The sequence below is a fragment of the Erithacus rubecula genome (assembly GCF_903797595.1).
Source record: "Erithacus rubecula genome assembly, contig: SUPER_Z_unloc_3, whole genome shotgun sequence".
Taxonomy (NCBI): domain Eukaryota; kingdom Metazoa; phylum Chordata; class Aves; order Passeriformes; family Muscicapidae; genus Erithacus; species Erithacus rubecula.
In genome coordinates, this window is record NW_027635944.1 from 4572865 (window position 1) to 4717043 (window position 144179).

At 39.4% G+C, this 144179-nt stretch overlaps 4 protein-coding genes across 6 annotated transcripts; 2 read left to right on the plus strand and 2 right to left on the minus strand.

Moving 5' to 3' along the window:
• Nucleotides 1-8743: 8743 nt before the first annotated feature.
• LOC306814911 (E3 ubiquitin-protein ligase Topors-like) lies at nucleotides 8744-11093 on the minus strand. Its single transcript, XM_079331425.1, has 2 exons — nucleotides 10771-11093; nucleotides 8744-9887 (listed from the first exon to the last, which is right to left on the minus strand). The coding sequence occupies exons 1-2, from the start codon at nucleotides 10800-10802 to the stop codon at nucleotides 8816-8818; spliced, it is 1104 nt and encodes a 367-aa protein (XP_079187551.1). The 5' UTR covers nucleotides 10803-11093; the 3' UTR covers nucleotides 8744-8815.
• Nucleotides 11094-23189: 12096 nt separating this feature from the next.
• On the plus strand, nucleotides 23190-35108 carry CCNH (cyclin H). The gene is given in 10 exon segments (XM_079331451.1): nucleotides 23190-23367; nucleotides 23370-23554; nucleotides 24735-24808; nucleotides 25078-25288; nucleotides 25601-25764; nucleotides 27469-27539; nucleotides 29879-29990; nucleotides 30548-30608; nucleotides 32223-33204; nucleotides 33918-35108. Coding segments are annotated over 9 exon segments (1053 nt in total). The 5' UTR covers nucleotides 23190-23237; the 3' UTR covers nucleotides 32268-33204; nucleotides 33918-35108.
• RASA1 (RAS p21 protein activator 1) lies at nucleotides 34433-87328 on the minus strand. 2 transcript variants are annotated; one of them, XM_079331438.1, is made up of 25 exons: nucleotides 86731-87325; nucleotides 72216-72365; nucleotides 70743-70878; nucleotides 69905-69975; nucleotides 66970-67087; nucleotides 66053-66084; nucleotides 63708-63760; nucleotides 62933-63083; nucleotides 59914-59992; nucleotides 56872-56992; nucleotides 54689-54845; nucleotides 53003-53090; nucleotides 50868-50945; nucleotides 49553-49710; nucleotides 49188-49264; nucleotides 44946-45118; nucleotides 44571-44730; nucleotides 44262-44404; nucleotides 43417-43532; nucleotides 42144-42230; nucleotides 39773-39840; nucleotides 38092-38180; nucleotides 37199-37276; nucleotides 35969-36103; nucleotides 34433-35311 (listed from the first exon to the last, which is right to left on the minus strand). In XM_079331438.1, the coding sequence occupies exons 1-25, from the start codon at nucleotides 87111-87113 to the stop codon at nucleotides 35228-35230; spliced, it is 2985 nt and encodes a 994-aa protein (XP_079187564.1). In that variant the 5' UTR covers nucleotides 87114-87325; the 3' UTR covers nucleotides 34433-35227. The 2 variants fall into 2 exon arrangements, 1 of the variants encoding a protein (XP_079187564.1); XR_013777284.1 differs by lacking the exons at nucleotides 34433-35311; nucleotides 39773-39840 and having other exon boundaries at nucleotides 36042-36103; nucleotides 86731-87328.
• A 40586-nt stretch (nucleotides 87329-127914) lies between these two features.
• RGMB (repulsive guidance molecule BMP co-receptor b) lies at nucleotides 127915-138842 on the plus strand. Of its 2 annotated transcripts, none has more exons than XM_079331378.1 (4): nucleotides 127915-128216; nucleotides 130485-130996; nucleotides 136528-137192; nucleotides 137727-138842. In XM_079331378.1, the coding sequence occupies exons 1-4, from the start codon at nucleotides 128114-128116 to the stop codon at nucleotides 137782-137784; spliced, it is 1338 nt and encodes a 445-aa protein (XP_079187504.1). In that variant the 5' UTR covers nucleotides 127915-128113; the 3' UTR covers nucleotides 137785-138842. The 2 variants fall into 2 exon arrangements, with proteins under 2 accessions (XP_079187504.1, XP_079187503.1); XM_079331377.1 differs by lacking the exon at nucleotides 127915-128216 and adding an exon at nucleotides 129931-130374.
• The last annotated feature ends 5337 nt before the right edge of the window (nucleotides 138843-144179 follow it).

Below are 144179 nucleotides of genomic sequence, written 5' to 3' on the forward strand. Positions count from 1 at the left end.
AATAATGCATGCTTAATGTAAGAATAATCTATATGATATAACAGCATAAACTTACTTGAGTGAAAATGAAGAATGTACATTTCAGGAGTCATTTCATTCTCCTGGGGAAAAAAACAAAACAATCTAAAATCTCTACACGAAATTAAAATCAACACTAAAATCTCTAATTTCTTAAAGTCAATATATTTAAACTTCTTCAAGTGTTTGTTAGCATTGTCTTGATATTTCCACTGAGAAACCCTGAGAATCTGATGGTTCTTTACTTAATATAACTCATGCTCACATTGAAGCAAATGGGGAAAAAATCCAGCAGAATCCTCAAAAAAAAAAATTCCCAAAAACTCAAATCACACATCCAACTCAATCCACAAAGGAATAGTAACTAACCTTTTAATGCATTCCTCCCAGGGAAACAAAATAAAGGAGCAATAATTTCACACAAAATTTTGTGATACAGTTGCCTTGAAAAAACTACAAATATTTCTCAGAAAATTAATCATTTCCATTCTTGTCAGCCTTTTCAACCTCTGTTGTGCTCCTAGAAATTACCAGTAATGAAATCAGAGACAACAATATTGTTGTATAAATTACTGCACTGTGGGAGCTGGGAGCCTTGACTTTACAATATTTGTATAATATGTATTTTTGTGTAAATTATCAGAAGCAGAAGAGTATACTAAAGCAAAAGAAGTATTAAAACAGTGATGTTAAAAAATACAAGCAGGGAGATAGAGAGATGTGTATATGTATATGTACATGTATATGTAAAAATATTAAAATATAAATACCCCTTTTAGTCCTCCTAGTTAAAAGAGTGCAGACATGCCATATCCTGCATAGAAAACATACTTGCTGATATCCAGGGCTAGACATATGTTTCAAAAATTATTTTGGAACAAGTATATAAATATAAAACAAGGTATGTGAGCCTTTCAGTCATTCAGAAAGGCACTGGGAATGTTTGGTAGTGCTATTTCTAGAGAAGATACATATATTTGAAACTACATAAACATGCAGGAACAGTCACCTGCAAATTCATAAAAACTGAAAAAAATCTTGACTTACTCTTTTCAACAAACCCAGAACATTTCCAGGTAAAAGCTGCTTTTTTCTGTTTATTCACACTTGCTATTATCAAGGTGTAAACCCCATCTTCTGAAAGGAAGAGTTTTAGAAAAAATCACATTCAGTACACAAATGCAAGCAAGGATTAAAGAGTTAATTTCATTCAGATATTTTGAGCAACAAAAGGAGGAGAAGCATTTACATAAAAGGCCTTTCTACTTAGAAGTCAACTCTGCAGCCCTCTGCAGCTGATTTGCACACATGGCAGAAACACAGAAATTGATGCTCTTGTATTCAGATATTTGCATGTAAAATGTAGTATCTTCCTCCTAAGTCATTTAAATTTTACATTATATTATTTCAGAATACGTATCTAACTTACATGCTATTACATATGTTAAGAAATATAAATGAATGTAACACATAATACATTTACATTAAGTGAATGTTACATTACATAATCATTCTCTTTTCCATTCTTTAAATGAAACTATTGCTTCGCCTAAGCTCAGAGTATAGTTTAGTGAGTGACTACAGCCACAGAATTACACATTTAGCATGAGCAGGAAATTGTTTTTCTCATCTGTATTGCAATTTTCTCTTAATACTTTATAACAAAAACACCACCCTTCAGAATATTGCAGATTTGTAACTTGCACCTCAAACAATCTTGAGTTCCTTTTAAAAAATGGGTATTTTGGTATTCCATACAAAGCAGAGGCAGAAACAGAAAAAAATGGGCTCAATGTGACTGATAGGAAAGTAGAGGTTCAAGAGCCATTTTTCCACTCTACCACAGTGCTGATTTTTGAAAGTTATTTATCAGGATTATTTTGTGACAGTATCTCTGAAACTTTATTGTTGAGCTTGTTCTAGCATGTAGAGAATACTGTGGGAGGCAGCTGGACCCATAATCCTGCAGGACCAAAACACACTCAGTGAATAATTGCCTTCTTGTGCCAAACATCTCCCTCCAGAGCACTGGTCCATACACATTTTTTCCTACATGAACTCGTAGATGAAGAACCTCTCCATCACCCCTTTCCTAGAAGTGTATTAAAGAGATTATTTGAGAATGCCTATAATGAAACAGGCAAGTAAAGGTTTGGGTTGTTATCTGTGCATTAGCATAAAAAATCCCTTAGTGCAAATTCGCACTAAGAAACGATAAATCCCCTAAGAATCAAAAGGAAAACGTGCCTCACATTTCCAAAAGTTGCACTGGAACACCACCCCAAAGCTTGCAACATTCCAGGGGTTAGTGGGAAAAACGTCTGGAAAAAGCCAGGAAAAACTCTGCCTTCCAACCAGGAAAAATCCTTTAGGACCTGTAGAACTGTGACAATTTTCCTGTCTCAGGGCTGTGGTCAGAAATGCTCAATGACATTTAAGTCTGACAACAGAGCACTGAAATTCATTTTTGCTGTTAACCCAGTAATAAGCAGGACCCTCTCAAAAGACTTCCAGAGAAGAACCTTCTGCCTTCAACCTCTCTGGAAAGACTTTATGTCTTTGAGACATATGTTGTACCAAAAAAGTATTGAAATCTCAGACAGCAGTTATTTGATACAAGCTTCTTACAATATTTCAATGACACAGTACTCAACATCCCTAATACTAGGGTATAAAATTGTTGGCTACAAACTTTACCTGGTACTTCCTGCATGTAATATATAGAAACATCAAATCTATCTACATCATATGTGTGATATTCTGTAATATATTGTGCAATATAACATAAAAGATTATCATGTACACCTTTCTGATAATATTGTGACTATGAAAGGAATTATTAAGTAAGGAAATCAAACCATATTATGCATTTTTAGGAAGAAACATGGATATTTAATCCCCTGCTGGGGCTGACCTAAGAAAAAGAAGCATTAAAAGTCTTGTTTTGACTAGAGTGTGCAAAGCTTCTTTGAGAAAAATTATCAGTGTAATCCACACTGATGTTCTAGAATTTTTCAGCCTTAGTTCTTCTTACTGAGGTGTTTTAGATAATGATTGTGTTTCTTGTATATTCTTGTATACCTTGTATAAAGTAGCAACATTAGCATACTCATCATGGTTCAAAAAGGGCAGCTGTCCATCCTCAAACATAACACTCTTCCTAGGGCTGAACATTCTCACTGAAAAGCACTAGGACCTGCCAAATTAGAAAGGGAAGTTCTGTTCTCTTTGAAAGGTCTCCTTGGTATCCAGTCTGTACCTTTGGAAGACTGCAGTAGTTGACTACAAAGCAGACATTTAAATTAGTGACATTTAGTACAGACATTTAACAATTACTATGCAATGGTTCTCTTTCAGTTTATGGAGAGTACAGTTCCAGTGTCTCCAGAGGCAGACATCTCAGAGGATGGCACTTAGTACAAGGCAGATTCTCTAGGGCTGTATGGGGCTCAACAGTCCAATAAAATTACCTCCATACTCACTAGTGACTTATGGAATCCAAAAGTACTTGGGCACTAATCTATGAACAATTTCACATATACTCACTTTCAAAATGTTTGTAGAAGTACCAGTCTTGCAGGTTTTATTTGGACCACTCCAAATAAATTCTTTATTTATTTATGCTGTCAGTGCAGAATAACTTTAAGGTCTCCAATGCTACTCTTTCAGGTGCCCAGATGGGGTGACAAAGCAAAACACTATAAAAATATAAATGCTAGACAATGGGACAGCACTTGGCAGCTATCACTTAAAATTCCTGATGATCTAGCCACCTCAAGTAAAAAGGATTGCCACCTCATTGTGCTTACAGGGAAAGGGGTGCCACTATGGGAGTAATCAAGGGTGTAATCAAACTATGTATTCTACTTCCATCTGCATCATGAACTGATAACAGTAGGTCACTTGCAACAGCTGCCTGGAACACACTCCATCCCTCAGAATATGATCTGGGTGCTTGAGATAAGGGAAAAAAGAGCCAACCTTGAGAGGCAGGGTAATTACTCAGCCCTGAGAGCGCCCTCCAAGTGCACAGTCACACCCATTTTGAGGGGGTTATCCCTGTTAATGGGCCATCAAAAACTCGAGGCTACAGTGACCATTAGGGACTCAAAAAACATCCTATGACTCATAGGATGACTCATTCCATTTAGAAACTCCCAGCCATGGGGGGAAGTACCACCTGAATCTGACCACATATAATCTTGATGTTTGAGGACTTGGAACACCACCACCACTGAACATCCGTAGGTGGACCCCAAATTCCACAAGAGGACCAGATCTTTCCTCAGAACAACTGCTTTCAACAAGACAAGAACCATCACTCCAAACAGCAACCACTGATGGACTGTGAGCACGACCCTGACCAACAGGGAGTCAGGCTGTACTCTGACCTTGCTGGTTTAAGTCAGTGTTTCTGCACTGCATTTATTGTAATCATTCTAATAAATTGCATTTGCAACCTGAAATCTTTCTCAAGGTGATTGCATGGGGGTTGTTTTTTTCCTACTGGTATACCAGCACACACTGCTGATATCTTCTATAGAGGCATAATCCAAATTAGGCACAAACCTTGCACTATAACTTGACCTAAAATTTTGCCAGTAAACACTTGGTGAGAAAGCAGCTGAAGGATGGACTGGGGTTCTATTCCAACCCTTTCATATGGCTTGGGAGAATTAGATCCAGATAGTGTAGCTTAGCTAAAATTGGAGGATGTAGGTACACGAAATTGGATGTGCAGTGGCATTACAACAATGCTTGCTGCACAGTATGAATACAAAATCAATGAAAAGGTATTCCTAAACACTAAGACAAAAATAAAGAAGTCACCAGGGTGGTGAGGGATGATTTGCAAGAATTTTCTTTATGAAAACCTCTCTCTCAAATGTATACCAAGCAGTAATGTGAAAATGGAATTATTGCAAAATTCCACTAATTACTGTGCAAATTGTGCTTCCTCTGGCATGAAGCTGCAGCTGATCTACATATAATATAGCTGGAAATTAAGTAATGTGATACACAAGACTTCAGAAACATCAGATAATCCTGCTATAAATTCTACTGGCACCAACTAATAAATGCTGCCACTTACAGATCAAAGGCAACACTGCAATGGTTATATATTCACTGCAAAACCCTAAAAATACTTGACTTTCCTTTTAATGGGGTTAGAACTGGGAACTCCAAGGCAGCAAGGCAATAATTTCTCAAATAAACTAAACTATCACGGTTTTCAGTTTATCATGAGAAGATACAGATATTTTCAATTAGACTGCCATGATTTTTTGGAACAAGAAATTGTGCAGTGAAAGGATAAAAGTCTTCAGGAACTGGATACTCTGAGCAAGCAACATGTACATCATCTCATATTGTAAACAGCACTACTTCATCCTGCACTGAAACATTGGGTAAAATCACAAGGTTTTGTACAGAAATATCCTGTTTGAAATATACTGACATTTTTACACAAAGCACTGGCTATTCCAAATCATGCTTTAGGAAAGTATCCTTGAATGCCGCAAACTGATGCCATGTCAAGAATAAAAACATAAAATTTACCTCTTAAAGTACCAGAATAAATCCATGGTAGAAGCATACATTACTCTAGGATTTCTAAGCTAATTTCAAAAAAATCACAAATGGCTTGAGTTGGAAGCAACCTTAACAATCATCTGTTTCCAAAACCTGTCCCACTAGACCAAGTTGCTCAGAACAACAAAATGTTTCCAGGGATATAAACAAAACAGATTAAATGGGAGCATGATCCTGGATTCCACGGACACAGAAATTTGAGATGCAATGTGTTATTTTGGCACTGGAGATTAGATTATATTTGCTATAATTGATAGCAAACAAGTGTTAGTATTGGCCTATATAACTGAGACATATCACTAATGCTGCTTCTAGCAGCAGTCAAGAAGGATTGAGAACTGTGAATACAAAATAAATTTTAAAGTTACTTTTAGATATTGCCCATGTTTAATCCTCCTTAATTTCCAAAGTAAATGACCCAGGTGCCTCAGCTGCTAAATATTCACAGTCTCATGATACATCAACAGGGACAAAAGCAGCAAGGATGGAGCAGGAAGAACGCTTGTGGTCCTTTGGGAGGGTAGGATAAAAAGGGCAAGCATAACCACACCCTTCTGACTGCCACCACCATTCCTTGTGAGGGTGAAAGAGCTAGGGTTTAGGTAATGGTGTAAGGCAGGAGCCAATTAAAAAACTGGGGAATGCAGTCATTTCCAGCTGGAGGATCCCAATAGTACTTTAAGGACACGTGTTTTTTTCCTCAAGAATAAACTGAAAATAATGTTGAAGACTAAAATATTATGGATTATCTGGAATACCACCTGCTTTGACAATGAGTCTTCACAGTTCTATGTTTTGGGGATAAATTTTAATACAAAGATGACATTTACCATGGTTTTGTATTAAAGAATGTTACCCCTTACAGTATCTCCTGATTTTTACTAATTTTAATGCACATAATTGTACACAGAGGAAGGATGACCAGCAACATTTCTGCCCTGTCTTCCAACATACAAGCAGCAACCCATGTTTTAGTTTAATATAAACCTGTTTTATTAATTGACAGTCTTAATACTCCTGACTTTAGCCACTCCAAATGAGGGTATTGGCATGGACTAGTGGGGGTGAAAGAAAGACAGTGCAAGTTAAATTTTGAAACAAAACAAGAAAACCAAAACCAAACCCACAAAAAAATAATAATATATATATATATATGAAAGGAGAGTTGGTTGAAATCTGCTACACCTTGGTGTCCAATGCCATTTCAGATGCTGTGGGCTATCCTGAGCCAGCAGGTGGAAATTGGTGGCAGATGCTGGGGAAGCCTGTTTAATTCTTTGTGTCTCTGGATGGGACAGCAGGGCTTCTGAGATCTCTACAAGAGGGGACAGGAATGAAATCTGATCACGTAGAGCAAATCTGTAAGGAAATCTGTGTAGTTTGGGGAGTCTGGGAATAATTACAGTGTCATAGAAATGCTCCTGGGAAAAGGTTCAGGCACAACTAAACTGAGCTCATTGTATCTAAAGAAAATGTTTTTAGCATACCTAATTATCAGAACACTCACATCAGAAGTTATAAAAAACAGAATCATCACATGACAGCAGAAATCAGACCTTTTTTTGATTTGAATTGGGTTTGTATCAGGTCTTTAGTTTTGTTGTACAGATCTTAAATTCCATAAAGTTGTGCTTTATTCACAGTATCAGTAAAATAATTTCCATAATAATAACACTGCAGAACACAGCTTTTAAAAATCCTTCATTTGATAGACACCTACATGCAAGGCACTGACAAGATTTTTCACTTCTTTTTCTTTTGAAAATAGAATAAAAAGTGTGGAAAAAATTAGAATTTTAATACAAGAAAACATGAAGAAAAATCTTTTGAATATGTGTGAATAGGCTACAACACATTTATTAATATAATTGTCATCTAACCTCTTTCTGCTGATTTTCAATAACATACAACAGCAGGAATTTCTGCAGCAAGACCATTTTGGAAAGTCAATTCCTTCTATTTCACTGTCCTCATTAAATGCTTGGCAACAAGAGCAGAAGATAAAATACTTCAAAGACCATAGATTCATCCAACCTTGGAATCAAGGTTGCAAAATCCAGATTTTCCAAAACAATAGAAGGATTACAAAATATATGAAATTCCAGTGAAGGACAGGTTATATCCCAACAACCCTAGCTTGCATCATGGATACCTTTCCACAGGAAAAGAAAAAAATCATTAGGTTTTGCTACATGATAAACTTGTGCATCACTGGATGGTGGAGGGTGGTGTATGGAGGAGCAGACTGTGACACTCCAAAGCCTGTCTAACAATACTGACCTTCCTGGTGCTCTCTTCTGCTGGTCTACCTCAGAAATGATGTCTGTGAGGGCAAAGCCTCTTGTACTCTGCCCACCCTCCAGCATGGATAGGAATTCAATGAACTTCTCATTCCTCAGCTTCTCGACTTCAAGAGAATAAGAGCTTCTCTTAAGGTCCATACCAAATAACACATAAAAATTACTCCTATTACTGGGTAAAAAAGCAATTCTAATTTAAAAAAAAAAATTACTTGGTAAAAACAATCAGTTTTGAAAATATGGTCAATGAGTTTTTATAATCCCTTATTCATTTTTTTGATACAAAAGCACCGCAGAGCATCTTATGTATTGCACCTCCTAGTCTGAGACTAACAAGGATAATCAACAAACACACACAAAAAGAACTCTCATTCATCAGCATGCAAGCCACATAACTGCAAAAATGAGGATGCAAATGCTTTTCCTGCCTCTGAATCTCATGCAGCCTTTGTATACCTTTGTCTGTATTAAATGAAGGATGCTCAACAGCATGGGATGTGATTCACCCCAACTACCTCAGCAAACTGTTCATTTATCCCTAAGGTGCTGAGCAGAAATGGTGCAAGGTATTCCCCTGGCGTTCCACTGCTTGCATGAGGAATGCCTGATCAGTCTTTCACTTATGACTCCTCTCTAAGTCTATGACTCCACCCCACTGTTTCCCCAGGAGCATCAATGCAGCTGCAGCCACATTTCCCGGGGGAGGCAGCTGTGCCAACATGGCCCTGGGGCTCCAGAAGCCTTTGGCTGACACTTGGGGGTAAGGGTAAAGGAAAAGGAGTAAGGGTAAAGGTTCAGGCGAAGAGGAAGCAAAAAAGCAACCTGAGACTGAATTAAGGAAATAGCCATTTATTTTCTTTTTCTTGAGTACAGGCTTGCTGTGCTTGCTGTGTGCTAAAGGCTTTCTAGAGCTGCTCACGGCGCTGCCTCTTGTTGGGATGGGAGGCATCTGGGGATCCATGGGTCCTCCTCTTCCGGCACCGCTGGGATGTTGCAGGTGAGGGGTCACTGCCCTGGCCAGGAGCAGAGAAACCTGCAGGGACTCTTGTCTCCTCTTCCTGGGGCTGTTCCTGCTCTGCAGGGCTGGACATAGATGGGGAGTGGCTGGAATGTCCATGGAGGGCAGTCTCCGATGTGCTGGCTTCCTCCTCCATGTGGAAATTTGCAGTGCCATTGGATGGGGCCTGGCTGAGGGTGGGAGCACCCTCCTGGGAGGCAGGAGGATCAGAGCTGGCAGCAGGGATCTCATCCTCCTCCCTGATGGTGTGAGAGTGCCGCAGCCTCCGAACCTCCTCACTGCACTTGGTCTCAATGATATTGAGGATGCCATGGACCAGTGATGCAGTGTATTGCTGGAGACGGGGCTGCAATCTCTGGACCAAGATTTCCCTGTCTGGGCCATAGACACAGAGTGCCAGCACGATGCCGCTCTCTGCACTCTTCGCCTCATACCACTCATCCCCATAAATCATTTCCAGCCCCTGGCGCAGCCACGGCCGCACGGGGTTCAGGAGGTTCCGCCGTCTTCGGAAAAGTTCTGCCCAAAGCTCGGGCAGGATGCCACCCACAGCCTCTGGTCCTGCAGCCTGCTGCTGAGCAGGGGCTGTTATTTCTTGTGGAGAGGAAGCAGGGGAATCTGCGGGCCCATGGGTTCTGTTTTCAGCCAGGCCTCTAGGAGCTTCTGCTGCCTGGCTGCTGGTCTCTGGCAACTCTCTGGGAGGAGTGATGACACAATGTAGGCAGTCATCTCCACCATAATCAGAAAATTTCACTGTCAAAATGGATCTTCTGCAGAGCGGGCAGGCAGGGTTTCTCTCTGCCCAACGCAGGATGCAGCCAAGGCAGAATTGGTGGCCGCAGGGCAGTGCGTGAGCGACGTCGTCTCGTGCATCGCAGCAGATGGGACAGCTCCACTCCTTCCCCGTGGCCATGTGTGCTTGTTCCCACAGGCTGGCCCAGGCTCTGACAGCAGAGGTTCTGAAATTACAGACCAACGGATGTGAGGTCACAGTCATAATCTACCACCAGGATTATGATTATTCCTAGGATTATTATTAGGACTACCATCACCTCCACCACCCAGTGATGTTACAATGTGATGTCTGCGCCTGTGGCTGCTGGAAATACACTGCTGGTTGGAGGTTGCCCTCTGCAGAAGCCCCTGCTGCACCCCAGAAAGGAGCGCATCTCCAAACCAGAGATCTGAGTTAACGGATCCTTGGCTGTGGAGAAACAGCGAGGTTAAAGTTTGGTCTATCACAGATCATCAGAAATTCAGCACGGGGGGTTCAGGAAGCCAGGCAAAGTATTAGGTGGCATGATGAGGAACGGCTGGGTTTCACAATCCATGAAGGAGTGTTTCCTGAGAGATGCCCAAAATGCACAGATAACCTGGACAGGAGAACTAGAGACATGCCGGGACAGGGAGCATTGCAAGAGAAAAGCATTGGTGCAGCTATATCTGAAACATCATGTAAGTCTGACATTGCCTAAATAATGCTGTCCAAAATCCCAAGTCTAGGACCAGATCAATTCATGTTGGAAGCAATGGGGAAAAGGGTCAACGGGTGGAGTTGTTTATATTGCTAGAGGCAGGACTGGAGAAGGTGAAATGCAAGGGCATGTGAGGAGGGGAAGAAAAGACAGAGCCTTTGGTGACTAGCATGAAATACCTATGGTGAGCAGAAGACATGGGTGAGAAGAAGTAGAAAGAGGAGCTTTACTGGGGCTGCAGTAGCCCCAGACATGTGCAGAGGGGCAGTGGAACATTGGGACAGACATCCCTTGTGCATCACTGAACTATGGAGGTTGGTGTCACAGAGTGGCAGACTCCAAAGCCTGGCTCTTCAACAATACTGACCTGCCTGGTGTTCCCTGCTGCTTATGACTCATCTCCAAGCACCACCTCAGTGCTTTCTCAGAAGCTCTTCATGCATTATGGCACTTCTTCCATGTCTTGTTTGTTGTGACAGATCAGAGAGAGCAGAGAATGAAGAGTTGCTACCTCTCACTGGTGTCACACACTGCTGAAGTGTTATGGTCTTACTCATGGTCACCAGCTGTCCTGGGAATAGAAAAAATTCAAGAAATGTCCAGACCCTCAATAATGACACCCTCCTGGTTCACCAAGCCTCAAACTCACCCCAAGGTCAGCCCCAGAGAAATGTCTCCTTGCACAGATCACCTGCATTGTGGTACCTGGCTACTTGAACTAGGGGAAGATGTTGATGGAGAAACAGAAACAAAGGATCCTGGATGGGCACTGGTAGCTGAAGGCAGCCTCCAAAGCACCACCCAGCACCAGGGAGATCATGGATCAGTCATTCAGACCCTTCATGCACACTTGGCACATGAGGCCTCTTGCAAGGCTGGGAACACTCACCTTCACTGTTGTTGGAGATTACAGATTAAGAGGTTTTCCTTAAAACATTTTTGATTTGACAGAAGACAGTTTCAAACTTCACTGAAATTAAAATTAATTTATTCTCTAATCTGAAGTATTTGATGTTTAGGTTGTTCAGAGATCTTGTTTCAAAAGCAAGAGTTTGGTGGCTTTTCCCTCATGTGTGAATTCAGAGCCAAAAAGACTTCTTTCCTGTATTATGAAATAAAAAATATTTTTAGTAGTGATCTATGTATATCCACACTTTATTGTGAAAAATCACTAAAAGGACTGTAAGCTGTAAATGCACTTTTAATTATTTCTTCAATTTACCAGTTTTGGACATAGTAGGACATGAAAGAGAAAAGTACAGCTTGTTTTTTGGTTTTTTTTAACATTTAATAAGACTACAGGACCTAGAGGGCAATTGAAATACTCTTAGCTTTTTTCTCTAATGAAACCAGCTTCTGTTATTTTCCAAGTATATAAAGCTTTTGGTAAACATTTGCTTTAGAATAGTCATAACTCTTGCCTAAGTTTTTGCTGATCAATTAGTCTCCTATCTTATAGTTATATAAATGTATATTCAGTTACATATCACTGGAAACACAGAACAGTCCTTAAATAATTACAGTACTCAACTAGCCTGAATTAATATTGCACTCACATTAGGATATACCTTTACACTTAAGATCAAATTAATGTTTTGCATTGTTTAAAAAGCTGAGCTGCTGTGCTGTGACCACCCACTGTGCCCACTGCCATGTTACCTGAGATGGCTGTAGCTTAATTCATTCTAATTAGCAGCTAGATAAATACAATAGCAACCAATATAATTTGGCCACTGTATTCATTTAAATATGCAATAGTATTCACTTTGCACTAATCTCTAAAGCACAGGTCTAAATGAAAAGGTAATTGTCTTGGTTTGAAAGACAGGTGTCTGCTACGGAAGGCAAAAGCATTTCTTGAAATGGAAAAATGTAAACCCCCTCCCTTCAAATTGTTATAATTTTGAAATTAAGGAGCTCCCAGGCAAAGATATGGGAATAGGAATAACAGTTCTTTACTAGGAAAATTAAAATAGAAATACAGTAATACAAAACAACAAGACACTGACAGTCAGAATCCAAGCTGACACCCGTCAGTCAGTCAGGGTGGTGGCACAGTCCCATTCAATGGTGGCTGCATCCTCCTGCAGTGGCAGATGTGGTTCAGCTGGAGCAGTGCTCCTGGAGAAGGTGCAGTTTTCCTCCAGAGGTCCAGTGATGATGTGGAAAGGTCTAGAATCTAGTGGAAAAAGCTGCTCTGATGTTCCAAATCTCAGTTTTTATCTAGGTAGGAAAGGCTTGGCTCCTCCCTCTGGCTGGAGCATCTCTCAGTGGGATGATGGAATTTTATCAGTCATACAGTGGGACTCAATGGCTCATTAACAGAAGATATCATCCTGGAGGAAGGATGAGTTGTGGAAAAGATAGAGAGCACTGCCTGTCCTGGTTTTAACAGATGGCCAATCAACCTAAGATATCTCCCCTGGAGATAATGACCCATTCCACACCTGATTTCAACACATGGTGATAGAATACATATTTTGGTTACATCCTGCATTGCAACCCAAGACACCCATATATGTTAGTACACATGGCAGGAGGCCTGCCTGTGAATTTACTGAAGAAGGGTAGCAGTAGGAATAGCTGCTTGCTAATGCCATGTCCAGGCCTTGACTTCAGACATGATTTACTGCAACCATTGGCCATACAGAACCTGAAAATCACACATGGATACTTCCTCACTCAGTTCTTCAGTACTCACAACTTCAGTTCACAGAGCCATGTCAGACAATCTAAGAAAAGCAGGGAATTGATTTAGCTTGAACAATCCATTTCAATGCACAGGAATTAGCAAAAATTGAGGTAGATTTTGAAAAGGAAGATTTATTTGACTTCCTCAGAAAAAAAAGGCTACATATGGATAATTAGTATGCTTACATATTGCATCTGTGTTTGTATCAATACTCTATAGGATGCACAAATTCTTTATGTTCCTCTTTTTAGCTTGTGTTTATGTATGATGGGATCACCTTACACAAGGCTCAACATTTGTAGTGTGCATATCTTTCCTTGACATACTAATGCCAAATTGTATGGGGGGGGAGAGGTAGGATTCATTGAGGAGATGATAATGTGATGGCTGCATTTTTCCAATATTTATTCTAGGGTCTTTTGTGGCACTCATTTCCATAGTAACATAATAGCTTATGCCCTCATTCTTCACCTCATTCTATCTTCTGAAGGTAGAAAAGTTGGAATTCAAATTCACAGCTGAAAATACTAAAATATATCAGAACTGGATTTCTGCACCAGAGATAGTACTAAAATACAGATCTCCATAGTCCTGAGATACTAATCTTAGAGAAATTTGGGTTTTAGTTAAAAGTTAGTTATTTACTAGAATTAATTAAAAGCAGATGGATAGGCCTTGCTGAAAATAATTAAAAGTCAGAAGTTGATTAGAAGAAACTGGGCTTGAGATAGTTATCTCAGATTTAAATAATTACTTGCCTGTCATTTTTATGTTTTCTCAGCCATGTTTGCAACGGGAAAATAAGAAACTAGTAAATAGATCCAGAAAAACACAAACAATTGCAAGCAGAAACTTATTCAAAGTCATGAAGGGAGAAAATTGGAGTGCTCCCAGAGGTCATTTGTATTGCCATTGAGAGAAAAGGTTGAGAGTTCAGAGAGAGGAAGACTCATCCTACTTCCTCTTTTTAAGACCCCTCCCCACAAAAACTACCCCAGCCCTAATTCAAGAAGCCAACTACACATGCTTAATAGCCATTCAAGCTAATTACCATAGGAAGCAGGGAATGGGAGGTGCTGGCGTTATGAATATGTAATTATTAAAATTTTTTGTAAATATATAGACTCTGTGATCACCTGTGACTTTGCACTGAGTTACCCCACACAGCTGCCTGGCACTGAACAAACATACACTTTCTATCTTTAAATTGTTAGAGATTCTTTTATCTGTCACAGTTGGGTATCAGTATTAGACCAATATTCATATTTTAGTACATCAGTCCTAACCCATTGTTTTAATCCAAATTCATCTAGACCTGTCCAAGTTTAGGACAAATTTGGGGAAAAAAGAGCTCCAAAGGGCCCCCCCCCCCCCTTTTCTTTTTTACAATTCCTTCCTTCAATGAGCTCAGAAAGAATTGTTCTTGTGGTGAAAATGGAAAAAACTTTTTATTAACAAAAATACAAAAGAAACACTCCCCCAACCCAAACCCAGATGAGACAAACCCAGCCGGTCCTCGCCGGGGAGAGCGGCAGAGCCTCCCAAGCCGACCTCCAGCAGCGGCCCCCGAAGTCCAGATCCTTGTCCTCCGGAGTCGGTGCAAATCCCTGGAGCAGGGAGAAGGGAGAGAGGGGGAGGGGCAGCCGGGAGCAGGCCCAAAGCAAGCCCAAGACAAGCTAAAGCGAGCCCAAGACAAGCAAAAGCAAACCCAAGACAAGCCAACACGGGGGCACAGACAAAACAGCTGGGGGAAAAGGGAAAAAAAAACGGCCAAAGCAGCCAGGGGAGGGGGTCACAGCTGAGCAGACGGCAGAGAGCAAGACACAGCCCACAACCGAAGCGCAGCAAGAGAGAGCGAGAGCCGGAAAACACCAGCCTAGATAAAACCATCCGAGGGAGGGACCGGCAGCTGCACGGGGGAAGCAAGGAGAGGAGCCAGTCCAAACATCAGCCCATAACATTCCACCCCTTATCCCACATCGTGATCATTGACACACGATTGGGATACACACTCACTAAACACGTTATGGAAATTTCCTGACTTGCTTAAACCTTCAATACTTACACATTTCTTTCTATTCATAGAATCTAGTATACAATGGTGGCAACACTCAACAATAACATTTGTCTATACTTCATCCTATAGTCAGATCTCCCTGAGGTACACAGCGGGTTGTTCCATCCTTCTGCATTATCCACCAAGTACATCCTGGTCCTTGAGCAAAGGCAATCCCACGAATGGGTTTGCCTGTACTCGAGGCAGGATGAATCCATACTGTCTTTCCTAGCAACCCTCTAACATGGGCCACTGGGACTTTATCTCCATCTATCACATTAAGGCCTTCAGACTGGGCGGGACCTGCTCGGTTGGTGGAACCTCGAGTGTTGACTAACCAAGTGGCTTTTGCCAGGTGCTGCTCCCAATTTTTTAAAGATCCCCCACCCAATGCCTTTAATGTGGTCTTCAACAATCCATTGTACCTCTCCACTTTACCTGCAGCTGGTGCATGGTAAGGGATATGGTACACCCACTCAATACCATGTTCCCTAGCCCAGGTGTCAACAAGCTTATTTTTAAAATGCGTCCCATTGTCTGACTCAATTCTCTCAGGGGTACCATGCCTCCAAAGGACCTGCTTTTCCAGGCCCAGGATGGTGTTGCGGGCAGTAGCATGGGACACAGGGTAAGTCTCCAACCACCCAGTGGTGGCTTCCACCATGGTCAGCACATAACGTTTTCCCTGGCGGGTCTGAGGCAGTGTGATGTAATCAATCTGCCAGGCCTCTCCATACTTGTATTTGGACCACCGTCCACCATACCAGAGGGGTTTTACCCGCTTGGCCTGCTTGATGGCAGCGCAAGTGTCACAGTCATGAATGACTTGGGTAATGCTGTCCATGGTAAGATCCACCCCTCGGTCTCGTGCCCACTTATAGGTGGCATCCCTACCCTGATGGCCTGAGGCATCATGGGCCCATCGAGCCAGGAACAACTCTCCCTTATGTTCCCAATCTAAGTCTATCTTTGAGACCTCTATCTGTGCAGCCTGATCTACCTGCTTGTTGTGCCTGTGTTCTTCATTAGCCCGACTCTTGGGAACATGGGCATCCACATGACGGACTTTCACGGGGAGCTTCTCCACCCGAGTGGCAATGTCTTTCCACTCATCAGCAGCCCAGATTGGTTTTCCTCTGCGTTGCCAGTCAGCCTTTTTCCACCTTTCCAGCCAACCCCACAGAGCATTGGCTACCATCCACGAATCAGTGTAAAGGTAGAGCTTTGGCCATTTCTCTCTCTCAGCAATGTCCAAGGCCAGCTGAACAGCTTTGAGTTCCGCAAATTGACTCGATCCACCTTCTCCTTCGGTAGCTTGTGCAACCTGTCGTGTGGGGCTCCATACGGCAGCTTTCCACTTCCGGTTCATCCCCACAATGCGGCAGGAACCGTCGGTGAAAAGGGCGTAGCGTGTTTCATCTGCTGGCAGCTGGTTGTACGGTGGAGCTTCTTCAGCCCGGGTCACTTGCTCCTGCTCCTCTTCATCAGAGAGACCAAAATCTTCACCTTCTGGCCAGTTTGTAATTATCTCTAAAATCCCAGGGCGATTTGGGTTACCAATACGGGCGCGCTGCGTGATGAGGGCAATCCACTTGCTCCATGTGGCGTCAGTGGCATGGTGAGTAGAGGGAACCTTTCCTTTAAACATCCACCCCAGCACTGGCAGTCGAGGTGCCAGGCGAAGTTGTGCTTCTGTGCCAATCACCTCTGAGGCAGCTTGAACTCCTTCATAGGCAGCCAAGATTTCCTTCTCTGTGGGAGTGTAGTTGGCTTCGGACCCTCTGTAGCTTCTGCTCCAGAATCCCAGGGGTCGGCCTCGGGTCTCACCAGGCACCTTCTGCCACAGGCTCCAAGACAAACCATGGCTCCCAGCTGCTGAGTAAAGTACGTTCTTCACATCTGGTCCCCTCCTGACTGGGCCAAGGGCTACTGCATGGGCAATCTCCTGTTTAATCTGAGCAAAGGCTTGCTGCTGTTCAGGGCCCCAGTGGAAATCATTCTTCTTGCGTGTAATAAGGTAAAGAGGGCTCACAATCTGGCTGTACTCAGGAATGTGCATTCTCCAAAAACCGATGGCACCTAGAAAAGCTTGTGTCTCCTTTTTATTAGTAGGTGGGGACATAGCTGTAATCTTGTTAATAACATCAGTAGGAATCTGACGCCGTCCATCTTGCCATTTCACTCCCAGGAACTGAATCTCTCGAGCAGGTCCTTTAACTTTACTCTTCTTGATGGCGAAGCCGGCTTCCAGGAGAATTTGAATAATTTTTTCTCCTTTCTCAAACACTTCCGCTGCTGTGTTTCCCCATACGATGATATCATCAATATATTGTAGATGTTCCGGAGCTTCACCCTTTTCCAGTGCAGCCTGGATCAGTCCATGACAGATGGTAGGACTGTGCTTCCACCCCTGGGGTAGTCGGTTCCAGGTGTACTGCACGCCCCTCCAGGTGAAAGCAAATTGAGGCCTGCATTCTGCTGCCAAAGGAATGGAGAAAAATGCATTTGCAATGTCAATGGTGGCATACCACCTTGCTGCCTTGGACTCTAGCTCGTACTGGAGTTCCAGCATGTCCGGCATGGCAGCGCTCAGCGGTGGAGTCACTTCATTCAATGCCCGATAGTCCACAGTCAGTCTCCATTCCCCATCAGATTTACGCACAGGCCAAATGGGGCTGTTAAAGGGTGAGTGGGTTTTACTGACCACCCCTTGGCTTTCCAGCTCTCGGATCATCTTATGAATAGGAATCACGACATCTCTCGTTGTTCTGTACTGCCGACGGTGCACTATTGAAGTGGCAATTGGTACTTGTTGTTCTTCTCCCTGCAGAAGTCCTACTGTAATTGGATTCTCAGATAGTCCAGGCAAGGTGTTCAATTGCCGGATGCGCTCTGCCATCACAGTTGCAATTCCAAATGCCCATCTTAGTCCCTTTGGGTCCTTAAAATATCCACTCCGAAGGTAATCTATGCCCAAAATACATGGGGCCTCTGGACCAGTCGCAATAAAATGTTTCTTCCAATCCTTTCCAGTTAAACTTACTTCCGCTTCCACCAGGGTGAAGTCCTGCGATCCACCTGTCACACCAGCAATTGAAACAGATTCTGCTCCTACATGTCTTGATGGAAGTATCGTACACTGTGCACCTGTGTCCACTAAAGCTTTATATTTCCGTGGTTTCGAAGTGCCAGGCCATCGAATCCACACGGTCCAAAAAACACGGTTCTCCCTTGCCTCCCCCTGGCTAGAGGCAGGGCCCCTCTAAGCCTGTTGCTCCTTCTTTTCTGAGGCATACATCTTAGAAGTTCCCTCAAGAGGGTCAGACATGTCATTATCAGTATCACATTCGGCACTTTGGCTGCGAGAAACAGGAGCGGCTTTCTTTTTGGAAATTTTTTCTTCCTTCAAATCCCGCACTCGTTGTGCCAGAACAGCAGTAGGCTTCCCATCCCATCTTCTCATGTTCTCTCCAGAATCTCGCAAAAAGAACCACAACTCAGCTCGGGGAGTGTACCCTCTCTCCCAACTGGGGTAACGTCTGCGTTGGATATCAGGGTTTCTAATCTGTACAGCTGAAATTTGGAGGAGGTCCTCCTTAATCTCCTCCCTGAGTCTCCGATGATTTTTCTCTATTTTATCTTCTAAGTTTTGCAAGCGTGTTTCCACAGCTGCAATCCTAGCATGAGTCGGGCCATGTACTGCATCCGCATATGCACGAAGCTTCTTTGCCATATCGAGTACTGTCTCATACACCTCATCTCTCTTCATTATTGCTAGGGCAGACGCATATTCAGGTGGCCCAAGCCGCACGAGCTTTCTCCACATTACCGGTGTGCATGGTACCAGGTCTGGATTTCTAGTTGTTACATCATCCGAAAAAATAATTTCTGTTACTGCCATTTCCCTGAGGCGTTGGACCCCCTGCTCTATGGTTTTCCATCGGGTCTGCTGAACATATAAGTCATCTGCACACAGATATCTTTGTGCCACACTATCCAGGACCCGTTCTCAGAGACTTTGAGGGTTAGCTCCTCTCATCACGCCCTGGTCGATAACAGGATCATGAGACAGAGACCCCAAATGTCATGTCTCGCCTCAGAGCCATCCAAAACTGTGGCCTCACCTGCCGCATCCCAGAGACGAACCAGCCAGCTGATAATAGATTCATCAGGTCTCCGGGTGTAATCTTTTCTTAATCCACGAAGATCCTTCAGGGAAAAAGACTCATTATTGGTCTCTGCTCTCCCACCAGTTGTCTTGACTCCTAATTTTACATCAGGAGGTGTCGAGGGTCCCTCTCCAGCATCATCATCATCATCATCCTCCACCGGCCGATCGGTCTTCTTGGTGCGTTTCCCACTTCTTGTACTGGTAGCCACAGCCATTGGTTGGGGCTTATTCTCCAGTTTAGTTGCTGGGTTTTGGCCTAGGGTGTTGGCAACAACCTGCGTAACTGGGATAGGAGACAATTTATCTCCCTGTTCCCTCTCCTCTGTCTCCTGCTCTATAGTGCCTAGCAGGGTGCGATATGCATGTGCTAGGGCCCAGCTCACTGTAATAATCCTTTTCTCTTTAGAACCATCCTGGCACTTCCCTTTTAAGTAGCTTGCAACCTCGATTGGATCCTGAATCTTTTCAGTTGGGAATTCCCAGATTATGGGGTCAGAAAATTCCTTTAAAATCTGGCCCATTTTCTCCCATTTGCCATTCCACTCAAGATTCCTCCTGCCGAGCTTGACTCCTAAATCAGGAGTCTTCCCAGCCCCTTTAGAAATCTCAGCCTTCATTCTATATAGACTGTAAATGGTGCAACAAAGACTTACTAAATTAATTACCATAAAGATGATTTCCTTAATACTCAAGGAGATCAGGGAGATCTGAATGTTTTCTAATAAAGATGTAACCGATTCAGAGGAGAGGAAAGGAAATAAAGGCAGGAAATCTTCTTTGCCTGCTTCTCCTCTAATAAATAACACAAACCATGATTTATACATTCCTGAAGCAGATTCCAACATTCTCATAAATCTCCTGTAAGCCATTGCAACCAAGCCTAGCCCGATGAGCATTTTCGTCAATATTCCTTTCATACAAAAACTACGCATCAAAGACAACACCGGAGCTATCTCCGGATGAGTAAACAGACCCATTGACCACAAAGGCATCAAAACATCAAAGAAACCTAACGAGCCGACATACAAACAGGTCCCCACCACGAAAGACATTATGGATTTAAGAAACTTAGCCATGCCGACAGCTGAAACCAACATAGTATTAGATAAAAGTTTTTTCCACTTTTTTCTGGTGCTGATAATCTGAAGGTCGTGAGTTCCCCGTACGGGCCACCAAAAAGTATGTCCAAGTTTAGGACAAATTTGGGGAAAAAAGAGCTCCAAAGGGCCCCCCCCCCCCTTTTCTTTTTTACAATTCCTTCCTTCAATGAGCTCAGAAAGAATTGTTCTTGTGGTGAAAATGGAAAAAACTTTTTATTAACAAAAATACAAAAGAAACACTCCCCCAACCCAAACCCAGATGAGACGAACCCAGCCGGTCCTCGCCGGGGAGAGCGGCAGAGCCTCCCAAGCCGACCTCCAGCAGCGGCCCCCGAAGTCCAGATCCTTGTCCTCCGGAGTCGGTGCAAATCCCTGGAGCAGGGAGAAGGGAGAGAGGGGGAGGGGCAGCCGGGAGCAGGCCCAAAGCAAGCCCAAGACAAGCTAAAGCGAGCCCAAGACAAGCAAAAGCAAACCCAAGACAAGCCAACACGGGGGCACAGACAAAACAGCTGGGGGAAAAGGGAAAAAACGGCCAAAGAAGCCAGGGGAGGGGGTCACAGCTGAGCAGACGGCAGAGAGCAAGACACAGCCCACAACCGAAGCGCAGCAAGAGAGAGCGAGAGCCGGAAAACACCAGCCTAGATAAAACCATCCGAGGGAGGGACCGGCAGCTGCACGGGGGAAGCAAGGAGAGGAGCCAGTCCAAACATCAGCCCATAACAAGACCTTTACTGGAGGTCAAAATAATTAATTAACTAATTATTCACCAAATAAAACAATAATCATGGTTTTAAATTTCCTAAATCATCTCCACTTGACTGATGTACCTACACTAGGGAAAATGAAGAGACAACATCTGTCATTTTAAACACTTAGAGAGAATTTTTCATAAAAGTTTTCTCATTCTCAGATCAGGAATTCTGTCTCAGTATGAGGGTGTAGAATATGAACTGGATAAACCAAGAAGAGAACCATCTCATCGTCTCTGTATCACATGGAATATCCTCTTCTAGAATACCTGATTCAGATAAAATTTGAGTGTTAAGACAAAACGCCCTGAAATCATGGAAGAATAGGTGCAGTGTCAGTAAGTTTAGACCACGTATCTTTTGTGGGGACAACAGCATCACGAGTGGGAGAGGTTTTAGCATCTACTACAATTTCAGATGCGACCTGTTTCTGAGGAAGCTATGTGTTTGGAAACCAAGTGTTCTGGAACAAAAGCAGACAGGTGTAAAACACTTGGTGCGTTGCAGCACAACTGAGTCTCTGTAGCACAGCAGCTCTTTAGCAGGGAAGCCAACACCGAGTCACTGCCAGGAGCAGAGCCAGGACAGAACTGCCTGTTCAGCCCCTGCACTTGCTCCCCACAGGAATGCCAGCTCCTCCTCTCCCCACAGGAATGCCAGCTCCTCTCCCCACAGGAATGCCAGCTCCTCCTCTCCCCACAGGAATGCCAGCTCCTCTCCCCACAGGAATGCCAGCTCCTCCTCTCCCCACAGGAATGCCAGCTCCTCTCCCCACAGGAATGCCAGCTCCTCCTCTCCCCGCAGGAATGCCAGCTCCTCTCCCCGCAGGAATGCCAGCTCCTCCTCTCCCCGCAGGAATGCCAGCTCCTCTCCCCACAGGAATGCCAGCTCCTCCTCTCCCCACAGGAATGCCAGCTCCTCTCCCCACAGAAATGCCAGCTCCTCTCCCCACAGGAATGCCAGCTCCTCCTCTCCCCACAGGAATGCCAGCTCCTCTCCCCACAGAAATGCCAGCTCCTCTCCCCACAGGAATGCCAGCTCCTCTCCCCGCAGGAATGCCAGCTCCTCTCCCCACAGGAATGCCAGCTCCTCCTCTCTCCACAGGAATGCCAGCTCCTCTCCCCGCAGGAATGCCAGCTCCTCTCTCCACAGGAATGCCAGCTCCTCTCCCCGCAGGAATGCCAGCTCCTCTCCCCACAGGAATGCCAGCTCCTCCTCTCTGGCTGGGCAGAGGTCACTCCTTGGGTTCGGGAGTTTCCCGGGCCAGTCCTCTCTGCCTCTGCTGGCATGTTGGGGCCTGTGAGTCAGGGCTCTCTGAATTCTTCACAGAGAAATCAGAGTGCAAGGATTGAATAAGGTTTAGTAGCAACTGCAGTGTTTTTAGTAAGTGAAAGGCCTCAAATACCACGGTAGCAGAGAGTGTCCTAGTCAAGGTTGTAAATACATTGATATCTTCAGTAGAAGCTCCAGGCCCAAAGTGTAGACAGGACTTAGATATAATGGAGTTATAGTAAGAATATTGCTTACATTTCTTAGATAGAACAAGATAGATTCTATGCGTAGTGCTATACATAATCTGGTGAGCTAAGAAACTAGAATTCTATTAGGTTGAAGAGTAGTGGTCCAAGCTTGTGCCTTAGCTTGTGGGGCAAACCCTGTATAAGAGTATGTATTCAGAGAGCTGTTGCTTTTAGCTATTGGCTTCTGCCAGGGCTTCTAGCCATTTGCTTATTGCTGCTGCTTTTGCCATGGCTTGCCATTGCTTTTGCTGTTGCCTGTTGAGACCGATGTGCTTTGCAATACGACGTGCTTTGTAATAAATAACCTTTGTAGCTGCTTTGGTTATTTAGAGAATTACCCGACAAGAGCCTAAGAGCTCAGACAGGAGTCAGTACAGCACCTGGGGGTCAGAAACAGCCCCCAAAATTCACCGTGCGCCGCCTCCCGGAGCCGCTCGGGCAAGGAGAGCGAGCCGCCCCTCACGCCCCGGCCCGCCCCGCGCGGCGGGAGGCGCTCCCGGCGTGCCCCGCGCGGCGCCGCCATGTTGTTGCGGCGCGCTGGCAGGCATGTTCCACAGCAGCACGCAGCGCTGTCACTGGACCTTCCGCGGCGAGGAGGAGCTGGCGCGGCGCCGCGCTGAGGCGAACCGGCGCGCCCGGGCCCGGGCGGCGGCCAGCGGCAAGGTGCGCGGAGCCGCGGGGGCTGCGGGGCGGCGGGGCGCGGCCGCGGGGGACTGAGGCGCGGTTGTGCTTTTCGCCAGGTGCCGCAGGGCGAGCCGGTGCTGCTGGAGCCGCACGAGGAGCTGGCGCTATGCAAGTACTACGAGAAGAGGCTCTTGGACTTCTGCGCCGCGTTCAAGCCCGCGATGCCGCGGTCCGTGGTGGTAAGCGGGGCGAGCCTCCCTCGCTCTTATTCCTTCGCTTTCTGCCTGCTTGGATTGTTCCTGAGAGGGCGGATGTCTTAAGGCCTCTTTCCTCTTTTCTAGCACTACAGTCTGTGGCGCTTTGTATTTTTTTTTTTTTTTTTTTTTTTTTTTTTTTTTTTTTTTTTTTTTTTTTGTTTCATTTTCTGACGCGTAAAGCCGTTTGATGTGTTTCAAGGTGATCCTTCGCCTGTGGCTCTTAAACTTGCACGGGTTACTGAATTGATTTGTTTCCCTTTAGCAAAGCGTAGTCGTAGATGTTTGATGATACGATGAAACAATCTCCCAGTAGTTACAGGAGACGCTGCCAAATGTGGGCAGTCATTCAGATGTTTCTCCAGCATTAATGCTTCTCTGACCAAAAAATAATGTACTGGCGATTATATTAGATCGTGTACTGGCAAAATAATAACCTACAAAGGAAGAACGCAATTATCTTGAACTTATTTGTCTTGAATGCATAAGAGTATATTTCAGAAGGGAGAAGTACAGACTTAGGGCTGAAGAAACAGAGTGAGATTGTGCCCCTCTCTTTCACTAAACCATTAAGATGTGTGATTTACCCTGTTAGTCCTCCCTTTCTCAAGCAGCTGTGGTGAAGAGTGCCTTGCTTGAGGATGCTTTTGAAAGATGGCAGTCAGTGCCATGGCATGTTCTGTGAAGCCAGACTGATGTTTGAGAAGTAGCCCCTGCAGAGTCTCATTTTGGAAAGCATTGGCTTTCATGCTGATAAACATGCTGCAAAACTTAGTGATGTAAGAAGTCAAATGGTTAGGATTGCTTGCAGCTTTCAGGATGATTTTTTTCAGACTTTGATTTTTAAATTTTATTTTAATACCAGGTTTTTTTCATAAAGATACTGTTGGCTTTTTAAGCATTGTCTTCTAAAACGTGTCTAAAAATAAAAAAAGTATTTCGTATGACAGTCATAGTGTTAAGATCTTGCAGGCAAAAATAAAGACTGAAATATTTAATGACATAAAATGGCTGTATGTGTCTTAGTGCCTCAATGTATCATGTGTGCTTGTAATATATATCCAAACTTGCCTGTTTTGTGTTTTTTTTTTTTTTCTTTTTATGTACTTATTTATTTTTTCCTAATCCATTTTTATTTTTTCCCTCTCCATTTTTTTCAATTTAGGGAACAGCTTGCATGTATTTCAAACGTTTTTACCTCAATAACTCTGTGATGGAGTATCATCCTCGGATAATAATGTGAGTTATCAACACTGCTTGAGTTACTCTATCAAATAGAATATTAGAGGTATGATCTTTATATTTATTAAGACTGAAAAAAAAACAAGAAAGAAAATCTGATGGCTTAAGTAAGAGTAAAGACAAAATATGGTCAGTTTCATTATAGTTTTGCTGTGTTCAGAACATGGTGTTTTAAATATACACAAATTTTCTGGTCAGAGCTCTTGCAGAAGAATGGATGCTGCATATGTCAATTGTTTGCTTTTTTGTTTTTTTCCCTCCTCAAGGCTAACATGTGCATTTTTGGCCTGTAAAGTAGATGAATTTAATGTATCCAGTGCACAGTTTGTTGGTAACCTCCGAGAATGTCCTCTTGGACAGGAAAAGGCTCTTGAACAAATACTGGAATATGAACTGCTGCTTATTCAGCAACTGAACTTCCATCTCATCATCCACAATCCGTACAGGCCATTTGAGGGATTTCTAATTGATATTAAGGTAATACTCTCTGATAGGCCGTGTGCTCTGTGTAGTAAAGTATGACAAGTCTGTCATGCATTGTCTTAAAAAACTTCACTTCCTTTTGTGCCTGTGAGTTTAAAAATCTAATTTCTATAGTGATAGACAAATACCTGAAAGATAGTTGTTTTACTTGTGGTCATTAAGGTCTTTAAGTTATTTAGAATATTTTTGGAATGAAAATATAGTCTGCTACTTGTTATCTCTATAAAATACTTTGAATTTTGAGTTCTGAACTCATGAACAGGAATAACGAACAGCTGCTTATTTTCTTAAATCATTACTTTTTAGACTCGTTATCCAGTGCTGGAAAATCCTGAAGTTTTGAGAAAAACAGCTGATGACTTCCTTAACCGAGTGGCTCTGACAGATGCATATCTGCTCTTTACACCCGCACAGATTGCTCTCACTGCCATCTTGTCTAGTGGCTCAAGAGCAGGAATTAATATGGAAAGGTAGTGTTTTCTTTCTTTTATGTGTGATTTAAGCAGTTTGTTTGCTTCTTGTGTAAAATTGTTTTGCTCTGGACATTCTTCACTACTAAGAATTGTGTATTTACTGATTGATACCACTTGTCTCTTTTTTGTGTTTTTTAGAATGTCAGTGGTACTGGTCATTTTCACAAATAGGCAATGAAAGCAGTAGGTTGCTGTCTGTTTTTTGTATTCCTTTGGAAGAAATTAAGAAAAGCCCCTGATGACTTTGCCTTAATTATAACAGCATAGAATTTTCAGACTCAGTTTAAGGGTTACACAGGGAAGAAAGTGGAAATATGGTGGAAACTGAGAGTCAACTGAAATTACACTGAACTGACAGCTAATGGGTGTGTTCTAACATGCTGTGTTTGGCTGCTGCCAACTGTTCAGTTTCCATGGATATGAACCAGGGCTAAGGTGTTGCTCTAAATCAGTCTTTTCTTTCCCTTGTGTGTCATTGCCACTGGTGTTTGCACAGGCATTATCAAACACTTTTGCTGAAATGTGTAGTTTGTGTGGTTTAGTTGTGGACAAAACATAGACTTTTCTTCAGATGAACAGCTGAGGTGGTTGCTGTAAGGAGCTGTACCTGGCATGTGATAATACCATGCCACTGCCTGTGAGCATTTTGCATCTGGAGTGCTCTAAATCCAAAAGTTCTTTTAAAATAAAATCTTCAATTGGTTCTAAATCTCTCTAGTTCTAAAAGAAGGAGTGTTGGGAGTATTCTCTACAGGATTCACTGTCTTCTCAGAATCATGTAAAAACATTCAGGTGTTTACTTTAACTTGAAACTTGAGCTCATTGCTAGATCTCTATTTTGTATTGCTTGTGCCAAAATTGAGAAAAGCATGCTTGCAAAAAGAATTAAAATTAGATAACGTGATTCAATGTGTCTAAACTTTGTTGTCACATTCAGGAAGAATTCAAGGCTTTGTTACCTGTCTGAAGCATACAGTTGTTGTAACCTAGTTATTTGCTGTTTGATGCGAGTTTTGCTGCCAGACATGAAAGAAGCTGATGATGCAGCTGATGGTCTGTGGACCTGTGATCAGGTGCAGCTGCAGAGGTGGTACAGAACACATGGGAATTGGAAAACCTGTTGCTGTCATGGGGGAAGGGATAAAACTCCTTGATTGTTGTAGGTGTTGGTGAGGAGGGTTGCTCATGTCTTTATGCAGACAGTGTGCATTAGTATTATTACTAAAGAGAAATTTGATCTCACTGGGGAGAGGAGGGGACCCATAGGGTCATGCAAGACAGCATTTAGTAATAGCTTTCAGCTGCCAGAAGCAGCCAGTCTTGCAAGCTGTGCTCTTGGTTAATCTGAAAAACCACTGTAATATTTGTTTGTCCTGTGGGCATATTGTACAATAGTGTGAAGTTGTTGAGGAATCTTAAACTTAATTTGACTTAGCTTCCGGAGGCTTAGAAATGTCAAATTGGCAGTGTTATTTCTACGTGGCTGAGGGAATGCTTTTGTCACGTTCTTACAGTGACAGGTTTGCTTTTTTATGACTTCATAGCACTTAATAAAAAGCTTAAAGCAAGGCATTCTTACTTACCTAATTATAAAGCGCCAGGAGATGTTAGTAATAAATAATACACTTTTTATTAACTCACAGTAATGGCCACAAATTATTCTGACACTTCAAAAATTTATTCTTCCATGTCTCTTTGCAGCTATTTATCAGAAAGTCTTATGCTGAAAGACAGCAGCTCAACCTTATCCAGATTACTAGATGACATGAAATGTAAGTAAACATTGGAAAAGTATGATAAAGTGTATCTCAAAAGGAGGAAACACCAGATAGATTACAAAAGATAGAAAGGTGAGAGATAGAAAGGTGCACTTCATATGGTTCCTTTCACTTTAAGGTATGCATAAGTAAACTGCTAACAGTAGAATGAACTACCCAGCATGTGGATGAAGGAGACAAAAAGACTTACACAAAATGAATCAATAAATTAAACAAATTTATTTAATTTGTTCGTATTAACAGGCAGAGGACCTTCCTGATGCTTTCAGTACTTAAGTGCTGGAATGACTTAAGTGCTAGCCATTGATTCAAAAGTGAGAAATCTATTTTGAAAACCAGATAATGGTTTCTGTAACCACAGAACTAAATTGCTTTTTAAGTCACTATATCTTAGACATTACAACTTTAGGCAAAGCCTGCATATAACAGCTACTGCCACCAGAAGGTGCTTTTTGTAAGCTGAATTATTAATGTGATATGCCAGTATTTATAATGTACAGCTATTTTGCAGGGGTGTTTCAGAAGATGCTTAGCTTCACTAGTGTAAGAAATACCTTTGTGTGTGTGTATATATATTTTACAAGTATTAAGAATACTACCATGTTTAGCTAAGGTAAAAGGAAGTGTATTACACTGACTGTTACCTTTTTGTATTTAAATTAAAAGGCTGTGATATGCAATTCCCAGAAAGTAATCAGTTACTGAATGCATTAAACTAATGCATGCACTTCAGATAGGAGTGGTCGCAGTGAAACTAGACTGGCTGCAAATTCAACTTACCTTTAATTTATGAAACTTAAGATGTCTTTCACTTTCTGTCTTCCAACAAATCGAGTCTTCAGACTTCCATTGCTGAGATGGAAGGGAATGCTGGGTTGACTTACTGTTCACTTCAGTTACTGTGGATAGTTCTTTAGCCCAAAGACAGCTCTTCCATAAACATAAGGTGGTTGGAAGGAAATTTTTCAAGCATTTGTAAATGCCTTCTACAGAGTACTAGTGGCAGAGGGAAAAAAAAACTTGTAAATTTGATTTGCGTTATTAAAAGGACTGGAACTGATTTTTTTTAATTTTTTTTTTTAAGAACAGTGGGTACAATGTTGATTGCAAAAAATACCTGTGTATTTTGAAGCTTGTTAGGAGAGTAATGTGAACTCTGCCTGCTGCAGGAGACCTTTTGACACAACTAGTTACAATGAGGGAAGGAAGGATGAACTGTTGGCTCAAGCCTGACTATGAGACATAAACAATATTCAGCCACACTGGAGACTGGATAGGGTTGTGTGATTCACAAGTGTGGTAGATTGACCCCAGCTTGATGCCAAGCGACCACCAAAGCCCTCCCTAGGCAGGGCAGAGAAAAGAAAACAGCAAGTTTATGGGCTAAGACAAGGTCACTGAGCAGTCACTGTCATGGGCAAAATGGACACAACTGGGGGAAATTAATTAATCACCAATCAAATCAGAGTAGAGTAATGAGAAGTGAAATCCAATCTTAAAAAGACCTTTCCCCCACCCTTCTTTCTGGATTCACTTTCACTCCTGAATTCTCTTCCTCCAGAGTGCAGGGGGATTGCAGTCAGCAGTTTCTGTTGCTCCTTCCTCCTCACATTATTCCCCTGCTGCAGTGTGTTCCTCCCCACACTAGAGATAGTCCTCTACAAATTTTTATATGAGTCCTTCCCACATGCCTCAGTTCTTCATGTGCTGCTTTAATGTGGGTCCATTACACAGGATGCAGCCCTTCAGAAATAGGCTGCTTCAGTGCAGCTCTCCCATGGAGTCACAAATCTTGCCAGCAAACTTTCTGTAATGTAGGTTCCTTTTCCCTGCATGGTAGGGCACATAGCATGGTATTCCCAAAGGTCACAGCCTCCTTTGGGCACGTCCTCTACAGGCTGCCAGGTGCGTCTGCACACTCCACGCTCCTGCTGACCTCCGTGCAGGGGCACAGCTGCTTCCCCATAGTCTGCACCAGGTACTGCAGGGAATGTTTCAGTGCCTGGAGCACCTCCTGTGTAAATGTTCTCGTATATTGTCATTCCTCTTTCCAGCAGCCATTGGTATTACCGGTGTTTGCATTTTTTTCCTATAAATCTGTTACCACAGATGCACATCCACTGTCACTTAACAGGCTTGGCCTTGGCCAGTGGTGGATACATGTTGGAGCCATCTGGCATTGCCTCTGTTGTGCCTTGAGCTGCCTCTAGCAGCTTCTCACAGAACCCATCCCTGTAGGCCCCCCACTACCAACATCTTGCCATGCAGACCCAACACAAGAAGGCAGAGCAAAAATTATCTGTATGCTTACAGCTGTGTTGTTGCCATTTTAGGCATGAAAAATCTCATTAGAAAATATGAACTGCCAAGGCCTGAGGAGGTTGCTGCTCTAAAACAGAAGTTAGAGAAGTGCCACAGCTTGGACCTTTCATTTAATGGAAGCCTGTAAGTATATCTTGGATGTATTAAACTTCATCCTTTTTTTATTGGCATAACAATGTTAGTATTTTCTTAACCTGTGTGAGTGACATAAAATGAAAACCCTTAAATGTTCACACAATGTTTGTCTGCTTGCTGTATTTACTGAAGCTGAAACTGAAGACTAATTACTGCTTTCAGTAATAAATAGGTACTTTTGTGCTGATTTGCATGGCAAGCTGATTATTTTGTAACACAAAACTGGAATACAGGGTGGCTTGTAAGGTGTGGCCACTTGATATTGTATGTAATGAGAACTAAGAGGTTTAAAATCAGGTGATAAAAACAAGAATGTTATAAAGGCTTAATGTTTTCTTAAGAATTATGTGGATGGCAAAGGACTTCCTGATTCTTCTATTCTGCCCATTTCGTTTCAATATGCACCCTGAACTCCCAGCAAGCTGCATGCCAAGGCTTTGCTAGTTTTTTTTATGGAACAGGTACGTCCATAATGTAATACTGGGGTCAAATAGAGTCTTAACTTATAAAAATACCTAAGCATTTCCCTTTTTTTTCTGTGTTAGGAAGAAGAGGAAAGGTTATGAAGATGATGAATATGTCACAAAGAAATGTAAATTAGATGAGGTCAGTAAACCTATTGTACAAGTTTTTCCTGGTTTTTTTTTTCATTCTTAATGCCATGATGGAAGTGACAATGCTACTAAGATGTATTTGCCCATCTGTGATACAATTTTGCTTGTTGCTCAGACTGAACTGTTTTCAACTTTTTTTTTTCTTCACTTTAAATGAGCCAGATTTCATACTTGTCTGTGTTTGGAAGTGTTCTTGAATACCCCTTTCTTTTGTGGAGAGGGGAATGAATATCCATACCATGCTTCCTGCTGTTTCTCATGCTTTAAAGGTTTTTATTTACTTTATTTGGTTTCTTGCTCAAAGAAGTGTGGAGTGTTGGACTAAATTTATGTCAGAAACTTTGTTAACAAGGTCACATGAATTACAGATGGATAGCTACTACTTTGCATTTTAAGACCAGGTATAAATAAGGTGGAGATAAACTGACAAGGGTGACTCAAAAAATAAAAACAATATTAAGGTAGTCCTTCACATCGGAGATGAACACCTTCCAGAGCTTTTGTTTGTAACATGGACAGGAAATGGGAGAGAGTCCATGCTGGCAGAGGTGAAGAACATTTTTTAACTGGACTGATCACGATACTAAAGACACTGGATACTAATAGCCAAAGACATGCTAAGTATGGCATTTAGAAAAACATGCTAACATTTCATGCAGGTCACTTATCAAAATCTGAAGATAAAAGACAAGGTTTGTGTCATTTGCTATTAGAGATTAGCATAGTAGATTGATGCTGTCAAATAGTGTCAAATTAAAACCTAAAAAAATTATTTAAACAAGATTGTAATAGATTTGGCATTGAAAGTATGTTCTGACAATATGCAGGACCTTGAACTTAATTTATGATTTTACTGCCACAAAAACTTTTGATTAGTTTTTATCCAAATGCCAGTTTTCAAATTAAACTGGCAACTCTATAAAACAGGCACTTGGAAAACTTTTCACTTGTATAATTTTACTTCTAAGTAATCATCACGTGAAAGAGCAGATCTGAGCTGATCAAGACATAAAGGAGAAAGTGTGCTTAACTTCTTGAAAGCTTCCAGAGTGTGCAAACATGGCTTCATTAATCCTGTAGTTATATGATACTAGACTAGTCCCCACTTCCACAGTCAGTTCTGTTCTATTTCTAAGAAAGATGTTTCTGGTTCTAACTGTTTGCAGCTGAAGATTAGTATCAGTTGGAAAGCCAGTAGTGGTAGGGTGAGCTCATCAGTTTGAAATTATAGAAAAAACATACAAGGTAGTGGCTGAGTACAGGTGTGACTGAGCTGCCACAGCCATGAAAAGCACAAGACGTTAGTAGAAGGAGCAGTATGAGCTGTTTTGGAAATCTCTACACAATTATCCAACATAAAGCTCATGCTTCTTTATCTCAGGTGCTGAAAAGGGGTTGCTAACATGGCTCCGTGCCTGTGACTGTAAGCATAGGTATGGATAACTAGCTTTAAAGGTAAAGGCCTGACTTGCCCCAAGTTAAAATTTTTTTAGTCTTCTGTTCATGGATTCTCTCTGTAACTTCTTAAATCCAGACCAGAAGGAGCACACTACACACTACCACACACAGATGTCACTGAAGGTGTTGTGTTTCTCCTTTTCCTTAGGAAGAGTGGACTGATGATGATCTTGTGGATTCATCGTTGCTTTGAAGAAAGATGGCTTTTTACTACTGCAGGAACTACTCTCTGGTGTCAGGTGTGATTCTACCTGCTGCAGGTTCCTTATTATGTATCGTAAGATCTTGATGCTCTTAGTTCTTAACCTTGACAATAAAGCCTTTTAGTTACATAAAAGAATAAATTGTAGTTCTTTTAAACCCTCATCCATTACATGTCCAACACCAGCAAGATTTGCTTAAAGAGATTTTGCCCTTGTTTTTGGTTCAGAAACAGTTAGTTTCTGAAATAGTTTTATGTGGCTGCAGCATAGTGTTTAAGAGCACCGGCTGCTTTATTTCCTTTTCATTCATCCTGTTATAATTCTACAGTACACACACCTTACATGCAGCTTTGGGTGTTCCCCAGTTTCATTCTCTTGGGTGTATTTTGTGTGTAACAGGTAAATTAGGTAGGCAGCTCATCCAGTTTGCACTTCTACCATGTTATATTGTCTATACCAAAGCAACTGAATCCACAAAACAATCCCTTTTATACACTGTTAAACATCTAAGTAGGACAGAATGAAAGGCTAATTACTCCTCTGAAATGCAGTTTAATATAGGCTTATATGCGTTATGGGGCAATCTAAGAAAAGACTTCCCTAGTAACAAGGTCTTGCAAACAAGTGTATTGTCACTGTGGAAGACAATCACGTGTTTGCCCAGTGCCATACATGTGACATCTGTGAGCTCTCATCTTCAAGAAGCTGTTCCACTGAAGACCAGGGCAACACAGCAAGAGCCACTATAACACTACAGCAAAGGTGCAAAAGCAAAGTGTCTGATTTTATGTGACAGTGATTTGGCAGTTCTGATAGACATGAAAAACACTGTAGATATTGTAAAGGTTTACAATAGTGTTTGTATGACAGTTATTTAAGTGGTTATCTCATTAGTCTTGTCAGTGAATCCTTTTATTGCCTATTACTGTATCTGTTGGGGCTTGAGTGTTTTTCTGTTACTGTGTCAATTGAAAGAATTTTCCCATTATCATGCCAATGGAGCTGGCCAGGTTAGACCCAGGGTCTCTGATGACTCCAGACAAAAGGGGTCGGTGGCAGCAGCTCCCAGAGGGGCCTCTTGGGCTTCTGGAGGGGACTTGTGTTTCTGGGGAGCTCACAGGAGGACGCCCCGTCTGCAGCCCCGACTGTGGAGCACAGCAGAGCCAGACCCTCTGTGATCACCTGCCCTGCATCTGCCCCGTTCCAGCCTCCTGCCTCTGCGGACACAGCTGATCCCCCGGACACACACGGTGAGCGAGGAGCCGCCGCTCCAGCCCGTTCCCGCCCGGGACCGGCGTGGCCGCTGCCGCCCCTCCACCCCCCCCTCCTTCCTGCCTCCCTTCCCGCCTGCCCTTCAGCAGATCCGGGCTGGGACTAAGCACAGAGACAGCATGCTTGCATCTAAAGGGACTGACACCGAGTTATCTATTTTGTTCTGTTAGCAATTTTAACAACTGCTATTGTTTTCTGCTTGTACAGTTAGATATATTAGTAAAAGAGCTGTTATTCCCACCCCCTTATGTCTGCCTCAGAGTCCTTGATTCAAACAATTACAATACTTGGGGGGAGTGGAAGTAAAGTCTCTATTTAAAGGGAAAACTTATGCCTTGGCAGACACCTGTCCTTTCAAACCAAGACAGTATCACTGCCTAGAAAGTAACACACGGTGATGATGAAATACCCTCTACATCAAGAGCACATTTTACTATGTAATTTTTTTAACAGATTATGGCAGTGTGATGGGCAGAAGCACCTTCCACTAGATAGGGTTGCTGCAAGCCTCATTGAACATGACCTTTAACACTATTCAAGACTTGGGCATCCTGGCACTCTGCCAGTGCCTAACTCCACTCACATGGAAGAATTTCTTTTTACTAAATCTCAACCTACCCAAGATGTTTTAACATCTACTTCCTCACCCAATGATGTACAAATTAAGGCATATGGACAGGTAATCCTGTCTGAGGACTCATGCTCAAAGTGTGACAGTGTGAATGCTTCAGAGTACAACACCAGTGCAGATACTTTCCACAGCAGCCAGAGTTAGCCAGTTTCCACAGTTTAAGACAGACAGCTTGATTTATTTTAAAAACTTTTCACTTATAAAAATAATATTTATGCTAGACTTACAGTACAAAAAAGACCAAACAATACCTATTTTATAAAATGGTTTAATGAATGCATGCATGTCTGATATAATGATCAATAAATTTACTGAATTCAAATTATTTACTGTTGTAAACATTTTACAAAAGCATTGTGATTTATCTGGATATACAGTTCTTGATGGAAGAACTATTCAGACTGAATCAGTGGCACGTCAAAAAAATAAAGCTGACAAGACCCATTCTGCATATTCTCTTTCGACATCATTTCAGCAAGAGAAACAGCATGGTATAAAAAGTGTACAGTAAAGGTTTTTCCTACCATAACATCGAATTCTGGAAACTGTAAATACAAGTTAAAAGTGGTTGAAATAGTCAAAAGTCATAATTATTGTAACCAGTCAGAAATTACAGTAAGAAATGTTATCCAGTTATAGGTGGTTGTCAGAACAACGCCTTTCTTCTTATGTCAGTTGATAATTCTTTTCCAATCAGACAGCAAACACTTTGGCAATCAGAGATGCTGAAAATTTCAAAGTCCTAGACACAGTCACAGCATTTTCTCTGTAGAAGGTGAACTGTACACCAAGGCTCAGAGGTTGTGAAATTTCATTGTTTCCAAGTGGAAAAAAAAAAGTGCAAATGTCCTGCACAGATAGCTTAAAAAAAAACCTGCTGGTACAATCATTCACCAACAGGATCTTTGTTTTCTTTTTGCATAGTTCACACATCACTGAGAATGTGACAGGGTGTGCTATTTTTGGCAAGAGCAAGAAGAAAGTGATACTGGTGAGAGTTGCCATGTTGAGCATGCTGGATCCATGCAGAATTCAGGTAGAAGGCTGCTACCTGATGTTGTTAGACACTGAATACTGATTTTGTTTTTGTTGTAGCAGTTCAGTAATGGCCAAAAGCTTCTTAAGAACGTGCTGTGAAAGAGAGTGAGTCAGTAAAACTACATGTTAACTACTGGAGACAGAAAAGGTCTCCCTGAACAGCATATTTTTTTCAACATCAGCCTATGAGACCTGCAACTTGGTAGTTTAAATATATTACTAAAAAGAGAAAACAACTGATTCCCTTGCCAGTAAGGGTAGTCTTAAAACAATGTTACAGACTTTGCTGCTCCTCCCATGGATCTTCTTGCTTCTTTGTGGTTAACAGGCGGAGGAAGTGTGCAGTTAACACACTGTTACAGTTCGCCTGGAGAGTTTGCCAAGCATACAAGTGTACTGTCAAACTAGGAAGTAGAAATGAGGTATTAATAGAAAGCTAAAGGAGTGAATTTGGTTATCAACTGAAAAAAAAATCCAGATCTGATAACTACGACTCAGAGAGTCTGTCAGGAGACAGTAATTTTGTGAGTTTAGGGCTTCCTCTACAAACTTTTAAAGAACATCCAAGCTTAGTTGGTTTTGTTGCATGAGGGAACAAAATTATGGATTAAGTATTTCCTTCACAGCTCATAACGTCCTGGTGCAATACATTATCAGTCATACTGCAACAGAAATGCACAGAAGAATTCCAGTTTGAGGAGTAACTCAGGACACAGCAGCCCTACCTGTGGTTTGTCAGTGTGAACTCACCTGCATGACGCCGCGCTCGTTGCTCAGCGTCCGGAGCTCATCCGAGTGCGCCACGCAGATCTCGTGCAAGGCCGCCAGGTCACGGGACAGGTCGGTGCGGGAGTGCTCTGCAGTGTCTGGAAGCTCAGGAACATTCTTCAACAAAGTACAAGACAGCAGATTTAGGGTGCCAAGACCAACTTGGGTCTTTCCAGCTAAACCTCCAGTCCATCTTTCTATTATGAATTATTTGTTTATTTTCTCCTCTTCACAGTCATGTGTTCTCATACTGCAATTTGTAGTGCTAGGAGGATTCTTACTACAAGATCTGATATTGCTCTACCTTTGAGCTGACGAGAAACCTACAGCACATGGAGACTCAAACCCTCTAAATGAAGGGAAATCCATCCATTAGGAGCTTTTTTTAATCTAAATGAGAGAAGAGCAACAAAATTCAGCCAAATCTGCTGTTACCTATCATGTAACTCATTAAACTGATGATAAACCAATAATGCTGCAATTAAAACACCAGAATAATCCAACAGGTATTTTCAAACCAACAGTTATCAGAAACAACATTTAAAATCTATATTTAAAGAAAGCCCATGTATCATAATATGCAGAAGTTGCAATTTAATTAGAAAAGGATGACATTTGAAACCTATCCAAATGCCACTTGTGTTTAAGTATTCTGAGATGTCTTCTAGTCACTTCTGAAGGATTCATTCCGGATGCTTAGCATATTTTATTTCACTTTTGAAAATTAATTATTCAATTTAAAAAAAATATATATATAACATTATGATCTAACTCCTGCTACAGCTATCACACACACACAAAAGAGTCACATTTCAAAAGGACAATGACAGCAGTTCACTTTCAAACTACAATATACACAGAATACACTGAAGCTTTTGCCAGTGCTAACTGAAATTGAACCTTATATTTTTTAAAGAAAAATTATTTTCAGTCTCTAGTCAAAACCATATGACAAGTTATATATAAAAACATGTCTGTGAAAGGTCTGTATTTTTGTCTAATAGTTCTAATCTCATAGCTATAGAATCTATTTCAGCTTCTCACATTTACACTAAATTAATAAAGTCTTAAGAAAACATTTGATGGTTTTAATTCCATATGACAGACCAGCAGTTTTTAAATATGTATTAAAAATGTACTCAGATAAAAGCATTCACAATTATGTGGTGTGTAAAAAATTATAACTTCAGCAATTATTTTTTAACCACTTACCCCAAGTTCATCCAAGAACATGATCATGCGATGCTTGTTGCTCTTGATGAATGGATTTACTCCTTCCATATATGGTTCCTAGTAATTTTAAAAAGTATTAATTAACAAATCAGTGCCAAGATCACATCTGAGGCAAACACAGTGCAGTCAGGCAAATGACACTGCAAAATGCGTATGTAAATTGGAATAATATTCTTTTTCAAGTATATTTCTAATATCTGGTGTGCAGTATAGAATTTGCTATTTTCTTGTATTCAGAAGATTGAGAATCTGTGATTGAGAATTTTTCTTACACATCCACACTGATACAAATTTGCATCAAGGGGAGTATCTCTAAATACCTGTTTGCAGTGAACAGATGCTCTCTGTTCAGAGGTATCATCAGAAACAAGTGCCTTTTTTCCTGTTTTGTCATTAATTCTTACATTCCAAGTTCTGCGTGTCAGAGAAACAACTTTCTCATGCCAGCCTGAAGTCATGTTAATTATGCTTAAGCCAACAGATTTATTTTTAGCAATGTTTCAGCCTGGAAGCTGAGACCAGCCACTGCTGGCATTCTCTTAGTCTTCTAACAGAAACTTTATTGAAAGCTTGGGCTTGTTAGTGCAATAGGTACACCTGACTTACAGCTTTGATTATATCTAGCAGTATAATATATACCTAGCTGATGGTATAAACAGGAGAGCTTTGAAGTGCTCTACCACAGAAAACACCAATTTAACAAGTGATAAATGCAGGAGTCAAAGTGGAGGAAGAGAAAGTCATTGCTTCTATGTAAGAAAATTGCAACAAATTTTTTGCATGCATTGAACAGGAACATGTGAAGAGTGTACTGGACACACAGTTCTAGGTTGTTCTCTGTATGTAAAACTCTATAATGTAAAACTATTCACCTTAGCTCCAAATTCAACCAGATTTGCTAAATTCTGCACAGACTTGGCGACCAGCGTCAGTGTTCTCGCAGCAGTAGGGGAAGGAGAATCTGGCAGGAAAGCAGAGTCATTTGCCATTACATTTAAAAGTAACAGCAGTCACATGAAAATAAATTCTTTTCCCACTCATATTTTTATAGATTCTTTCTTAAAACAACTGCATGTGAAAGGTGTCATTTGGTAAAGTAAAATATATTGCTTTTGTAATGTCCAAAAGTCATGTTAATCTGATCATCTTACTTTCTTATTTTTAATAATAGTACACAGAACAAGAAGGTAAAATAAATAAGTGTTATTAAGAGTTAGGTGAAATGATAACCATTTGCTCAAAACTTAAGGAGTTTTATTGAAAGGAGAATTACTTGTTAAAACATTTACCTTTGAAATTAAAAAAAAAAAAAAAGAACATTTACATTTTCCTTATTTTCTTACACCCACAAAAGTGGGCACTGTCAAGTCATACTTTTAAGTTACTGGCAGCAGGAAAGCAGAGTGAATGCTACATGCAATCGTGGCCTGTACTTCCATGAAACCCTAGTCTGTAATCACTGTGACTATAAACACTTTACATTAACCACTTAAGTCAGTTAGAACTTCCTTTTCCAACAAGGGATGCTACCCAGCAAAATTACTTTTCTCTCCATTTAAAGTAAATGTCCTGGTTAAAAGCATTTCACTGATAGGTTATACAGTCTGTAAGTTTCCCTTAACAATAGTCAAGAATAATAGATGGAGCAGGATTGTAATGGACAAGCTCAAAACGCATTACTCAAAGAACAAAGTAGTTCTTTACACCTGCAGTCACAGTGCAGCCCAGGTTAGGAGGTACCTAACTTGCAAACTACCCAAAGATAATAAAAGGCCAGAGAAATTATCACTTGTTCCAGCCATGTTTCTCAAATGCCTTCTCCAAAGCATGTACATAAATGATTACTGTGTGAGAGAAAGAAACTTTTTTCCTTCTCATTTAGTGCAGTTTACTGATGGTAGAAAACATTCACATTGTCTTTAAAATTGTCTTTGAATAAAGAAAAAATATTTATGAACCAGATTTTTTTATTTTATCTTATATTTCCTAGTTTTCACCCTTTCTGAAGGCTATCCCTCTCATCTTTAAGATCTTACATCTAAGTTAACTGTATTTAATGAGTCAAAACACTACTCTGAAGGCTGGAAGCCATCTAAGCAGAACATTCAAATTGTTCACTAATAATTTTCTAGGTGCACAAATGTATTCCAAACTCTGTAGACACATACCAACTTTTTAAATCTTGTAATTTCAGAGATACCACTGCATTCAGCTATTAACTCTGGCATCGCACTGTATTGAAAGTGATATCTGAAGTTCCCATAATTACATTTTCACACTCCTAAGATATATTAAACAATGCTAGACTAGACTCAAAATTTTATTATTAAGTATCACAATGGATGCTTTTTGGAATTTAAATTATATTGGGGATATCCACAATAAAGCCTTTGAGGGTGAAAAGCATATACCCTAAGGAGAAGTCAGCCAAATGATAACTTGACTTGAAATACAGCATTCAAAAAAACTTCCTATTTTGCTTTATTAGATACTACAGTGATTTCATGTCTCCTGCTGCATAAAGTACAGATTCGATCTGAGGCACATAGTCACCTGAGATGATATTAAACATCCTTGGGTTCAGGATAGCAGGACAAATCAGTCGAAGAAAAACAAAGCCACTGAAATGAAATAAAATTGTATTTTGTTCAAAGCCATTAGAAAATTAACGTAAAATTCTTTGAGGAATAAAGTTAATGGGGAATCTTGTTGAGACAAACACCAGCACTAGCCTGTGCTCTGTAAAAATATAAATTAAGATCATCATGTTACGATTCTATGAACTGTAATGAAATCTGAAAGAAGAGGCACAGTGATTTCCCAGTAAAGGTGAACTGTTGAAATTGTGTAGAAAGAAATTATTTGCCAAGTAATAATGAAGCCAAATCCCAGACCATGCTCACCTCAAAAAGGAGCTGCCCTTGGTCTCTGACCTCCCAAAAATTCTCCACTGTCTGCTACTGCAAGTTATCTATCCCACAGTCACCTACTTTCCCAAGCCACTGTAAGCTGGACTGCAGGAGTGAATGGGCAAAAAGATCTCTCTTGGCAGAACACACCTTTAGGTCAGCTTCAGCTGATCCACTATCCTCATGATACACTTCAGTTGAAAAATAAGGGATCTACCACTTTCCACCATGAAAGAATTGCTACCATTTTAAAAACTGGAAAAAGTTGTGTTCTAACTGCAGAACTAGAAATTCATTCAACAGGAACCCAGAATAGGCTTCAGCAACATGAAAACAATCTGTCTTCCTGTTAATACCAGAGGTAAAAATCATCACTCGGGTTAACCTCAACTCCAGCTGATTGCTGTACAATGAAGCGAGATACAGATCAATTAAATTAAGACATCTGCAATTTTGTCCTTGGACATCACCAGCAGGCTGGATTTCACCACAGCAGCACCAGAGCCTGACTCCTAATGAAAGCAGGAAAGGAACCCTGCCTGTTATAAAGCACACAGTTAGGGAAATGTCTACATTTCCTTGAAGTGACAAACAATAGTGAGGTTGATGCACCTTCTGTAAGTCCAAGACACCTAGTATGTTCTGTTATAGATTTATTTTATCTACGAAACACAAGTTATGGGCTAGTAAGAAACAGTTCTTGGCTAGAGGTTAAGCTAAAATACTTTCCCTGGTGAGAATTCAAAGCTATGAGCCAGTAATTAATTTTGAAGTCATGGCACATACACCAATTACTTTTTTAAGAGTGCCCAAATTTGACAGCCAACAAGGTACACATCTAGCTGAGACCCTTCTGACAGGGAAGATCTGATGCTCCTTACCTTTGTCAACCTGCCTACATTAGGAATGAGCAAGTATCTATAAGGGAGTTTTAAACCAGACACAAATGTTAGCACTTCTGACTGATGTGACACAGAAGATACCCAGATATCAAAAAACAGTCCATCTGGCTCGGAATATTGAATCATTCTTAAACCAATAACAGTGCAATGGAAGGTAATAAACATTACTGAAGGCGGTGAAACTGCATTTCAGAGAGAAATGTCTAGTACCCAGGTGTGAAAATGGAATACCACAAAAGCAAGTGATAAAGTATTTTTAGCATCTAGTGGAGTCCACTGGGAAAACTCTGAAAGTGAGCTGTGTGTCCACTAAGGAAAATCACATGGTCCTCTTTGGAGCTGGGGAGGAACAGCCAGAGATAAGGAATTCACTACTGACCTTTACAGCCTTCCTGCAGCTTAGTCCCTCAGAGTAAAAGGAGCTCTCAGAGTAGGAGCAGTCTCCATTTGAAGGCAATGCCGCTTCACAGTATGAAACACATAAAGCTTCTGGTGTCAAAATGATAAATACAAGCCAAATACAAATGCTCTTAAAGATCCCTCCATGGGAGATAAAACTCTGCTAACCATACAACTGCCTGACACCACAAAAAGGAAAGCTGTGGCTCTGATATCCTTAAAATACCTGCCTGTTTAGAAAAAGTGTCAAGACCACAGCTTTGTCAAAGGTTTTTGTTTGACAAACAGAGTTAGAACTTTTGTATTGTGCTGGTTTAACAATTTAGATTTGAGTTTTGGTAGCTGGTGTGAGTTCAGAAGAGCCACGTTCTGTAACCTCCAGCAGCATTTTCAGAGGAGCTCCAGAATATTTCAACATGATTGGGCTGTAGTACTACGAATTTGAAGTTAAAACCATTAAGGTAAAGCTATACTGACCTCTATACTACATCATTTCATTCTGGCAAAGCTCTAAGACCAAGACCAAGAATTCAGAAAGTTCAATCTTTAATTGAGACATTGTGCTTCTTCATTATAAATATCTTAAACACTGCAGTAACCTGTGGAAGTTCATACAGTTTTGTCACTGAAAGAAACATAGATAAGCACACTGAAGTATGTCTTCAACAAGGCTTGAAAGAACTATTTCCAGAATAAGGTTGACAAGTAACTTACCTAACAACTCTGGTTCTCATGGTAGTATTAGATGGCCATTTGTTTTGAACAGACTTCTGCAGGCACCCATAAATATACCTCAATGTCCTGCAGAAATAGTAGCTAATTACCCACTCCATTAAACTTACAGAATCAAAATAGCTGGTCAGCAAGACCAAGACCAACCTCCTACTTGATGCAGAACTATTATCAACTTTATATTAATAACTTAGACAAATCTTTAAATATAAATTAAATCCTAGTTAAAGTTAACAAATTTATAAAAATAATATTTTAAATTATATATAATTATATATATAATTATTATAATAGATATATTTTAAAAAGTAAATTTATTAATGACAAGGAAAATCCATTCTGTGCAATTCTGTGATCATTCAGATGTGCATTAAATGTTTTGTAACTGTTCCCTTAAGCAGTAGTTCCTTTCTGAAAAAAAGATCATTTTGATGATTAGTTTTTCTTTTCATTTCTCTCTTAACTACACAAAAACTATTCTTTCTATACATGATGAATAGTGAAAAAAAGCTAAAAAGTTAAGCACCACAGCAGTACTCCTCTCCCATTAAAAAAAACGACATTTGTGGTGTATTTCAGAAAATATTGATCACTGCATCATATCCTTAAAAGGACTGCAATTTTCAATGTTAACCTTGTCAGCCGCTAACACAAAAGAAGATTCCATGCTATTCCACTTAGTCCAAATTGAGGGTTTCATATACTTTAAAAGCTAATGACACTATGAAAGAAGACTCTGTACTATCCACTTTTTATTAGATGATTCACATCTGAGGTATGAAAACAAGTTACTTTATAAATTAAAAGAAGCAGGGGAAAAATGGCCTCTGCATTTCCCTAGCAGACAAAAATAGGCATAACATGGTATCACTGTTACTACCTACCCGTATTTTTAATATGCTGTTAATAATTCCACCTCTTTCTCAGAGGAAAAAGACTGACAAATACACGTAATTGTCTCCTAACTACTGTTTTCCACCTTTTAGTAAAAATGAAATTAATTATTTTATTACTATTTTATCCCTGATCTCTTGAGTGTAGTAGCTTCTCCTTTAAAAGAAAACCAAATGTGCCAGCCAGAGGCTTTTGTAAAACACTAGTAATTCCCAGAAGTGTTCTTTCCCCCATCTGTTTTCCTCCGTGTTTATACAGCAACACCAAGATAACTCAGTAAGAACATCGTTTTAAGGTGCAATGTAATTAATGGAAATGGGAATTTTCAAATACAAATCTGAACAGCAAAGTGCAAACTTACGGGGGCAGTATCTCTGCAGCCATGAATATTTTCTCCACCAATTCTGAAAGTATACTGAGTAGATGTGCCAAATTAGTGTTTACATCTTCATTTTTTTCTAACTTCGAGGGATTTAACTAAAACAGAAAAAAATTAGGTTTCTTCAACTACATATATATATATAGTTTCTGAACATTACACATTGAATACTAGTTCAAAGCAAATTAAATATTCTGCCACTGTATAAGTCTTACAGAACTCAAGCATGCTTCAGTGGCTTGTCGGGAAATGTGAAGTAACAATTTCAAGTTCTTATACACACATCTGGCTTTTATCAGTTTGAATATTCACCAGTTTTAATCTATGTGACTTTTTTGTCTCTCTCAATCCAAATTTCTGATGACTTCCATCTTTTCCACAAGAAAGTTGAAGTGAAACACAGGAGTTAGAAGGGTAATTTTTTAGAGTTTCAGTACCAGTAACAACCATTTAATATCAGGAATTTTACTGTTAAAGCAGAAGTTCTGACCTTGACTTCTATAATATCTTAGGTTTAACAAGAGTTATCTAGATTAGGACATTCAAAAACAGCTACTGAATGCCTGCTAAAGAATTACAAGAAATTTTGATTTAAAAACTTAGTAGGTTCTACTATAAATAATGTTTGAAGCCAAAATCAAGGAAAAAAACCTCTTAATCAAGGTAAAACAGATATTAATTAATTTAGTTCCTATATTTCTGATGTAACCAAAGAGATTATTAAATGTCTCTACAACTAATATTTAATGTAAACACAGCATTTAACATCCAATGGATTATTGTGTCAACAAACCAAAATGTTCAAAAACACAGTTTTAAGGTATCACCTCACAGGACTGCTTGCTCTCCATGATCTTTAATATGGAGTCTTTCAGCGCGTGATGAACAAAACTTGTTGCTGTGGCTTTCATATACTGCTCCATAAGTGTGCTTGCTAAAGTGGTGGCACGGAACAAGGTAGTAGCTTCATCTGAAAAAAGAAATTAGAAAGAAAAAAACTGAGAAAAGGAGACATCAACAAAAGAGGAAGAACATGGTTACTCTTTGACGTAAGGAAAAACAAGGACAGCACCAGAACCCTTTCCTCCCCACCTGCCCAGAATTCCAGTAAGCTTTTGTGTGATTTAGTGCAGTACCTTCCATGCTTATCTCCCTGTCATTTAGCGTTCGTAGCAACAAGGACTCAAGCTTTTCATGAAGAAAAATCTTCAGTAAAATGCCAGCCAGCAGTGTTCTATCCTGTCCACAAACATGTGATAAGGCATAGACTACGTGAAGTTCTTTCTGGAGTATAAGCTGAAAGACAAACAATTTTAAAATATTTAGAAGCTTCTCCTTACATATAATAGCTTTGGAAAAATATTATATTATATATCTATATACGTATGTATATATAGGTGTCACTTAAAAATATTTTATTACATCATCCAGTGTTACTGAGATCCCTTTCCACCAATGAAAAAAATTAGTTTCGACAGATAAACCATGGATGGTAAAACTTAAGTTCATACCTCTTTAAACTCATTGTACTCTTCTTCTGGCATGATCTTCTCCATGGAATATCGTGCTCGAACACGCAAAGATCCTGGCTCAATACCCTTTAATGGTACATGGGAACTGAGTTGAAACCACTCATCTGTTGCATGTCCTTTTTGTAATCGGCTTAACTGGCAGCGCATAAACACTTAAAGAAAGAAAAGAGTTGTTCAGGTACGTTATCTCCACCAACAGAGTGCTACTACTGAATAAAAAAATAGTTTTATTTTCAGCACATCATCATATTTCAGGAAAAAAATACCAGCAAGAGTAAACAAAAAGTTTTTCATCAGTATATTGATGGATTCATTCTCTCTTCAATGGCTTAATAGTATCCTGTAAACTGAAGAAGAAATTTATGGCAATATGTAAAGAATATATACATATAAATTCAAAAATGCCACGAATATTGACATGGCCTTCCTAGTAATACCCAAGTAAGTAGGTAAAACAATGCTACCCTGAAAACCCAGCTAGCAGTCAGAAACTAAAAACTAAGTTAAATCTTTAGAATTCACTACTCCCTTTTCAGCCTTGGGCTGACACCACCATCACGGTCTGTTCAGATTTATTATTAGAGTGTTCCCATGGTATTCCCAAACACTGACACAAACATTAGTTCTACAATAACTCCAGTCTAAGTTTGTGTGTATACTTTAAAAAGTGTTCCAATGCACTTGCTGACTAGATAATGAAAATCATATCAAGAACAGTCAAATCAGTAACTGGTGATGATGACACACTGAAACTGCCAAGCAATGACCTGGACTGCAGCTGATGTCTGGTGCAGCAGCTGGGAGGGAACACAGGCCCATCAGAGCAGGAAGATGTGATTCTGAGTTGGAGGGGTTTTCTGCACAAAGAAAGGCCCAGGCACTTCACTGTGCCTGTGAAACAGCCACCATGCTCCAAGAAAAGTCCGCAATTAGTTTTACATTTAACCTATCCGTCTGCACCTCTCAGTCAAACAACACTCTCTTTCCCATGACAAAGATATTTGTGTTAACTTTCCTCACATGAAAAACAAAAAAATCCATAAAACCAAGAGCTGATTTTTTTTTTTACATTTCTGCAAAGCCAATACCACTCTGTCTTGCAGAAATTGTCAACAGTCAACACGTTTCTCATTGCCTCACTGTTGCAATACATAGCATGATATAATTTGGCACTAGAACAGAAAAAAACCTGTATTTATAATACCTCATTCATACCATATGCTGCCTACTTCATATCCTTTGGAGCTGATGAACTGATAGAAATTAATGCATCAGTCAAATAGCATGAGAAACAATCACCTGCTACTTACCACCAGTGTGGATGGAGTATCATTAGACTACATAATAAACTGATTTTCCAAGCATACCTCTCCCTGGTATCAAAGCTCACAATCCACAACTAAGCAAAGTGCTTTTCTTCTTATTTACTTGCATATTTTTACTTGTCCCCCAGTCAGAGGAATGGTGAATTAAATACAGGATTAAATTATGATTTAGTTTCTCCCTGTGCTTATAGTAGCACTTCTTAGCTGTAATATAAATAATATGAATTTACTTGATCTACTTATATTTTTTTTAAAAAATCATACCAAATATCTGTACAAGGATTGCAGAGTAATTGTTATCGCAATTTATATTAAATGACTTTGAAGAAGTAAGACTTTTTCGTGTTTATAATGCTACATTGAATTGGTAGGCTTCTTTCAGCAAGATGCTTCTACTCAACATGAATTAATTTGAAATCAATCACCGTAGTGCAAAACCAAATCAGAATCTCCACTCCAGTTCAATACATTGTTGTGTTGTCCTTCCAGACCTCCTAATTCAACTATGAATAGTAGCAGATGGAAGTCTGCTAATAAATTCTAGAACTTCAGATATTGCAAGCCATATTACATACATATTTGAGTAAGTCCTTATGCAATTTAGAGAAACAAAAAGAAGTTAATCGAATTGATGCAATTGATGCTGAATTGTTCAGTATAATTTCTGACTATCTGAGATACTTTAAAAATCTCTTAAAGTAACTATGGAACATTTTTAATAGGTGAATTTTAATGTAAAGACCTGAATACTCAGGAAATATTTTAAAATACTGAAAAGGTAGCCTTCATTCATGTATCATTTTTGGTGTTTAAGTTTTGTGTTATGATGGAAGAAACAAAGCAGTGAATCCAACAATTATATTTTGGACCTTCAATCTGCATTACATGGAAGGAAAAGCAAGCAGAAAAGATGAGTTAACCCAATTAATAATTGGCAAGATGAATAGCAGCAGCTGTACAGGACTGCCACTTCATAGCATTCCACAGGTAACATCTGTGGCTGAAAAGGAAAGAAAAGCTGTTTGTTTGTTCCCTAAGGAAAGGAACCAGTTATATTGCTTTTGAAGAGTTACAGGTTTATTTTGGCAGTGCAACACCACGTATGTCAGAGAAGATGTGGTTTAGCTTATTTTATCCTAGTGAACTCATACTTCACAGGGCTGGGGATGTAAGCAGAGGTCAATGTTCATTCAAGTTGACTTAGTGTAATCTTTATCTCAAAATGAGAGAGTTATGCTGGATTATGTTTATGCTATAGAAATGTAGATAACTGCAGTAAAGAAATTCAGTCAATCCTGCCTCTGACCTAGAACAGGAAGCCTTCCATCATCTGAATGCATAGAACTAACAACATCTACTTAATCTGAACAGAGATGAGGAAACCACAAAAATACTTTCAAAGAAACTATTGAAATATCCAACTCAAGAAGTAGCCTTTTAAGATTCTCTTTCTAACCAAGGCTTTGATTTAGATAGGTAAACAGTGTTCCAGCTCAAATGAATTCAAGACCAAGATCACAACTGCAATTACAGCCTTTTAGTCTGCCAGAGAGAATGCATCTACTCCTGCTATGCAGAAACTTTTCTAGTGAGAGGAGAAAAAGAGATCTGAAATTAAATCAGATTCTGCAAAACCATTCAAAATTAACAGTAAATACCAATGTGGTTTCGGTTCAACTGCGCAAAACCACCAATTTAATGCAGTGGTTTTGGTTTTGCCAATTTGAAACTTTGTCAGACATAGAGGAACCCTAGCTAGCTGCTCCTCTCAAAAAATCACTTCTTTGGGTTGTCTTTAGTGCCAAACCAGCACAACCTACTTTAGCTAAGGTTTCCCTACAGATCTTAATAAACCCCAGAAAATCAAAAATCAAGAAACAGCACTGGTATAAATTACAGGCCAGTAACACAACATATGCAAACTGAAAACACCTGCAGTAGATTATATATACTCTGACTGCCTTGGAACAGACAGCTCAGAACATAAAGGAAAAAAAAGACCCTTGGAACAAATTTGAAGAGGTCAGGGAGAGTCATCCTGCCCTGCAAGCATCAAAGAGGGGGCACAAGGCTGAAGCTGCTCCAGAACAACTATACTGAGAAACAAGATACCTTGATGAACAAGGGAAAAAAAATCAAAACAAAACTAAAAGAATTGTGTGGGAAGAGATCTGACTTTAAAAATATATATTTTTCTACCAGCACCTTCAAAACCAAATTCTTCAAACCCTGTCTTTTCTAGGAAGCTGACAGATTCTACCACCTTGCTGTTGATTTGCTGGAACAGAAAACCACATTAAAGAAGCACCTGTCTGGCTAACATGAGAAGAAAATACAGATCCTTTTCCATTCACAGTGACATTGAGGTAACTTTAGATTTAAGCCAAAGAACAATAATAAGGGAAGAAGAAAGTGAGGTAAAATGGAAAGAAAAAAAGGAAAATTTTCTTCAGAGACTGCTAAGATTATTTTTTAATCAAAGAACTGCACCCTTCCCTACCTCACTGGAAGCAACCAAAAATCTGAAAAGAAATTCAATGTAATTAGACTCCATGGAACTTAACATTTTACAAAGTAGACTATTGTAGAAAATTTCTCTTAGCTCTTGGATTTTGACAAGCACAGTCACTGTCTAGCAATAGCTACCGTAGAACAGAGCTGTGTCAGACATACAGGACTGGCATATAGTCCATATTATGACTAAAACCAGTGGAAGTTCCCATTATAAAAACATTAATGAAAAGCCAGTATGACACATGAAAAACATGCATATGCAGTTTGGTGAACCTAAAAACATACTTAATTCTCTTGTGACAATCCTTGACAAAAGCAAGGATAACCACAGAAAGTATCCATTGCTGAAATGTATATGCACATTTTACAGAAAAATACTTACGTATATCTGGATCTTTACTTTTCTTTGTTTTGTTACTAAGACTTATCTCAAATCTATTAATATCAGATGAAAGGTCACTAGGAGAAAAGACAGAGAGCCTCAATTAATACTATACATGGCAGGCATTTAAGCTTTTCCTAATTTCATTTCAATCCTGAGTTATCATTATTAGCCACTTATATCAGAAAAGATAGGTGCCTACAGAAAATTCTGCCCATGCAGGATTTCTCTGAAAGGTTGCTTCTGTATATACATATATACAGTATTGTTTAAAATACTGTAAAACAATAAAACACGTGTTAAAAATCTTAAATCCAATAGAAATTAAAAGTGAAATTCACTAATTCAAGATAATTAAGACTTACTCAAAGACAAATTCTTCAGACCACACAGGGTTTTGTCCTTCCCTGATGTGTGTTTTTGCTACCTGGACACTGTTCAGGTAGATGTTACAATATGGATTTGTAAAATGTTTTACTGGGAGCGTATGAGCCTCTTCTACATGCAAAATGAGACTGCTGACCTGAAGAAAAAATTAACAATTAATTTTTTGTTGCTAAAATACAAAGCACATGAATTAATTATTTTAAATCCTCTATGCAGAGGCTTAATGTTAATATGTGAATACTGAATAAAAAACTCCTTATTAGAAGAGCAAAGACCAAAGGTATTAGAGCATTTTAAGAAGCACAAGGAACAAAGTAAGAGTAATATAATAATTACTGAAAACAAATATCCAGACCCATGTTTTTAATGAATCTTGGGTTTTTATTTTAAACTCATTTTTGAGGTATTAGGATTTGCAAATAACTACTTTTCCAGACACAGAAAATTTTACTGAAATGAAAGACTGGCACTTTTGAGTACAAGCCATTAATAATTCCAAATACAGTGGTTTATTGTTTGGTGCTTTCCTAACAGATTATGCAGAATTCTCTTGTGCAACACATTACTTTGTATTCTTTTATGTAGATAAGCACTGTCTTTGCATTTTGAAGAAAAGAATTCCCTTATTGCTTTGCTTTTGCACCCTGAAGCTCCCAACTGCATCTGTAAATTTATCTGTAAATTTAGTTCAGTTTCAGTTTTCAGATTCAGAAGTATCAAAACTTCTTTGGATACTCACAACCAAGCAGCTGTGGTTTATTACTTTTTATTCACCCTTTTATTCCTTTCTCTACTGCCTGTAACAAATAACTACATTCAATGTTCCCAAAATTAAATCATATCAGGAGTTTTGAAGTATTTCCCTGTTATTCTCCAATCATTACAGACATAGCTATTTAAGACTGACTGCCCTCTCTGAAGAAATTCTTGTGTATATGGCACTTCCAATAGGCCAAGAGAAATTAAGACACAAGCATGGCTCAGCATGTATTTATTACATAAAATGAGTATCATTAGTTAAATAACATGTATTTATATATAAATGACTTGTAAATAATGAGTATTTTGTGTATGTGTCATATAAATGTTTTTAACATTTTTTGTTTACGTGTTTTATGAATTTTTATGGTTTCCCATGTAAGTAATGTTCGAAAAGCTGCTGATTTCTTTAGACTTTCATTCAGGATTTGCTACTGTTGAAAGGAAAATTCTGAAATTTATGAACATGATTTTGCACAGAGGAGACAAAATATTTCTCTACATGCACCTCCAACCCCACAATATCAGCTTCACCTGACGCAGACGTTTATTTGATGTTCCTGGACTGGTTTTTCTTAAATTGCAGAACACCTGCAGAGCTTTCATCCAGTCCTAAGAGAGAAGGATGCAGAAGAGTGTAATGAAACCAAGTCAGATACAGCTTCTTGGAGTGGAAGAGACATATCCGCAAAAAGCATCTGAATTTTCACTCTAGTTTGGCAAAACCTAAGTTTACTGTAATTCTGCTAAATTACAACATAATTCCACTGTACAAAAGTCAGAATATTAAAGCAAATTTATTATCTTTACTAAGCAAAACCTCATAAAGAATTTGCAAATCTGAACCATTTTCTTTTACAATTATCAAGTGTTACAAATTGCTATACAGTGTGACCTTTGCCAATTTTCCAGTGTAGTGATACTACAAGAAATTGCAAATTGTATATAAAATCTAGCAAAATTGGTTTGCTTCTCAAAAAATTGCATTTAACATGCCAAAGTTGTCTGATTATTCTCTCCAGTACTCCCATAAGGCAGTCATAACACTGTACACTTCAAACAAAAAGTGAACAATTAACAGAAAAACATAGAGCATATATCCAACATTCTCCAGTTTTAATCTGGAAGGTGGAAGATACATGATAGCCTCATTCTTTACTTACTCCAGTCTCCCAGCCATTAAACCTGTACATTTCTTGCAAAGCACAGAATTTAGGTTTTGACCCACAGTCTTCTCTTCAGTCAGTATCTCAAAAATCTGTCATCTACTCTCAAAGTACAATTTAACACTGTCATTAAAACTCCTAGATCAATAATTCTTCACAACTTCCTCCACATTTTAATAATAAAGACATATGTACTGCATTTATTCCCAGCTTTGTAAGTTAGGCTTCAGCTTTCAAATCCTTCCAAGGAAAAGCTTTCAGCTACACCTCACCAAGTTTCTATTTTTCTATGAAATATTAGAAAGTAAAGAAAGCTGAGCTGAAACAACTGTGTTGTGTATGAATGCAGTGAACAGCTTGTTAAGCAGTTTCAATACCAAAAGCAAATTAAACCAAATGTTCAGGAAACAAAACGGTATTTTATCTTCTACACATTCTTAATTCTTTTACTTTTTAGAAAACAAAATATTTTACAGATATTGAAAAAATTAAGGAGCATGGCATTTAATTTACATATTCTCAATTACGATACAGCATACTGCTTCTTAAAGACAGTGTTATGATGATGGTATTATGACAGTTGTATGATAAATACCAGTACATCATTCTTATGTCATCTCTGCAAATTTAACAATTTGCATTAATTGTGTGCTTTCCTTTATATACAGCATACAAAAAATACTATATTTATAGACACTTCATGCTGTGGTGAATACAGTCTCTTATAAGTGCTCTAAAAGGCTTTCATCCCATTCAAATGACCTCAAATGCAAAGTGTATTTTCTAATGCAACTTATACATCAGAGCTGTGAACTTGCACAGCTTAAAACTTAAACTTAAACACTGTGTCACTTTAGATACAATCTGCTGGTAAAATAGTTCCTCAGAAGTAGGTTTCTATCCCAAAGTTCTTCATCAGTGAACATAACTGTTGAGATAGCTAGTAAGTAAAGATACCCTATAAACCAAATAAATCTTACACCATTGAGGCCAAAGACTGTGCATGACTACAAGTTAAGATACATGGCAAATAACTGGAAAAAGGCAGTTCAATGACTGCCTGTTCACTTTCATATGTCACTGGGCATATATACAGGCATTAGTATTTTATTTATTTCACTCTGAAGTAAAACCCTCAACTATTATGTTGTGTTTAATAACATGGGAAAGACCTGGAGAGTAATTTTTTTCTTCTGAATTGTACTATGTCAAAAAACATATATGCTCTCCTGAAACAGAAAATAGAACACAACACAAGTTCTGCGCATGGGAGCTGACTGGAACTTGTCAAAACTGAAACCCTGAAAAACAGGTAATACAGGTGCTGGATTTTCAGCACTAACCTTTCCCCTCAGAGATCTTCTACTAGTCGATTTTAACATCTCCTATATAACCACTAAATATTTGTGATACATTTGCTTCCTTTTTCAGAAGAGCAACATCACTGAACAAAACAAGATAAAATATTACTTTTTTTACATTTAGCAAATAAAAAGATCTCACCTGTGCTTGCTCTGGAGTTTCGCCTGCAAAGTAAAAGATGTAATGCTCTTCACTAAAGTGCTGAACTACTATTTGAAAACAGTTTGGCCTTAAAAATAAAAAAAAAAAAACAACAAAAATTAAGTTTAATTAATCTTCATATTTTAATGGACACCATCACTTGATCTATGCCAAAACGAAGTTTACACTGAACTAACAGATTTTGCTGATTGTCTGTAAGGTGCAGTGAATAACTGTGCCAATTTTTATTCATCTACATGTTACCATCTCACAGGGAAAGAGGAAGAATGCCAACAAGACTTCTCAAATCTTAAAAATCTACTTTTTTTTTTTAATGTATTGTGTCATTTTAAGAAAACTAAACAGTACATGCAGCCTGTTTCAGAATACTGACATGTATTTAGAATGGTGTGTATTGAACAAGCATGTACACTGTCTTACAATCAAAGAAAAAAAACAGCCATCTGAAAAAACTTGCCAACAAGGATTATTCCTAGAGAGTTTAAAAGCAGCAGAGGTTCAGCATTATTTCACAACCAGTTAATCATACATTCAGGATTTTTCTTTCAGGAAACAGAATTAACCTAAGGAGTCCCCTATATGTCTCATCACCAGTGAAACGTACTAGATCATACATGAAACATCCGAGTGCATGCGACACAAACCTCTAGACCTTAAACACTGTAGAAGTACAGACTTCTCTGTACTCTTGAGAAAAGGGCAGAGACAGTTTTTTATCAGCTACTTGAAGTGCAGGAGGAACTCTGTCTCAACTCAGTTCCTCACTAACAGCTTCCTAAGTTCCTGCAACCATGCACGTCCTCCTAGACACGTTTAAGCACCACCCAGCACCTCACTATGCTCCAGCCCACAATACAGGGTTCCTTAAAAGCTGTTTAAGAGAAAACAGAGTATTTATTGATATACAATATATATCAAAGCCACCTGCCTAATTGTCACCTACATAAGGAACATTTCAGTAATTCTTTTAATAGTCTTTATCTGTATCTGTACTCCTCATTCCAGTAGGTAGATGTTGGAGTTTTTGGAAATGATTACGAAGATTTTAAAAACCTACAGACAGTGCAAAGCATCAGTCTTTGCAGATCAAGAAATGTCACTAATTTTAATCATTTGTTTCTAGTTTTTTCACAAAGTAACTAGAAGTTGACTATATATAATTCTTCAATAAATATTACGATATTTTAAATTACGAGACTTTTTAATTTCTATCCCTTAATACATAAGTAAATGTGGTTATTTCTTCTAAAAAACCCTGTAATACAGGTCAGTGAGGTTGTTTTTGTAACTACCAATGAAAAAACATATAAACTCTCTTCTTAATTTCTAGTAATATCTAAAAGACTTCTGATTCTCAACTTCCATGCTCATAATCGCATCTCTCGTGGTAAGCATATTTTGAATATCAAAATAATACAGTAAATAAGATGTGATGTGTAAGTAACTCTGAGATAATAACTGTGCAAAAACAATCTCTGAGGATGTTCACTTGTTCATAAATACTAGTATACTACAAAGTACTTCTTTTTAAATAGAAAAGCACCCACAAACTTCCAACCAAGTTAGCTTTCAAATATCAAAATAATGTAGAACTTCTAGAACTTAAAAAAATTCTTTATCTTATTAACTCTTGATGCAATACAATTACAAAATCCAATGTCCTACCTGCCAAATAAACTGTCATGTACTCCGTAGACAGAACACACACTAAGGTCTATTAGTCCTTTGGGTTTTGTGGCTCGTTTTTCACTTTCAAAATAAATAAGCTGGGCATCATTTCCCTCTAATATAAAATACAAGTTTTTCCATCTCTTTCCTTTACCTGTACAAGAATCAAACAAATGGTTACAATACTGTCTAAAACAACATGTAAATTTTGTAAATTAAGGAAACAGAAGAGGGCAGCAAAGTTTCTGTCAAATTCCAAACAGAAGAACAAAGTACAGATAATGCTTGAGTTATAACATCAGTATACACATTCAGTTTTATACAAAATTACTGAAACCAGATTGTCTTTACAGATGCAGGCAGAGTTGCAAAAGGTTCTTCAAACATTTTCAATGCTTTCAAAAGCATTATGCAAGTGCATTCGAGCTGCCCAACAGTGAGCTCCTCTCATTGTTACACATGTATCTACACAGACTGCAGTGACACAGTGGACCCCATTCATTAGATTTTTTTTAAGAACTGGACTCTTGACGATAGAAAATTATTCCTGAACTCTGATCAATGTTTAATAGATTGCATTACAATACCTTAAAACATACAGCTGAAGGACAGAAATGGAAATATTTTATATGTAAACTTAAATCAGGATCAACCTACAAGCACACCCGTATGTAAAAATTTGGCTGGTTCCACTTGCTGCTGAAAGGTTCTTTGAATTACAATCAATTAGGAACATTCTGCAACAAATAAAACTTTCAGCCTTTATTTTTTACTTTAATCATCATAAATCCACTGGGTTGTCACTAAACTATTAGCAACATTGCTTTCAAAATACAAATGTAACACTCATTTATTACTCCTAGACAGAGGAGTTATTTTATTGCACTTATTTCATATACACTATGTGCATCTCTCTACAAAAAAGTACCTCAATTTGCCTCTTTTAGCCTAATTTTTTCAAGTCATTCCCATTTCATTCCTTATGCTGTGGCATCTCTCTACACCTCTCAGAACAAGCCTTCTCAACAAACTAGATGCTTCTCTTGCTCTGTTCAGAAGGTATAGTTTGGGGTGGTTTGGGGTTTTTTTGATGTCTCTTGTATTAGGCTATATGTAAACGCTTACCTTCTTTCTTGCATTTTGTCACTATCCAGAATACCACCTATAACTTATCCATCTTGTTATCTGCAGAAATTTTGATACTGATATATTTTTTTTTGTGTCCATTAATGCTGATTTTTTCAAAAAGCAGAAATACAACACTCTGAAGGGACTAGCTTCCTCAAAACTTCGAAGACTTGTTCAATGGAAATTCTTAAGAGTAATATTGAAGATTACACCGAAATAAACCAAACTGTCAGCTTTTAATGTGCTTAGTTTATGTTATGCTGTGTCAGCTTTAGAACCCTAAAAAGTCACTCTATCCTTTGTATGGCAGACTGTGCATTTTATATTTAAGACTGAAAGCATACGACCTGACTTACAATAACAAAATTAAACCAGCTGTTGTCTGCAGGAATGTATAGATTTACATTATTCTAGCTTTCTCAAACCTCTATCAAATAGAACTTAGTGAGTTCCATATTAAGCACACTTTATGAAAATATATTTAATTTCATGATTTTGAATGCTACCTTTGACAAGGATGCCTAGTTTTTGTGCTGTGTTGATTTTTCCAGAACTGCCAACCAAAATTTTCACACTGCATATAATTTCATGTATTATACTGTTCTATTCATCTGCTTCTTAAGGAAAGAGATCTTCCATACTCCTTACACACTTTGTAGAACATTTTGCCTACTTCAGTTTCGTTCTAGTACTGCTAAACTCATGGAATTCAGCCAGGGTGTGCTTGTCTCTGCTCTCTAGTGACCAACAATAGGGCACAAGGAAATGGAAAGAAGTTGAATCAGGGCAAGTTCAGATTAGACCTTAGAAAAAAGCTCGTCACTGAGGAGGTGGCTGGTCCTTGGAACAGGGTATGCAGGAAATGCTCACAGCCTGTCAGGGTTTAAGGAGCATCTAGATCATGCTCTTAGTCATGTGGTTTAGGTTTTGGTAGACCTGCAAGGAGCATGATCTTCATGACTCCCTTCCCATTCAAGATATTGTATGATTCTATGATCCTTATCTGCTTTTTTTCTTCCTTTAAAAAAATAATAGAGGCAAACATAACTCACTTTTTTTCAGAAGATAACCTTTTTTGACAATATTTTTATAAAAAGCATCCTTTGTTTTCCGACGAATTGTATTGTAGATTTCTTTTCCATCCACTGTATCATTAAGCACTTGTTCTTGGTGCTAGAAAACATATCACAAAAACATACTTTAAGCTCAGAAATTGCCATTAAAAAAATGCATCATATGAAGCTAAGATTAGGATCATCTTACTGAGTGGTACTATTAGTTTCTCACGCATTTTACTAAAGCATTCATTTTTCATACAATACACTTGCTAGACATGTACTGTAACTCTTTACCTATTTCCAAAACTGAAAGAAAATAGGAGTTTTCAATATAGAGCAGCTTCAACAAAGTAAGTCCTTTTCATGTAAAAAAACCCAAAAACCTCTTTCACTGTGGCTTCACTTTGTTAAAATTTATGCCTTTTAAACCTTTGAAGATTTATCTAGCTTCTGTATTCTACCAAAGCTCAGAGGCCTGAGTAATAATGGACAAACTCTGAAGCAACAAAAATGGTGCAGATCATAATAAAAACCATCTCAAAGTGGCACATTAGAACTCACACATTGTAACTGAGCAGAACTCAACAGAAGAAAGCAGAAATAGGAAATAGAAAAAAGATAAATTCATACAAAAAATGGTAGTATCTAGAAAAGCAAGTAATAAATATCATCAAAACCCAAGCCAGGTCTGACCTTACTAAGTAAGTTGATCAACAAAGTTCTTTAGCCATAAAAAAAACAATAAAAGCAAGACTATAAAGTAGTAAGAACATCACTGAGATGAAGAGACATATGAACTGGTTCTTACATACTATTCTTTCTTTTTGTGCATATATCTCCAAGAATTACAATTTTGATCAAAACAACAATAGAAAGATGAAGAATAATTAGGCAATACTAACAGGAATTACAGGACCTACAATGGAAGCTATACCCATATGTTACGAAATGATAATGTAACATTATAACATTAACATAATTATCTGTTATGATAATGTCTGTAACATAAGTACACAAGGAGTAGTGCACAAAACAAGAGATCTAGTGACAAATAAGTAAATATTTTATCAGACACAGGAATTCCATCAGATTGATCCTAAAATGATGCAAAACTTTTGAATTATTTTTCCCCTCAAAAACATGGAGCATGGTACTATGTGGAAGGGAGGTAAAGAAAGCTGAAAATTAACTGCACCACTGAGCACTAAGTTTTTAAATAAAGTCACAAGTGTATCTGGCTAGGTTAAAAGAATCTGAACTACTCTCACATGGAAAATGAGTTAATGCAGTTTATTAATACAAAAACTGCAAATTTTGCATATATGAAAAACTAAAATGAAGACTTAGTGCCATGATTAAAGAGGAATAATGGAGCATGAAGAAAGTTACTACAGAAGTTTTCCAAGAAGCAGTCTCAGAATTCCTATTTGCTTTCTGACCCAATTCTCAAATTTCCTATTTGCTTTTCTGTGCTCACGATACTGAGCACAAGTTAACAGCAGAAAACAATGGGGAAGCACCAAGGAAACAACACAATTAGCAGTAAAGACTGCAATAATAAGGTATACATCTCCTAGTGCAACACAGCAGTTACACTGATCGGAGAAAATGAGGCAAGAACAACTGAGTCACTGGAGGACTGGACTGTGATACTGTTGGCTACTGTTGCCAACATAGTGGTCTCATAATGATGGACTTAACTTCTGTCATTGCAGCTCCTATGGTGCTGTGTTTTGGTTTTGTGACTGGAACTGTATCAGTAACACACCAGTGCTCTGGCTCTTGTTGATCAGTACCTGCATAATATCAAGACTTTCTCCACTTCCCACTCTGCCCCCTTCCTCAGTGAGGTGGCTTGGTGGACAAGATGCTGGGAGCAGAGACAGCCAGGACAGATGATGGCAATCGACCACAGGGATATTCCCTGTCATGTAACATCATGATCAGCAATAAGGGTGTGGGCACAGAGAGGTCTCACAGAGCAGCTAAGCATCAGTCTACCTGTGAGAGGTGCTGAGTGATTGCCTTTGCATCACCCATTCCTTTGCTTATAAAACAGTATTTTTGGCTTATAAAACAGTAATCTCAACCCAGAAGATTCTTTTGCTTTTGCCTCATTCCACAAGAATAGGGAGTGCACAAACAAAGGTGTGGGTCCTTAGCAGCTCACCAGGGTCAACTCACCATAGAAAATTACATGCATATTAATAAAATGCTCCCCAGAGGGAAAAGGAATTATGCATATCAAGGTACTACTCTAAATTGTTCTGGTACATGTTCAAGAAAGGCAAGTTCACACCAAAACTGGCAGCAGCAAGGCAACTAGGCAAACACCACAAAGAGACAGGATCAGCTTCCGTGTGCTTAGCTTGGTGAACAGAGGAAATGCTCTCATATTAATAAGAAAGATCCCACAGAGGGGTATGAATTGACTGCAACTCTAAGGAGGAAAGGAAGAGCAAATTTCTCATTTCCACTGAAAAAGGAAAGCTTGGGAATAGAAAAAGAAAAAAATAGGCATGTAAATTTTCTAACCAGCTGTAAGCTCATGAAAAGCTACATAATGTGGTGTGCTTATTACTGGTGATATCTTAGAATCAACTTCTACTACGGGGCATGTGCTTCAGAAAAAGTGCTGCAGTCCCAGCCCTGCAATCATGCCTGAAGCTTTTCAGTTTCTAGTTTTTACAGCTTCTTGTGACAGGAGAAAAACCCCAGACACAGAAGAGAGAAGGGCAGACTGGTTCCTCTTAAAATGGGACTAAATCAAAGCACGGGCCCAGGAACACAGCTAGGGGCACAGACAGAACTTACCATACTTTCTGTTGACTACAAGCCAGTATTCAAAAAGTATATGTATTTGAGGATAAAACAAAAGAAACAGATGAGCTGAAAACACTGAAACTGTTGATGACTGACTACTGGCAATGATGCTGTTTAACTATCAGTATCTCTGCTGTAATTTAGTTCATAAATTGATTTGATAATGATTCAGTCTGTGACTTGAACATTAAAGGCTGAGAGATTAAATCCTACCTGCATTGGAACAGGATCTTTTAAGTAGTATCCTTCAACAATTTGTTCTTTTCTGTAGTGCTCAATGATGTCAGCAATACTGTTCCAGTAAGAAAAAGAATATTGAAATGTTAAACACATGAATTTTCCACTGTTTGAGAATCTTTTTCACAAAACCACAGAAAACTTTCCCTCAAAGTTTTAATAAAGTATTAATCATCATAATCTTATTTGCAGGAATGAAGATTTACTAATATACTGAAGTCAAGAAAGTTCACAAAACAGTATTCAGAAATGTATTAATACTAAACTCTGCAAAATATTTTAATGACTTGCTTAAAATGTCAAATGAGGACACATCATTTTCCACATTCAGGTAGTAGTACATGTGCATTATCCACTTTCCCACCACACTGAAAATTGCTATTTCATTGGCAATAATTTTCCAAGTACATCCTACAGTAATTAGCTAAGTGGAATAGGACATACTCTGAGTGAAGTGCAATCTCTTTCTAGGAAGACTGGAAGAGAAAACAGAAAAGGTTTGTAGCAGGGCTTATACAGATTATGACTGGACATCACTGAGCTATCATTTTAAACACTCATGCCAGTAACACTCTTCCACAAGCAAGTATTCATTCTAGTCACCAGATTCAGACTGCAATTGCACTTGGAAGGCTCAGGAGAGAAGTAGTGACAAACACAAGCTACAACTCAAGGCATTTAAGTTGCTCTAATTTATTTTTGCATTACTGAAATTTACACTCTAATAAAGAATAGTAACACCAACAGAAATTAATCATTTACATGCAAAGTATCAAACCAGAAAAAGAGCTAGATAATTAAGAAGATAAAATATACTCAGTGTGTCTTCTCAGTTCATGCATACTCAGCTGTGTGTGCACAGATACAAATAAGGCAGGTGTACAATACAGGAAAAATAGTTGAAAATATAAGTCTCAAAAACTTCTAAAAAAAGCTATATGAAGGCATCTTGGTTGTCTTTTCTGTTTCATTCTGAAGCTATAAACTGTGCAAACTTGATAGAATAACCTTCCCAGAAGTATTTTAATTTTTCAAGTACATAAAATTAGATTAATGTTTCTTTCTGTTTTAATGAAATTGAGTAATTAATTTCAATTTTTACTGAGATGCTGTCTGCATATACTGTTTTCCACATAAGAATTTCAACTGCCACACTACAAAAAATAATGATTCAGTCATTATATTTCAAGGGTTGAATAGCTACTACCAATATTTTCTAATCAATAAAACAGCATTGTATGAATTTTCTCACTCATCAAATCTGTGACCTTCAGTGCACCATCTATTTTCTCAACTAAAAATGTCATTAGGAGTTCCTCAAGATAAGAAGCAGGTGCCTGCAAAATTTCTGCAATTTTGTAATAGGGGCTGAAGAATAAACTCAGTTGTATTTAAAAACTCCTTCTGTAGCTGGAGTAACATATAGACTAGGACTCCAAGCCTTGATGGAGCATCTAAGGGCTGCATTCTTCATCATATGTTTGAACTTCCAGCAAGTTTACCAATCTGATATACACAGTAAATTGAACTGAATGTGAGCTTAAGTGTGTAGTGATAATTCTCCCAAACATACAACAAAAACAAAGCTTTTCTTTCACACTGAAGATTTCTGCAAACTACATAACAAAATACTAAAAAAATTCTTAAAGCATTTTGTCATAATTTATTGCTGCTTAACCTTAAAATCTTGTTTCCTATTCAGCTGCATAAGATCTCTTTCAGACTAATGTAATCTATACCCCAAATTAATCCAGCACTGAATTATAAAGTAATTGGAAGCAGTAACAATGTAATAACTTTCTGAAAGGGTATTATTTAATGCAACAAACCCATCTGAGACTAATAAGATTTCCTCTAACTTGATGATTAATTTGACATCACCAAGGGTGGAGGGCTCCTATCATCCTCCTAATAAGCCATGCAACTAGGAATTGGCATTTACCTCCATGAAAGGCTGACCCTGCACCTAGCCTAGCTTTCCATGAGGATGGCTGGAGGCCAAACTGATTAATGAAGAAGGTATTCAAGCTGCCTGGATATGAAATGTGCATAGGTTCATAAGGATTCAACTGCTTAGCCTCACAGTATCATGTGAGTGAAGTCATATGAAAAAGTCCACTGAACTTGAAGAGATATTGACATTTTCTAAGACTTCAACTGCTGAATCTCTAAAGTCAAGCTGGAAGTGACAGAAATTCTCTATTGGGGTAAGAATGCCCTTGTTCTGGGTGAACAGGACTGGAAAAATGCTGATTTTTTTAAGGCAGGCAGTGTCCTCTGTTTAAGGAGGAAACTGAGTTTTCATTACTTAAAAGTCTTCGAGATACAATAATTCTAAAAAAAATACTATCAAAGATGGAGGTGCACTGATAATTTTTCCCACAAAAGGGGAAATACCTCATTATTTCTTTCTTTTTGTACTAAGTTTTCCTTTTTGACTGTATTTTTCCACAAATGGCAAAAGAAATGCATCTTTCGTTTGTTCATTCTAAATGAACTGATCTGTATTTCTGTTCCAAGTACCATGTACATTTTTCAGTGTATTTAGTAACTTTTTCCAACAATGAAGGTGTTTTTCCCCTTTCTTGTAAATATCTATTATTTGAAAACTTTATTGGTTGTCTCAGATAAAATTAGATTTTTATTTTCCCCTTTTCAGACAGACAAGAACACATGGAGAAGCTTCCAGGTTGCTTCAAATAGAGTAATTTCTTAATTAAAGATACACAGTTTATGGTTCCACATGATCCATTCAAACCACAATTTACAGAGTGAAGCAACTGGCTGGCAGAAGCAGCACAAATACTTCAAGAGAAACAAGTTACACTTGTTAAGCTGTAAGAATTTGCTCAGTTAGATGTAACTACCAAGAAAATTAGGGAAAATTTTTTGTATAAAGGAAATGGCATGTCTTAAAACCATAGTAGTAAATAATTATCAGGAGCAAGTTACACAAGCATAAAATATCACAGTTCCTTTTGCCATAAGAACTCACCTATTATAGTATCTGCCTCCCATCATAAACTGATTGTTTGATGTTGGACATATTTTAAAACGCTGAATATTTTCACTGGTCCGGAAATAAAGTGAATAATCACCAGGGGTATTATCTGAAGGCCTCACAAGAAAACTGCACACCTGACCAACTGAAAAGACATCATAATAGTGTTATTTTCTTAGTGATATATATATAGACTTTTATTAAATCTATTTCTACATAAACTAGGAAGAACTGCGCACTTGAAGAAATACAAATCCTATAAAGGTAAATTCCATTAGTGATCTCAGAATAGAGGAACTAGTACTAAACCACCAAAATTAATGAAAAAATGGCTCATCTGTAGCCCACAACCTAGCCACATCTTTGCCAACTCTTAAAACAGAATACAAGAAAAGGCTGGTAACATTTTGAAAATAACACAATCTCTCTTCCAGTATTTAAAGTATTAAACAATGGGTCAGAAGTACTGTTTGCATTTAAAGAAATATTTGCTTTATGGAAAAGAAATAATTGACTATACATATAATAATTTAAAATTTAATTAGATCAAAAATTATTAAATTAACTTTACTTAAGAATATAGTCCATTCTGATAACCATGAAAGCTTTCCCTGTAGTGTTCTACTGAAGTAGCATCCAGAGGGGTTGGAGAATTTAAATCACTCATATATTTTCATACATATAAGGAAGTTTTGCCACAGTTTATTATTAACAGGATCACTTTGAGCCATTTTGCTATCACTGTATTTCACATCAGAAATACACATACCTGTCATCAGCAAATTGTAAGCTTCCTGTTTGGAGATCTTCCCATGGAACCATCTTAACAAAGATGAAGAGAAAAATTAGAAAGCAAGACTAGCAGCTCTCTTTTTTGGTTGTGGTGACATCCAAGGCTCTGGCACCTATGAATTAATCTTTATTTAAAAAGACCCAATATATATATAGATGAGACAATCAATGTCTATGCTACTTAATGATTCTCTTCTACCAACAGCATGAAAAGACAAACACTAATAGGTATATAAACAAATTACTTTTAATAACTATATCCAATACTTGGAGCTGATCTTGAAATACAGTTGTGTTTAGGGATTGAGATGAATTGTCCAAAATAGATAAGTAGGTAATTTGATAGGCATTATTTGAAGTCATACAGCAATGTACTAGAATCATGAAATCTGAAGCTCAAACAAGAATTAAACACATACAGAAAACCTCAAACTCAAATTTGCCAGAGCTGTGGAAACAACATCTAGCTTGGTAGATTAATGAATACAAACTGCTTTCGTCTCACACCTTGTGCTTTCCCAGTCTTCTGTCAGAGCAGTATCCCACAAAAGTTCACAGCCTCTGCCTAGTCACCACCTGATACCACTATTCAGAAAAGCTTGACATACTACAACTTAATAATATGTATTTAAAGGAAAGCTAAAGATATGATGCTTTTACATATTAGAAAACACTCCAATTTCTAACTTTCTTTCTATACTACCTTCAGATATTAATTTATTAATTCCTCTGAAAGGTAAACAACCACTGAAAAACAGAATCAAATCTCCAGGCATCTCCTAAAAGATACTTTCCAAATATAAAATTTCCCCATTTGAAGACATTCCATATGGTCAAATTGCTTTGAAGAACACAGTAAAACAAACAGACAACTGAAATACCTCCTTCTGCCACCAGCCTTTTGGAAATTGGGAAACAGCAAAAAAGCCAGCAAGCACAAATATGACAAATGAGGACATCAAATTGAGTCATCAAAGCACTAGACATTTTTCACAACTATCTGCCACTCATTTTCACTTGTAAATGTAATCTATCAACAGACTGACATATCAACACCCTGTTGATTCTGTTTCATTCAATTTTGAAAAATTTTTTAAATATTTAAGCAAATAGAAAGAAACTTATAGTCATGTGACTTTTTCTTCAAAGTTTTAAGTGTTATAAGAATCACAGAATTGTAGGATCACAGAATCCTTTGGTTTGGAAAACACCTTTAAGATCATCCCATGCAATCCTTAACACAGCTCTGCCACATTCATCACACAACCACGTCCCCAGATGCCACATTTACACACCTTCTAACTCCCTTCAGAGGTGGTAATTCCACCACTGCCCTGCGCAGCCTGCTCCAGGGCTTGACAACCCTTCCAATGAAGGTATCCCCCCTAATGTCCAATCTTAATAATCTCAATACCTAATCTTCCCTGGGTGAGACTTGAGCAAGTTTCCTCTTATCCTATCACTTGTTACCTGGGAGAAGAGACCTCTTTTGGCTACAGCCTCCTTTAAGCCATCTGCAGAGAGTGATGAGATTCTGCCTGAGCCTTCTTTTCTCCAGGCTGAGCCCCACCAGCTCCCTCAGTTGCTCCTCATCAGACTTGTGCTCCAGACCCTTCCCCAGCTCTGTTTCCCTTCCCTGGACACACTGCAGTGTCTTTCTTGCAGTGAGAGCCCAAACCTGCACCTGGAACTCAAGGTATTTACGGGAACATTCCCTGCCCTGCTCCTGCTGGCCACGCTACTGCTGACACAAGCCAGGATGCCATTGGCATTCTCAGTCCCTGGCTCATGTTCAGCCAGTGTTGACCAGCACCTCAGGTCCTTTCTGCTGAGCAGCCTTCCAGCCACTGCCCCAGCCTGTAGCACTGCAGGGGCTGTTGTGATCCAAGGGCAGAAATCATCACTTGGCCCTCTGGGATCTCATACCACTGGCCTCCCTGACCCAGTCTCTCCAGATTCCTGTGCAGAGCCCTCCTACCCTCCAGAAGACACTGTTCTAACAGTACTTTGGTACAGTATTTAGAGTTATCTTCAAGGCAACTGTGTTCAAGAAATACTCCTGTTGTGCATATTTTGACTGAAAGAGATCATACATAGCTTCATCTAAGATTTCAGCACTGCAATACCCATTAGTAACAGACATACCTATTATATGATTTTTTCATGTCAATTATCCCTGCATCTGCAGCAGCTAGTATATAAGGAAGTTTTGAGATTAAAAAATAAATCTCTTTGGTCATTTTCTCAAAAATTTAGAAATCCCATAATGGAAGTTTACAAACAGTTATGATTGCTTTTAAACAACAAAACAAAAATCCTTACATTTTGCCTTCATGGGGATCTTCTTCTCTTCCCTATGAGAAAATTAACATATCAAGTGAATGACAACAGTACAACTCAATTTAAAAAAAAAAAAAAAAAGAAAGACCTTCTGTAGGACAAAAAAAAAAAAAAAAAAAAAAAGACATTTAGAAGCCTGCGGCATTTTTTAACTAAAGGGCTTACTAAAGATCTATGAAAACTTTTCCTCTTCATTCATTAGCTTAAAATTCAGCAAAAATGTTATTTTTGATGATTACTTCAGTCATGAACCAATTTCTTTAGATATGGTAACTTTTCAGAAAGTTTCAACCTTCTCAGCCTTTTGAAGGTTAAATTACCACTGACCTATCAGTCTACAGATCAACAGTCTAGTACCACCACTTCAGCTTAGCTATTCACATTCTGACACAGGTCATGTACAAGAAGCATCTCAAATAACATTGCTATTAGCAAAACATATATACTGTGTAAGAAGATACTACAAAAAACCTGATTTTTCTTTTTTTGCTTCTCACCAATAATTTTTTAACCCAAATTCCATCCTTGAATAAAGAGAAATATCTACCACAAGGCAAAATTACATTCTGTTGACTTAGTGAACATTCCATGGCAATTAAAAAGAAAGAAATGCAATTTAATGATTCTTCACCAGAACAGTAAATTTTAGGTAAATGCCTAGTAAATTTACAATACCATTCATTTGTACTTATGCTTGAACAATACATGAATATTGGTTTTTTATAACAAACAAGGATTAAAGGTTTGTTTTACTATTTTAGAAACTATTAGATGAGTTTACTAGATTTAGAAAAGTACATAATTAGAAAACAGGCAATTAAATGTCACTAGTTTTTGTTCAATGTTATTTTATAAAAAGTCCCATTCATATAAGAAATCTGAAAACAAAAATTACTTACCACTTCTTCTACCAGGTCTTCCACAATGAGACCTTGTTCATCTGTTCGTAGGTTTGTAACCCACATCCAGCCATCTTCCAATTCGTTATGGACAATAAACATGTCTCCTTTAAGGAAACTGAAGAGGGTTACAGCAAGATTTAAATCAGAGATACTATCATAACATAAAGTTTAAAGAACACAATGAATTCTTGAGCACGATTTCCATAAAATACTTGGGAAAACCTATTTGCAAAAAATGCAGGAATCAATATTCCAAGCACATGTGTATTTTTCCTCACAATTAAGTGGCTTCTATATACAAGTTCTCATATTTTTGAATAATGTTCTATGAAGTATGTATCTAATACATACTTCAGTGCTGTCAACTTAAAAGTGTGCTAATGTATAAAACAAAAATAACACCACAATATTAAAATACACTAATATTGTTCTTTTATCAATTAAACACAAGTAAAATAACCCTTAGTAGTTTACAAGAGAATAATATTGCTTTCATTGAAAAATCACCTTGCATAATTTAAGTTGTGGAACACCTATTCATTGTGTTCTCACATATGAAGAACAAGTGATGCAAAGAGAATACAGAGCAGTTACCAGAGACTCCATGCAATTAGCTACAAGCGTAAGAAGCATTAACATTCAGAATCAGAGAACCACAGAATCAAACAGGCTGGAAAAGACCTCTGAGGCTGAGTCCAACCTACAACCAAATACCACATGTCACCAAACAGTACTAAGTGCAACATCCACTCATTCCTTAAACACCCTCCAAAACAGTGATTCCACCACCTCAATTGGGCAGCATTTCAAAGTTTAATCACCCTTTCTATGAAAAATTTTTCCCTAATGTCCAGCCTAGAGCTGCCCTGTAGACTAAAGGGGAATTTAAGATGATGTCCTCTCATCCTGCCACTGATTGCCTGGAAGAAGAGACTGAACCCTACCTGGCTACATGTTTCTTTCCAGGAGTTGTAAAGAGCAATGAAATTTCCCTTGAGACTCCTTTTCTTCAGGCTGAGGCCCTGCAGCCACTCCTAATAGGACTTGTACTCCAGATACTTTACCAGTTTAATTACCCTTCTCTGGACACACTGCAGGATCTCAATGTCATTCCTGAATGACATTGAATGACATGAATGCCCCACAAGTGGACACAGTTCTCAAGGTGTGGCCTCACCAGTGTTGAGCACAGGCAAAGAATCACTTTCTTAATCCTACTGGCTACACCACTGCTGATCCAAGACAGGATGCCATTGACTCTCCTGGGTACAGCTGGTGACCAGCACCTCCAGGTCCTTTCCCACTGAGCAGCTTTCTAGCCACTCTTCCTCCAGCCTGTAGCTCTGCAGAGGGTTTTATTGTAACCAAAGTGCAGAACCCAGCACCTGGTCCAAGGGAGTTTTCATTTCTGGAAGGACTAGTTAGCGAAAGTTACTCCTTAAAAAACACAAACTCAGATCACATGAAAACCTTTCACTGCAGCACAGAATTTTTGATCATGTTTCATGATGCATCAAGATACAGGAAAACAATGAAGAGTTGAAGCTCATTAACTACCATTTCAATTCAAAATCTCATAGCAACTGTCTATGGCACAGCTCTCATTTGAAGTAGGCTAACAGAAACAAAAGCAACAAACCACTATTGAAAATAAAGAATAAATTCAACTGCTATTCAGCTTTAACAGGTGACAGACAAAAACCCAACCAATGTATAATTACTGCATGGAAGATACGGTGAACTCAGTAATACTTTAAACTTAAAAAATATTAACTATGGTATTAAAATTCTAAGTCAATATTCTCTGAAATACATACTTTCTTCAAGAGCATCTTAATTTGATTTAGAACAAACTGAGAACTTTGGGCTCAGCTATGCCATGAACAGAACTACTTTAGCCATGCAGACCTCAAAACCCAAATACCAACTTTGCATTTCAGTTCTATCCTAATAGAGGAAGAAGAGGTTTAATTGCCTACAATTTTTGTGATGATAGCAAACAATAAAATGCTATTTCCTCTTAAGCTGATAGGTGGAATAAGGCACATGAAAGACCCTTTTCTACTTTTGTTATTACACACAGTAGGAAGCCTTAGTTGCAATGTGCCATTAGAGAGTCCCTTCCCAGTCCTACCATCTTACTAAAACACATAATTACAAACACAAATATCCTCATATCATCCTTTAAAGGATCAGACTGGACAGTGAGTCTTGGAATAAATTTCCATCCAAATGAGGATACAAAGATCTGGTATCTTTCTATACATTTTAAGATAATAATCCTAAACCTAGGAAAATTCCCAATTCAACTGGTGTATTATATCAGCTTATGAAACCTGCCTCATTAGAGAAATTAGTAGTCACCACAAATCACTTTAAAATCCTCCTGTTTTTAAATCTGGAAAAATATTATCTCAAGAAAGCAGTATCAATCCCAAGTAACCAGAAAATGGTCTTGTATTGAAATACTCACTTCTTCCATTCTTAAATTTTAAGTAATCAAGCCTCAAGTTTCACTTTCTAGTGATCTGAATTGTTTCCCTTAGCTACACATCTAGTAATAGTTCTGTGGCAGTTCAGAAAAAAGCCTAGCTCATTGCTTTCACACACTCAGATAAGGCATTTCCATACAGAATTCTTAGATAAATTTATCCCTCTGGTAAAAATCAAGGACTTTATAAAATCTATTCCAAAATTATAACATTACTGATTTTAATTCTATGTACCTAATGTACCTTCCCTTACAAATAATACAAACAAATACACTAAGAACAAAATGTCTTATTTCCAACCAAAGAACAGAAGAGATATAATCCTGTAATCTAACTATGTCAAGTTTAAGATGCAACTGGAAAATATCTGCAAACACCTATCTAAATTACTACTACTTATAAATACTCTCAAGATCTTCACAGCCATTATGCAAACGTACCTTATTTCATCAGTTTCTGGCACTTTGGTGTAAGGTAGAATTGCTCGAACCCTCCTTCTGTCTTCCACAGGCTACAATTTAAAAGAGAGCAATGGTTTTTTTCTCTATACTCTGACTGCAGACTCCATACTGTGGAATCTCTCTCCCCAGCATTATGCTATTCTGAGGCTAAGAACTGGTAACATCCCTTATATCCGCCTTGCCAGTTTTATATTTCCAAAGCTCAAAATCACTGTCAGCTGGAAACATGTAATTTGTTGGCTAAGAGAGCGCTTATTTAATTTTTTTTTTTTCACTTAGAGTGGAGGGAATGTCCACAATTTTAACATTTAGAAACATTTTTATCCAGGTTTTGGATTTTGTTACAGGGAGTATTTTGCAGGTTTATGTTTAATTTTAATTACTTTTCTTGTGTTAAGGATGGGTAAGTGAAAGAAACCTTGGTTATCTCCAGGATGCATATTTAAACCATTGTTAGATATGCAAAATGTCACAGAACAGTGAAGGTTATATTACAACAGTGCTCTTTATTAGCCAATAAATCAGTATGTTCTTGTTTTTCACTGTCTACTTAAAATGATGCTACCACATTGTGCAATAACTGCAATACCTCTATCTTCTTCATTGTGTATTTTTATTACATAGAAATTTTTTTACCCATTATTTTGTGTCAGTAATAATGCATTTTTATTCTCCTTATAGTTCCACATATCCCTATACAAAGTTACAGGAAACTTTGTAAAAAAATTTTTCCCAAAGAAAATTCTGAATAGTGATTAAAGTTACAAACATTTACTAATTTTAGTAAATTATTCTTCAGAATTTTTATTTTACTTGCCTCTGGAGGTGCTACTGGAAACAAGAGCTTTTCCCCTTTCAGCAAGCATGACACGTGACTGTAATAACCAATCAGGTCTGAGAGTGAAGCAAAGCGACGCCCACCAATGTAATAGTCTCCACACATGGCAATAATCCTATTAATAAAAAAAAACCCAGAAGCTTGACATCAGAAAAGTTTTTGCTATGAATTTTTTTTCAAACAAAAGGAGATTAGGACCACATTTAATGCTTAAAGCAGTGCCTATATTCAGTAAAATGCAGTATTACAGGCCCTCTATAAACATATAAATAAACCTAATGAACATTTTATCAAAAATATTCATATATATTATATGATCCACCAGTTTTTTATCTAAAGAAAGTGCTTATTCACAGAAAAAGACAGTACATTTGTCAGAATTAAATGAAATCGAAAGAAAAATATATAAGCATGAATATATAATAATAATGCACTAGTACACAATAGTATTATTACTTTTATTATGCACAACATACACTTTTTATAATAGGCATAAACTGAACAAAGTAGCAAGTACTTTAACAAAAAATTGCTACACTTCTAGACTATACAATGCAAAAAATAAAACATAAAAAATTAGTCATTTTGTTACAGTTTGCTTAGCATCCACATTAAAAGTTAAGAAATTACTTTGGAATAATCAAAGTATCTCCTTAAACTCAATTTAAAAATTTGGTATCTAATGGGAAAAAGCTCACATAACCATTTCAGCAGCTTAACAAAAAAAGAAGACTTCTAACAAAACAGTTTACTTATTTCTTTAATGTTTGTGTATTGTCTTCGAGATTCTTTAACGCGTAATTTGAATTAAGCTGCTTCTTACGAGAAGTAATGTAAAATTCATACAAAGATAAATCTTCAGGGACTAAATCCAAGCTCAAAAGCATATAGCACTGCAAGGGGAGTCAGAAAACAATGCTCAGGATAAATGCAGAAAGCTGTTCCATCAAACCTTTTGATTAGTAAACACAAAATCCATTGGTGTTTTTTGCTTTGGGACTTTTTGTGGCTTTTTTTAAAATTTGGGAGTTGTTTGTTTGAGGGAGTGTTTGTTTGTTTTGGGTGGGGTTTTCTCCCCTCAAAATTAAGAAAGCAACCAGATGTGCTGGCACTTTTAACTGTGCTAATTGCAATGATTACTATGGAGCAGACACGAAACAATATCCTTGACTGATTAATGAAAACTGCATGGTGCTTTAAGTCTAATCAAACCACTTTAAGCAAGCTTCTCTATCCAGATATTTTTGGTTTCCTCACACTTCAGTTCATCACCCTATCAAGTAATTTTAAAGTAGCATGTTTTAAAACAATCAAACACTAGTAAGAAGCTGTACAATAAAAGCATAAAGAGTCAAAAATAGCACATTACAATACAATCATTGCTGACTTTTTGTGTTCTGAAACAAAAAGTAGATAGATCGCAGTATTCAAAATAAAACACTTAATTCTCACCTAAAATGATTGACATTTGTTTTACTAAGGAATGAAAGCACAAATGAACCTGGTCTCCGATCACTCTCTCGAATAAGGTAACTTCCAGGTTTTCCCGCCTGTCGGAGACGTTCTTCCGCAATTGTTCTGTCAAGTTTTCCATGATACCACCTGAAAAAGGGAGTAACAACATATGTCCTCAGAATGTAAGGGTTTCCTTTACTCTCACAAAACAGGCCCAGGAAAATAAGAAAACCTTTCAGTCAAAACCCATACAACTCCAAAACTTTGTTTCAAAGTTATCACATTGTTACAAGTTCAACCTTCTAGTTGACTTATTTCCAATAAATAGCATTTTTAACACACCAGTTTCTCATATAACATTCTTTTCTCAAGGAACAACCCTGAGAGTCAGAGGCTCTACACATATCATCAGTTTTTATCTCCTCCTTAATTTGTTAACTTTGAATAAACAGAAACTGAGGTGACTGACCTGACTGAAGAGATTATTGTATTTTAAGCCTACACAGGTGTCAGTCTAGGCTGGGTATTTCAAAAGCACAAACGGAGAAGTGAAATCTATCAGACTGTTCCTCAGCTGACAGAAATGCTGCTGCAGCAAAGCCAGCAAAGAACTGGACAGCAGTCACCAGGCCACCATGCAGCCCTAAAACCACCTTTCCTCATCACAATGTGTATCCTATCAATGAAAAGTGAGTGCTGATGCATGTCAAATCATAGACAGCAAAATATGAAAAAGGAAATCTTTACTGCTACCATTCAAGCACTCAATCACCTATGTCAGTTTATTTACACAACCTTTGTCAGAGTACTTGTTCTACTCCAAATGATCAAGCACAACTTTTGTTTTACCAAGAAAGAAGTGATATAGAGCAGTTTCCAAAGACAGACATTGCTCTCATTATCTTCATCAAGCCACAGCATGTTCCAGAGCTATATATTACAATAATTCATTAGCTTCTCCACCTAATTTTGCTTGATTAAAACTTTAATTTTTACACTCAGAAACTGTCAAGCTTCAAACCAGCCACCGTTTCACAAAATGTAAATCCTTCACCATTTCAGATCATATATACCATTTAGTTCTAACAGTTCAGAAACTGTTTTGCAAGATTCACAAACATGCAATTTAGAAAATATGTAAATAATCTCTTGAACTAAATTATGCAAAAATATCAAGTATTTCACAGCATACAGTTTCAAAAAAAATAAAAAAGCTGAGCTGTTGATGAAATCCGAACAAAAGCAGTATTTTCTATAAAATGGAAACAAAAGCTTTGAGAGCTTTTAACAAAACAAAACTTTGACAAACTAAACCAAAAAACACCACTTCAACACTAGGAGCAGCACAAGCATAGATACTGTCTAACATTGAAAACTGAATGCTTGCTAGTATTGCTCCCCTTTGTTTCTCTTCCTCACCACGACTAAAACAAGTAGAAGCACTGTTGTGTCTCTATATTGTTTAAAACTTGGAACTGCTGCAGGCCTAGCAAGAGCCTGTGTCATTCCATTTCAAGGCAAAGCAGCCTGATGAACAGAAACCTGTCATTCAAAGACAGACCACAAAGAAGTGGATCACACACCTTCCCTAACAGGAGGGTCCTTTAGGAAATGAAGCAAAATCAAGACTGTTGATTTTGAAGTAACTAAGATGAAATTTTCTGTGTGTCAGTGTGAACAGCACAGCTGAAACTTGAGTGAGTTTGTTCCCAACATAGCTGGGCATTGCTTTCCTGGATAGACTGACTTTCATGAAGTATAAAACTCCTCAGAGAACCAAGAAACTTCCCTGATTAAAAAACCAACATTCCATTTCATGAAATCTATTTTAGACTAATAATAGGTTCACTGAGCTTTTATTTGTTCCTATTCATCACCCACTTGAGGAAAATAATCTTAATTCTATTGAGAGACACATTGTATTACAATGCCAAAACTAAAGAAAGGCATAATTTCAAAATGGAGAAGTGGGAGTCTTGAAGAATGCAAATTATTGATGAAAAATTAACATAGTAAGCAGAAAGGCAGGATCATATGCAAATAAAAATAATTTTTCTGTAAGGGAAGAGGATTTCTAGCAACAATAACACAAATTTAGGTGCTCCAATTTTCAGTCCAGAAGCTTCAAAAAAAAGACACCCTCCTTGCTGATGACAGCAATATATATTTGGTATGTCCCACGTATTGGAGATCACAGTCCCTTAACCCTGAACAGGCTATATATATTTTGTCCCCATTCAACACTTCCATATCTAGTGTACCAGCAGACATTTATTACCTGTTAAAGCATTTAAGGAAAGGTTTGTTTTCTAAAGCAAAAATATTAAGTTAATTTCTGAGTGCAATTAAATTCACTGTCACTAAGCCCATACATAAAATGTTAAATTTTGATGGTAAAAAAACCACTGCATTTTACAGCTTGTTCTGTATTAGTGTAATGTACCGATTACTCTATACTACTAGCCATAGAAATAAATATGAACAATAAATTTAGTACAAACTACAGTTAAGCAGTCAATATTGAGCAATGATAAGAGAAAACAGCTCAAGTGATATCCTCACATAGGGTACACACTTAAGTGCAAACTTAGAGTATGCAAAATGGTTGCCCAGAAATCACTGCATTTTTTCAGAGAACAGAGTTTCACCAACAGATAAAAAGTTTATTCAAGCAATATACAATCTAGGAGCACTAAAGACATCACAGTCAGAAGCGCTTGTCTTATAACCCATCCTGCTATCACCAGTATTCATTATTATAGAAAGATACACTCTGCAACTTCCCATCACTATCTTCAAGGATCCTGACAGCAAACACTAAAGACTATTTTACAAAACTGCAGTATTCAACCTCATTTAAGGATATTAAGCAATCTAACGAGCACTAATGAAAGATTTTAAGATCTCATGCTGTTTTATCAGTTACAAAGGAACATCCACCCAACAGTCAGTGCTATCCAAAGAAAATGTAACAGAAATTAGTAAAATAAAGAGCCAGCCAAACTCCTAATTTCATCAGAGAATAGAGTACAGAACACTCTGAAGGATACAAACAGACTACCATAATTTCTGAACTGAAATAAACTAAACCCCAGATCTTTCGGTTTTAAGCTCCAATCAGGTATTTAAGTAAAGCCTGAGCTCAGTATTTCTGCAAAAATATATCACAAGAAACCAGCTCTCCAAGTTTTCTAAGACCTACAACTTAAATATTCTGAAATCAAAACAGCTTCAAGTTTAATGTTTTTAGTCAGAAGCAATGCTAACCATAGATGGATGCAAAAGGAATTGCTATGTATGGTGTACTGTTAAGTCTCATGAAAGGAATTAAGGTTTGGATAGGAAGGTATCACATTAAAAACCTGTCTAGCTTATTCATCAATAAGTTGCCAAGTGACTGTGACTTACAAATGCCTGCACTGAAAGTTCTAATTCACCACTACTTTGATGTACATCCTCAATCACTGCCAAAGACAAGGTCCCTATAATTTCTCATCAGTCACCTCTGCTTGTTTGCCTAATCCTACCTAGGAACACTTCTGTATATCTAATATTAGCTTTGCACATTTTTAAATGGTGACAATTCCCTGCCTTTATTGTGTTTTGAGCAAACATAATTCAATGACATTCTGAATCACAGCTAGTACTCTAACAATGCCATTGCTGTTATGACATGCACTGACGGAGAGTAAGTAGCTTTGCAAGTGTATGTTATGAAATTATTTAACTATAAAATGTTCTATCAATTATAGATCACAATTCAGGTGGTTTTTTTTCTGTAACCACCTGTTTAACTCATGCACTTGAAGAAACTTGTGTAATTGTTCTTTATTTCGATTCTAAGAGAATACCAATAAAAGGCTTCTGGGTTTCAGAAACCTGCTGAAACTCTGCATGAAAATACTCCCATCTGCTAGTTTATTTCAAAAGCAGCATGTTCAAAACTCCAACCCAATCTATCACAATTTAATTACAGCAAGCAGACAGAACAAAGACTCAACATTACAAAGAGCTTCTATACCCACACAAGAAACATACAGGTGTGGAGAAGACAGTGAGTGGCTGACAACCACATGCCAAGTCATGATCCTCATGGAACAAGCTGCACTGCAGTCAGAGCTGTGACCTCTGGTCCACACACAAACAAAAGACTCCTGTATTTCCCCATGCTCCACGGAAGCTGCTGGGTAGTCGCAGCAGCCCCATAAGGCCCAGCCAGCCCTCTCCAGTGTGAGGAGGAATGAAGTTACACTGCATGCCTTTAGCAAGTTCACAGTATAGCTATACAGCTTCTGGCCTCCAACACAGCCCCAACACCACAAGGTCCATGTAAGGAACAAGCCATTCACAAAGAAGTAGCAGATGGTGAATTCACTACATGGAAGAAGGCAGCTGCTATTATGTGTGGAAGCATGTCACAATGTACAATCAAATCTTTATTTATGTATTTCCTTTTTACATGTGGGAAAAGCTTTGCTGCTCTACTAAAGGATTCTGCTCTTATCGTATATTACAATTTTTTTTCTTAGGAGCACAGTAAGTAAAGGAGAAGAGAATGTAAGAAAAGTGCTGAAGGGGAGCAAAAGTGAGTACACTATAGATCACAGCTGCAGGTTTTTCTATTTCCATCTATAAAAGCTACAGTGCACAGGAAAAAGTCTTCAAATGCCACATCCACTTCATTCAAGGCTCTTCTCAGCTATACCATGGTGTTTCAAGAAAATATGTAGTAACAATGGAGAACTTGTAGGAATCATGGTCAGAGCTCCTCTGAATCCAGACTGACTTAGTGCCTTTCACACATTAGAGATTCTTGTCACCACCTCAGACTATGAGCTCTGTTTCAATTACAGGCAAAAGACAGAAGATATTACTTTGAACTGGGAAAATCCTCAGTATCAAAAGACACAAAAATCTCAAGGCATTTCATGATGGCAGAGGAGAAAAATGACACAACAAAACATCCTGAATTATTGTTTCTGTCTTCTTACTCCAATGATGGTTAACATCAACCATCCTCCTCTCAAGCCTCCCACATGAAGATTGTCTTGGAGGATGGATCATGGTGCAGAGCCACTGGAGGTCATAACTACACCAAAGGGGAAAAGTGGCACTTAATATGAGAAAATTTCAGGGGTGTTTGTTTGTTTGTTTGTTCTGTGATATATACATATATGTGTATATATTTTACATATATATATCTCATATATATATTTGCTAGCACAGAACTGTTACTCCTTTTCTGTTATTTTTGCCTGGAAGCCTCATAACTTTTGAAGTCACAGTAATTTGCAGGGAGGGGTTGTTTTTTCATTCCAGGAAAATTTCCACCTTCTTTGGCAGATAATTTTCTGGCAGATACTATCCTTAGCAGATTTTAAACCAATGCTCCTATTCACTGCTGAAGTTTCATTACAGTCTTACAGCTTCTCCCAGCCTAAACTGCACTCTTGGTTTTATTATTTTTACCCAGACCCTGCCTTTCAGCACTTTATTTCCCATTTCTGTCATATCTGTAAAGTTGTGATACTGTCTTTATGCAACTGATTTGGAGAGATAAGATTAAACTAAATTTCAGTTAGATTTTACTACATTCATCTCCTTCTTCCATCTTGTTAGTTAATACTCAGTAGTTACCAACTTTTTACCAAGCCTCTGCAGTTATCCACATTACAAAACTTTGCTACCAGAAAAAGATCTGCATATATGCTAGAATGGATGCACCTTTAGGATAAGCAGTTGAAATTAACTTCTAGCCAAGTGTTCTTTGTCCAGTGTGCATGACTCTGAGTGTTACATACAGTTCTAGGAACAAGAGGGAAAGATTTTCACACCATTTGCTTTCTTTTTCTAAGAGGCACTTAAGCACATCCGTGTAAGACTAACAAAGACTCCTTCTACTTTTCTTATTCGACTGTTCCAAAATCACCCAAAAACAGCATGGAAAAACTGAACTGTGGTGTGCTACAAGACCAGGAACGACCAACTAACATGGAAAGTCCCCACCACAGGCACTCTTTAGCACACCAGCTATGTCCACCTGTTCACTGCAGGACACACCTCTGCCTTGCACACACCTGCACAAAAAAGTCATTAAAACTCAGCAGTTAATGTCAGCTCCAAGCTAGAACTAAACAGATCAACTGAAAACCTCAGTATATCTTAACAGAGAGACTATAAAAACATGAAATATCAAGGTAAGTATACAGCAAAACAAATAATACATTTAAATAATTTCGCAAAGAGAAGAAAGCTTCTAAAAGTTTCAATTGCTGCAGCAAACAATGCCATAACTTTAGAAGAGACAGAAGTGTGACAACAGCATACTATCCAACACTGAGAAGACTGACTGCCTATCTCATTTTCACAAGAATCAGCAATAAGCAAGTGAAACACAGCTAAACTTCATGAAAAATAGCTCTTGAAATAGCTGGCTTCTTTTTTTTTTTTAACGAAGAATCAGATTAGGAAATGAATTCTGGAACTCATTAAAGGCCTTAGCAAGAAACTTTCCATTTCTACATACTACGTATCTGTGCCCTCAGGTGAAAAACATATTTTTTGACTAATTAGCTCTGAAGCAATGTCAATAAGGCTATAAAAATGACCAGATACTCCTGACAATAACTAAGGAATTTCTAAGATGTTGTTCAATTTGTCTGCCATTACCCTCATTAAATGTACCAGAGGTTCTTTCATCTTCCTCCTCCTCCTTGCACCTCACCCTCTAATCAAACACAGGTTTTGGTTTTGTTCTCCCCTCTCACCTCCTCTTGCAAGCTGAATTGTTCTCAAGAGAGGGATGTGTCAAATCCACAGATGGATTAACTGCTTCTACAATGAGAAAACCTTGACAGTTTTTTATACACTAGAAATCAAACCCTACCCTGAATTGTGAATATTTGAACATGTTCAAATCATCCAACATGCACTAGGAAAAACAGTGCATATAAGCTAGAGTACAACCCATACAGAACAAATCTCACAGTGTAATATTTAAAAAATTGTGCATAAAATTGAGAAAAAATATCCCACCTGTTTCTAGACTGGAACACAAGTTGAGATGATTACTACAGAAGCATGGTAACATGCTGCTTTTAAAGGAATAAAGACATTTCTCTAGCATCCTTTTTGTTTTATTTTAAGGAACAGAAATAACAAAAAAGTCCATAGTTGCTTAAAAAGCACAAAAATCCATGCAAGAAAAAAAACTGGTTTGAATTTTTAAGAGAAAAAAAAAGTGGTTTGAATAAGATAATGCAAGCAATTCCTTCATGTTCAGTATTAGGCAAGTATCCAACCTTGAATCTTCTAACATCTCCAGGGCTAACTCTACTAAGAAATGGGAATATTGAGAAGAAATTGACTGACTTATGATCATTCCTAAATTTTATAAACAGAAAATATAATGTCATTTATCTACAAAATAACCATACAAAACTTAATGAGCCCCGATCTGGGCTATATGATTCTATATATTCCAACTCTGATGAAATTTTATACTCACAAAAAACATAAATAACACTTGAGTATTAACAACTATTGATATTTCAGTCTAGCAAAAAACAGAACACCAACCAAAAAAAATTGGTATAGTGTGAAGTTAGCCTGAAAATAGCTGAAAATACTGAAATTTGAACACAAAAATTAGTTTTCTGGGTCTGATCTTCCTAAGAATCTGACTGTAAATTGCGATAACACACTGGGCACACTAAGTACCCTGGAAACCTCAATACTCCATTCCTGAAATATACCTGTAGTTTTGAAATGAGTCTAGCAACACTGGGTACATTAATTTATATTTATTATATATATAATATATATGTGTGAATAATTATAATAAAAAAATACCCTAGATGGAAAAGCTAGGTATTTGAAGCACATTACTAAATATTTAAGAGGCAATGTTAGCTACTTTAGAAAAGTTGTTTTTAAGGCAGATTCCTGAGCTTTTACCAGAGAAATTAAGATATGTGTCTATACAGAAAGTAATGAAATATTCTTCTTGCCAACCTAAAAATTTCTTGTAGTCTCATTACTAATCTTCTCTATTAACAACTGTCCTGACTTTATTCCTCACTAATTACAGTAAGAGTTTTCAGCAAATAGGTCCTGTAACATGGATCTTTACCTATAAACAGCATCTTTATACACACAGATAGAATCAACTTGAGTTGAGATAACCACCAGCAATCATCAAGTTCAACCCTGCCACCCTTCTACCCCCAGCTCAGTTAGGATCAGGTACATCTGGTTGCTCAGGGCTTCTTCCATTGGGTCATGAATATCTTCAATGATGGAGACCTCATGACCACTCTGAGCAATGTTTGTCACTGTTTGATCACCTTCACCATAAAACAAACAAACAAAACAACAAACAAACAAACAAAAGCATCCTGCATTTAAATGGAAATTCAGGTTTTTCCATTTGTTTCCATTGCCTCTTTTCTTGTCACCTCACACTACTGAGGTCAGTCTGGTACTCTCATCTCAACCCTTCCCACATGATTTTTACACTCATATTTAAGACCCACTCAACTTCCTCTTCTCCAGGCTCAACAGACCCAGACCTCTCTGTATCTCTTTATGTGACATATGACCCAGTCCCTTCATCACCCTGATTGCCTTGCACAGACCTCTCTGGGGTAGCTCCATGTCCGATGTGTCTCAGCAGTGCTGGGCTGAGCAGAGTGAATGATCATCCTTCTCAAGCTGCTGACAACACCCCTCCCAGTGACACCCAAGACACCCTCAGCCTTCTTCGCCACAGAGGCACACTGCTGGCTTTGTTCACATCCTGACGCCCACATGCTTCTCTGCAGAGCTGCTTTCCAGCTGTTTAGCCCCACCACGTGCTCAGGGTTACTACTCACCAGTGCCAGAACTTTGTGTTTCCTTTGTTTAACTACACAAGATCTCCTGCCACCCAGTTCTCCAGCCTGTCCACATCACTTTGGATGTCACCACAACTACCTGGTGTTTCAGCTGCTCCTCTTTCAGTTTTGCATATCTGTGAACTTGCTAAGGCTGCATGAACTCTGTCCAAGCATCAAGGCCACAGTATTGGCCCCTGGAGGTATCCTAGGGAATAACCCCAGTAATTTGCCTCTATCTGGACTTTGAGCTGCTGGTCACCATGCTCTGCTCCCAGCCATTCAACCGGTTTTCAATGCACCTCATGTCCATTTACCTAACCTGTACTCTGTCAGTTTGTCTGTAAGGAGATGACTATGGAAGACAGAGTCCAAAGCTTCAGTAAAAGTTATGGTAAACTCTCTAGCTTCCTCCCCCAAGTCAATGACTTATAAATCTATGTCGATTACTCCTCACCACTTTCAGCACTAAATATGATTTAAAGATAAACTAATTTAATAACAGAAACTTTTTTCTGCTCTATCAAGAGTGATAGAATGGGTATTTTATACAAAAATAAAAACTATTAAAGACCACCTTCAATCTTTAAATAGTATATAGAAGTAAATAAAGTAGGTCAAGTATATAAACTCTGTCAAGCACTGTAACATTTTACTAACCATACTCTGGAGGGACACTGAGAAACCAACCCTGCAATACTTACATGCAGCACAAAGACTATGCTAAAACAAGATGCCTTCTCCCTCCTACTGTGCTACCAGCAAGACATGACAAAAAGATGCTTATTTTGCTTGGGAGAAAGATATGAAATTGGAAAACTACTATGAAAATTTTATGAATCTATGCCAGAATCAGAATATGGAGTCCTATACTGAAGAGGCCTAAGCCCTCACCAGAAAATTTGTGTTCCTCTTCCCTTCACAATCACAAAACGTATAAACAAAAAAGGGTGAAAAAACACAGCATGGCATTACACTTCTCCATGGGATAGGCTGGTAGATGAACTGCCAAAGTCCCACATCGATATTATGAGACTCAATCTATAACACAAAATAAAAACTAACGAGATAGTCAAGAGACTCTAGTCACTGTTTACTGATGTTAACTAGAAATACTGACTAAACTACTGAAAAATCATCCTCAAACTTCTGGCTTCAAATGCTATCTCTGATTTTATTTAACTGAAGTTTTCATTTACCTATGAACTAGCACACTCAGTTTACTTACTGCTTCACTTCCTATGGCAGGTTAGGTACAATGTTTTTCTGCTGCGTTTAACCACTCACTTAAGACAGTTACTTTTAACACCACACAAGCAGCCAGAAGTGGCCCAGAGGACACTACTCACCAGCTTCAGAAAAATAAGGTGTTCTCTTCCACACATAGCAGAGACTGATGAAAAAATTCCTTATCACAAATGAAAATATTCAACGCTAACTGCATTAACTGCTAAACAAAGAAATCTCATACAGTACAATCTATTGACAGTTTTTTATACAGTACCTAACTAAATACACCAACATTACTTCCTCACAGTTTACAGTGCAACAGTTCCACTCATTAGTCTGGAAAAACGCCTTCTGCAGTTATTCAGAAAAGTATTTTCTGCAAATGCAGAACACTCAGCTTCCCATCTTGAACACTTACGTGAAGATACTAGAACTTCAGTTTATGATAAGGCAGAAAAAGATTCTACTTTAATGCAACCCATTCTTATTTAATATTTCTCTGCCTGTCTTCATCTTCAGTGCTTTTCCTTGTTATTATGTTGCCTGAACAAGCACCAAGAGTGACAGTAAGAATATATCTGCTTTGGGCAAGATTTGTTTTAATCAGACACTATTCTGACAGCCTGTTTCATTTTGTGTGGTTGATTACTTTCAGATTTCAACTGATTTCCATTTCAAACTGACAAGCACTGCCCAATAAACAACGAATGACAATACCAGTTTTTCTGTAATACTGGAATGGCTCCTGTCACATTATTGCAGCACTAGGATATAAAATAATTTTGTTAACTAAGATTTTAAATCATATACATAACAGAATCAGCATTCATTCATTAAATCCAAGGGAATTTCCTTACACTATCTGAGCCTCTGCCAGAGCTCTGTAAATGGGGCAGAAAGTAATGGAAAAAATTACCTAAACAAACACAGAGTTGCCCACTTTATTCTGCAGTACCCTGTGCCTCCCACCTAGCATTAAGCTATAACATAAATACACTACTGTTGCACTCCATAGAAATTAAAACCCACACACACACTGAACAGAGAAGCCTCAAGTTTCACTCCAGATCAAAGATTTAAAAAATCAGCCCTAGTGGGGGATTTTAGTGAATAAAGAGGTCTTATATGCTAGTATCCTCCTGAATATTAAAGAATACACACTAGAAGAAGACATATTCCTCAGACCTCCCTGAACAAACTATATTTATAACATCCTGATGGGAAGTGCAGAACCCACATGTGCTTCACTTTCCACCTCTTCGTGTTAGTTACTATGAAAGTCAGAAAGTCAACTTTACACCATTTAAAAGCACACTGATGTATAAAAAAGCATTTGCAACATATTTACCACCTAACTAGGAACTCATATTTTGTCTAGTTTGTGTTTTCTGGTTTGCTTTGGGCTTGTTTTTTTCAATATGCAAAACAAGTTCAGAGAAGTGATAAAGCTGTGCCAAAGTTTATGCAGAATGTTTTATTTTATTTTATTCTTAGAAGTCTAATCTAAGATTGGAGTTTGAACCTGGAAAAACCAGCAGCAACACTTAACAGATAATTCTCTCTGGAGAGAGAGTAGCCACTCAGGAAATTCTAAAATGCAACACACACCTACCGGAAGGCAAAGAAACCTAGTGAGTTGTTACTATTATAAAAGAAGTAACATCTTTGCATTCTTATAGAGGAGAACAGTAATTCTGTATTATGGCAAGGCCAGAAGTGAAGAGCACTGTCAAATTTCAGATGTACATATAAGATATTTTAAGCAATGAAGACCAACAAAGCCATGTGACAGAACTGAGGAATTATCTTTTAAATCACCCTGCATTTATTCTCTAAAATCTGACTAAGGAAGAAGTGCACAACAGTGGAGACAATCACATTTAAACAAATGGAACAGCAGTCCTGTAATCACATCCCACTGGAGAAATTTAATACAAATTTAAATTGAATGAGCAGTTAGTCTTCTCAAAGACTCATACTGGAGCTTTCCTTATATATGATGACAGATTAATACTATGTCTGGTTTTGGTAATAAATCAGGAACTCAACTCCATAGAAGCAGGTGGTATAACTACAAAGAAAGGGCATTTCCAAGTTAAAACAGCAGTACTGAAAGGACAGAATGTACTACTGACATATACCAATTTTATGACCTAAATGAGAATCATAAAAACTGATGCTGCACAGCATAAATAAGAAATGAATGAAATGGAAAAACGTTTCTAAATCACCAAACAACTTAAATATTTTATGGAAAAGTCACACACCAAGGATAAAAATTACGAAGAAAAAGCTTAAATATTTGGAAGTAAAAACTTCTGAATCAATTTCTAAATGTTTTTACTTCTTGTCAGATTTAGTATTACATTCTTCAACAGAAGAACATTGAACTAGGGAGCTATGCTATCATGCTATTATCCTGTGTAAGGTAAGTAGCATTCTCAGCCAAAACAAAACCAGGACTGAAGTCTTCCCCAGTCCTGTACTCCTTGCCAGAAACATTAACATCCTTTTTTGAAAGTTAAACATGATGTTTGCACACCATTACAGTATTGCAAAAGACAATGTTTTGACTGAAAAATACACTCAGAATTGTAGAGGTAACAATTAATTTAGTATCAAAAACTGATTTATTCATGAATGACTACCCTGCTTTCCAAAAATACTGTAAAAAGCTTGATTTTTGCCTTTTTCCTCAGTTCTCTGAGGAACTTAGGTCGGACAGAAGCATTTTGAACTTTTCAGAGAGACAAACCAGAAAAGCAAAATCCTGTTCCCCACGTGCTTGGCACACGATCCTGAAGAAGTAACTTTGTTTTTTACGTGTTTCCATTTCCCAGATTTCTAAACTTCCTAATCCTATTTCTAGCTCATTAGGGACTTCTAAAAGTTTAAGACTATTCAAACACTGTCTTCAGAAAACAAGGCTTTAATGTTTACACTCTTCCACACAAGTTCAGAAACTAAAAGGATAAAGGACTGCTATGAAGGTGTCAATGTTAGAGAGTTTAATTTTAAAAGAAATCCTGTAGTATTACCATTTTACATCCTATTTAAAATCACAATGGCTCGTGAAATCCCTAAAGTATGTAACATAATGCAGGAGTTAACTCTGTCAGTCATGACAGAATATAAAGAAAGAACCCAAAATTCAGAGATTTTTAAGTCAACTTTCTGACCTATCTATATAAAAATATTTTTAATACTACTGTATGCTACCCCCTAAATTATCCACTACATGTGCGAGAATTTCAAGAACAACATATTTATAGAAACTATATCAATGGAAAAATAAAAGCCTTCGAAACAATCTAAGTTTGGGGAGAATATGATGCAGATACAGAAGAAAAGGTTTTTATTTTCTATTCTAATACACACCATGGAAGTACTTTGTGTCAACCTGCGGATTTTCTACGGTGAAATCCAAAGGTTGTGTTTAGAGTACCTACTAATTACATGGACTCTATATAACACTATTTAATCTTATATTTCACCCAACATAAACTGCCTCTAGTGCAAAATTCCTTCTATTACCAGCACTGCAGGAATCCAAATTAAGCTGATGTATGGATAAATACAATAAAACCTAACTATAAGTTTACAGTTTATTCCAAATCCCTCCTCTCTCCAAGCATAACCTAAATGAAAACACCTTTAAATCCGTTGAGCAGCAAGGCAGTTAAAACACTTATAAAAATACCCCTCTGTTAATGCTTTTAAAATTAGAAATTATTTTAATTTATTTTGAATCCTTTACTCAAGACTGTCTGAATTTTTAAAAAAGACCCAACATGTGGGCCTTACTTTGGCTGTGTTTCTATATATCAAATGGAAAAGATAAGTAACCCACTTTATTATTTTTCAGCAGAAAGCAATGCAATACAAAATGATAACATGGTAAATGAAGTATTTTATGCCATGGATAGGCTTTTTCTGTCTATTTACAGAAATTAAATTCATGGCTTTACTGAAAAAGGGCTACAACTGGCAAGAAAAGCCTCTCCCAACAGGTAGTTGCGAATAGCTCAGAACAATCAGAATAGCTCACTCTCCCTGGCAGCCTGCAGCATCGCTACGAAAACTTGCAAAAAACTAACTCAGCCGCCTTTTTCCGATGAGCTGATCCCCCTGAGCACCGAAGCACCAGCTCCCGGGGAAGGGGAAGGAGCCGCTGCCGACCCTGCCGGGCTGCGGGTGGGCTGCCCTCCGCAGACCCCGGGCAGCGTCCCCGCAAAGAAAACTTCCGGCTGGAACGGAACCGGAGGGAGAGAAAGTGAAGGGGTAGGACGCAGAACTTTTGCGAGACTTCCAGCGGAGTTTGACACACACTTTCCCCGGGTAGCGGTGGGGGCCCGGCGGCGCGCTACCCGCTCCCCGCAAGGATCGAGGCGGGGACGGTGGGTACTCACTGATTGGTGGGGGGTGCGTTCAGCGGAATGGCCACCTCCTCTTCCTCGTACTCGGGCCCGTCCAGCGAATCTCCCTCGTCCACTGTCCCCAGCCCCCCGGCCAACGGGGGCGGGGGCGGCGGCAGCGGGGGAAAGCCGGGATCGGCAGCCCCAGCGGCCGCCGGAGGGGCTGGCCCCGCGCCCAACTCCAGCAGCCCCAGAACCGAGCACAAAGCCGCCCCGCCTGGGGGGCCGCCGCCGACCAGGAAGGGGCCTTGCGGCTCCGGCGCCCGGCCCCGGCACAAGGCGGGACAGTGCCCCAGCTCCCCGGCGGCGGCGGCTCCCGCCGTCCCGGCTGCAGCGCCCGAGCCGCCCTCCTCACCCGCGGCCTCGGCCGCCATCATGTTGAGCCTCGCCGGCCGCCTCACGCCGGGGAGGAGGCGACAAAGGGGCTCCGGGCCCCTGCCCCCACCCCGCCCCCCCCCCCCCCCCCGCGCCCCAGCAGGCAGCGGAGCCGGGACGCGGCCGAAACTTCCCGGTGGAGTCGGGCCGGGAACAATGCCCGGCTGGGCGGGGGCTGGGTCGCTCCGCAGGGCCCCGCGCGGCTGCCTCGGCCCGCGGCCGCCCCGAGGAAGTGCCGCCCGCCTGCCGGGGAGCTCCGCGCTTGCGCGGCGCCTCTGCGCCTGCGCGGGCGGCGCGGCCCCGGCCGGGCCGGGAGGGACGGCGGGCGCGCGGGAGCGCGGGCGTGAGGGCTGGGAACGCGGGGCTCCTCGCGAGGACCAAAGGGCTCCGTGCGCGGAACAGAGGGCTCCGTGTGGGCTGAGGACTGGGGAACAAAGGGCTCCGTGCGCGGAGCACAGGGCTCCGTGCGCGGCCGGGAACAAAGGGCTCCGTGCGCGGAGCACAGGGCTCCGTGCGCGGCCGGGAACAAAGGGCTCCGTGCCCGGAGCACAGGGCTCCGTGCGCCGCCGGGAACAAAGGGCTCCGTCCCCGGAGCACAGGGCTCCGTGCGCGGCCGGGAACAAAGGGCTCCGTGCGTGGCTGAGGGCCAGGGGACGCGCGGGACTGGGGTACGATCCACTCGTTCAACCCAAGATGAGCACTGTAACTCTTGTTATAAAGAGATTCAGCGGCATTAAATATAATCAAAATAAGCGGTAATTTATTTCGCGACCGAAATGCGGTCCTCGATAGCCACAATCAAAAAGGGAGAGCGCCAAGCCCAGGATCGGCGTCGGGTGAGCGCACTGATCCGAACTCTATCGCTTCAGATCCCCCAATGTTCACAAATGCCGCCTTGGTCAGCCCAGTTTTTATACAGTTTTTCTACCCTGGAGCAGAGGTCTTTCTTTCTTTTTGTTTTTCCACATATTCATGTAGCTTGTTTTCTCTGCATTGGGCTGGACAAAACCATATTCTGGGGGACGATGAATTCTGATGAGGGCAGGTCTTGGTTTATGGGAAGCTGGTATTGAGATGTGTCTCTCTCGTTGGCTGTGGTTGTCTTAATCATTCTTGTCTGGTGCTTGGGTTTTCCCTGGACAATTTCTGAGAGAGCCGTCTCTGTTGGGGCTACTTCTATTTACTTGATAATCCGAGCTCCTCAGCTTTTGTTGGCAGTGGCAATGCTAGGATGAAGCAATCTGTGTCCCTTGGTCCACGGTTTTCTTTTTGGTTTCCGGGTTTTTTATTATTTTATTCACACAAACACTATTTATTCTACATTACTCTACATTAATTTACAAACTTACACGAATTACATCGTACCATATATTACACTCCGAACCCGTATGATCCAGCACCAGATCCATTACCTCCCTAGGCAACCTGTTCCGATGCCTGGCCACCCTAACAGTGAGGAAACACCGCTGGGTGTCTTCCAGCTCAGTTTATTCTGTATGATTCTGTGTAATCTGAATCTCTCCTGGGTCTCGGTTTTAGGCCATTTCCCCTGGTCCTGCCACTGCAGGCACAGTGGAAGAGACCAGTCCCCACTTCACTATGCCCTCCCTTCAGGTATTGATAGAACAAGTGGAAACGGTTTTGTCAAGGGAGGATGAGACTGGATTTTAGGAAAAAATACTTTACTGAAAGGGTGGTCAAGCACTGGAACAGGCTCCTGGGACAACAGTGGACTTGCCATCCGTGAAAGTGTTCCAAAATCATGTGGATGTGGTGCATGAAGACGTGGTTTTGTGGTGGATCTTAGGTTGTTGGTTGGACTCGATGATCTTGGTGGTATTTTCCAACCTTAAGAATTCCAATTCTCATCTAACAATAAATTTAACAAATACATCCTGGTGGCAGTTTACTTTGTAAGAACTCTGACTCCGTTGCTACTTTACTCTGTACTTCCCTGAAACTGTATTTTTTTCGTGTTACTCAGGCTTGTGAGCTCTCAATCCCACCTTCTGCAAACCTGTGCCTACCTTCATCATCACCCATTCCTTTTTCCCATAAGTGGGTTTACTTGGTCCATCAGATTGACTTCACACCTAAGTACCTCTGGGATCTAGAAGGCATCCTGTGATTGCCATTACCAGGCAATACAATATGTAGATATCTTTAGACTTTTCTCTTTTTTTTGCCCCCAGTGCTAAAAGAGATGACAAATAGGAGCATGTTTACACTTGCATGTTTCTCTACAATTCTCAGAAGGCATCTAAACATTCAGGTTTTCAAAGCTTTGCATTACCCAAAAGTATTAAGTGAATTTTTCCTGAGGCCACTTAAACAAACTACTGCTCCCACTTTCACAGCTCTCAAGCTCTTTAAGCTCTTCTTATCTGTTGAAATTATTTTATATCTTTCGTTCTGAGGGCAAACTGCTTTCAACTTCCACTACTAAGATATGTGGAAATGTTCTGGTTTTGTGCCCAGGGTCACAGTGAACAGAGAAGCAGACTCTAGTCCTCAGTTTATTCCATTGTAATCCATCATTTACTGCAGAGTTTCCACTTCAAGAAATTGTAATTCCAAAGAATATTGTAGGCAACTCTATGGGTTTCCCTTTACTGCTTCTTGCTTTCCCTCACAGGTTTCTAAACAAAGTAATTCTAACGCAGCCTTGTCACAGTAGTAGTAGCAATAAGACTAAATATAGAAATGCAGTATAAATATTTAAAAGATTCCCTTTATGAGGCAAGCTTTTCTAAGTGGCTTCCAGGGCAGCAGCATGTGTGTGGGAGCATGGGGACTAGAAGGACAGCTGCGCTAAGAATTTCACTCAGGAGGGGGTGATGTGTCTACAACACTCTTCCAAGAAGTTTATTTTGGTGAGAACAGTTTTAAATTGGAAAAGGATTGTGCAAAGAAAGAGCTCCTAGTAATATCAGCTGAGCTGTTAGCTCTCTGCAGATGACACACTTTTTGTGTTCACTTCGCAGGCAAAGTTGCCATCTCAAGTCACTTGGTGCTGGAGATTCTACATGTCACATTGTGTCACTTCTTAAGCCTTGGATTCTCTGTCTTTAGAATCCTGAAATATCTTGGACTGGAAGTGATCTGTAAGGATTGTTCAGTCCAGCTCCCTGCTCCTCTCAGGACTACTCAAAAGTACAGATACAAGCCTTCATAGGACTGTTTTTTTTAAATGAATGTATTTGGATGAAGGGGCAAGTGTAATAATATTTTTCTCGATACTTCTTGAGCTTCTGCCAGTACATCTTTTTCTGAAATTCCTGGTAAAAATGACACTAGGATAGTCAGTCCTTCATCCCTGCTGTGTCAGAATAGTATCAGGCTAGATTGCCTGAAAAGCACATTTGCCTGTTCCCGAGTTTGAGCTAACATAATGGTACATATTGTGAGAAAAGTGAGGGGAGGAGATGTTCCAGGCAGACGAACGCCTGATTAGGAGCTCAGGTATTCAGGCTGGGTTTGTCATTGATTTGTATGTCATTGGGCAAGTAATTTGAGCAAGGTTATTCCTTCTCCATCAGTAAAGTAAGAAGCTATTTCACAGGTATATCAGAGAATCAATTAGGGTTTTTTGCAACACTTGAAATCTGTTAAACACCCTAATTGTTAGGGTGAAAAGCCACATAAGGTGTGACACAGTATTTCAGTTATTAAAAGAGACTGTGTTGCTTGGATAGTAGATACAAATACCAAAAAATCTTTCCTTTCATTCCTTATTTCCTGCTTCTCTTTTGTGCCTGACCACAGTTTATTTCCAATTTTCCAAAGTGTTATCCTATTTCAGAAATTAATAGCATGGGACAGAAAGCAGCTCTCCTGTAATAAGATCCTGGAATGCTCCAACTACTCCAGTTCTGCCTCTTGTACTCCCACAGGTATAAACTGTTACAGTTTATTACAGTTACAGCTCCTATGTGCAGAGCTGGCATGCTACATATTTTGGTTTTCTGCTTTTCATACCTGCCATGCTGTCAAGGAAGTTGTGGGTGCATCGGGGCTGGGATGAGGCACAACCAGGAAGGGTGAGCCCAAGTGACTAAAGGGGTGTTCCAGACCATGTGGCATCATGCTCAGTAGATAAAGCAGAGATAAGAAGGAGGAGGAAGAAGAACATTCGGAGTGATGGCATGTTTTTCTGCAGCTCACTATTACATGTGATGGGGCCCTCCTGGTGATGGCTGAACAACTGCGTTCCCTTGGGAAGCAGTGGATTGATTCCTTGTTTTGCTTGTGTGCATGGTTTTTGCTTTCCCTGTTGAGCGGTCAGTATCTCAGCTCATGAGTTTTCTGGCTTTCACCATTCCTGTCCTGGGGCAGTAAGGGAGCAGCTGTCTGGGGCTTGGCTACTGGCTGGGCTTTTAAACCATGACACCTGTCATGACATCCCTTTAACTTCAGTAGCGTACAAAAAAGTGCTACATGATTGTTCTATTAGTCTTAATCCTTTTACTAAAAATCAGTATTATTGTCTATGTTTAAGTGCAAAAAAGGCCCTTACTATTTACACTTACCTATATTTGTAATTTATGCCTTCATAAAAAGCATGTTTAGATTCTCAGATGAGCCTGTGTATACTGACTCCATGTACACTGAACATGTTCTAAGCAACACTAAAATTATCCTCATCCTTAGAAACAGATTTGTTAGTTATTGAGTGTTTTTCCATAAGGAGAAATCAAAGACTGAGTTGCAAAGGACAGCTTTTTATTTTTTCAATTTTAAACATGAAAATACTTGCATGTAATAATTTCTATGCTTAGCTAATTACATCTAACTTCCATAATGGTTCTCAGTAATGATGGGGCTTAGGTTTCTGCAGTATATCTCTGGCTGTTGATGGACAAAAGTTACATGTTGTAAAACATCTTTGTATTTTTGTAGCTGCTTAGGTATCCTTTGGATGTTTGCATAGGTGCTTCTACACCAGCTAGGGAAAGGAAAAAAGCATTATAAGAATGAACAAACAGGAAAATATAACTACACTCTTAATGCCTACAGAACTTCCTCTGAGATCGGTAATCTGCACAGGATAAATCCAGCTGTTGCATGGAGAACTGTCTTTCATTTCAAATTTGGGTAATTTTTTGTGCTGTGTACCCTGACATTTTTAAATAAACAGTAACACTGTTGAGGAATGCATCATTCTCACTCATTTCAATAAAATAATTTCTGCGTTTGTGGTTATCATTTCCAATGGCTTAATATAAGACATCTGTAAGCAAAATGTAAGATACAGATTGGTCTTTTCAAGGAATGTTTGCATAATAAAGCTTATAAAATAATATTAGTGGAAGTTACTTTGAATTTAGAATTTTCATATAAATTTCCAGGGAAAAAAATATTTCCATGTAAGATACCTAAATAAAATTCTTTTGGAACTGCATTTTTAAATTAACATCTTCATAGATTGTACCATTGAAAACTGAAAAGTAAGGAAAGAAAATGCTGATTCATGTATCAGGTGTTTCTTTATGTAAGATGTGGCCAGATCCTGGACATCAGACCTGTATGAACCTAGTTAAGTTCTAAAATATCTGCTTACATGGTGCCATCAAATCTTCTGTATACACTCACTGACTGTGCAGAAACTAGTATTTGCATGTGAGACATATAAAATGTATTTACAAAATGAGTAACTGTGTCTAAGGTCACATTTACACATTTTGTATATGAAAATTCCTGTTTTTGTGCACGTTTATACTCACATGGAATAAACTCCTTCCTGTGTTACAGTTTAGATGTTCTGTTGTTCTACCTACAGTTTAATTTCTATATGTCTTCCATCATGGAATGAATTTTTCCATTGAAGTATGTTTCTTAATTAGAAAGAAGAAATGGATTGTTAAAATCCAATATGCTGACTTTGATTCTTAGCTATTTTTGTTATAGGATTCTATGACTTAAGACACTAAATTAATCTAACTGCTAGATTTAATAGGTAAAATGCTGTGTGTATATATAACTGCCCAGACTCCTAAACTTCTTGACCTTATAATGTGTTTATTTGAACATTACTTCTCACATAGTCTACTTACAACTCTTTTGATTACTATTATGTTTATTGCTTGTAATGGAATTTACTTGTATTTAGCAGTTTTTTAAGTTAGTTGTATTTCTGTTGTTGACTTTGAAATCAGTTTCAGAGCATGAAACTACTATGAGTAGGAGCATATGTAGTCTATAGTTTTAAGTGATGTAACTCATGGTATAATTTTTAAGTGGTGGATTAAGTGGTGGCATTCTAGAATAACCTAAACATTTCACACAGTGATAATTCAATTTTAACTTACTGTATTATAAAGGTATAAAATAATGTAAAATAAAATAATAATAAATAAAATAATAATATAAAAGGTATTAAACAATTAAATTAGCTGTCATTTCACTATTTTATTTAAATCAGAGGTACCTAAAGGTTTAATGGTGATAATGCTGAGCCAAATTGCTTTGAAAGGTCTGGAAGTTATTATATATATGCTTCAACATGACATTCATGATGGTTAGGAAAAGGGAAAGTTTAAACATTGCATCTGATGTATGGCATCTGCTGCATGGGGCAATTATTACAACAGCAGTTAGCTACAACTAGTACTAGTTTCATTTGATATTTAAATGACAACTCATTAACACTGTTCAAATTTAATCTGAGACTTTCCAAGATATGCTGGTGTATAGTTTATAGTTTATAGTTGTTTTGCTGCTTTTTCAGCACCTGTGAATAGCTTTACAACCTTCACTAGTGCACAGTTTGCAGGGTTATCCATTTCCTCATAAAGAGCAAAGGCATATTGATTTTTCCAACTTCATTTCTGTAAAACAGTGAAAGATGAGCTGTTTGGAGAACTGTATCAATCACAGAGTATATAATATGAATACATGAGGCTTTGGCTGTATTTTTGAAATTGTGCTGTGTAAACAGCAGTATATGTCCTTATAACAGTAGCAGGATTTAGCACAGTGAATAGAAAATTAGGGAAGACTATAAACTAGTGTTCTAACTAATGAAAAATTGCAGTGTGCATGGTAAAAAGGAAACAAGGAGCTGTCTTGGCTTACACAATCAATGGGCACACCTAGTCCCTGCAGCAGGCGAGCATAGGAGAACCATGATGGAATTAAAGGATTCTGGCTTCTCTTAAATTTATGCCAGATAGTGGTCAGCAATTCCCAGAGGAACAAAGTCAGACTGGCAGATTTCAGACAAGGTTACAGTCCTTTTCTAATGGATTTAGAGCTAGCAGTGGTCTTCACTGGTTTTCACTGTGTAGGTATTTGAGCCTACTATCTTTTCAATATGGTTTTCACTGTAGGGAGAGATCTCTCCACAGCAGCAGGTTAGCTCATGTTACATTGCACGAGAGAAGACAGTGTCCCTTCTCACCCAGAAAGGATGCTTCTTAATATTGCTGCTCCTGAGGTTTTGTGTATTAGGGGCACGGGGGATTGGGAGATTACCTCCTGTGCTAACCTCCTGCTCTTACTTGGTCTTGCCTTTGAAAGCCTGGCTATTCCAGGCCTCAGTTAAAGCAGATAATAATTTTAAAAGTTATGGGCTTCTTTATGTGATTTACAGCAGTGCACAAAATACTGTTCCCAGTCTACAACTGAACTCCCATATCTGTAACTCAGATTTCCTCTGGACTATGTATTCTTGTGGGAACGAAAATTTGCATTGACATAAATCAGTGTTTAGTTACATATGTACCTAACAGTCTAGTAATTCTGCATTTTCCTTCCTCCTTTGCTTTCTCACCCTTCCAACCACTCTACTGTCCTAACCAGCCAATCCACCTATTGGCATCACCTCTGTTTCCCAGGGAATAGAGCACCTGGACAACAGGAATGCCTGACATTACCTCCTTGTATGAATGACAGCTTTTGGCCACATTCTGCCTTTTTCCATCCCTCAGTCTGGATGCCAGCATAGCAAGAATATATGCAATTTTTGTTAGAACTTTACCATGCCTCATCACCTACCTTAAGAGCATGGATCATATCAGACTCTTGGAAGAAATTAAAGCAAGTCCTACCTATCAGGTGCAGAAAATATGGCATATTTGAGAGTAGAACCATGTCAGTGGAAAAGCAAGGTCTCAGATAAATTGCTCTGCAGTGCTAGTGAGAGTACCAACAATTCCACAAGCAGCAATATGAAAACTTTATTATCAGTGTCACACCAAGAGTTTTACACATTACCAACTTCTTAAGATCTTAAATTGTTGAGACTTATTGAAAAAACAGCAGTCCTGTTAACATAGACTTCAGTCCAGCCACAGAGTACAAGAGACCATGTTTTGCATGTAAAAACTGCCATGTTGAAGCAGTAGGAGCTGCCTATCTCCATCTTGCTTTATTAAATCACCTTCCAGGGTGATAGTGACTCATATGAAGGGCCAAGACAGGTCCACATCTGGAAGGAGGATTTGCTCAGCTGTGTCATAAAGTGCATTATCATACTTGCCCCCAGTGGAGGGGGAGGAAGGGAGATGGGAAACATTTTTCTTTTAATTTCATTTTTGTACCTTTGCTTTTATTTTTTGTACATTCAGTTGTAATTTTTGTCATGTCTTTCTCAGCCTTCATTAAGAGTAATATTTTTTCTTTGCTATTTTGTTGCACAGATTAGCAAAATATCTTTCAATATTAAGAATCGTGTAATGATGAATTTGGCCTCAAAAAGAAAACTCCTCTTAACTCAATGCCATGCTGTAATTTTTTTCTAATTCAAAGATTGCACTAAGAGACCTATGTCATCTTTCTGTATCCTTATTTTAAATCAAGAACAGCTGGTCTATAATCAAGTGTATCCAATATGGCTAAGAGAAATTCTGAAAATTGTTAAGGATGTGGAAATTTAACTCAGCAATTCATGGAATCATAGAACCACAAAATGGTCTGGGTTAAAAGGAAACTCAAAGATCATCTAATTCCACCCCTCTCCAAGGTCAAGGACATCTTCCACTACCCCAGGTTGCTCCAAGGCCTTTTCCCCCTGAACACTACTGGGATGGGGCAGCCACAGCTTCCCCTGGCCAGGGCTTCACCATCCTAGCACTGAAGAATATTGTCCCAATATTTAATCTAACCCTGCCTTCTGACAATTTAAAGCCATTCTCCCTTGTCCTGTCACTTCATGCCTGTGGGGGATGATCTTTTTTTTTTCTTTTCCACTTTGCCTGTGGAATTTTCCCCATTGACATGCTAAGGAGCACTGATGGCTAAATCCTTGAGATTGGGGAGATTCAGAAGTGAATAAAAGGAGAGAGGGGACATTTGTTCTCTGTCTCTTCTCTTGGCTTTGGAGGAGGAGGGTTGATACAGAACTGGGCTCCTGCTCTGCTTGGTGTTGATGCCATAGCTGTTGTTTGTTTGCCTTGTTACACACATTGGTAAAAAGCTGTTATTCCTATCCTCATATCTTTGCCTGAGAGCCCCTTAATTTCAACATGATGCTAATTCAGAGGGAGGGGGTTTTCAGATGTTGGAAGGTGATCTGAGGTTTCCCCGGAGCCTTCTCTTCAGCAGAGTAGCTCCAGCCCTCTGACTCTCATTGTGGTCTGCTCTGGGCTTGCTCCAACAGATCCACATCCCTCTTCTAATATGGACCCGAGAGGTAAACACAGTACTACAGGGCAGAGTCTCGCCAGAGTAGAGGGCAAGAATCAATTTTTTTTCCTATTCTAAGTCATCTCATTTTTTCAAGAACTGATTGCCTCTGCTTGTAGAAATGGAGGATAAAGGGTGAAAGAAACCTAAGTAATCCAGATGGGATGTGTCATTCTTTAAAACCTCTTTAGATTAGGCAAGGAATAAAGCCTGCTAACAGTGTTCCTGTACAGACCCACTCAATTTAGAAGAGTCATTTCAATGGAACATCAGAGTAATGCAAAGTAGTCAATACTGTGGCATTTTAAAAGCTGGTGGGAGCATCACATTTTCAAGCTCTGGAAAAACAAGGAATATCAACTCACCATTGTTTTGATTGGTTATGATTCTGTTGCTTTGGCAAAGAAATGATTGTGTTAATTTGAAATCACTTAGTTCTGTCCTGATTTTCATGTCACATAATACAGTAAGTTGTACTGTACATAAGTACAGTACATTGTCATAATTTAAAACGTTAATTCAGTCCCTTGAGTTTTCTTTTTCAGGTATTTTGAGAGGGTAACACAGAGCAAACCCAAATGCCAAAGCCTCTATGTATTTTATGAAACATTTAAACCTTTTCAGACTTCCACTCAGTATGCATAAAAAGGGCATGTTATAGTCTCATCCTGATATAATCTGTTTTCACAATTCTGTTTTCAAATAGAATCTGATCCACTACAGGCTCTCTGTAGTGAAAACAATATAATGCAACTTGACTTACAGTTAGAGAGGATGTGTTGCACAATTGTTAATGCCCTCTGAACATATAATTATGCTTTTTTGGGGTTTATTGTTGGTTTTTTTTTTCAAGAAAGATCACTGTGTCTCTTATTCAGAGTGTGCAAACTGCTTGGTAGCATGCCACGAATATTTCTCCCCACATGTCATATTGGCTGGAAATTACATAGAAACAAAAAAGAGATGGTTGTAAGAGCAGAGTTCAAAATAATCCTAAATACTGCCTGGAAGAAAAATGGTACGAATGCTGCATCTGACCTACCATATTGCAGTCTTTTCTTAAAAAAACTGAATTATTTGAGTGCAAGTACCTATTAAAAACAAAACATTTTAAAAGCAAGCAAACAAACAAAAAACAAACCAAAAAAAAACCCCAAAAAGCCCAAAAACAAAACAAAACAAAAAAAAAAACCAAACAAAAAAACAAACAAACAAAAAAAAAAACCCACAACAACATAAGATCCCCCACCAATTTATGTGAAAACATTCAAATACTGTGCAGAGCAACATGGCATTAAAGCCTGTTGAAATGTTCCTCTATCGCAGGCTGGATTCCCTAAAACCAATACGTAATATGATGGTTATTTGAATAGCTGTGAGATGACAAAATACATAAAAAAAGAAGATAACTGAAGAGGAGGAAGAGGAGACTGGATAAAGTGCTTTAAATTTATATGCTGCTGTTAGAAGAACAACAACAAAAACTTTATGTATCTTGAATGACTAACATCAAGTTCATTTTCTGCTTTGGCAGTTAATACATAATTCTGATTTCATAAAAGGAACAATGCTTAATGTTTAATCATTGAAAGGTGGTAATAATTTTTAAAATTAAAAAATGTTACTGCAATTATTTTATATAGATGATACCAGATACATGGAATTATGTTTTAAGCGTTCTCACTCGGGCAAAATCACATTACACCAAAGGAAGAGTGTATCTGTTCTCTTTAGTTCTTGACTACACATACTTCATGTATATATCTCTATACATATATACACACTTCACAGATAAACTTGTACTTGGCTACACTTCAATATAACTACTTAGGTTGCAATACAGAATGTAACCAAAAGTATGTATTCCATCACCATCTGTTAAAACCAGCTGGGGCAATCATCTTAATTTTTTCCACAACCCATCCTTCCTCCAGGAGATATCTCCTGTTAATGGCCATTGAGTCCCAGTGCATGACTGACAAAATTATATCATCCCACTGGGAGATGCTCCACCCAGGGGGAGGAGCCAAGCTTTTCCCATGTAGATAAAAAACTAAGATTTGGAACACCAAAGATGTGGCATTTTTTCCACTGGATTCCAGAGGAAAGCCAACCCTTTTCCACATCATCCCTGCACCTTCAGAGGAAAACTGCACCTTCTCCAGGAGCACTGCTCCAGCTGAAGCACATCTGCCACTGCAGGAGGATGCAGCCACCATGGAATGGGACTGTGCCACCACCCTGACTGACTGACGGGTGTCAGCTTGGATTCTGACTCTGGCAGGGTTTTGGGATTGTTCTTTGTAACACTGCATTTCTATTTTAATTTTCCTAGTAAAGAACTGTTATTCCTATTTCCATAACTTTTTCTGAGAGCCCTTTAATTTCAAAATTATACTAATTTGGAGGGAGGAGGCTTACATTCCCCATGTCAAAGAGATGCTCCTGTCTGTCTAAGCAAACACCTGTCTTTCAAACCAAAACACTACTCCATTGAAGTAAAAAGGGGGAGGCATGTGAACTTTTCTTGTATAGAAGGTTAGTGGACTAAAAAATAGCAGAGACTGATATAAAGGTGTATAAGATTTATTTCTGCTGACCCTCTGGCATTTGACAGAATCATACCCCACACTGTCCATTAGTAGAGGAAAGCATCACTAAAGCTGATGTATTAGCTCATTCCCTTATTTGGGAATGCTCTTAAATCAGCTTTGTAATTCTCAGTAAAAACACAATGTATTCTGTCTATTCTACATACATGGCATTCATCGATTATAATATCCATTGAACAAAGGCATTATTTTTCAGAGAAAACCTCAGGTTTGGTTGTTTTTTGTTTTTTTGTTATGCTCATCTTCCAGAAAAATGCCACTGTGTCTCACTGATGAGAGAATTAGTGATCTTTGTATTCAAAGTTTTCTCTCCCATTTAGTTTTAAGGGCAACTGGAAAGGTTTAACATTTGCACATGGAAGACCTTAGCTTTTATGAGTTTGTCTATGTTTTACATTTACTACAGTACTGGGTTATTGTCATTACTCAAGTGTTCTGTTTGTTGAATAAGATCTAGTACTACAGAAGAGATTTGTTTGGGCATGCACTTCTGAATATAACTGTTAATTGCTAATCTAACAATATAGGGATTTTTCTTTCAATGTTTTGAGTTTCGTGGGTTTGGCTTGATCTATATCATTGCTTTTGAAAGGAAAAGCAAAAAAAGGAAGCAGAAAAGGAGATCCTCTCTTGAAGTTCTTTATTATGTAGATAACATTTGCTTTCCAAGGTTGTGTTTCAAACTTGAGTTCTGTTTTACAATTTTGAAATATCAGTTCCTACAAATAGAAAGTCTAGTCATTCTGAGTGAAATAAATATATACAGCTTTTAAAAAATGCAAGGGAAAACCTAATGCTTGTAGTGAAATATAGGGAGAACCCAGTTTTCTGACTAGTTTGGGAGATTTAGCTGAAAAGGAAAGAGCTATCAAGGGAATAAAAATTCCACAAGTGCTGTAGCATTAAAGGTTTTATTTATTCTGTTTACAAGACCAATCCTATAATTTCTTGTATTTTGAGCAATGTGTTTATAAGTAAACATTAAAAACTTTTCTTTATTTCAAATATTATCAGATTTTACAAATCTGGGCAAAATGCTGCAATGCATTTTTTCATTTATAGAATCCCAGAAGGGGTAGGGAAGAAAATGTGTAATTTATTTAATTTTATCAACCTCATACCATATACACACACACACATACACACTCCACCCCCCGCCCCCCCCCCCCCCCAAAAAAAAAGAAAAAAGAAGTTTGAACCATTACTCTAAATTCTGCCATTTTATCATTACTCTTGTGTGCTTACTTTAACAACCTCACCTTCTAGTCCAACCTCTAGGGTTCCCAGCTTCGGGATTTTACATTTACATTTCCTGATCCACAATCAGCCCATTTCTCCATCCCTCTGGATTGCAGCACAACCCTCTGGCATGTCACACTCTCCTCCTGGTATCTGCCTGTCCTCGCTGTGTCCTATCAGCAGCAAATTGAGGGGGCACTTTCCACCACCATCCAGACCATTTGCAAACATTTTAAGTCATGTTATGTGATTTGAGGGTGGGCAAGCACTGAATTAGTGAGTTACTAGCTGTTCTTAAAAGAAGCCAGTCATAACAATAATCACTCAAAAAATAATAAATGGCTGGTTTGACAAGATGTTTGTATACAAAATTAGTGGTGTACAAATTTTACAAATTCTACAAATGTTTGATGTACAAAATTATATAATAATGTTACCTTACTGTGGTCTTCCTTCATAGTCCAATGATGGAGAGTGAAAGCCTGACTTTTCCTCTTCAAGTCTATTTGTAAGAGAGAATTCAGCAAGTCCTCCAACATTTGAAACCCACCAGGCTGGAGATTCAGCTAGGCAAGGAAAACTTGTTTTATCCATTGCTGTATCCATTGATCCTGCTTTTCTCTAAGCCAATGGTTAGGGTGAAGAGCTATCTATCATCAGAAAAATCTGGCACTTCTTTAAAGCCATAATTCTCTGACTTTGAGGGCCAGTGCCAAACAAACAAAGGAAGATATAGTTTCTTTGTTGTAAGAGAACTACAATTAAATGTAAGGAGTTTTTCTCCTACTCTTGTAATGGCAATATTTAGAAATGTGTTAAGTACTTTGTGCTTATATTTTGCAACCATAGGTGATTTCCTTAGAGCCTTGAGTAGAATTGTGGTGAAGTGTCATGCAACAGTTGATATGTTTTCCCCCATACAGAAATAACCACTTCCTTTTTAAAATTCAGAATATCTGAGTCATTAGGGGTCTGTCTCAGAGTGCCATTTGCACCATGTTGTTGTTTTCATGGTTTGCTTAACATGTGAATTATCTACACCAGCTTTTCCTTCAATTTCAAATTCATGCCCTTGTCATCTCTAGAGGAAAAAAAGAGAAGATAATATTTTGAAATAAAATACTGTAAAATCACAGAGTATTTAGGGTTGGAAGGGATATCTGCAGATCCAACCCCCCTCTCCAAGGCAAGGATATAGTGAATTTTGAATATCTCCAGAGACTACAACTTTATTGGGCAGCCTGTCTCAGTGCTCTGCCACCCCTCATTGTAAAGAAGTTCTTCCTCATGTTGAGATGAGACTTCTTGAGTTTTATTGTATGGCCATTATTCCTCATCTTGTTGCTGGGTACCACTGAAAAGAGTCTGGTACCTTCCATTTGGCATCTGATTTCAAGATGTTTATATGCATTAACAAGATTCCCTCTCAGTGTTCTCTTTTCTAGACTAAACAGGCTCAACCCCCACTGTCTCTCCCCATGAGAGATGCTTCAGACCCCTCATGATCTTTTGTGGCCCATCTGGACTCCCTCCAGTAATTCCTTGTCTTTCTTGTACTGTGGAGATGAGAAATGAACACAGTACTCAGGATGTGACCTCACTCAATATAACCTATTATGAATTACTATAGATCTCCCCCCCATCCTCTGGTACTGTTATCTGACTTTCTCACCAATAATTTGTGAGGAGGAGGCTGTTTTCTATAGCAAGAGTAAAGGTAATCTTAAATAATCCAAGAAACCTATTGAGCAAATTAGCTAGCATAATTTCATTTTAAGTAGATTTAATTAGCACTGCTAGTTAAACTTTTTTTACTGTAATCATCATCATCACCATCATCATCATTATTATTAACTATATTATTTCCTAGTATGTCAAGTACTGGCACTCACCATACAAGACTTGTGAATTTTTTCTATAAAATCATTTGTCTCTGAGATCTTATGTTTTGGGATTTGTGAGATTGCCTGAACAGTGGAATGTCATATTCCAGCAAAAGAGGAAATGTTCCTCTGGGTGAGTCTGAATCAAATCATGTCTCTGTTAGTCACCAAGGAGCTGTCTGGGTAGAGTACAGTAATAAATGTAAAGCAAGTTCACTTGTTTTGTAAAGACATCAGAAATATTTATATTTTTAAAAGAACCAAAGCCATGAAGCAAACTATAACATCCCATAGTATCTTACAATTTGCTTCATCTTCTTATAAAATGAAAGTGCTTTTGTTTGCCCCAAGCATGGCATGCAGCCTTGTATACCTTTCAGTGATGCTATTAGATTCAATCTCTCATACTCAGTGTCTTTCACAATGTACAATTATGATGTTATTTTAACTTTATTTATTTTATACTTACTAGAAATAAGTACACACTTAATGGAAGGTGTTCCTTACCATGACATGCAGCTTGGAACAAAATTATCTTTAAGATCCCTTCCAAACCAACCTAATCTATGAAATCTGATCTTGTTTCCTTGCACATTTGTAACATATATACATAAATCATTTACCCCATTGCTTCTTCAGGCCTAATTCATATGTTATTTATAATTCTTCAGAGCCATAACTATCTGCCAATTCTGTAGACCTTGTGGGTTGGTTTTTTTTTTTTTTCCTGTAGAAGAATCAGTAATATTTCTAGACTACCTCTAATAGAACACAGTAATAAAAAAAAAAAATGAATCAACAAACTAAAATACTTCTTTCTTCTCTGTAATGCTTTTCTTAGTGTAAATTTGGTTTATCAATACTTTGCCGGTTGTCAACCAAACTCTGTGTTACTTAAGAGATTTATTTGGATAAGGACTGTGGGATAGTTGTGGGGGTTCTTTTGGTTTTGGGGTTTTTTTAGTATGGCAAGTAAACCCCATTGGGCTTACTACAGCAGTGCTTGTGGGGCTGGCTGCAAGACATTTCAGCCATCATTGCTCCTTACAATTCTGTTTTTTGGGTTCTGCTTTCAAAACAAGGTATGAAGCCTTAAGCTGGAGTGTAGCAGACATTCATGTGACTGTATATTCACCCTGATGATGATTTACAATACCTTTTGTTTTACAAGACTGGCAGGAAGCAACACCTTGGCATTTAAATTCTCTGCCTGCATGCAGCTCTGTGAAAATGAGTTACAGTTTTAATGTACATTTTTTTCCCTTTCAAATGCAAGTATCCCTGGAATCATCTTCTGTAATTAAGTAGGAAAAAAAATCCACAAGTTCATCAGATGGTGCTTGACTTTTTGGGCATTTTCTTCACTCCAAAGAGTTATTTAGCAATTATTGAGATGCAACCCTCTTTCTTTAGGTACCCCTTGCTTTTCTAATACTTCAGTTATTATTTCTTCTCAGGTTTTGGCTTCCACTATTTATTTATTAACATCAAAAAATATATGGCTCTTGTAGTGATTTTTCTGATACAACATTCTGATACAACATCCTCTCTGGGGACACCTCTGAAAGTATTCCTGAAGCTATCAGAGAGTTAAATTAAAAGTGAATTACATGGTCTTGTTCTTCTGAAGAACATCTTAACATTTTTCAATGTAAGAGCTCTGCCTGTCTTTATCTTTCTACCTTTATATTTATTTAGTATAGTCATGATAATATTTAGCAAAATAAATCAGTGAAATAATTAATTGGTAGATCCAAGTATCTGTTACCCTCTGTCTGCTTTTCTACAAAATGTTTGTTTGAAGAGGATTAGTAGGGCCAACTGACCATTGGGACCAGTCATGTTTTCAGACGTGCAACCATCTCACATTCTCTCTTGCCTGAGCTAAAGCAATTTTAATGCTGTCATGATGTCATATGGTGGGGGTGTGACTTTGATCACTTTGGTCACCTTGGGTCACTGTGTCCCATCCCAGCTTGTTTGTTGTGGGGTAAAGAGAGAAAGCATGAGTGGACTGTGAGCACTGTTAGCCCTGGTCTGCTGTCTAAGCTGCTTTAGCCTGAAATCCAAAGCACAGCACTTGCTGTGAGGATACTGATCTCCATCCCAGCCAGACCCAGTCCTAGCAGTAATAACTGAAAAATCACTTACTAAAGGGCAGAAGAGGAAACTCTATGCAGAGCCCTACAATTAGTTTTTTTAGTGATGTGCCATTTAATTTGGTTTAAATAATGAAAAAATATTCCATCAACTTTGTATGGGTTACTACCAGCATTATCTTTTCGTGGAAGATTTCATCAAATCTTTATTTCTTCAGAAACAAAGTAACGTTCTTAATAGTGAGGAGGGATAAATTGCAAAGCAAGTTCAATACTTTTACAAGAGAATGCTTGCAAAATTAGTTATCTTACTCCAAGGTGAGCTAGAAGCAATGTAATATTTTAAAGAAAAACATGCACAAAAATCCCTCAAAACTCTAAACAAAAACACATCCCAGTAACTATACAAATAGCACAAAGGGAAAATGTTTAGGATAAGGTGTAATTTACTCAGTGTAAAATTAAATCACAGCTTTAAGTTGTAAAGCAATTTAAATTTTGTGCAAGTTCCACAGCTACTGAAGTGAGAGTTGAAGGATATTACAAACACATCCTGATTGCTAGCCTAGGAACAATTCATAACTTAAAATTTTAAACTTTAATGAAAATCCATCTGATTTAGCTTTACTGGACTTTATATATACTTCAGTTTTTTCAGCTTGCACTCTTGTAGCTTCTAAATGAAAGATGAACATGTTTCAGTGCTGAATGTCAGAATTTTGAAGAACTGAGCCCAAGGCAACGGAAAATTAAGAAAAATCTAATTCCAAGACCTGAAAGCCACTTCAAGCCCCAAATGTACAGTTTACATTTCATAAACTAGCACTGTCATAAAACACCCCCAAAATTATCTGTTTTCTAAACAGGGAAAAATCCAAATGAATACAAATGTTGATGTTGAATTTATTTTCATGTCAGGAAAAGGAAATAATGTGGAAATAAACTGAACAATTTTTCACAGAATATTTCTACATTTCTATTCAAACAGCAGATACTTTTAATTACTATTCATTAAACCTGTAAATTTACAATCCCTAGCCTACAGTTTCCCCTGTTTGAGAGATCCAGATATTTTAAATTTATAGCATTTTTCATCCTTTTTTAATTCTATCTGGGACCCTGTCAAAACCTTAGGGGAAAAAAAAGTAAATATTTTTCTGTCCTTTTATATTGTCCTATTCTTTACTGAATCTGAGAAGGAAGTTTGTTATCTCAATAAGAACACAGCAGTTTGCTTTATTAGTAAATTGCAATGAAGTGGAATTTTCAAGTTAGATACATTAACATGTACATGTATATATACACAACCTCACTTCCTGATGCTACAAGTTGCAATAATTGAGAAATATTTTTTGTTTTATTTTGCTTCATATGTGGGTAGGAAGATCCCAATTTACAAAGCTGCTTTCAAGAGGCAGAAATAATTAAAGTCTGAAATCAGTATAGACAACTCTGAGTCTTTTTGGAAACATTTGAATTCCCTTACAAGACACAACAAAAACTAAAAAAATAAGACGAGTTCTTTCTATTTAGGTATTTATGTCAGAAGAGGAAATAGTGTGGTTTCTGATGCTGTATTGAATATTACAGTTGAACTTTGCAGTAGGACTTCCTTTCAGAGTTATGTGAACATAGCAATGCCAGTGTAAGTATTGAATCCACCCACATAAGTGCTGAATTAACAAAGTAATCTGCAAAGAATACATAAATACCTGCTTTGTTCTATAAAAAATCAGGACATGAATATTTTATCTTCTGCACGCAGCTCTGAAATGCATTCTTTTGTTTTCCCTTGTCGTGTTCTGAAGCCTCAAGCAGTTGATAGGCAGGATGTGCCTTCATTGTTAAAAATTACTGCTCAAAAAATTTATACTGAGTATTTGGAGCCTGTGGATATCCATACACTGAACAGAATCCCTAGACTGCTGGGGCGACAAGTCTAGAAATATATTTTAAGAGGGAAAAGTGAAAACTTTGAAGTTATACACACACCATGTCTCAGTAATTTTATGGGCAATAAAATTACTTACAAAAGTTTACTTATATTTAATTTGCAAAGATCTGTATCTCAGTTGACAGAACGTCTCTGGTGTTCTATCAACCACCTAAATGCCCAGGCTTGCAATCCAAGGATGCCAGGAAGGGACTGTCTTGCCTTCAGCCACCATGGTGACACAGAGCAGGCGCCTTTGCTGCGCTGCTTGGCGCGTGTCAGCAACGCCAGATGTACCAAAGGGCTGGAGAAGGAGGTAAGAACTGAAGAGCCTCCATCACAAGAGGTTTTCCAGATGTAGTCAGGGTCTTAGGCAAGCTTATCTAATTCCCTTTTCTGTGAATGTTTGGGCCAGATGATCTCTTGAGGCTCCCTTCAGACAGAGCTGTTCTGCAATCCTCATTAACATGCTGAGGGGAGCAGTGCTAAAACCAGCATATAACCATCTTCTTTATTCCCAGTGGCATTTGTTATTATCTTATTTGAAGGTGGAAATGATTACAGAGAAGGCTCTTGTACATCCCTGGTAGGAAAAATCATTGTCTTCCGTTTAATTCTATCAAATAGCACATAATCTCTTGTGTGGTCATGCAATATTTTTGGCTCAGTGGGTTTTGTCTCAGAACATACTGGTGTAGGTTGCCTTGGGATTTTCTATCTTTGCAGTGGTCAGATTTATAAGAATACAAACCTGATATGCCTGGACTGTGCATTCTACCACTACTGTAATATATCTCCTGCATACATAGTGCTCAATGAGAAGGACAGCAGGTGGCAATAAAATTCATAGTCTTTTATTTGAGAAGGCAGAAGGTCTGAGACTTACATAAGAAGTTGGCACAACGGCCCTGGTGTTAAAAAAATTATTGCAGATAATGTGGTTTTAGTTCATAGCTAGCCATTTTGTAATGGGGATATAATTTGTTAGGATGCTTGTGGTGGAACCTTGGTGCCTTTAACTGTTTATTTATAGACTGTGGCTGCTGGAAATGTGCCCGAAATAACTTTTTTTTCCTCCCCAAAGAACATGTATTTAAATAGATTCAAATAGCCATGAAGGCAATGGAACGCCATGGAATGATGAATTATACATTTTAAACTAAAAATAGTTTGCAACTTTTAATGGACAGCAATTTTACACCATTGCTGTATTAAATTGAAGAGTTACATATATTACCAATCAAAACTTTATATCCCTCCTTCAGGTAATGTACTTATTTCAGAAAAAATGTCTTCTTAAAATTCCTAAATGGGAAATTGTTTTCAAGCCTTTTAAGATGTCTTCTCAAAGAGTATGATGAAAATTGCACTGACTAATGATCTCACTTAGGCTCTATCTAAACCTAGAAGTGAAAGCTCTCTCAGTTTCACACCTATGATACGATATTCTAATACTCAAACTTCCTTCCCTTTAAATAGTCTCTACAGAAATCATGGTAGCAGACTTCCCTTTCTTTACTGGCATTTAACTCCCAGTTTGGGTTTTGATTTGCCATTTCACAGGCATATTCAGACTTTACACAGATTTCTGCTTCTCTCAAAGGCCAGGGTTTAGTTCCCCAAGGAGCATTTATTCCACACATTTTTCAAGGCTTTCACAGGGCTTGAGTGTGTAATTTTTAGGGTAACCAGACAATTTTCATTTTGTTTGAGTGTCTGGACTGAAAACTCTACAACCACCAGAGGCTGCCTTCAAAATAAACATTATATTATTGTTTTTGCCTGAAAAGGAATGCCATTTGTGGTCATCAATTCTGTTTCTAGCATGAAGAGGAAATTCATTGATATGAAAGGAACAGTAAGATACTGAAGACATTTATGCTCAGTATTCTAAATTCTGGTGTTTTGTTTAGATGTGATGCAAATACAAAGGGCTTTTTTTGAGAAGTAAGGACTAGAACAATGTCTCTTGCAAATAACAAAGATTTATGGGTTTTACTTCCATGTGGGTGATCATCTATTTAAATATTATCTTTGTGCTGAAATTTGTACAGGTCCTGAGTGGACATAATAAAATCAAAATTATACTGCAGAAAAATTAACAATCCACAATTATATCAAATGCAGAGTGTTTTATATAGGCACAACAGCTGAATGTTCTCCAGTACACAGTGCCAATAAATCCCCAGCGAGAGTCATCTCTAGCTCCATGCAGCTCTTAGTGTTATTTTCTTTGCTACAATGGGCTCCTGCATGGCAGCAAAAGCAACTGGTTAACCACACCCACTGAAGACTATATTTGGGTTCAAGAATGCTTTTAATAAAGCTTCTTGTGTTTGCTTCAGTAGCTACTGTTAAAATTTTGCTCTGATAATACTTTACCTGCTTTTCAACTGGAAAAAAAAAAATCTTTAAAGTGACAAAAGTTAGCAGCATTACCAGTATCAAAAATCATGAATTAGGTTTGATAGAATTTTAATTCAATTGACAATAATATAGGCAATTATTTTATATTTTTCAAGCTTCTAGTGGGATATTGCTACACAAAACCCAGTAAAAATCCTTTGAAGTGCATTTCTAGGGGAAAGGTTCTGTGTTGCTGCACTGTGGAAGTGTATTGTACTGTGTCACAACCTTTCCTGGTGTGTAGCCTCCAAGGGCTTTCACTGCCAAAATTTGTATTTAATTTGACTAAAGTAACCTATTGTCAGACTGTGGATGCTGTCAGCCTAATAAATTGGAAATATTATACTGTCGTGTACCAGCAAAGAATACTTACTTGTCTTTTTAGTTCAGAAGAGATGTGGCTTGAGAATAAAGCTGTATAATTTGTTTTTGTTTCTCACTACTGATCTTTCAGTGCTCTGAACAGTTTGTTGGTTCGAACTGATGGAAAATATTTGGATCAAATTTGGTAAACAGACTTGGTCACAGTGCACATTTCCTTTGTTCAAAATTGCCCCAGATCTGAGACCACAGAAAAACTCAATACTAGGCATAAGATGAATGAGCAACTCTGGCTCTGAAGGACACTGAGATCAATGGGTATCACTTGAGTAGGTGAGAAGTGCTACCTGTATTATGAGACAGATCTCTTTTTGAAGCCCCACTCACAGTCTCACATTTACTGTGAACAAAGTCTCTAAGCTGGGATTGCCCCAAAAGAAATGCATATAAATAAGAAATCTAATTACTTAAAGATACTCTTAATAGCAGGTGGTGGAAGTTTTACAGTATCCCCCACAGGCTGACACTAATATCAGGGGTCTGATTCTGATTCTGCCAGCTTCATTAATTTGGGATCACAGAGACCAATGTTAGATAAAGGAAAATTCTGCTGCAGGACAGAAGCTCCACAGCAAACATTGGCTGTGGTTAGGTCTGACCTAAAGGTATCAAATAGCCACGTGTTCCACCACTGGAATTGACACTGGAAGCCTTCCTCTTGCAGACATTTGGAGTTCCACTCTAATAGCAGAATATTTTTAGCTTCTTAGCAAAGCCTGCTCACACAGACTATTGTCCTGATGCAGAATTTACAATGCCACCATCACCAAGACTGTGAAGTGAGTGGTCAATGTAGCACACCAAGTGTTTTTTCAGGAACCTGCTGTGACCTGATGTTCAGAGATGAAGGCTATCCCACTTTCATGTTCAAGTCACATTTTTAACTTTTCCACCATTTTACATACAAAATATGTTGAGACAAACTGCAAAAATTCCAATTGAAAATTTAAAAGTTGTTTCATTGTCTCTTTATACATATTTAAAGTTTAGTTTCTCTCTCTTTGAACCTAATTTGAAGCAATATCCTATCCCTCCAGCAGTTCAACCTGACCATAACCACCAGAGAACATCAGGCAAAGTTGGTGACTCCATTTCTGAGATACCAATCCCATTCTATATCTGTTATTTCCTATGCATGCTAGAGGTGTAGACATCAAGTTCAAGCAATCCTACAATTCTCAATTGCTTCTTCTAAAAATGTCCTGTAAAAAACAGTCTGCAGGCATTGTGTTTAGCTGCAAACTGTGGAGCTAGTAAGGAAGGATATGTTCAGAATAACAGCCAAACCCTGACCTAGAAATCAGTATAATACATCCTTATTTTCCATCAACATCTGTCTAGAGAAGGATATAAAACAATTATCATTAAGTTAATTCACACCTGGGTTTACAACACAGCAATTTCTGCAGGTAGGCAAGCTGTGGGACACTAGTCATTAGGAAAAGGTATGGCCTTATTCAATAAGTTCATTAGGTTTCCAGAAAGCAGAACAAGCACCACATTGAGGAAATGTGCAGATTTTTTATTAAGCCAGGAAGAGTTGTGAGATTTTTAAAAAGAGGAAAACCACAAAGGGACTTCAAAGGAACATAAACCTCAAATTATATCCTGGTGGTTTCAACTAAAAAAAAAAATTATACTCACTTTATTTTAGGATGAATTTGAGCATGAGAGTGAGGAACCTAAGAGGAAGACAAGCTGACAAACATGACTTCAGCTAATAAGTATCACGTGAGTAATGATTTTCCAAGACTGCTTTATTTATTTCCAATCATATTTCCAACCGCATTTCCTAGTACTTATAACCAAAATCACTTTTCATGTCACACACATTGAATAGAAGGCTTTAGAGCATCTGATTCAGCATTGCTGCAATGCAGGCATAATTTACTGCAGAAGGAAGAGGCCCAAGTAATTTTTAGTACATTCACATAGATGCTCAATGTTGATTACTAGAATATTAGAAATAAACAATGAAAATAGGGGACTCACTTCCAGAAAAAAGCTGAAGTGCTGTAATAAGGAAAAGTTTGGGTGATAAGAGAAAGTGTTAAACTAGAAAATATAGCAAACTGTTTACAAATGCAGCTGATGTACAATAGGAAAAAATAGGGATGGAATCAATTTAAATTGAGCACTTTGTCTTTTGCACACATGAATATCTAAGATCAATGGATGAAATGTAGAAATAAAGCCTGACTGGAAATACTTCTTTTAGCTGCCAGTAAGGGAAGTGATGTAAATCTCAGTTAAAGTTCTGAAGACTAGTTTGAAAAATGTTTCTACCCTGATTCTCCAGTTGACACACCTGTCCTGAGGGATGGTAGGTTTACTATTTACAGACATTGTCTTCCAGCTAAGTCTTCCATTAAGACTCACAGCCCCAGACAAGTTACATGGTGTGCCTAACATATATGATCTATGACTCCCATTTGTGTTTTCATCTCATGTGGCTCTTCTCAGCTCAGTTAAAATATCTTTTGTTCAGCCTTAAAGATTTGAGTCTGTTTGTTCTGAGGATTTCTGCTTTGTATTCACAGTAAAAAAATCTAAGAGACCCCCTTTGGGTTACTTTTCTCAAATAACTTTACTGGTCTGCAAGAATAGGTTGCAAAAAAAGTAATGTGTACATTTTGAAAGTGTCAGACATGGATAAGACTTGCAAAAGTGAATTTGGATTTTCCTAGGTGATTTGGCAAAGCATTATTTTCTCAATATCCCGATAAAATACTTTAATATGGATAGGTAGATGACTTCTTTATACCTACCATCTAGCAGGGACTAAAAGATAGGAAAAAGGCTGCACTTTTCCCTGATTAAAACACTGCCTCTGGATGGCTGACTGCAGAGCCTAGTGGTGAATGGAATGACATCTCATTGGCAGCCAGTCACTAGTGGTGTTCCTCAGGACCCGGTAGGTGGGCCAGACCTGTTTAATATCTTTATCATCAACCTGGATGAGAGGATTGCATGTATCCTCAGTAAATCAGCAGATGCCATCAAGGGTGGGAGTCTTGGTCTGCTGGAGGGCACAAAGGGTCTCCAGAGGGATCTGGATTGATGGGCTGAGGTCAACCACATGAGGTTCAATTAAGGTGAAGTGCAGGACCTGCCTTTGAGTCACAACCCAAGTTTTGGATTTGTGACCAAATCAGCATCACTAGGACAACACTGAGCTATGGCTGAACTGTGAGGACTCAGTGTCAAGGCCTTCTCTGCTCTCACATCTGACCTTCAGAACTGTTTCTGTACCTTTTAGCCATAATGATTTATTTTCATGATAACAAAAAATGCTCAGGCTCAGAGATGACTGCAGAAAGGTAGTCCAGACATTCTGGGGTGTTCTCAGACTGTATGATCCAACTTGGGGAGATGTCCAACAATTGCTTGAATTGGTGCTTGCCCTGGATGAGTGTATATGAATCCAGGAACATAATCAAAGGTGGTCTGCAGATGGGCTATGCTATCCAGAAGCATAGTCAAAGATGGCCACCCCAAAATGGGATCATAGTACAGAAGCAGAGATGAACACCTTGAGACAATGTAGAGATGAAGTTCTAAAATTACTGGAGTGTGCAGAATGAAAAATAATAAATTGGAGTAAAATAGGGCATTTAGTAAGGGTTGACAAAGCACCTTTAAGTTGTTTAGCTAAACAAATGATAATCTATGGAACTTTGAAAACCAATCACTAGAATTGAGTTAGAATGATTCACATAGAGACCAAAGATAGAAAGAGTAAGGAGTAAATTCCCATTGAGTCACAAGGGATTCTCTTGCTCATGGTGGATCCTCTAGCTTTTTAAACTCCTTATGGAACCTCAGTGCAGCTAGGTGCAGACTTGGACAATGTCTTGTCTTGGGCAAAAAATTGTCTCAGACTTGGACAATGATTTATACCTGATGAAATCATCCATACAATGTTTATTATAGTTTTGAGTAGCTAAATGAATTAGTAATTTTTCATAGTAATTATCCAGCATGCTATCAGTCACTTAGTGAGGATTTGTCATGGGTAAAGAATCTTTCTGCCTTGGATAAGAAATTATCTCTTCATCTCAGGTAAGTGTTTCTAAACTCAAGAGGCATCCCAGCTCAAGGAGAGAGTGGTGGGGGCATACAGATAAGGTGCAGTTTGGGGGCAACTCAAGATTGTCCCCAAATTCCTGACGGTGATATTTTTAGAATGAAGTAACTGTACAGGCAAGACAGATCTCATTTCAGTACTTTAGTGCTTTTAGTAGTTATCTTGTCCTGTACTTTGGTTATCTTGCATCTTTGGGTTTCAAAACCACTTTTCAATTTATTTTTCAAGACACCTACACTCACTAGAATATGAGATGGGGTTTTCCAGTTCACAGGTACACCATTAGGACACAAGGTTTGTTGCTCTTTATTGAGCCTACAGTCAAGTATGGCAAGACATGAAGTGCAGCTCTTCCCTCACCTTCTCCATCAGTTCCTCTGCCAAGTGTGGTATCATCAAGCATCAGCATGACCAGGTTCTACTCAGTACCTTATCATTGTTTCATCCAACAGTGATTATCACCAGCACAGCCAGGCTCCTATGTATGCACTATGAGGAACTGTGCCACATGCAACATCACAAGCACCTGCTCAACTGAGGTTCCTGCAGCTGCCCTATCAGCTAATGAGCCACCCATTACATTCTAAGCATGTTGAAGATCAGAATTCATTAAATGTCCTGTCAGCATTCCTGCCACCAGTAACATAAATACCTGAACAACCATGATTTCCCTGCCTGCCCTATCAGGCCCTCAGGCACAACTCATAGCAGGCCTAGGCAATGCTTCAGTTGTGGAGAAACGTGTCAGGAAGGCTGCCTGTGGAAAAGGACCTGGGGGTGCTGGTCAACAGCCAGCAGAACATGATCCAGCCATCTGCCCAGGTGGCCAGAAATGCCAATGGCATCCTAGCCTGTGTCAGAAATAGTGAGAACAGCAGAACCAGGGAAGTGATTATCCCCCTGTACAGGGTGCTTGGTGAGGCTGCAGCTCAAACTCTAGTTTGTTTTGGGCCCCTCACATTGCACTCTTCTACAGGAGCACTGCTTCAGCTGAACCACACCTGCCACTGCAGGGGGACTGTAGCCACCATTTAACAGGACTGCTGCCAACACCCTGACTGACTGACAGGTGTCAGCTTGGATTCTGACTCTGGCAGTGCTTTGGGATTGTTCTTTGTAATACTGCATTTCTATTTTAATTTTCCTAGTAAAGAACTGTTATTCCTAATTCCCATATCTTTGCCTGAGAGCCCCTTAATTTCAAAATTATAATAATTTGGAGGGAGGGAGTTTACATTCTCTATGCCAAAGAGAAGCTTCTGCCTTTATTGGCAGACACCTGTCCTTCAAACCAGGACAGGAAATAACCAGAAATTTAAAGATGGAATTGGTGCCTCACCCAGTTTACATTCTTTCCCCCCAGTTTTAGAAGCTGAATATAATTTTGGATGCTTAAGAGAACAGAGGGGTTTTTTTAGGTAGAGCTAATTATTAGACTATTCATTTTTCAAAAAAAGGAAAATAAAAATATATGGATATGCAATCTCTTCCTTCTCTGTTGCTTATGATAGGGATCAATTTTTTTCTATCACCATACCTGGAGGTGTTTATGAAATTACTGGATGTGGCACTTTGTGCTATAATTTAACTGACACTGTGGTGTTTGGTCAAACACTGGATTTTTTTATCTTTTTGGTGGTCTTTTCCAACTTGAACAATTCTATGATTCTTTGATTCTAGATGAGAAATTTCCAAACATCAGGAAAGGGTTTTTGTTGGAGTCAGTGAGTCAGGGGTCTCTCTGAATTCTTCAGAGAGAAATCAGAGTGCACGGATTGAATTAAAGCCTTTGAATGCATTGAAGTATATTAAGCCACTCACACATAAAGTAGATGTTTAAGTAGAAATTAGTAAGTTTTAGGTGAGCTCTAATGCTTTTACTAAGTGAAAGGTTTCAAATGCCAAAGTTGCAGTGCGACTTTATTATTTTGATGCAGAAAACACGTAGGTCTGTTGGCAGCTTCCCATCCAGGTAGAGCTAGGGCATGGCCAGAGCCCAGGCCCTAATTGGAAGAGAATTCCATGACACATTTTAAAAACAAAACTCTCAAGAATAGAAGTTATGATTAAAGACTAATCAAACCCATCCAAAAGCTGGATCCCTCTGAACTTTCCTTTAGGATAGAGATGTCTCAAAGGCAGCAAACCAGCAGTTTGTACTACAGTTTGAGTACTTCTGTAAGAAATTATTAGGATTGCATCTGTGCTCTGTCCTCTCTCCCAAGGACCACAAGATCATCAATTTAGAGGAGGCTTTCAGTGAAGCTCAGGTATTGTTTCTTGGAACTCTGAAAATATTGAAAATCATGAGACAATGGAGACGTAGCCTGGATAAAGGAGATGCACATGCAATTAGAGAACAATAAACAAAGATCCTGAAAATGGCATGTGTCTCATACATAATTACACCAAGAGATGTTTAAACATATTAAAAAGCCAACAATAAATACAACATTAATATCTTATAAATCATGCCTATTACAAAATTGGTAAATTGACAACATGCAACCAGAAGTGCTGCAGCAGACCTTGCATTTGAGATAGAAATGAAGTAAGACACAGATTCTTACTTACAAGTGAAAAGGTCCCAGCTTAGTCTTCGTCATAACTCAGCTGACTCCAACTAGAGACTTTGACTGCAGCAAACACCCACCATAGGTTTCTTTTGCAGACTCTGAGAGCAGGTTATTTCCTGCTGGAATATGACTGCAAGTATTTTCTTGCTGCCTCTGACCACAAGCTTTCACCTAGTTTGACTGCAAGCACTCACTGCAGGGTCTAACTGCAGACCCAGACTGACCTCACAGCAGATTTCTCACAGAAGCAAGCCTCTCTCCCATTTGGGCAGTTTTCTCATCCTTTTGAAGTGCTCCTTCAGTACCTTCAGCTCTTTCTTTCTCAGGATTGTCTCCTGACTAGCCAACCCATCCTTTTATCAGGCTCACAAGAGAATGTAGCTTAATCAGCACTTCAGGAGAACAAAATGCACACTTAAGAGAACTCAAAGTTAATCAGTATTAATACCAAACATAAATTGATCTTAATAAAACTGGAATAGAGCATAAAACTGCTTAAAGTGAAGAACAGTTAAACTTGACTTTGTCAAAACCCAGTAACATTCAAACTTGACAGAAATTAAACCAAACAAAATTAATGTAATAGAATTTAATCCTCCTTAAATTAACAGAACTTAACTCAAATCTGACAGTATTGGAGCTTAGCTTAATCATAGCAACACTTTGTATTAAATGAAATTTAATTAAATTAAATTGTATTAAATGAAAACATAACACAGCTAAAAATTAGTATCACCTAAAACTGATTTTGACTCTATCATTACAATAAAGTTACTGAAAATTCAAACAATATAAATAATTAAAATGTAAATAATTAAATAATAAATTAAATTATAAAATAATTCATGATGGTTTGTAATTAATGTGAAATAAATCATGTTTGTGTAAGTAAAGAAATTAATAAGGAAACTTTAGAACATAAAGCTGCAGAGGGAGGAACACAGATTGCTTCAATGCATCACTGCAGCTGCCAAGAAAAGCTGAAGAACCTAAATTAGCAAGTTGACAGAAGTGGCCCTGGTGGAGATGGCCCTTTCAAAAACTGTCCAGGGAACACCCAAGTGATGAACACCCAGGTATCGATAATCAAGATAACCAGAGCTGTATGGGAAAACTACATCTCAATGCCTGGTTCCTGTAAGCCAAAATCTGCATTCACCAAAATTCATCACTTCCCAGACATGGTTTTGTCCAGCCCAATGCAGAGAAAGAAAGCTACATGAATATGTGGAACAACAAAAAGAAAGAAAGACCTCTGCTCCAGGCTAGGAAAAACTGTATAAAAACAGGACTGACCAAGACGGCATTTGTGAACCTTGGGGGATTTGAAGCAATAGAGTTCGGATCAGAGTGTGCTCACCTGGCACCGATCCTGGGCTCGGCACTGTCCTTTTTGATTGTGGCTATCAAGGACCATATTTCAGTCACAAAATAAAAATAGGGTTTTTTTTTATTACATTTAATTTGGCTTGGTCTTTTTATTGTTTGTAACATGGTGAACACCAACAACCTGACTTTTTTAGCTGTGCCAGCATTTTGCTTTCTGTCGGACTGCGGGCAGTCCTTCTCATTATAGTCTTATCTCTCATTACTCACTGCATCCCACAAAACCTTCCTGACCACCTCCCAGGTTTCTGTATGAAACGCGGTCTGAGCGACCTCAGGGAATCCTTTATGTCTGCACCAAATCAACAGTCTACGGAGAGTACTCGCATTGCATTTAATTCCTCTCTTAGACAGTATATATAGAAGAAGCCTCACTAGTGCTCCCTCCTCCTGAGAGACATTCTGGCCCATTTCCCTCCCCAGTCACTCACCTCATGGGTGCCTCGTTGCAATGTACGATCTCCTTAGTACCGCGAACCGTCCTCCAATTCACCTGGTCTCAGTAATCCATAACCTGGCCAGTGTACCTTCTTTGGGGCTCCTCCTCCACTCCCCAGCTGCAGAGTTTTACCTGCCAAGCGTATCTGGGCCACACAGCTCGTTAGCACACTGAGATCACTATTTGAGATGATAAAGAACTGGACACTGTTTCAATATGAATCAAGCAAATGCCACTTTATTGCTCTCTTCTAACCCTAATAAACAATTTCTCTGCCCCTACAAGTGATCACACAACTCATCGTTGGTCAAAGCCTTCTTGCACAAGGCAAACATGAGGGCTTTTCTATCTTTCATTGGCTTCAAAGCTTCTTGGCATTCACCTATCACATTCAGCTCTTCTTGTCTTTCCCCTTGTTTTCTTGTTAAGCAGCAGCTGTTTTTCTTCTTACCTCTCTTTCACGGCAACTTCAAGGGCAATGCAACAGGCCAAACTCAGGCCCATAAAAGCATTCATGTCCCTTTCCTGGCTCATTCACCACATGTCCATTTTCCTCTAAAAACATTCCCAGGAAGGATGGGTGTGCTTCAAAACAGAAATCTTGAAGGCACAGGAACAGACTGCCCCTATGTGGCAAAAGATGAGTCAACAAGACAAATGACCAGTCTGGATGGGCAAGGAGCTCTTGAAGGAGTTAAGAAAAAGAAGGTGTATCACCTCTGGAAGGAGGGTTAGGTATCTTAAGAAATGTTTAAGGGGATTGCTAGGGCACATATAAAAAACAAAACCAGAGGCAAAAGCCCAGTTAAAACCCAAACTGGCAACCTATGTGACAAACAATAAAAACATTTTTATAAATACATTAATAGCAAAAAGAACGGTAAAGGCACCCTCCGTTCTCTATTAGATGTGGGGGGGAAATCAGTAACTGAAGACGAGGAAAAGGCAGAGGTACTACACACCACCTTTGCCTCAGTTTTCAACAGAAAGAAAGGTTGTCCTCAGGACAATTGTCCTCCTGGATTAGTAGATAGTATCAGGGAGCAGAATAGCCCCCCTGCTATCCAGAAAGAAGCAGTCAGAGAAATGCTGAGCCACTTGAATGTTCACACGCCTATGGAACTGGAGGGATCCATCCCAGGCTGATGAGAGAGTGGCAAATGAGCTTGTGAAGCCTCTCTCCATCAATTACCAGCAGCCCTGGCTCACTGGGGAGGTCCCAGATTGGAAGATGGTTAATGAGATGCCCATCCACAAGAAGGGCAAGAAAGAGGATTTGGGAAACTACAGGCCAGTCAGTCTGGCCTCAGTACCTGGTAATATTATGGAACAGATCATTTTATGTGTCATGTCACTTACAGGATGGCCCGGGTATCAGCATGGGTTTAGGAGGCATAGATCATATTTGACTAACCTGATCTCCTTTTATGACCAGCTGACCTGCCTGGTGGATGCAGGAAAGGCTGTGGATGTTGTGTACCTGGACTTCAGAAAGGCCTTGGATACTGTCTCCCACAGCATTCCCTGGAAAAGCTGGCAGCCCCTGGCTTGGACAGGAGCACTCTGTGCTGGGTTAAGAACTGCCTGGATAGCTGGGCCCAGGGAGTGGTGGTGAAAGCTGCTGCATCCAGCTGGTGGCCAGTCACCAGTGGTGTCCCCCAGGGGTCTGTGCTGGGGCATCAATTTTTATTGATGACATGGATGAGGGCACTGAGTCTTCCATTAGTAAATTTGCAGATGACACTAAGCTGGGAGTGTGTGTCAATCTGTGTTGAAGCACAGGAGGACTCTGCAAAGCAACCCAGACAGGCTGGATAGATGGGCTGAGTCCAATAAGATGAAGTTTAACGAGTCCAAGTGAGTCCTGACTTAGGCCACAACAACCCCCTGCAATGTTACAGGCTGGGGACGGTGTGGCTGGACAGCCCAGGCACAAAGGGACCTGGGGGTGCTGGTCAGCAGCCGACTGAACATGAGGCAGCAGAGTGCCCTGGTGGCCAAGGAGGCCAATGGCCCCTGGCCTGTATCAGGAGCAGGGTGGCAGCAGCAGCAGGGAGCTCATTCTTCCCCTGTACTCAGCACTGGTGAGGCCCCATCTTGAGTGCTGTGTCCAGTTCTGGGCCCCTCAGTTTAGAGAAGATGTTGAGACACATCCAGAAGAGAGCAACAAGGCTGGTGAGGAGCTTGGAACACAAGTCCTATGAGTGTCAAATGATTGAGGAATGGCTGAGGGAGCTGGGGTTGCTTAGTCTGGAGAAAAGGAGACTCAGGGTGTCCTTAGCACTCTCAACAACTATCTTGAAGGTGGTTGTGGTCAGCGGGGAACAGTCTCTTCTCCAGGCAATCCCTGACAGAACGAGATGACACAGTCTTAAGCTGCACCAGGGGAAGTTTGGGTTAGATGTTAGAAAAATATTCTTCACTGAAAGACTGATTGCGTGCTGGAATCATTTGCCCAGGGAGGTGGTGGAGTCATCATCCCTGGATGTGTTTAAAAAAAGATGGGACATGGCACTCAGTAACATGGTTTGGTTGATAAGTAGGTATTAGATCATAGGTAAGACTAAATGATCTCAAAGGTCTTTTCCAACCTAATTAATTCTGTGATTCTGTCACTTGTCCCAGCCCCATTCGCTGCCCACTATGGTCTAGTCAAGAACTGCTTCAGGATTACTGCCAGGCTATGTGACAGACAGGGAGCTGCAGAATGTGCCACTCAGCTCTCTCAGGAAGGAAGGTGCCATCCAGAAGAAGAAGGGCAGGGCAAGGAAAGGTAGTCACTGCTCTCCCTACAAACCACGGCCGAGACCATCAGCGCTCCACCACTTGCCTCCCTGCTCTTGTTTGTCTCGGCAGACTTCAGAACAACACCTAAGCCTAAATCCTACTGGCATCAAGATTTTTTAGGGGTGTTGGAGGTTCCTGAGCAATAGCTTTTTTCCCCCTCTTTTGACAACTCAAATCACTCTTGCCTGTAGAAAAGAGGAACCTGAGGGAGTATTTGGAGTCTCCTGAGACGGCAAGCAGCATTCCCACAGTGCAGTCAGGGTAAAAATACCAGCAAACTGAAGACTGCAGAATGAATGCATTAGTGGGGTTACAGACCATATTCCCCTGTCATAATTGGATCATGAACATAAAGATGGAATGCAAATGGTTCCCTCACTCCTATTTCTTGGTATTTCTGGGCACCATAGAAATCCTGCTTGAGCCTGTGAGGTCTGAGCTTGGAAAGGAATAGTTCATTCATTCTTTTTCAAGCAGCACCCATTTTTAAAATCAGCTGTTCCTCTGTCCAGCCTTGTTTCTCTGATCATTGCAACACAATGGCAAGGACCATCTCAGAATGGCTTTAGCAAGTGTCAACTGCCCTGAGTGGCACTCACAGTAAAACATCGTAAAACATCAGTTGTGTTGGTAGATTGTCTTTCTTGTCACCTTGTGTATAAGCTATACATGCACTTCTGAATTGTCCATTGTTTCTTCAAGACAGAAAGTCCTGTTTCTGGGCTTTTAGGGATGGGTTTGGAATTGGGGGTCTCCTTCCTTCATCTGCTCTGCAGTGGCTTTGGAATAGGGCCCAGTGCCAGCTTTTGCCAAGCCATGATACTTCTAGATGAAGAAGAAAGGGCAATTGCATTTCCAGCAAAACCCAAAGAAGAGTGGAGTAGCCAAAACACCCTGTGCAGACACAGGCTTTCAGCTGTGACTGTAGAGAGTTTCAGTTCCCAGTGCAGATGGGGCAGAGACTTCAGTGACTGCCCCCAGTGAGCAGAGGACTGGTGAGTGACAGGAGGGTTGGATGCTACCTTGGATTCAGCAATAATAAAATGGTCATTTTTGATTCTCTGAAAAGTAAGGATGAGCAAATCTGCTGCCTGTGGCTGCCCCGCTCAATCTGGAGAGCGAGTCCCCACCTCTGTTTGGTGCACAATCTCTAGGAGCCCACGGCCTGTCACCCAAAACCTAAGATGGCACTGAGGCCAGCCAGGTGCCTCAGGCTGATGGGGCATTACTGCAAATAGGAGGTAACAGAGGCAGGTGGTTGTTTTGAAAGACAGCTTTTGCTGCTGTGTATCTCACTTGTTCAGCACAGACTCAGTCATATGCATCAGGTATGGGAAATGCTGCTACTCCCACTGAAGTCAGCAAGGATTTTGGTGGCCAGCTATCATGAGAGCAGAATTGGCTGCTTACAAAGTGGGTGCTCAGACTGCCCCGAGTCTTGGGGCCAGAGGGGTCCCTCAGTTGCGTGGGTGACAGGGAGCTGCTTCCTTGTTATTACTCTTTGTCATACAGAGATGTACCAGACAGAAGTGAGTCAATAGAACAAACAGGGAGCATGCAAGTCTCTTCTATCTGGATCCTCTAAGATTTTAGACTTTTGAATTTAAGGGGCACATAGACAGTGACTTTTGGTCACTTCGTGGATATCCATGTGAAGCAATGCTGCTGAATGTGTCTGTAGCACAGTAGCAGAGGAAAAGGCTTCTCAGTTCCTCAGACACACTGATCCTCAGTATTGTCTTTTTATGAAGGAGAGAAAAACTGATTTAAAAGTAATGGGAGTGGGAAAGATGCTTCTGAACTTTCTCCTTTCCTCCTGTCCATTACAGGTAGAATTGCCCTGGGAAACTCTCAAATGTCATCACAGGCGAAGATATTTCTTGGAAATATCATGCCACAGAAAGAGTAGATTTCTTGCTTGGCTTGTCCAGTTTTTTTTCATGAATCATTAATTTTGATGCCTAAAACTTGAGTGTCCCCATGACAAGTATAGAAGCTAGGGAGACATTAATCCCACATGTCTTTGCATAACAGTTGTATAATGCTTGTGTCAACACCTCAGGGACACATCCTCTGCACAGGGCAGTGCCCATGTCCTGTGCATGGCAGGGTGTGTCCTTGAAGCAGCCATCAGAATGTGGATTCATCCATAGATGTATCTGCCTATTCTCCCCACTTTGACCACTTTTCCTACATCCTCCCAACTCAGACCTTCTAAAAAAATAGTTCCCTGTACAGCATTGGACTCCTGGTGTCTTTACAAAAACAGATTCCCTTTGGCTTGTGGGAATCTTCAGCATCAGATCCCTCAGCAGACACTGCTTTTAAATCTGCGTCCCATCAATGAAGGATATGTTCTGGATGGCACTACATTTCCAAATTCTTTGCTGGACTCTAAACTCCACAGAAGGTGAGTAAATTTCTAAGCTAATTTCCATTTTTACAGTGGACATTTGCAAGGACCAAAATAGGGAAGTACTGCTGGTAGAAAGTGCAGCATTGTACGGAATTCTCCTCTGTTATTTGATTCTAGATGTCAAAATAAAGTGCTACTGAAAAGAGCAAACTGATGCCAGTGCTGCAGGCAGGGTGAGCAAGTCAGGCATGAGAGTTCAAACCCTAGACAGAGACAATCCTGTTTGTGTGTCTGGAAGCAGGGGAATTTTCAAGGAAGGTGAGTCCTTGGGATAGTGCAGGGTTGTCAAACAGCACAACAGATTGGTGTAACACAATAGTTCTGAAATTCTTCTCCTTAGTAACTTCGTACATAAGATGTACTTGGGTTGTGTTTTTATGTTAATGGTTTGTTCTGTTAATGGCTTGTTCTGTTGTCCCCTATGTTAATGGTTCAGCTCAAGTTGTACCTTCCTACCCTTGCAGAATGTTCCTTGCTCCTCCCACCCCTGTTGTCAATCCACCTCAATACCTTCCTTTGTTCCAGTAAATTCCCTATCAATCCTCCCTTGTGCCAACTCCCTTGGACATCCCCTTTGGAAATCCCTTAAACCTGGATGCCCCATTGGCCCCTGTGACCAATTCCCCTCCCTGTGCTTCCCTCATGGGTTACTGTGGTCCAGACCCCCCCTCTTGCTCCTCCCCAGGATATCCCCATTAGTTGAAGGCTAGTAACCTCCCCTTGAATTTCCCCCCTCATACATAAACTACTGCATCCGTATTTCTTTGCTTTTTGGTCCCTGGAGACTCCTTGGAAATAAACCTTCCGTGGAAGCCATACAAAAGGCCTCCTCAATCTTTGCCTCCACTTCATGCAGCAACCAAACCGTGCCATAGAGCACAACAGAGCGACCTTGGGTGGTCTTGCTCCCAGGGCGTGTCCCGCTCTCAGCGCAGAGCCGTCAGTGAGCTACCGGGAATCCGGCACCGCATCATACTTGGGCTATGACGAGCTTTCATTCCTGCAGTAAAAGGATATCAGAGGCCTTTCAGTGCGTAAATTCATCCATTTCTCTTCTGGCTTTCATGATTTAGCAGTGACAGTCTCCCAATTTCATACTCCCACGAAACCCCTGCACTCCTGCCCTCCCCCCTTCCAAATGGGTGGCATGAGCACCTGGATGTGTCTGCACATTGTGGAAGGGAACCCTCAGATGATCTGGAGAAAAATGTAGGTTGCTGCTGTTTGAATGCAGCTCCTCAGACCAGTCCCTGCATCCTGTGTCTGCTGCAGGAGCTGCTGGCTGTCGTGCACCAGCAAAGACCCACCACGAAGCCACTTTCCAGATAGTTAACAGTGCGTGAGCACCATGCTACACTGCAATCCCTAGGAGAGTACAACCCAACCCAATGTACACACCACATCAGCACTCTGAAAAATGTCAACTAGAAAAGGTTATAATTCTAGAGGCCTGTATTTCTAGACTTCTATGTCTATGGATATTTAAGTAATCTATTTCTATTTTAGAGGTATATGGTGCTCTTTCACCTCTTTCTCCCCTCTCCTGCCTCTGTCCCCTCTTGCCATGCTGGGGTCCAGGCTGCAGCCAGGCTGGGCTGAGCAGCACTTTCAGCCCCAGGTTGTAGCTGCCAGGGCTGGGGTTCAGCCCCAGGCTGCCACAGCAAGTCCCGTGCAGAAGGACTGCTCTGCCCAGGAGGAAGCAACTGAGGGCAGTCACAGGGACATGTGCCAGTTGGGCTCCATCTGTATCTTGTTCTCTCCATATCTGTATTCAGTTATACTCCTGTCCATATATAGTTATGTTTCTATATGTCAAGAGATGTATTTGAAATTGCATACCATCATTTAGTTACAGGTATACAAAGATTTAGATAGGAGTTTAGATACTTCTATTGAAGGAGATACTTTATTAAAGATAAACCTTTCGTATTTGCATATTTATGTGTATAGGTTCACCATGTATATTGTTACATTTACACAGATGTCAATATAGTTACATACCATAGATTATGTTTATATATGTATGGAGTTTTGTGTAAAGTTCTGTAGAGTTGTACAGTTTAATTACTGCTTTGTGGATATTTAGATATTCCAACTGATGTTTGTCTCTGTATATATACATGTATAGGCAACTACTTTGTAACCTGTGATACATTTGATTGCGTGAACTGAAAGTGATATTTGTATCTTTGTATATGGTCAGTGCAGTTGTACCAATCTACAGTAAGCTTTTAAACGAAATTGGTAATTGTATATAAGCAGCACGGTTGCAAGCCTTGTATAATCAATGAAAATTTTAAACTGAAAAGGTTGTTGAATTGAAATATTTGAAGCAATTAGCAGATGCCCACTGAGGATTTTGGCAATGGGTCATGATAGGTGTCGCAGCTGAGCTGGGCACGACACAACACTCCACAGTTCATGCAGCAACAGCAAATTTTATTGAGTGCATTTCCTTTCTACATGGTTTTCAAAAACCCACACCGCTGGTCCTGACTGGCTGCGTTTGGTTATCACCCAGTTCACTGGCCAGTGGCTGCCTGCACCCATGCTTGTCAGAGACTGGCTGGAACTGTTGGCATTTAAATCTCCCAGATACTCAGTGCCTTCCTCCTAGAGATGTTTACACCTTTTCCCTAATGACATAGACTGGTGGAATTATAATCAGGGTATGTATGACTGTGAGGCATCCAGGCCAGCTGTTAGCTGTTAAGGGCTAGGGGAAAATAGGCAGGCATGCACCACAGATCCCCCAGTTCCATAAAGGCAGGGAAAGAAACTGTAGGATTTGGATAAAAAGTGGAGCCACACATTCAGGGATAACTCACTGCAAGGGCCTGCTAAGGAAAGCTGCAGTTCCAAGTGTAACTTTGAGGAAGAGAAAGAAACTCCCAATCCAAGAGGACATCTTATTTCTTTCAGGACATTGCTACTTTCCTGCACAAGTAGACAAATATAAATCAACTCCACATACAGTGTAGCAGCTCTTCAGGTATATTTACACCTGTTATTACTTTGGAGTCAAGAGATCCATCGTACAGTCTACCATCTATTTATAGATCTGTGCATTCTCTGAGAAATTAATTTCAAAACGCAGCCCTCAGCACTTTTCAAACAGTTTCATACATGTAAGATAGAGATTTGCCTCAGCTTCTAAAACGCTTACAAGCTATCCATACTCCTACTCTTAGGGAAATTTTACTGCATTAGTTGGGTGTTAGAATGCTTTAAAAACCTCTAGTAATATTAGAGATCATGAGAAAAATTTCTTGTTATAGGTAAAAGCATCCAGTTTTAGTTCTGATTCACATAAACCAGCATGATATAGGATAACATAATCTGGTTCCATAAATGACTATGCTTGTAGAATGAATCAGCATTAGTCAAGGCAACAAAATTACATTATTTCACTCTGTCAATGATCTTGTTTCCTTTGTATTTCTTGCTCCAGTAAAAAAGTCCATAGCAGTATGACAATATTAGACCCTAAGAGAAAAGGAATATGCCATATTCACTCTAGTGAAGTATCTTCTAAAGTAAGCTATCCATAGAGCTAAGCAGTAAAAACAGAATCACAAACATCTAAGGTGCAGAATATTGTATACTATGTAGTTCAGTATGAGAAGATTCTGTGGCTGCCCAGATCCAGCCACAGTTCAGCCAGAACCCAAAGCCTGTGTCCATGGCTGTTGCAGTGGTATGGATCTTGTGAGGATAAACCCCTCTGAGACAGAAGATGGACAGTAAGTCAGCTGTGCCATGCACTAATACACCTATTTCGCTTCTGGAACAGAAGGAGAACAGACAGAGTGAGCTTCTATGAGCCTTCAAAAGAAGCATGTGCATGTACCCTTGCTGTGACGACATCTAAAGTCATAGACAGCTTCAAGGAATCCAAGCAGCTGTTACTACACTACAAAAATTAAATTAGAGCAATATGAAATTAAAAGGAGGTTGGTGCTGTCTCTTAGTAGAGGTGAACAGCAGAAATATCTCTCTAAGAGCATTGAAGAAAAAGAAAACCATAGGTGACACTTTTCGGAGTCCCAGCTAGATTAATGAATATTATGTGGCCTATACTAGAAGCCAAAGGTCTTGTTTTCTAGGTTGTGGCAGCTTAGATCCATTTTTATGGCTGCTGAAGCTCAGAGTTTTACTCAGGTTTGGGGTTTTTGGTTGGTTGGCTGGGGTTTTTTTTCTGACATGGTTGATAAAATGAGCGGTTTCTTTGCCACAAACTGCCCTCAGCCGGTCTAGTCTCAGCAGTATGAGGTATGTTTGCGAGAAAGGAGAAGTCGATTGGAAAAACAGCCTGAAAGCAGTATTTTTACTTACGTCTGAGAAGTAAAGTTCCTCCTGTTAGCTTCTTAATGACGTATTCAAAGGGAGGTTTACCTTTGGATGCTCAAAAAATATCCTGGCATGATGGAACTTATCTTCTCCTGAAGATTCTTTTCCTAATTCTCGCCCTGGTGATGACCCCTGCTCCGTCCCGGTGTTTTGTCAGCCACCCTGTCCCTGCGCTGCCACCGGCTCTGTCCCACCGACGCGCCCTGCCCTGTTTCCAGCAGCGCACCGCTGTTGCCATTTGCTCTATCCGGCCGTATCCCCTTTCTCGGCCGGAGCCTTTCCCCGTCCCATCCCTGAGGTGTTCCTGACCCATCCCCTCTCCCCTCAGGGGGTGTTACCGGGCTCCTTCCTTCCCTCTGCCGGCATCGTTCCCTCCCGCCTCAGGGGCGCGGTTCGCTGCGCAGGCGCACTCGCTCCTCAGTGACGCGCAGCGGCGGCGCGGCCCGCGCTGGGTAGGTCGTTGCCGCCAGGGGGCTTCGGGCGCCTCTCCAGCCTTGACAGACAGTTCCGAACACCAATAGAAGACGAGGAGCAGGAGGAGCGGGGCGGGCGCAGCGCGGGCACCGCCCTATCGGGGTGCGCCGCTTTGTGCGCGTCGCGTCACGTCGCGCTGCCGTCGTTACGGCCGTGCCGCTGGAGCAAAAGGAGGCGAGGGCAGCAGCGAGCAGCCGCAGAAGGAGGAAGAGGCGGAGGGGGACGCACTGTGGAGAACGTCGTCCGCCCCGCCGCCGCCTCATGCCGCGGCGCCGTCCTGCCGCCGGCCCGGGGACCTGCATGGCCGGGCATGGGGAGCGCTGCGCCCTCCCGCGCCCCCGGGGCTGAGTCGCCGCTCGCCGCTCTCCGGCGGCTGCTCGTCGCGCTGGGGCTGCTGCTGCTGCTGGGCGCAGGTACCGAGAGCGCGGGGTGGGAGGGACGGGGGCGCAGCCGGCTGCCCGCAGGCGCGGGGAGCTGGCGGGTCCCTTTCGATCAGCTGCAGCCTTTCGTGAGGAGCGATTCGCGAGATGGGCCTGTGTGCGCCGGAGAGGGGAAAGCTGAGGGGCTGTGTATAAATATCTTCATCCCAGCGCACAGTGCCACACTCTCATTGGTGCCCAGCGGCAGGAAGAGGAGCTGTGGCTGTAAACTAAAACACAAAAGTTTCACCTCAACATGAGGAAGAAGTTCTTTGCATTAAGCCTGGAACAGGCTGCCAGGGACTTTCCCTCTCTCGAGACAAACCCCACCTGGACCCGTTCCTGTGTCAGCTGCTCCAAGTGATCCTGCCCAGGCAGGGGGGTGGGACCAGATGATCCCAGGAGGTTCCTTCCAGCCCCCAAAATTCTGTGATTCTGTGATTTACTCGACTATTTGATAACTTGACAGATTTGCTCAGCTAGCCTCATTTTTTTTTTTTTTGTGATTAGTATTACAAATACAACTGAAGAGAAATAAAAGTTTTGATGTTTTGAAAGCCTGGCTCTAAACCCAGCATTCCCTCTGTCATTTTGTTTGGCATGGATCTTTTTTGTGCATCTGAAAGTGCAGAAGTTGATTGTTGTTAGGGGTTTTTCTTGTACTTTGCAGAGGTACATATGACTTGCACAAAGAAATTTTCGGATTGCTTACACGAGTCATGGTCATGCTTAGCTGTAGGTGGAGAGTTCCTCATTTTACTTCGTGTCGTCTTGGGATTTTGACAGATTTGTGTTAGCTATGCATCACTGGCAAAACATTGCCCTTAAAAATTCACAGTATGAATATTCAGATTAAGTCATGTGAGTACTGACTCAGGAAGGTCAGCTAAGGGGCAGGCAAAGAAATTGCTGATACCCTCTCATCACTGGGTGCATTGCAGAAAATAATTCTTTAAAAATGAAAAATGTTACTCAGCCTACTTTCCGCTTCTCTCAGCTCAGAAGTTTCTCATAGATATATTATGTTTTCCATTTTAACTCTTCCATGTGTCTTTGTAGGTATTTTTATGCTGTTCAAAACATGTTTTGTGACAGTGAGAAATTACAGAAATGTTCCCACAGATTAATTTTAGTAGGTAGTTTTGCAGGGTTGAACAGCAGTGGCATGAAGTTCTGCACATATTCTTTTTGAAGGTACATTTTCTTTGGGTGACTGGAAATGTAATTTATCCTAGATTGGGGTCCTCCTGGTTTTAACCTGTGTGAAAAGTGTGGCTCAATTTCCCTTATTATGTCTTGTTAATTTAATTTTTGCTCCAGATAAGTTCTTTGGTAAAAAGTTATCTTCAGAAAGCCGTTGTTAACTGCCATAATAATCTGGAAGAATTTCAGATCATACCTGTGAGAACTGTGGAGGAGAAACTGTAAAACTCCAATTTGTTTTGCAAGGATGTTAACTGTGCTTTTTTATGGAAATCAGGACGTCGGATAGAGTCTGACTGGTTTGCTGATGTAAACTGAACTGTGTAGCAGTTGTGTACATCTGATAAGTACTCCAGGCTTTTGTGGGGAGAGGGTGTGGGTGAGAGGTGTGTTAGCTGAAAACTTGCACTTTAGACAGCTGGGTTTTTTGGCACATTAATCTCCCCAAAAAAAACTTGAGCAGTGAATTGTTACCTATGGCAGTTCCAGGGAAATAAAGCAAACTGCTTGTCTGCTCACCTGCCATCGTCCCCCCACTGTGGTTTCTAGAAGAGAACTTCCTTTATTCAATCTAGTTTTTGCATAAACATATTTATACATGTCCAACATCTAAACAATGTCTAAACAACATTACTTTGTTGCCTTTACCACACTCTTCTGAGGGGCAGAATTCTATATAAAGATTCAGTGACTTGTGTAAAGCACTGAAAGATTAAATGGAGACTTCCTTATTGACTAAGTAATTAATTTAAACAAAGAATTACATCATCACCTTGGTGTCTGTAAAGAACTATTTGGCTTATACTTGACAGGACTGAGTGCTTTTAATTTTCATCTAGACAATATGAAGTAATGGATTAAGACATCATGAGTCCTGTCAGGCTCTGAGATACTCCCCATTGCTATCTTTCAACCTCCTTTTTTCTAAAATGCAGCATTTCCCTAATGGGTGAGCAACTTTCTTTCAAGTTGTTTTCTGTGGTTCTTGTGGGAGTGGAAAGGGGTATTGCCACCTAAGAGGTTTGCTTTATATCTTTCCGCTGTCTGTTTTGTGCTTAGGTGACTGTCAGCTGCACACATCTTGTGGAATCCAGAAGTGCACCACTGATTTCGTGTCCTTCACTTCCCATCTGAACGCGGCTCTTGAGGATTTTGACCGGGAGTTCTGCAAGGCCCTGCGGGCGTACTCCGTGTGCACCTATCGCAATTCCAAAGTGTGCCGTGGAAACCTGGTCTACCATGCTGCAGTGCTGGGGATCGGTGACCTCATGACCCAGAGGAACTGTACCAAAGACGGACCCACATCCTCCACCAACCCTGAAATGACCCATGATCCTTGCAATTACAGTGGCCACACAGAAGCCAGAGAGCATCACGGGGGAGAGAAAACTCCTCCTCCTACTTACCTGTTTTGTGGCTTGTTTGGGGATCCTCATCTGAGGACTTTTAAGGATCACTTCCAGACATGCAAAGTGGAAGGTGCTTGGCCCCTCATAGACAATAACTACTTATCAGTGCAGGTGACCAATGTGCCTGTGGTTCCAGGATTCAGCGCTACTGCTACAAACAAGGTATGTATCTTTTTGGTGCACTGTGCATGCATGGAGAAGTAAAAGGCCAAGGCAGTTAAGTGAGTCATTTAGCCCTTAACAGTGAAGAAATGTAGCTGCTTGAGAATCTTCTATGCAGTAATATTAAAAGGTAAAACTCTTAGCATATTCTTTAATGAATATCAAACAAAACAGGTTCTTCCCTCTGCTCCTGCTTATTACAAGAAAACCTTTGCATATCACCACACAAGCCTGTAAGGATACTGATGTAACACAGTTACTGATTATTGTACATCTGTGACTGTCTCTGCACTATATAGGAATTCAAAAAATCATACAATGCTTTCGGTTGGAAGGGAACTGAAAGATGGAAAGAATATATGTCTTTTTTTTTTAATTTTCTAAACTTCACAGCTATAATGGCAGAAAACAAATAATACTGAAAGCAGCACAAAAATCTAGTTACCAAAGCACTGGTGGTTTAGAGCAGAAACCAGCTCTGCAGAGGGGGAACTGCAGAGAACTGAGAGGAGGTGGCAGGCTAAATGCTTCTGACAAGGACTTAGTACCTTGGCTTTACTAAACAAGCCGTGGCCCTAAAATTGTGCCAAGAATATTAAACCCTTGCTGAGACAGGCAAGTTTGCATTCCTCTCAAATACTTGAGGAGTCCAGAGTAGGAATACATCCAATTGTATTTGATAAATGATGCCATTTTTTTAACTTAAGAAAAGTCCTTATCCCTTCCTGCTGAATGCAGGTAGCAAGTGTGTCCATCAATTATTGGAGTATGCATTTGAAGCTGATATTGTCACATACCTTTTTTGGAGTGAAAGGGCTTTCTTAACAATTGTGATAGTGTAGCTCCTGTATTGTCAAGCTAGAACCAGGCTGTATGTACACAGCTTCAAGACATTTGCACCAAAGAATTTTCACAGTGTTTTGCAAGCCTGGAAGTAGTTACTTGAGTCAGAAGCCAGAGTTGTCTCTCACAATAGGTAGAGCCTACACATTTCTATGGAGTTGGCTGAGCAGTAGTATTACTATAGGAAAATCAGTTTTACTATTAAGTTTGTGCTGGGTTCTGAAGTATTGACTAATGGCAGTGCTTGTGTGAGTGTACAGAGATTGGACTGAAGCTCAGAATTGCATTTCCTTAACTTGTGCCAGTTTCAAAAACAGTTTTCATTGTGAATGAGTTCTGAAGGTATATAAAATGAGGGATTGAGGCTAAATGTGAGTAAGCTTTGCAGAAGGGACTTAATGTCCCCCACAGTCTCCTTCAGTAGCTTTTTTCTAAAGATTCCTAAATAAGTGAAAGAAAAAGCTGTATTTCGTAATCTGCAGTAAGCTTTTATCTTCAGTTCTGCTAAACTCTTTTCTTTATTTCCTTGTTCCTTATAGAGGTAGAGGAAGAAGTTGAGACTCTTGTGTACAAATTGTGTGGATGGCTAGGGTGTGGTTGTAGTGAATAGATAATCTTAAGTTTACCCACATTCTGAAAAATGATTGACTGTGGTAGCACATTGTGCTGGTATATGTCTTTTTAAAGAGATAAAAGAAGAGAGCAATCAGTATGTACATACTGAGGGAAAGTATGGATGCCTTCTGTCTTTATTTCTTCTCAAGAGGGTTTTCTTTTGTCTTTTTCTTTGACTTGGGTAAAATGGTTTTTTCTTCTCTTCTAGTAGTCCCTGTTATTGCCCAAGTACAGCTAAGTGTGCAGAAGCAATTAAATGAAACAAGATCTATGGTTTATGATACTAGAAGTATTTCTAAGGCTGATATACCTTATGTGTTGCACAGTCCTTGAATTTTTTCAAGGTTTTTTTGCATAGAACAGAATCTAGCCCATCTGTTGTAGGCAATGAAGGTTGTTTGAATGTACAAGTGACTTGGAGGATAAGTTTTAGTATCTCTAATGCATGCCCTTAACTCTTTTATTTCTAGTAGGAGCAGGTTACTATAAATGAAATAAAAAGCTACTGGATGTATTTAACTGATTTTGGCTTCTAGCTTAAAGGACTTCTAAAGAGCTACACTTCAGTGACATTTATCTGCATAGTGTAATCCCTAGGTGAAAGCATGCCAATAGGTCTTCTACCATCATCATAAGAAAAGTTTTCAGACTGTTCCTTTTCTGATTATTCTGGGTATTTTTCATTGCTTGTATTTGAAATAGATGTTTAATGGAAATAAAAACAAAGGTATATGCTGAACTTAAATTGTACAGAAGCCAAAGCAAATGCTAACCTAATTATCCTCTCTAAAGCAGCCCTAATAAAAGGTAGGACAATAAGAGTAGAAGATTCAGTTTTTCCTGAATGCATTTTTAGGGGAAGTGGTTTAAGAAGTCATAGAAACAGAATGGTTAATCATCAGCCTGTTGTCCTTTTGAAAGGTGCAAACCATCACTTGCCCTTGTAGGGAGTTAGTACTTTTCACTTTTATCCTAGCTTTCTGCTGTACCAGTCTTTGAGGGAGTTGGTAATGAAGGCAGCCTTGTGTGCGAAGTTTTCTTCTCTCTCCAAAACCTAAGAGACTATGGGAACCACAGCAGTCTGAGGATTATGCAGTAAGTTCATAAAGCACAGGAGAATGCCAGGAGGACACTTCAAATAAGAATATGAGGAATGAATGCATATTGTTTCTCCCCTGCTTCTCATTCACTGCACATCTGGCATGAAAATGTGAAAAGCAGGAAAAATTTCCCTTGAATTCCTTAACTGGAAGAGCACATCTTGTGAGAGTTATGTACTTACTCACAAAAATGCTTTTGACATTTTGTTTGTAGGTGTTTTGCATATTTGTGTTACTCATAGTAGCATCCGTTTCTCACCATGGACAAAGCTATTTTGTGTTCTGTGGTCTAGCTGAGACTTTAAAACTCCAAGTTTTTGAGCTTGCCTGATGTACTTATGACCCTTGGCATAGGAGGTTAGGGCTTTTCAGATGGAAAAGGAAGATCATGAGCAAGTAACTGGAAAACTGAAATTAAGTTTAAGCTTTTCTTTTTTTTCTGACAGACTTCTTGTATGGGTTTTGTGTAAGTCACTGGCATTATTTATGTTTGATTTCTGCAGCCTTAGTAGATAAGTATGAAGAGCTTTCCCGTCTTGGAAGTGGTTTTGCAAGTCCCTGAGAATAAATGTCTCTTACTGGGAGCAGGTAGGGAGGATATTGTACAGTGTATTAAATAGAATATTGCTTTTATTTTTTTAATTGTTTTTAAAATTTCATTTATTGTGTGCTTTATTTGGAGTGATAGGAAGTTTTTGCAGCCTTTTGCTGCTGTGACAGGTGTTCTGGATATCACTAGAGTAATTGTTCCTGAATAGCAAATGAGGCAGAGATCCTTGGGCTTGCCAGTGGAAAGCTTTCCTTCTGGTTTGGAGGTGTCTTCTTGTTTGCATTAATTGGAAATTGAGGTTTTCCTGTCCAGGCATTTTATAGTAGATAGCTTGAGAGTGAGAGAGTGAATTTAAGGACACAGAGAAGGAAAAAATGACAGAAATTTTCACTGTAGCAATTTTTTTGGTTTAAACCTTGGAACCTAGGAATTGGTTCTGTCAGCAGGGTAAAGGAATTTGAGGGATAAATGTTCTTTTACCCTGAGTCAAAACACTTTAAATATCTCTTTTGTAGCATGGTTTCAGTTTTTAGAGGAAATCATTGCATAGTGAGCAGAATAATGAGTGAGTAGAAAAATAATTAAAAGGTAATTGGAAGATAAATGTTCTAATTGTTTTAAGAAGTAGAAGGATCGGGTAACTTGTTACATGTCATTATTCTTTTCATCTTTATGGGCATTTTGCTTAAGGTAGAGATGAATTTGTCTTATTATGCAGAAGAGGTTTAATACTGTGGTTTCATTGAAGGTTGCAATAGAATCATTTAAGTTGGAAAAGACCTTTAAGATCATTTCAGTCCAGTTGGAAACTGTTACTTGCACTACTAAATGTGATCCATAAGTGCTGTGTCTCCATGCCTTTAAAATATTTGTGGGAATGATGACTCACGAGGCTGAGAACCTGCTCCAGTGCTTGACACTCTTTCCGTGCAGAAATTTTATCTAATATTCAACCTAAATCTTCACAGCTTAAGGGCACTTCTTCTCATCCTTTCACTTGCTATTTGAGAGGAGAAATTGACTCCCAGAGGAGAAATTGACTCCTACCTTCAGAGACTTGTAGAGAGCAGTGAGGTCTCCCTTGAGCTTCCTTTTCTCCAGGCTGAGCACCCCCAGCTCCCTCCGCCTCCCTTCATCAGGCTTGTGCTTCATGCCCTTCCCTGGTCTCTTTCCCTCCTTTGGACTCACTCCAGCACCTCAGTTTTTCTGTGAGAGGCCCATAACTGAGCACAGGATCTGAGGTGTCACCTCAGTGCTGAGTACAGGGTGCAGTCACTGCCCTAGTCACCTCTGGCTACGCTTAAACTGACCCAAGCCAGGATGTTCTTGGTCTTCTTGGCCCCCTAGGCACACTCTGACTCATGTTCAGCTCACAACCAGCAGCCCTAGGTCCTTTTCCACTGGGCACTTTTTCACTCACTCCTCCCTTTTCTTGGCAGTGTTATAATAATGGTTGAAGTTAATGATGTTGCAGGTCTTAGTCTCTACCCGAACCATTCTAGAATCCTATTAAATGCATAGTAAAATAGCAACATATAGTGATACCTTCATCATTCTAATTGCATTGTGGCACTAGGGAGGACAAGTACAAGAGCTCAGAGTTGAAAGTGTTATTGTTTAAGGCTCACAAGCCAGGCACTTTCTGCAACTAGATTAGAAATGGCAGTTTTGCAGCTTAGTAACACCATCTTTGAAAGGTTTAGCATGTGAAATGGAATTTAAGAGAGCTTTGTGATCAGTATGCTCATCAGTACTCATCAGTAGGAGTGGAAGGATAAAGTCCAACGTGAAATGTGCAGGTTGTATGTGTGGGATTTGTTTTTGTTTAGTAATCTTACTATAGTTGATGTTTGTTTATTGTATCCTCAGATAAGATTCTGGAAACCTTTACTTTCATTTCTCAAGGTGCCTCACTGTAGAAGGGCTCTGTATATGGCCAAACAACAAGGCTGATACACTGATAGTTTCAAAAATCTTCCTTTATGTGAAAATTTTGTCATTTGGATTTTTCCATCATAGGTTTAAAAAGGGTAGCTAATCTCTAGTCCATAAACAGTTCTGCATAAGCAGCTTTGTGAAGTGTTCTTGTGACCCAGACTGGGTGTAAAAAGTAGGTACATAAACTGTAGGTACATAAACATATATAACATGTGTTAACTTTGTTAGAAATAATAATTTTCACTTTTTAATGCTCCGTGTTACTTGAGAATTTAAAGAGATAAAGCTCTGTGATGAAATTGCTTAATCTCCCTTTGCAGCAGGTTCTGGAGTATCAGTGAGTACCAGGTACTGAGATAGGATTGTGTGATAAGGCAAAGCCCATGCAGCACATGTTCCAGCTATATTCTGCTACAAAATGGAAAAGGATTGAGATAATGATTTCTTTCCCTAACTTTGTTGTTTTTTCACCCCCTCCCCCACAGATAACTGTTATCTTCAAATCGTACCAAGACTGTACAGATCAGAAAGTGTATCAAGCAATGACTGATGACTTGCCTGCAGCTTTTGTCGATGGTACAACAAGTGGGGGAGATGGGAACACCAGGAGCTTGCACATTGTGGAGAAGGTCAGTGGCAGGTACATAGAGATGCACGCCAGGTACATCGGGACCAGGGTGCTCGTCCGGCAGCTGGGGCGCTACCTGACGCTGGCCATCAGCATGCCCCAGGAGCTGGCCATGGCCGACGGGGAGGGCCAGGAGCTGCAGCTCTGCGTGCAGGGCTGCCCTGCCAGCGAGCGTATCGATCACAGGGGCCGCTTGCCCTTGCCTGTGCTGGGAAAGCTGCTGCCCTGGGGGGCTGCGTCCCGTCCCCCGCTGGGATACACCCTGGAAACAGCCACCGCCAAGTGCCAGGAGAAGATGCGCGTGAAGGACATCTACTTCCACTCGTGTGTGTTCGACCTGCTCACCACTGGCGATGCCAACTTCACAGCTGCTGCTCACAGTGCCTTGCAGGATGTGGAGGCGCTGCACCCCAGCAAGGAGCACTGGCACATCTTCCCCAGGAGTGGAGGTGGTGGTGTGGGCAGGGATAGCGAGTTCTTTGTCACGCTTGGATTTCCGTGCTTGATCCTTGTTGCGTATTTGTACGAGTATTTTTTTCTTTTTTAGACTGTAACAAAATTCTGAAATATATATTGTCATAATATATTGAGTAAAGATAAATATATATGTATATACCATGTATATGAAGGGATGTTTTTGTCTTAGGGCATCCACCAGATTGGATGTTAACTGTTTTCATGTGTGTCTGGTTCAGTATTCTATGTATCTATTTGTTTTACAGTTGTTGAAAAGTTTTGTAATGTCTCTGCATTGGGACCTGATAAAAAGCACTTTATTTTTTACATATTAAATATATAAGTATGTATCTGAGTAACTGTGTATTACACGTGAAATGCTCAGTGATTTCTCTGAGTAATACTTGGTTTAACACGTTGGTTTTTTTTACTGAATTAAGTTGTGGGTTTTCCCAAGAGACCTTTATTTGTCAAGCATGTATGTTTTAAAGCTAGTGAATGGTCTCTGGAGAGAGCTTAAACTTAGAGATAGCACCTTTTTTTTTTCTTTCTTTTTTTTTTTCTTTTTCTTTGGTTTTTTTTTCTTTCCTTCATTCACAGGCCCTCTAGTTATCTGTGTCATAGAAGGCTACATATTTATATTTTTTTCATGCTTTGAAACCCAACAATGTAGCAGTCTTTGCAAAATGTTTTAGATGTGGTTTATCATTATACCAGTAAGTATTTGTGTGTATGTAAAAGAGTGACTGTGCAGTATGTAAAAATTTTAAATTATTGTGATAGAAGAATAGTTGCCCCCCTCCCCCCTCCTGCTGAGGAATATCAGTAAGGTGGTATAAGTGACCCCTGGTAGGGCACACAGAAATTGGGGATGTAGACCACATATTCAGCAGGTACTGTATAAATAAATTCTCAGTTTGTCTCCTAGCCAAATAGGATGGGTAGGATATTGGTTAAGAATGTGCTGAATACAGTTGTTATACTTCTTGCAGATGCTTGTTTCCTTCTGCTATATAAGATGTGTAAATTTATAACCAGCAGCTGCAAACCAGGCCAGTTTATTGAAAAAGATGGGTTTATTGAGAGAGATGAGGAAACTAGGATAAGGAATCATTCCCTCAGGATGCCAGTTGTGCAGTTCCTTCCTTTGTTGTGTTTGCAAAGATAGTTACAAGAACTTTAACACAGAGATCTGTGTTACTGCTGCATCCCTCCTGAGAGGCATTATAAAAATCCTCAAGTTATTGGAGAACTCTCAGACCAGAAGAACCCTGGAACAGAAAATTACTTTCTGTAAAACTGAAGAAGAGGTGATGAAATCTGAATAAATGATCCAGAAGAGTCCACAAGATTACTGAACTTAGTGTAAGAAGATGATCTGCTAAATATACATGGAGTATTTCAGCTGCAAGGCTGATCACACAGTGTGAAAGTAAATTGAAAGTGCCAAAATTTAAGAGGTTATCTCAGATACATTCAAAGAAATGCACCTAATAAACCCAATCACAACTGTGAATGCTTCACTAAGCTTGTATTATGGCTAGAAGTTCAGGTGTGTGAGAAATAATCTTATCTGGAAGGTGTATCAGTGAAATGAGTTGTGGAAATTTCTGTAGATGCAAAAGGAGCTTTAAATCTATATATTTGTATATGTTTACTGTACACAGAAGGCAGCTGTCATACTTGTAGCAGCTTACTCACAGGTGCCAGTAACACCACAAGTAACAACAACAGCACAATGTGACCACTGGTATTTTAACACAACAGCCAGTCAGCCATTACTGATGCTCTCTGTTTGCTGGCTTTGTCTTAAGCTACCCTTGGATATTAGTGGCTTAGTCAAGAGGGTTTTCTAAGTGTCTTCTAGAGCACTCCTAACCATATGCTAACAGAGCTTCTAATGACAGATGATGGTTTCTTTGGTGGTTGTAGAATCTCACAACTTCCTTAGTAAGCATGTTACAGGACTACAGGGACTGTATGCCTAATCTTTTATTTTGTGTGTACAGAAGGCTCCTAAACAGGGATATTGGAAAAAGAAATAACAGGCTCAATTGCATGTCAAACCAAAATTTCTTTTTTTTTTTCTTCCTGGAAAACCTATCTGGAAGAAAAATCTGTATTGAGCATCTGTTTAAGTGCAGCACATTCAAAGAGTACAATTTTTTGTTCTTTTGGTCAAGTTACAGACCTTCAGTATTGCATTTCCTTTCAGACTGCTGCTGTGCTGCCAGAAACTTATTTCTGTTCTCCTACTTCAGCATGCTAACTACCATGTGTTTGTTTTATGAGTTTTGAGGCTGTGGAAGTGTCTGTTTACTTATATAGCTCCAAAGTGAAGCAAACATTTCTGCAAGCTTTGTACTGCCTAATGAGAGTTTCATTAGTGGACCTGTTTTGAAAAAAAGCCCTGGAGTCTCATGGCTTTCTTCTCTTCTGAGAAGAGACACACAGCACAGTTTAAAATCTTGCCTTTGTTTTCTTCTTTTTTTCGTCTTTTACACTGAAATGTTCATTCTGTTTAATGATACAAATCCTTTTCTGTCTTTGTTCCAGCTAGAAGACTGCTGTCTATACAATGTCCAAATAGGACTAGTAACAATTCCCTTTTTTTAGCAGGTGTTCTGTGTTTTTTACAAGATAAACATTCTCTGTATTGTGCTGCTGCTTTTTTTCAACTGTATTCAAGACAAACAGGGATTGTGGGGATCAATGTTGTCCATTAGATTTTCAGTTCTCATTAATTACTTTTTTATGGAGAGTAAAATAGCCACAGGTCAAGTACAAGTATACAAGTAAATTTGTGGTGCTGATGTAAAACAATTGCATCTGATTTGATTCAGAATTCTTTATGTTTGTAATTAAAGTTTGTTGACATTAAAAGCTGCTATTAGTAAATTAACTGTGAACTGTGAGATTTATCAGTCTTTTTGCAGGGGTATATACTAGAATTCCTTAACTAGATATAAAAATGTATGTCACGTGGGGTGTGCCAATAATTTATTTATAGGAATTATTTTATCCCAGTTTAAAAGCTTAATTTCCACTTCTCTCTACACTGTAACAATAGAAGAATATTCCTTTATGAACACAAAATAGGTACTTGATTTAGCATGTGCTGAGGAGTGGATCTACGTAAGTTTTGTATGGCTAGTTCATGTGTGAGGTATCTAAATCCAAAACTGAGGCACACAGTGCAGCCCTTTCAGCTTGAACCCAGATACTTCTCTGGGTTCTCTAATTCTCTTCTTAATGCAGTAAGCCCCCTTAAATTTTGGCTGCTGAGCAGAGAAGATGGAATCTGTCTTGAGGGTTGTGTCTGCACTGCAGCCAGAGTCACAGGTTTGTCATCTGCCTGGTTTCCTTGCAGGACCTTTGGGGTAGGTGCTTGACTTGCTCATTCATATTTGGCAGATGATGGTGGAGCTGTGTACAGTGTCGTGGGGGGGAGCATTCTGCTGGAGTTTGGGAGAGGCAAGTTGAAACTCCTCTTGGTCTTTAATATCTTGTGAGATTAAGAGCTGGGAGCTGTTACCAAATAAAAACTATTTTGTGGTGTTACAGGCAATGGATACCTTTATCCAGGCTTAGGTCCAAAGGTCTTAGATGCCTCAAAAGAGGCTGGATACTTGAGTGTTTGAGAGGTATTTCACCTAAATTCAGCAACCTAAACCTATAAGCTGCCTCTGTAGTTGGTGGGGTAAATGGCAGCTTGTTAGATTGGATTGCATTATCTTCTGGAAATGCCTATTGTTATTGTCCAGGAGAGGAGGAAACAGCTATTTTAAGTAGCTAGAGTCAGATGAAATTAGTCAGATGCCCTGGTGAGTGCATTTTAAATTCCAGCCTAGCTTCGTACCCAGGGACATGCACAGGAACAAGAGCTGCATTTTCTAATTCTAATCTAATTTTAGGCTGTTGTTGGATGTGTCCTTGCTGCCATTACCATGTAAGTGTTTTACAGAAAGCAAAGCAGTTTCAACAGCTGAGGTTGGCAAAACTCTTACATATCCTGCAGCCATATCATTAATGTGTTTGACTAGAAGGTAAGAGACTGGTATTTGTTTGAATCCCCACTCCAAACTGTGTAAAGGAGATGTGTAAACAAAGGTTTTGTGCCTACTTGGGTGACTGCAATAGTTACCCTACTGGGCTTACCATTTTTATATGGCAGTGATGAAAGAACAAGTTGCTGTCCTTTCTCAGGAAAAGTGTTCCGCTTGGAAGTGTGTGAGACCAGCCTTCAAAGAGATTATTGGAATTGAAGCCATTCCCACTTTCTGTAGGTGGGATATGTCAGAGGAGTAACTTTCTGTAACACTGTCTGTAGAGACATTGCAATGGTGGTAAACCCTTGTGGTCAGGTCAAGTTGAAAAGTCATGTACATCACCTCTAATCCCTTCTGATCTTTGTGGTGCCAGTGGCTGGGCATGACTTGCCTTCACCTCGTTCTTGTTCCTTCAGGTGCTGCCACATTTATCACTCCCTAGCTTGCTTAAAACCCTATGAACTAATTATTTGTAAAAATAAGTTGATCCTCAGCCATGAGAGAGAATTGTTACCAGAACAGGCTTTTTTTTGGAGGAAAAAAAAATTACAATGCTATAGCAATCCCATGAAAAGGCCCTAATCATTAAATTGTGCCTTGCACAGTGGTGTTTGGGATTGTTTGGAATGCTGCCATTTCATAATGATTATTTTTAAATGTGCATGTAATAAAGTCAAAGTCTCACCTTCTTGCAAATGAGATTAACTTTATGTATGTTAAAGAGATCAATAAATAGTCCCATTGGGAAAGCACAAAGAGATAACAATAATTGGTAAACAATAATTTCAGATGTGCCTGGCAGTCACAGCCTTCTGGCCTTTCTCTGCAACTAGTCGAAGTTTCTTGGCCAAAAAGCACAAAATCCTGCAGAGATGACCCTCTGTGCTTGAGTCCTTGAGAGCTTTCCACAACCAGACCTGTCCTTTGACATAAAATTAAAGCCAAAATAGAGCCATTTTCAAAATTGTGTTAGGATGTTGCCCCTGCATTGTCTGCTGAGAGCAAAGTGTGTAGGGAAATCTCTAGTTCTGCACATTTGAGAGTATTTTGCTCTGAGATTTTTCTACATTAGCTATGACAGAGCAAACAGCTGTCAGCAGCTGGAGCATGTTACATGATCTTCTGAACATTTTTCCCTATATAGTTCTACCAAGAAGGATCCATTTCATCCAGTCAGAGATATGAACCAAAAGCAGGGTAAGAGGGAGGATGAAATAAGGAGGTTCACTTCAAAAGTGAAAATCTTACCAGCTCTTTCAATATTAAGAAAAGGTCAGTTGTCTGGTAATTATAATGCAAACCTTTAAAATCAGTGTTCTGTGTAATATATCTGTGGGTAAAAAAATAACAATCAGAACCCTGCAATCTAAAAGCAGTTCATTAGTCCAATGACAGAAAACCCCTCCCAGTTTCAACTTTGTTCAGAGGATAATTATACTGGCTAGCTGAAGTGTCCGTAGTTAAATGGCAATAAATTGGCCTCTGGTGGAGGCCTTAAACCAAAGGCTGCTAACTACAGTGTAATTGTGGATATCATATCATATTATATCATATCATATTCTCAAGGTAACAATTTAAGCACTTTTTTTTACCACTGATTTCCCCTCAGTGGGTTTCTTTATTACATATGTATATGCACATAGAGAGTCTGCTTGATTTTTAGTTTCCAGATACAACTTTCTTACTTATCAGAGCATTCAGTGGTTTAGAGACCAAGACAATCAGGAATTTCTCCATCTTGCCTTTTCACCTCTGTTGCTTATCCATAGTCAGCATTCAGTATCCCACTCCTAAAGGGGGAATACAATTCTTCCATTCTTCACTTATTTCACCCTTACACATAACTTTTGAATAGGGATTATTGTGTATCACCTTTGGCTGAAGCTCTGCATCTTGAATCTCAGACAGTTTCTTTCCTCTGCATGTGACTTCAAAGCTTTGTTTCAAACTCGTAGCAGTCACTGATAGCTGCAGTTTTCTACAAAGGGACAAAGCAATGCTTGTCACTTCCTTACACTGATTGTCTTGTGCTACCAAGGAGCAGCTGAGTTGAAGTTACTATTTCATCTCTAAGTATCCAGCAGTGCCTTCCCACTCTGCACCCACAGATGTATTTTAGCAAGCAAATAAGCACCCTACAAGGAAAATTTCATGTGTGACGTTAACAGAGCCTTGTGTTCTCACTTTTCTTCTCATATTGATTTTCTATCTAGACAGGTTTTCATAATTATTATTGGAAAGTTCCTATTTCTCTACTTCCTTTCTCTGCTTCCTCAGTCATGAAAAAATGAGTTACCACTTTGGATCCAAACATCTAATCTCATTTTAATGTCACTTTAAGGTATGTCTAGAACCTAATTCCTTTCCTCAATTGTGGATCAAAGCAAAACTCATCTCGCCTTAAGGGATTGGAACATCTGGCCCTGTGGCTGGTTCTCGAGTTGGCCAAGCACTGGAGAAGCCTTATCAGCCTCTCCACAGTTCCCCTGTGATCTCCTTTATCCTGACCCAGGTCAGGTAGGGTGTTAGGAGATGTCCTCTGCCCCTCCACAGGGAGCTCCACTGTCACTTGCAACCTTCCCCAGCTGCTCCTGGGGGGACTCAGGAGCTGCCATGGGGGGATGTCCCAGCCCCTCATCTGCTGCTGGGGTACTACATCTCTTTTGTAGGTACAGATCTGCAGGTGGGGCACAATCCCCCAGTGTTTGCCCCCTTCATTTCCAACTCCTCTGTGCATGCCCAGGCTCTGCCTCAAGGGCAGCAGCGTTTCAGACACAGACAAGCTGACACATCCTCATTGCTGTCAGGAGAAAAGATTAGACAAGGTGAGGCACGGGTTAACAAGACTCACAAGACCAATCTGGGCTGTAATGAAGATCAGTAAATTGCTGAAAATACTTTGCTTTTTGTCTGCTTTGCCCTTGTTCATGCCCTTTAAGAGTTTGACAATTCTATCATGGTGTTATCAAAACACATCATAAAACTTCACTTTCTTTTTCTACTA

What these genes read in the sequence shown, in the direction of transcription:
- LOC306814911 (XM_079331425.1), bottom strand. Translation starts at nt 10,802, where the DNA reads ATGAGTCATAAGCAGCAGGGAACACCAGGCAG. An exon ending in CAGCAGGGAACACCAGGCAG is followed by an intron (nt 9,888 to 10,770) that starts GTCAGTATTGTT and finishes CTGTAATTTCAG; the next exon opens with AACCTCTGCTGTCAGAGCCT.
- RASA1 (XM_079331438.1), bottom strand. Translation starts at nt 87,113, where the DNA reads ATGATGGCGGCCGAGGCCGCGGGTGAGGAGGGCGGCTCGGGCGCTGCA. An exon ending in ACAAATGTCAATCATTTTAG is followed by an intron (nt 70,879 to 72,215) that starts GTGAGAATTAAG and finishes TTTTATTAATAG; the next exon opens with GATTATTGCCATGTGTGGAG. An exon ending in AAGATCCTGTTCCAATGCAG is followed by an intron (nt 56,993 to 59,913) that starts GTAGGATTTAAT and finishes TATGTTTTCTAG; the next exon opens with CACCAAGAACAAGTGCTTAA.
- RGMB (XM_079331378.1), top strand. Translation starts at nt 128,114, where the DNA reads ATGGGGAGCGCTGCGCCCTCCCGCGCCCCCGGGGCTGAGTCGCCGCTC. An exon ending in GCGCTACTGCTACAAACAAG is followed by an intron (nt 130,997 to 136,527) that starts GTATGTATCTTT and finishes CCTCCCCCACAG; the next exon opens with ATAACTGTTATCTTCAAATC. An exon ending in TTGATCCTTGTTGCGTATTT is followed by an intron (nt 137,193 to 137,726) that starts GTACGAGTATTT and finishes CTTCATTCACAG; the next exon opens with GCCCTCTAGTTATCTGTGTC.